The sequence below is a fragment of the Bidens hawaiensis genome, unplaced genomic scaffold (assembly GCF_021521415.1).
Source record: "Bidens hawaiensis isolate Kalapana, Puna unplaced genomic scaffold, B.hawaiensis_p1.1 tig00036852_1, whole genome shotgun sequence".
Taxonomy (NCBI): Eukaryota; Viridiplantae; Streptophyta; class Magnoliopsida; order Asterales; family Asteraceae; genus Bidens; species Bidens hawaiensis.
Window position 1 is genome coordinate 1 of NW_027496442.1, and position 144,179 is coordinate 144,179.

General features: G+C 34.7%; 6 protein-coding genes, 1 long non-coding RNA gene, 1 other non-coding gene and 3 pseudogenes across 11 annotated transcripts; 9 read left to right on the plus strand and 2 right to left on the minus strand.

Moving 5' to 3' along the window:
- The first annotated feature begins 4,179 nt into the window (after nucleotides 1–4,179).
- TRNAE-UUC (transfer RNA glutamic acid (anticodon UUC)) lies at nucleotides 4,180–4,251 on the plus strand. Its single transcript has one exon. It is a non-coding gene; the product is annotated as a tRNA-Glu (tRNA).
- Nucleotides 4,252–5,580: 1,329 nt separating this feature from the next.
- On the plus strand, nucleotides 5,581–14,374 carry LOC143588875 (putative LRR receptor-like serine/threonine-protein kinase At4g29180; annotated as a pseudogene). The gene is made up of 13 exons (XR_013145178.1): nucleotides 5,581–5,723; nucleotides 6,577–7,611; nucleotides 8,293–8,431; nucleotides 8,527–8,598; nucleotides 8,678–8,749; nucleotides 9,305–9,385; nucleotides 9,492–9,643; nucleotides 10,159–10,167; nucleotides 10,202–10,422; nucleotides 11,269–11,395; nucleotides 11,689–11,751; nucleotides 11,991–12,178; nucleotides 13,936–14,374. The product of XR_013145178.1 is annotated as a putative LRR receptor-like serine/threonine-protein kinase At4g29180 (transcript).
- Nucleotides 14,375–31,339: 16,965 nt separating this feature from the next.
- Nucleotides 31,340–36,522, plus strand: LOC143588872 (glutathione hydrolase 3-like). The gene is made up of 7 exons (XM_077069776.1): nucleotides 31,340–31,448; nucleotides 31,542–31,894; nucleotides 33,285–33,803; nucleotides 33,972–34,207; nucleotides 34,532–34,796; nucleotides 35,014–35,151; nucleotides 36,142–36,522. The coding sequence occupies exons 1-7, from the start codon at nucleotides 31,343–31,345 to the stop codon at nucleotides 36,406–36,408; spliced, it is 1,884 nt and encodes a 627-aa protein (XP_076925891.1). The 5' UTR covers nucleotides 31,340–31,342; the 3' UTR covers nucleotides 36,409–36,522.
- A 9,308-nt stretch (nucleotides 36,523–45,830) lies between these two features.
- LOC143588876 (NAC domain-containing protein 75-like) lies at nucleotides 45,831–52,219 on the plus strand. The gene is made up of 6 exons (XM_077069778.1): nucleotides 45,831–45,974; nucleotides 46,312–46,489; nucleotides 46,862–47,463; nucleotides 48,155–48,382; nucleotides 50,235–50,327; nucleotides 51,839–52,219. Exons 1-6 carry the CDS (start codon nucleotides 45,870–45,872, stop codon nucleotides 51,920–51,922), a joined length of 1,290 nt encoding a protein of 429 aa, XP_076925893.1. The 5' UTR covers nucleotides 45,831–45,869; the 3' UTR covers nucleotides 51,923–52,219.
- Nucleotides 52,220–57,643: 5,424 nt separating this feature from the next.
- On the plus strand, nucleotides 57,644–58,128 carry LOC143588877 (uncharacterized). The gene is made up of 3 exons (XR_013145179.1): nucleotides 57,644–57,733; nucleotides 57,825–57,918; nucleotides 58,000–58,128. It is a non-coding gene; the product is annotated as an uncharacterized LOC143588877 (long non-coding RNA).
- A 4,663-nt stretch (nucleotides 58,129–62,791) lies between these two features.
- LOC143588878 (profilin) lies at nucleotides 62,792–65,493 on the plus strand. The gene is made up of 3 exons (XM_077069779.1): nucleotides 62,792–62,920; nucleotides 63,851–63,988; nucleotides 65,127–65,493. The coding sequence occupies exons 1-3, from the start codon at nucleotides 62,792–62,794 to the stop codon at nucleotides 65,259–65,261; spliced, it is 402 nt and encodes a 133-aa protein (XP_076925894.1). The 3' UTR covers nucleotides 65,262–65,493.
- Nucleotides 65,494–68,358: 2,865 nt separating this feature from the next.
- On the plus strand, nucleotides 68,359–76,039 carry LOC143588879 (profilin-2-like). Its single transcript, XM_077069780.1, has 4 exons — nucleotides 68,359–68,502; nucleotides 72,789–72,926; nucleotides 74,612–74,754; nucleotides 75,904–76,039. Exons 1-3 carry the CDS (start codon nucleotides 68,380–68,382, stop codon nucleotides 74,744–74,746), a joined length of 396 nt encoding a protein of 131 aa, XP_076925895.1. The 5' UTR covers nucleotides 68,359–68,379; the 3' UTR covers nucleotides 74,747–74,754; nucleotides 75,904–76,039.
- A 22,654-nt stretch (nucleotides 76,040–98,693) lies between these two features.
- On the plus strand, nucleotides 98,694–108,346 carry LOC143588873 (serine/threonine-protein kinase VPS15-like). Its single transcript, XM_077069777.1, has 11 exons — nucleotides 98,694–99,011; nucleotides 101,008–101,130; nucleotides 101,271–101,316; nucleotides 101,449–101,609; nucleotides 101,831–101,910; nucleotides 101,988–102,093; nucleotides 102,719–102,895; nucleotides 102,976–105,783; nucleotides 106,550–106,797; nucleotides 106,900–106,999; nucleotides 108,026–108,346. The coding sequence occupies exons 1-11, from the start codon at nucleotides 98,739–98,741 to the stop codon at nucleotides 108,200–108,202; spliced, it is 4,299 nt and encodes a 1,432-aa protein (XP_076925892.1). The 5' UTR covers nucleotides 98,694–98,738; the 3' UTR covers nucleotides 108,203–108,346.
- Nucleotides 108,347–109,306: 960 nt separating this feature from the next.
- LOC143588874 (putative glutamate carboxypeptidase LAMP1) lies at nucleotides 109,307–115,303 on the minus strand (annotated as a pseudogene). The gene is made up of 12 exons (XR_013145177.1): nucleotides 114,350–115,303; nucleotides 113,988–114,055; nucleotides 113,793–113,874; nucleotides 113,630–113,722; nucleotides 113,390–113,542; nucleotides 112,843–112,911; nucleotides 112,693–112,780; nucleotides 111,967–112,050; nucleotides 110,898–110,986; nucleotides 110,690–110,806; nucleotides 110,469–110,612; nucleotides 109,307–109,648 (listed from the first exon to the last, which is right to left on the minus strand). The product of XR_013145177.1 is annotated as a putative glutamate carboxypeptidase LAMP1 (transcript).
- A 4,976-nt stretch (nucleotides 115,304–120,279) lies between these two features.
- On the minus strand, nucleotides 120,280–121,326 carry LOC143588882 (17,18-epoxy-17-hydroxycur-19-ene N-malonyltransferase-like). The gene has a single exon (XM_077069782.1). The coding sequence runs from the start codon at nucleotides 121,324–121,326 to the stop codon at nucleotides 120,280–120,282; it is 1,047 nt and encodes a 348-aa protein (XP_076925897.1).
- Nucleotides 121,327–138,137: 16,811 nt separating this feature from the next.
- On the plus strand, nucleotides 138,138–143,617 carry LOC143588880 (putative glutamate carboxypeptidase LAMP1; annotated as a pseudogene). The gene is made up of 12 exons (XR_013145180.1): nucleotides 138,138–139,092; nucleotides 139,270–139,341; nucleotides 139,505–139,585; nucleotides 139,740–139,832; nucleotides 139,912–140,064; nucleotides 141,025–141,093; nucleotides 141,182–141,269; nucleotides 141,368–141,451; nucleotides 142,146–142,234; nucleotides 142,324–142,427; nucleotides 142,654–142,797; nucleotides 143,435–143,617. The product of XR_013145180.1 is annotated as a putative glutamate carboxypeptidase LAMP1 (transcript).
- The last annotated feature ends 562 nt before the right edge of the window (nucleotides 143,618–144,179 follow it).

Genomic DNA, 144,179 nt, shown 5'->3' on the forward strand with positions numbered 1-144,179 from the left:
ACTAGGAACTTCAGCTATGGGACGGATTACACCAGGGACATTTGATATCATGTCCTTAAGCTTCTGTAACTCTTGTGCTAAACTTGAACTTATGCCTGCATCCTGCAAAAATCCCTGATTAGCATTAAAAGGAATTGTATTGAAAGTGTTACCCTGATTGATATTCTGAGGAACGGTTTGGGTGTTGTAGCTGGCATTCCCGAACATAGTATTTCCTAGAGTGACAAATGGAGTGGTCGAGGTGTTAGCCTGCATCGGGATGAAGTCTCCCTGGTGCATCTCGGAGGACCCTGCAAATTGCTGAGTCTGAGCATATGGCTGCTGAGGATTGAAGAACCCTGATGGAGGTATTCCTGAGAATCCTGCCTGCTGTGGAAATCTGAGGATACCACCTGCTGATAAGGACCTGAAGATCCTCTCTGCTGCGCCAATCCTGAGGATAACGCCTGTTGATGAGGACCTGATGATCCTCCCTGCTGCGCCAATCCTGAGGATAACGCCCGTTGATAAGGACCTGAGGATCCTCCCCGCTGTGACAATCCTGAGAATCCTGCATGTTGAAACGGCCCAGCAAGGGATGCATGCAAGTATCCTTGGGATCCGGATGAGTACAATCCCGTAGACCCTGAGTGCTGGAAAAGCGAGGATCCGGGGTTTTACGCCGTGGTTGACTCCGGACGCACCAATCCTGAGGATCCTGGAGGAGTGAAATCCAGAGATCTCGGGATTAATGGCGTGAATTCTTCCGCCGGCTTCTTGGCTTTTCTGATATCTTCTAGTTCCTTCACCAGCATCTGGTTGGTCTTGTTCTGGCGATCCATATGTTCCTGTAATCGCTTATAAATAGACAAAAGTTCGTTATTAGATACCATAACGTGATCCTGGGGGGATGGTCTCGATCCCGAAAATACTGGAGTAGCAGCTTTCTTCTGAATGTTGTCAGGTTTCTTTGGGATAACAGCAACAGAAGGAGGAGGAGGCATGGAAGGTTTCGCTGAGGATTCTGAGGTTGCGGCAGAAGATGAAACAATCTTGGGCTGTGAAGACATGTTGTGGATATTGAGAGTAGGGTTTCGTTTGAGAATGAATAATGATCAAAGCACCGTTTGCCCACGGTGGGCGCCAAATTGTTTCGGTCAAAAATTAACAACTAACTTTTGATTAAATTAGTGCGTGAGGCTAGGTGCTAAATGGTAAAAAGATCAGACACAAAGATATGATCACGAGGGAAAAAACCCTTGATTATAATAGTCTTCGTTTCGGTCAAGAGTTTACAACTTAATCCTTAGTCGAATTTGCTTCGGTTAAGGATTATGAACGTAACTTTTGGTCGAATTAACGCTTGATTATTATGATCGCCGGCACAAAAAACCCCCGGACGGTGAAAACTATTACCGTCAAGTTTATTAATATCGAAAACAAGTGGTTACAAGGGTTGGAGCTGATTGAATATCGAAAACTAGGTGTTACAGTGATTGCTAGTAGCTAAGTCGTGAAAAAGTGTGTGTATCCTATCGATATTATCAGCTCAATATATAATAAGAGATTACAACTGATATCCCGATTATTTAGGGAACCCTAGACTAAGTCATCAGCTAGCCGTTATTGCCCAAGTTGTTATTTGACGAAGTTTAAGCAGCATTCTGTTGCAATCCACGTTCATATAAACATATTTAACACGTGTTCTTATCTGCAAAACAGTTAGATATTATAGGAAAATTGAATTAGTCAACTTACCTTCCTCAGAATAACCGCTTGAGTCAATATCCTTAAGTTAAGCTCAATTCCGAGGATAAAAATCCGCACCCAACAGTAACCGATTTGGTTTGGTTATTAACTGGTTAACCGATAATTAACTATTGAAATTAACCTTATTAACAGTAACTGTATTAACCTCCGTTGAGTTAACCGGCTTTTATGTGGAAAAAACCCAAGTGGTTTCTAATAATTTTCTCCTATATTAGTTATTAGCTCGCTTTAGTTATGGCTTGTTTAATGGGTTGCATTTAAGGGTTTTAATATTAGGCTTGGTTTTGGGCTTCTCCAGTTGCATTATTTGGTTTTGGAATATTGGTTATTGACCGTAACCGATTATTGGTCAAGCTGTTAAAATCGGTTATTGTCGTTAACCAATTTTTCTGTGAAAAATTCCTAACATATGTAATCAATAACCTACAATAATTTTTTTGTTCAGTTGATAACTTGTTAACCGACAATAACCTATTGAAATTAGCCTTATTAACATTAACTGTATTAACATATGTTTAGTTAAGTTAACCGGTTTTTATGTGAAAACCCCAACGGGTTTCTAACCATCGAGTTAGTAACCGGTGATGGTTAGAAACTAGTTTCCCCTACATTGATTTTTAGCATTTTCCGGTTAAGCTTTGGTTAGCCGTCTACGATTTGCTTTGTAACAATCCCGAAATTACAGGGCTATTTTGCTAAGTTCTTTAGAGAAAGTTGTCTCGTGCCCTTTAGTGTTTTATTACCATTTTGTATGGTAACAATGTATCACCATAACTTATATTTTACTACAATTTAAAATGGGTTACCATTAATTTATCATTTTTAAAGAAGTAATCATTACATGTGCAATTGAAAACCATGCATTCTTATTACATCTCGTATTTTTTTTGGTTACAATCAATGTTTTTAAAACCGGTTTATCAATTTCCTCTCGCTAGCCCGGTAAATTGGGCGAACGACTTATAACTTGAAGTGTTAGAAATACCAGTAATACCGGTTTGTACCATTGTACCGGTTAAAGGCCAAGGTAAAATTTTGGGTTTATACTTTAGACCAATGACAATTTTAACCACTCATCCAAGAACCATTCACCTCTCGATTTTAAGTTTTAATCCAGCGTCCTTTGATCATTTTACCATCGACCTTCAATCAACTTACCACCTAATTGAATTGCTCTTAATATTGCCATCAAGCAACTTTTGAATTAGTTTTTATGATGGATTAACTTTTGATAAGTTTATATTGTGGAATCATGTACTTAGATTATTTTTGAGTTAAAGTTGGATTTTTATGTAATTATATGGTTAACTAGTCAACCTGATAGAACCGTCCGATACAACTGGTTATACCATTTATAAGCCCAACATGATATGGTTATGAAACCGGTTTTTTAAACATTGTTTGATTAAATAATTATAATTAAGATTTGTTTTTCATGTTTTTTTGATTATGTCTTAAATATTGATATATAAGTTAGAAATAGTGAGTTTTGACCAACAAAAGTGAATATACAAAATTTAGTATGCAAAAAATCTTTGTTTATGAGAGGAAAAGAGTAGGTTGTTTTCTTATAAAAAAAAAATTAAATTTGATAACTTTCTTCATTTGACCAAATCACCTTTTCATTAAGCTTTTTACTTTTTTTATTTGAAAAACTGTTTTCTTGAGAAAGATCTCTTTCATATACATGTAGGGCTGTAGGCTATTGTAAATACTTTTAAGAGTGATTATTAAGTCTTTTATATAGATTAACTTTGCCAAGGCTCAACTATATATCTTCATATATCGTTTTAGAAGTTAAGAGTAAATTACAAGGGTATGCCAAAAAAGTTCATCTTTATTCCTTAAGTATAAGAAGTTACGACTATGATCCAAGCTGCACGCATACAATACTTGACATGGACGCTGTCAAATATTTCTATTAAGTTCGGGTGAAATTATTGAAATTGCTAGAGGTTTGCTAGATATATGCTACCTCCCAGTGATTCACAGATTCTGTTTGTAAAGGATTTGTATTCTTGTTAATACAAATGTCTCTCTTTTTTTTATTTCTATAGTCGCTCTAGTAATTGTTGTGTTACTTGGACAGAGTGGATGATGAATCCCCTGATGTATTTGTAAATGTGTTTTTGTACTTGGCTCGTCTAACTTCTTGTTAGTCATGGTCTGTTCTTTTTCCCTTTTTATAATATTGCCGCCTTTCAAAAACAAAAGGTTAGATTAATTCGGGTCATAAGATCATTATCCAGGGGCAAACTGTGTTTAACTTAATCTCATTCCTTAGTAGAGTTTTGATATGATGATGTGAGTTTTTAATTTACCGTCCTTAAAGGTAGCAAAACATAACTTAAAATATTAAATAAAATTAAATAAAAAATACAGTTCAAGATATCAGTTATCAGTATTCAGTGTTAATCACTTCACAACCATTCCATTGTCGTCTAGTGGTTAGGATATCTGGCTTTCACCCAGGAGGCCCGGGTTCGATTCCTGGCAATGGAACCTTTTTGTTTCATATTTTTTTTATTTTTATTATTTGTTTGAAAAGATTCTGGCTTTCATATTTAAATAATATTAATTTGAAGAAGTTGGTGGGGTTCAACTTCTTTAAGTTGAACTTTCTTTGTTTCACATACTTTAATCAAACATTAATTAATAACAATGATAATATTATTATACAACAACATGCACATGTTTATTCAACCAAAAATGATGAAAAAAACCAAAAGTTTTAATTAACTTTACACCAAGTGGTGAACTTAATAAGGCAAAACTATAAATACCCACTTTAAAAATCAGGTGAGCAACAACTAATTGTCCATTATTTATGTAGTTTAGTGTTTATCTGCTTATTAATGATGTTGACACATGAATCACCTATATGATTAATCTAAATGCATGCCAGCTGTTGGATAAAAAAGCTTAAGAAAACTTGTTTTGACTTAAACTACTCTAGCAAAGCCGGCTCGCCGGGGTTGGTGTTTAAAACTTTTAATATATGTGGGGAAAGTTAACGTATAAACTAAAAAACTGTCTAAATATGTGAATCAAATAGTGTAATTATATACACAAGTAGTTTAATTATGTAAAGTAGTTGTTTTGTATGTAGTGTAGTTATAGTATACCTGTATATATAACTATACTATAATATAATTTGATTCGCACGTTAATATATATATATATATATATATATAGAGAGAGAGAGAGAGAAAAGATGTAATACAATAATTGTTTAACGTACAAGAATACAAGAATACTTATATTTCATGAAATCGATCCATGAAATCACATCACAAGATTTCGAAATTGTCAATATATATCCAATTAATCATTGGTTCACCGAAACAAACAGTTTTGGATCGTTAATCGATCAATTTTTTACTTTTTTTCACGAAAACCGTTTTTTAGCGTATTTTGAGCGTTTTAGTTTTTGGCTGAGCGTTTTAGGTTTTTGGTTGAGAGTTTTAGTAATTTTGCCTTTGAGCGTCTCGCGTACCTATCGTTCGTTAAGCAATTATTATACAGTAACCTCACCCTATATATATATATAATATGATGAGTTTCATTACAAAACGCCTATATATTAAAATAGTAAGAGATTAGGCCCTTTTGTAAATTATAAGTTTGTTTATTGTTATCACAAATATCGTCGAGGACCTATTTGTTTTTTACTCGTATGGGACATCTGAAATCTCGTAGACGTCCATGTAGTGCTGCAGACCACTGTTTATGCATACATTGACCATGTTTATCATGTTCTAGTTGCTTTGGTTGGCTATAAGTTTCTTTGTTTGACTTATTGTTGGATAATATAATAATAACCACTTTACATAACTTTGTTTGGTGTGTTATTAAGAGTCATAATCTGTCATTAAAGTTCAAAATAATAATTATGGTGTTCTTCCATCATTTGTTTCTTTTATGTGTTGCTGCAGGGTTAATAGTAATACATGTTGATGCACAGATTCAAACAGGTTAGTGTGTGTCTAAATTATGTTTTGACTTTTTGTTAATTGCAATACTTTTCTGTTATGAGTTTTTTTTTTTTTTTTTTTTTGAAAACTTGGGGTGTACATGGGTTAGTTTGGATCGGTTTTGGGCTCAAACTGAACAAAAAAAAAAACGCAAATTTCGGTTTTAGATGTTGAAAACCATCATTTTCGGTTTTCACAATGGATTCAGTTTAGTTTCGGTTTTCGGGTACACCATTTGAGCCAGGAGTGTGCAAAAAAACCAAAAACAAACGAAAATTGAACGATTCGGTTTTCGGTTACTAATTGTGTCCGAATTGTGAATTTGGTTTTCGGTTTGGTTATCGGTTCCACAAATCTTTACTTATTTGGACACAAATCTTTACTTATTTGGATAACGAAACCGAATTCGAATAAACCGAATAATAACCGGTTTAATCGGATAACTAAACTGAATAAACCGAGTGATTCGGTTGAACTCTGTTCGGTTAGACACATTTCTAATTTGGATCGGTTCAGAATTAGAATTTGCGCGTGAAACTTTGGGCCTAAAATATGTTGTTAATTAATGACTAACTGATTATTACACATTTGGATCAAAAATTTTCGAGTTAGACCATTTATCAATTTCTTATAAATTACTTAAAGTTGGTTTATTTCGGTTCGTTTCAATTTTTGGTTGACGCAAAACCGAAACAAACCAACAAATCATTTTTAAAAAAATATAAAACCAAACCGTCGTTTTTCATTGGGTTCAGTTATTTAGGTTCGGTTATTTCGATTTCGTGAACAACCCCACTTAAAGATCATATTAACCCATTTGGTAAATATGTTTTGTTTACGGTTTTCTTGACAGGTTACATAAGCATAGATTGCGGGTCACAAGAAAATTTTAGTTATGGAGACCTTGATACCGGTATAAGTTACACATCAGACGAGTCATATGTAACCACTGGTATCAACAAAAACATTTCACTAGAATATGCATATCCTAACAACCCAAATCTTCCCCAACCGCTTTCTGATCTTAGAACATTTCCACAAGGGAATAAAAACTGTTACACTTTAAGACCCAACGGTGGAAAATCGAGTTTAAATCTAATTCGGGACACTTTCATGTATGGAAACTATGATGGACAAAATAAGTTACCCAAGTTTGATCTTTATCTTGGTGTAAATCTTTGGTTGACAGTTAAGTTTAAAAACAATTCTGATGTTGTTGTCACGGAAATAATTAATGTCGCGTTAGACGACACGTTAAGTGTTTGTCTTGTTAATACAGGACTCGGTATCCCATTTATATCCGGGTTAGAGTTAAGACCACTCGACGGGTTAATTTACAAAACTGCCCCTGATATTCCCGAGTCGTTAGTCTTGTTTAAAAGATTGGATATTGGATACACTAACGGGTCGGGCCGGTATAGAGATGATGTTTTTGATAGAATTTGGTCTTCTTATAATTCGCCTTCATGGGATTTGTTGCATACTGATATGGATATAGATGTAAGTGGAGATGGTTATCGGGCCCCGAATGAAGTGATGCAAACGGGGTCCACGCCCAAGAACGGGACCGAAGCGTTGGAGTTTAAGTGGAATGTTTCTGACCCGAAAGCCCGGTTTTATGTGTATTTGTATTTTGCTGATTTGGTTGTGTTGGGGAGGAATCAAACAAGGGAGTTTAATGTTTCTTGGAATGGTGTTCAACTTTTTGGAAATGTGAGGCCTCGGGCTTATTATGCGTCGACGTTTTATAATTCGAGACCGTTGGTGGGACCCGAGCATACGATTTCGATTAGAAAAGGTGGTGGTGCGAATTTTGCGCCTATTTTGAACGCTGTTGAGATTTATCAGGTTCTAGAGTCGAGTGACTTCGCGACGTTCGGTTTAGACGGTATGTTTTTTTCTTGTTTTGTTTATTTAATAACTTATGAATTTGTAAAAAGTAAATTACATGCTTTCAAGGCATATTTGTATTATTATATATAATTTTTTTTTCAAAAAAAAAAGTTTTCGAGCAAAGCCTCTCTATCATCTGGGATACGTCTGTCTGGGATAGAGGAAAGGTATGCCCTCATATCACCTCGAGACCCTACCAATAGCTATGCTTTAAGTGGGATGATACTGGGTACGTTTGTTTGTTTGTTTGTTTATGTTTCGAGGTGTAAAAAGTTTAATGCATCTTGAATTTATTAAAATTTTTAATGAAATATATAATTATGTTATTTGTTTGTCATCATATTTGAAATTGTCATTAAACAAACTCTCGAGGTTTAAAAGGGTGCGTTTGATGCACAAGGCGAGCCTTCAAGGCGTAAAACCACCGTGCTTGATAATGAATGATAAACTTATGTACCCAATAGAATCCCACTCAGCATAGTTATTGGTTCTGGTTGTAAATAAAGCTTCTTTGGTTGTACATGGATCAACACCTCTAGCGCCCGTGCTTTTTAAAACCAAGCACACATTTTAATGACAACATTTTATTTTTTTTCATGATTAAAATTCTCAAGTCCTTGTAACGTTTAGATCATGAACAATTTTTTTTTATTTTTTGGTTGTGCTATGAAAACAGTTGATGCAGTAAAAAACATTAGAACAACATATAAAATAAACCGAAACTGGGTAGGAGATCCTTGTGGTCCGAAAAACTATTCATGGGAAGGTATAATATGCAACTACACCGGTTCAAGCCCCCCTCGAATCATATCCGTGTAAGTTATTTCTTCTTTTATAAAATATATTCACTGTTTATTTACAATTTAAATATTTTATACAACGTTTAATACCCTTTTGATACCGATACTAGAAATCTTTCGGCAAGTGAGTTAACCGGTCAAATAACTGCTTTCATTGGCAATCTTTCATCACTTGAAATATTGTAAGTATTTGTAACTATATTTTGTACATGTCATGTTTAGTTTTCTAATAACTGTTTTATTATCATGTTGTGTTATCAGGGATCTATCTGATAATAGTTTGACCGGGCCGATACCCGATTTTCTGGAAAAGCTTTCATTTTTAAAGTTATTGTAAGTTTTATAGTCTAATGGTTTTTCATAGATTTGCATTTGGTGCAGATAAATGGGTGGGTCGGATGGGTTGGCTAATAGGTTAAGACGGGCTTCGGGCCAAAAGGAAATGGTTTTGGCGTGGGCCAAAACGGGTCGGGTTAAACACTTTGGTTTCAATTTTTTAATAAATGATTACAGTTAAATATGACAAATCATCATTATTATTATAATAATAGTATTTTTTTTAATAAAACGGTTTTGGACGTTTTAAGCGTTAGACAACACGTTATGGGACTTTTGACCGGCTTGAAGTTGTCCTCTAAGCCATACTTTTTTTAAAAAAAAAATTACATGTTCGGCCAGTTATTAATAAAACATAATTCAAATGACATGTTCATAAGTAAGTGAGTCAAAACTGTCACCTCTATATGACAGACTGTCAAAATATGATCGTGGGTCCCATTAAATAATTCACAAAGGAGTGAAGTATATGCAGATGGGACCCACAGGAAATAGTAAACACAAATAAAGCCTGAAGTTATGTCAGCTTATTTTTTTTTTCAATTATTTCAGGGATTTAAGTGGAAATCAATTATCTGGCTATTTACCAAAGTCTCTATTAGAGAGATCAAGAAGTGGATTACTCAAACTAAGGTTTGGTTCTTATAACATTTTGTCATTTGCAGTTATTTTGCACAAAAATGTTTTAGTATTATGTTCTTACTTTTTTTTTTATTATTGAATGTGTACCTTATGACAGTGTGGATAGCCGAAATCTTTGTGACTCGGGATCATGCGAAAATAAGAAGAAAAAGAAGATTTTAGTTCCAATAGTTGCATCACTACTATCATTTTTGGTGGTCTTACTTCTACTGATAATCTTTTGGAGAATTAAAAGGAAACAAAAAACTTGTAATGCTTTCTCCTTTCTTCTTCTAGTCACCTTGTTAGACCTGTAAACGAACCGAATGAACACGAACAATTAAATGAACAAGGTTTTCTTGTTTGTGTTCATGTTCGTTTATTTTTGTTCGTTAACATTATAAACAAGCGTATCACGAACGATCAACACAGATGAACGAACATAACTGTGTTAATTTAAAGTAAATGTGAATAATGTGTTGGGCCTAAAATGTTATTAAGTTAGACCAAATTTTAATGGGCCTAAAAAATCTAAAAGAATATTTTAACGAACGTAAATAAACAAACGTCAACAAACAAACATAAATGAATGTACATAAACAAATTTAAAGGAATAAACGTACACGAACATTCATGTTCATAAATGAACAAACGAGACATGTGTTCATGAACATAAATGAACTAACATGTACATCACATATACACTAAATTACAAATAAAATGTTATGTTATATATTCTAAAAGAATAGCAATTTTTTTGCAAATTACATAATTGCCCTTTATAGCCATTGGGAGTATATATATAATGAATCTTGTATTTGTATATAGCCAAACCAAGCTCAAATGAAGAAGCAAGAACTACTATAGAATCCAACAACAAGCAATTTACCTATGCTGAGGTGGCAAACATGTCAAATAACTTCCAAACTGCCTTTGGAAAAGGAGGCTTTGGAACTGTTTACCTTGGGACATTAAAAGATGGCAAACAAGTTGCAGTCAAGTTACTCTCTGCATCATCATCTCAAGGATATAATGAGTTCCAAAATGAGGTAACACTAATAATATCACTTGAAAAAATCTTTCTTGAAAAATTACGGTTTTGCCCCTATCTTCTAAAACTTTTAAGAACTCTTAACAAACACCAGCTTGTTTACTTATATTATATATATATATATAGAATGAGGATCATGTGAGAACTATTTGAAAATTGAGAACCATGAGAACCATTTTGGACCATAAAAAACCCAAAAATGAAAAAAAATCATAAAACAAAAAAAACGCAAAAATGTAAAAAGTAAAAAAACCAAAATTCTTATTTATCATCCCAGTTTCATAATATAAAAAATGTCTCGGTTTAGCTAAATTATACATATATGTATAGTATGTACATATATGTACATACATGTTTTTTTATACACATATGTACAATTTAAGGTAAATGATAATGTACATATGTGTACATTACATAACTAGAGATTAAATGAAATTATACACATGTGTATAATAAGAAGTTTTTATTTCTTTTTATGAAACCGGAATGAATTATAAGAATTTTGGTTTTTTTACTTTTTAATTTTTTTTAGTTTTCATAAATTTTTTAAATATTATTTTAGTGGTCCAAAATGGTTCTCAAAGTTCTCAATTTTCAAATAATTCTCTTACGATCCTTACCCTATATATATATATATATATATACTATTATATGTCATTTATTGTATGTAATTTTATGATTGCATATAATAAATGACAAAACTGCCCTCAAATAATACTAAATATATATATATAATAAGTAAATAAACTGACTGTTTGTCGAGAGTTCTTAAAGCTTTAGAAGATAGGGGCAAAACCGTAATTTGCAAAAACGTAACATATTAAAGTTAATGGCCTAAATGCAGGCTGAGCTTTTGATGAGGGTTCATCATAGGAATTTAGCTTCTTTTGTTGGATATTCTCATGATAGTAACCGCATGGCGCTTGTTTATGAGTACATGCCTAACGGAAACCTCAAAAGTTATATATCAGGTATCTTTGATGATAAACAAAAGTTACATAACACATTTTGTTCACTTTTTTTACATATTTAATGTGTTAAATACAATATATATTTTCATTAATAATCTAAATATTTGAATTAAATGATTTAGAAGGTTTGTGCATCTAAAATAAGCTTAGGCAACTTTCTACTTCTATCCGTTTAATACATGTGACCGTTCCATTTTTTAGCTAATTTTTTTGGCGCGTTTGAGATCAAACATGACACAAATAGGCTATTTAACGAGTGACATTTATTATTTTTTTTTTATTTTTTTTTGCAGACAGAAATACTCATCCATTGAGCTGGGAAATGAGACTCAACATTGCAATAGATGCTGCACAAGGTGATTTGTTATTCAACTAAAATCTATACTTTTGCATGCATTGGTTAACAGTGTATTGGTGGGCCCCGTGAGTTTTCCAGTAAAGTTTCTCATTATTACCAACAAAAAGTTTATGATTGTATTGTGTGGTCCGAGAAGAAACCAATGTCATAGTGGGTCCCACGTTACATAAATGAGAAACGTGGGACCCACATAATTAAAAAATCAATAGAAAATGATGTAACTGACTTATATTACAGGATTGGAATATTTACATCATGGTTGCAGACCGACTATAATTCATAGACGTGAAATCAGCCAACATCCTTCTTGATGAAAATTTGGTAGCTAAAATAGCGGATTTCGGTCTTTCAAAAGGTCTTCCTGATGATCAAACTACTCACATATTAACGGACGTTATCGGTAAAGCCGGTTATCTTGATCCAGAGTAAGTACTCTTATTATTTATCTAATAACTTAGATTTATTGTCTTATATCATAACTTTTAAAAATAATTTATTTAGCTATATTACAACTTTATAATAAAATGGTTTGCATTTATTTAGCTAGACATGAAGTGGGCCAAATGGGTTCAGAGTCACCCAATGTATACTTTTACAGTATCCAGTCTTCTAAATAATTTTTTCAAAAATTTAGATCACTATTTTGATCGGGTTGGTGGGTCGTAAAAATTGGGTTAAACATGTTAGTGTGTCGACCTGTTTAACTAGATTATCATTCTTAAACAATTTATTCAAAAATTTGGATCACTATTTTAATAAAACTGAGGGGGTGATTGTGCACATGTAAAAAGTTATCATCAATCATCAATCATACCCAGAAAAATCCCACCGACAGCAAAGCTATAAGTAGGGTCTAGGGAGGGTGGGATGTAGGCACACCGTACCTCTATCCAAAGGAATAAAGAGGTGGCTTCCAGAGAGACCCTCGGCTCTAAGTACATGTGTATGAAGCAAAATAAAGGAAATCAAAGTTTAACAGTTATATAAAAACTACTACTAATTATAATAATATTAATAATAAGATCACAGTTTAACAGCTATATAAAAGCTAATAATAATATTAATAATAATATATGTAAGGGAAATACCATTATGGTATGTGACCTAAATAAGTTAAGTCTAAGCCCTAAGGTATTCAATTCTCTCTAAAAATCCTTAACTTTAATTCTACTTCTCCACGAATTCCTATCCTCAACCATGTCCTCAGAGAGGTTTAGGTCTATCAAATCATGCCTAATCCTCTCATCCCAAGTCAATTTCAGTCGTCCTCTACCCCTCCTCCCCTCTATAGTAATGTTTTCTACGGATCTAACAGGATTCGTCGTCTGTCTTCTCTTTACATGTCCAAACCATCTCAATCTCCACTCTCTTATCTTGTCTGCTATGTTCGCCACCCCTAATCTCTCGCGAAACACAACGTTTCTTATTCGGTCTAGCCTTGTGTGCCCACACATCCAACGTAGCATTCTCATTTCTGCTACCTCCATCTTCCGCATTGTGCCTTCTTGATGGCCCAACAATCTGTTCCATATAGCATTGCAGGTCTAACTGCCACACATCCAACGTAGCATTCTCATTTCTGCTACCTCCATCTTCCGCACATGTAAAAAGTTAAAGAGCTAAAAATGTAAAAAGTCAAAGTGTTTAGGGTCAACCAGACCTGACCCATTTGGTCTGTTAGCCAACCCGCTCAAAGTGCCTATTTAATCTAGGGGTGTCAATCATTTCGGGTTGATGGCTTGTGGGTTAGTGGGGTGGCTGGTTAACGTGTTGAATTTGTCAACCCGAAAGCGACCCGTATTTTATTTGTGTCAAAAACATCAACCCTACACCGCAAGGTTAAATTCGTGTAACCCATAAACGGTCCATTTAACACATTATCTAAATGTGTCAAGGCCGGCAGACTAACAGGTAATAATCAAGTTGTAAATGTGTTAATCAGGTTGTAGGTCGTAAAAAGTGGGTTAAACATGTTAGTGTGTCGACCTGTTTAACTAAAATTCACATGTCAACCCAGACACAACCCAGATTCTTGAATGGGTTAGATATTATATTTATGTCATGTTTGGGTCGTGTCGGAAATTGACACACCTACTATATATCCAACTTATCGGATTTTATAAAGTTCCAATGAAATTATTATGACTCACTAATAACTTATGATCATTTTGCACCCATAAAGGTACCGCCGATCCCACGAACTAAATGAAAAGAGTGACGTATACAGTTTTGGGATCGTTCTTCTAGAACTAATCACGGGCCATCCCACATTAATAAAAAGCGATGACCACATCCACATCATGCAATATGTGGGTTGGTACCTTAATAAAGGAGATATCACAAGTGTAATAGATGAACAAATGGGAGGTGATTTTAACTTAGAATCTGTGTTTAAAGCTATTGAAATATCGGTTGCGTGTACACGGGCCACATCAACCCAATGGGTCACAATGAGCGAGGTTTTGACGGGCCTGAAAGCGTGTTTGAAGATGGAAATGGCCCGTGGGCCGAGGAACCGGGCTAATGTTGTGGTCCAGAATATGGGTGGGTTGAGAATGGACCTTTCACCAGAGTTTTGTTCTATGGATTTTGAGCTTATGACTAGTCCTTCAGGAAGATAGTGAGTTTGAATAAAAATTAAAATGTATACAAAGGTTAAAGTTGTGTAAGTATGAAAATAGAAGTGAAAGGATAATTTTTTTTATTTAATATTGATTTTGAATTCATATGAATACAATAATAATTGAATTATGATATCTCCTTAAGATTCATGCATTTGTATTTTGGGACAATTGACAATATATATATATATAGGATGAGTATCATTACAGAACGGTTAAATTATTTAAAAACTAGAAGGAACCCTTAAAAACTAACGTTTTTTATAAAAAATTTTGTATGTTATTGTTATTTGAGTTTAGTTTTATTATTTTATTATATCTAAATTAACGATTACAATTTTGAAAATTAGTTTTTATACATATCTTTGTTTTGTTTTAAACCTATGTAAATTTGTTAGTACATAAATTTTACACATATGTAAACTTGTGATTAATATATAGTAATCAAAATTTTTTATATAAAATATGATAAAACTACTCTTAAATAATGTTAACATATAAATAAAATTAAAAAAATGTTTGGTTGTGTAGAGTTTCTAAGAGCTCTTAACTTTTTTAGAGTTCTTAAATGATACCAACCCTATATATATATATATATATATATATATATATATATATATATATATATATATATATATATATATATCTTATTTAATATATGAAATTAGTGAAAAGATCCAATACACTAATGCTTAACGTACATTACGTACGTGAATCCATTTTTTCACAAATCGATCCATGAAATCACATCCAAGCATCTCGGAATCGTCAATACATATCCAATCAATCATTTGTTCACCGAAAAACAGTTTTGGATGGTTAATCGATCAATTTTTCACTTTTTTCACGAAGACCGTTTTTTAGCGTTTGCTAAGCGTTTAAGTTTTGTGAGCGTTTTAGGGTTTTGCCTTTGGTTTTTGTCTTTGAGCGTCTTGCGTACCTACCGTACGTTAAGGCATTAGCGTACAGTAACTGCAGCCTATGAAATTAATCATTTATTAAATGTTGACGATATACTTTTGTTATAATAATGATATTGCATTTTATTTATCTAACCAAATGATTGACCTGACCCGACCCGACCCGACCCGATGCATCCAGGTCCGAAAACATTGACGTCTGACAAAAATCGAGCATCGAAAAATCCTTAACCCATAGGATAAAATTTCTGGCTCTGTCACTGCTTGCAAGTTATCTCATAACGCATGAAACAAGAGATTCCCTCACTGCCTATGTGGCAGTGACTTCAGTGACTTGACGTGATAACTAACAGATTATTTGATTCCAACCAGCCTTTTCGTTCAGTAATATAATTTTTCCAAAAAATAAAAAAAGTATATATGCATTAACTATTAAGTCTGGCACATCCAGTATTATTGTTCAAGGTGCTCCGGCCGCTGTACAAACCCACTTCAATTTCAAACGAAACAAATGAGACGAAGCTGAATTACAAGAAACGATCAAGTGAATCTCGAGATTTCAACTAGCCGTTACTCGAGCTTATAACTACCTTTTGAACGCTAACAACCTGACTAACCAAAGTTTACACTTTCAACCCCTGAACTATATTCAGTTGAAAAGAAACAACTTAAACTTCTATATAACCCAAAATGTAAAAAGACCATTGTGCCCTTGTAGGCTTGTAGCTCCATCACTGCACCTAACTGTCTTTTAACTATCTCTGTTAAGCCTAAGTCAAAATATAAATAATCAAATATATGTTATAAATAACATTTAAAAAAATAGCATGTTCAAACTTACAGTCTAGTCCGTGTCACAAAACCATAATAATTTCAATTCTTTGAGTTTTACAAATCCAAATACAACGAAACAAGAATTGATCAAATCGAAGAATTACAAAATAACAACCAAAAGAACATCATCTAAAGATTCAAACATCATACTAATCTATTGAAGACCAAGAACTTAATACATAATCTGTTCAGAAAGAAGAAAGAGACTGTAACCGTTAATCGCTAAAGAATAAGAGATCGAAGGATAGAGAAGATGATGATTCACACATATAACGTTTCTCTTTTTCTTTTATATATCAGACACCACCAATCCATTTAATAGATGATATGTGCTAGGCCTAATTTAAGACCAATCAGTAGCAGCCCTTTTAGCCCACAATTGAATAGACTACCCATATCCATCATTCTCGGCGTATAACATGAAACATAAACAATAAACAAGTTAACCAACAAATTCGTGTGTATGTTTTATAATGAATTGGAAGCATGCATGTATTTCAACAGTCCGGTTCATTACGATTTGAAATTTTTGAAACTGACCGATCAAAAGTTAAATAAAAAAACTAACCATGCAACCAAACTAATGACTGATTTGAATAGTTTCATGGTTTTGAGCGAAACCATGATTCAGTTCCCCTTCTGAATAGTCTTCCACTAGAGCATTACATGTTGAAAAGTCTATGAGACTATGACCAATTGTGGAAAATAAATAAAGTGACTCAATAGACCATTTTAATTCTATTATCATAAAAAAAAGAGTTGATAAAATACATATGTTAGTACAAAGGAAGTGGACCCTTTTGGTCTTCCTTAGTGTGCTTGAACCCTGTTTTGGACCCCCTAAACTCGTCTATGAACCCGATTTGAGTTTGACTCGAATAGACTATTGAAGAAGACCAAAAGGTTAACGAAAGAGAAAAAGAACTTGATATTGAGACACACATTATACGCGACTAGTGCATTTGTCTCTTTGTTTAATCTTCTTCGGTTCTTAAAAATGACAGTTTTTATATTGTATCGTAAAATGTTAAAGATTATTATTGTAACGCCCCTATCCTAACAATGAAAGGAAAGACCAGATAACACGCAAGAGCAAATTATTACTTATTTTTATTATTATTAATTTGTATCATATCACTCAAGTTTCAATTATGTTCTAATCTAGGTTTGTTACATGTTTAATAGGTTACCAATACCTACGTGACATTTTTTTTTCTGTTTCTAAATATGCTAATGTGTAATTGGTATTTCTTTTAAATTTTAATTATTTTATTAAGTATAACTCAAGGCTTTTACTTTTTAATGCTTTAATAATAAATAAGACTGCTTACAAAAAAGATAAACCAATAAACTTATATGTATATTTGGTAGATTATGTATGTATGATGACTTGCTAAGCAGGTAAAGAAAAGAATTAAAACGTTAATGAAACTTAAGTGATCTAATTGAGACAAAAAAGATATAAAAAAAATGAACGACCTAGTTAGAACAATGGTAAAATTTGGTTAGTATTCTATTAAGTTTTCCCATTTATTAGGTATATGTATATCTAATATCGCTAATGAGATTGTGATGGAGTGGTTAGGGAGAGACTCAATGCTCCACGTAACACATGTTCGATTCATGCTCCCAACATTTAATTTCGGCGGCACCAGGTGATGATAGAGACTAGGCGAGTATTTCGCGTTCACTAGTTGGATCCTTGAACTGAACAAGTTTTACTTCACGGCACTGTCATGTTTTCGGACGAATATTCGCAGGTGTTGGCCAAGGTGAGATCACATACATATTCATTTATTATGTATATGTATACTCCAACATCAATTAATGTAGGTAGGTTTCTCATATAGAGCTATAAAAATCACGAAAGGAACCTATATACCATCTTTTTTTTCTTTTTCTTTTTTTCTTTTTTAAATAGCCAAATATATATTACTCACATGAATTCCAATTCCAAAAAGAAAAAAAATCATCTTAATAGAAAGATGGTACGAACCAGTTCCACCACACCGCTTTCATTATGCAGAATACTACCTACAATATTTACATACACCAAATATGTATATTCAAATAGTGTTGCTAAACTTACTCCCACTATAATATTTTTATTTAATGTACTCGTCCTTTGAACTTTTTAAATCAATTACTATTTTTTTTAACATTTTTTACTTAGATATTAGTCACTCCAATATTTGTCATTATATCAGATAAAGAAAATATTAAGTTATATATATATATATATATATATATATATATATATTTCTTTTATTACTCATAATATTTATAATTTTAATATTATCAATATTAGTATTATTATTAGTATTTACATACACACATGTGTGTATATATATAAAACAAATTTAATAAATTATTTTAATACATATCTATGACCTATTGGTCTAGTGGTATGGTTCCTCCTTTACAAATGTGATATTGTGTATTCAAATCATTAAAAATGCAAGATAAATGTGGAATTTTGCTATTAGAAAAATGTCATTTTAATATACATAACACATTTAAAATGTCAAAAGACATTTAAAATCTATGGATGTGTTAGAAACAATCCAAGAATACAATGATTGCTCTGACTAGGATAAAGCAAGAGCTGATATTTTCATCCATAAACATATTGATGAATTACTATTGCATAAGTATTTTAATTATGATAACCCATATATGATATGGGAAGATTTGAAAAGCAGATTCGGTCATCTAAGGGAAGTTTTACTTCCTACTTCTAGAGATGAATGGAACAGTCTTAGGTTCCAAGATTTTAAGAGGGTAAATGATTACACCTCTACTTTATACCGAATTTGCTCAAAGCTAGAATTTTGTGGGTATCCCGTAACAGAGGAAGAAAAGTTAGAGAAAACTTTCTCCACGTTTCATGCATCAAACATAAACTTGCAAACACATTATCGTTTGCAGAATTTTAGGAGATACTCTGATCTAAATGCATTACTCCTTGTAGCAGAAAAAAATAATGAATTATTGATGAAAAATCATCAATCTCGTCCCACGGGTTCATTAGCAATACCAGAAGCACGTGTTGCTCACAAAAGTTCTCATAAAAATTCTGGTCATAAATGGGAACAAAGTCGAGGACGAGGCCGTGGACGTGGCCGTGGTCATTTTGACAAAAGACATTTTAATGATCGTAAGCTTTCATCCAAATGGAACAATAATTCTTACGGTCGTGGTCATGGCCGTGGCCGTGGTCGTAACCAGAGAGCCAATAATTATCATGTCTCACACAATACCAATTCCAACCACCAAAATAAATGGAATGAAGCTGGTAGGTCCGAAAGCAATGGCACTTCATGTTTTAGATGTGGAAGTACAAACCACTGGGCAAAGGCTTGTCGCACAGCTCCACATCTGTGTGAACTGTACCAAGCCTCCCTAAAAGGAAAAGAGAAAGAAGTGAACCATGTTGATAACTTTAATAATATCAATGTTGAGCTGAGCGTTGAAGACTTTGAGGTGATACTTTGAAACAAAGTTGCTTGACTACTATAATTAGATGCAATTATTAAGTGTGTTCTCATTATCTTTAATTATGTAGTTCCTCATTCATGTACTACTTGTGTTTCAATTAAATAAAGTTCTTATTAAAATATCATATGTCTTCGTTATACACTTATTATTTTTCTTAATATTTTTCAAGATTTAAAATGAAAATCACCGGAGCACAAGATCAAACAAATGAAGAAGATATATGTATAGCGGATAGTGGAGCCACGCATACTATACTTAGATCTAAAAAATATTTTTATAAACTGAAACCAACAAAAGGGATCATCAATACAATATCAGGTCCTACAAACTTGATAGAAGGAGTGGGAAAAGCTAATTTAGCATTACCAAATGGTACAAATCTCAAAATAGAAAATGCTTTATTTTCCCCAAAATCAACAAGAAATTTGTTGAGTTTCAGAAACATATATCATAATGGATATGATACTCAGTCAAGGACTGTTAGTAATGAAAAATATTTGCATATCATAAGCAAAGATCAAATATTGGAAAAATTGCCAATGCTCCATTCTGGTTTGTATTATACATATATAAATGTGCCTCAAGCACATATGGCAGTCAAAGAAAATTGTTGCGATTCTGGTATCATAAACTTATGGCATGACAGATTAGGCCATCCAGGATCCACAATGATGAAAAGGATCATTAAAAATACACATGGGCATCCACTGAAAGGTCAAAAGATCCACAAAATAGATAAAATGTCTCAATGTACATCTTGTTCTCTTGGAAAATTAATTACAAGGCCTTCGCCATTAAAAGTCGATAAAGAAACACCAATGTTTCTTTAAAGAATTCAAGGTGACATATGTGGACCAATTCATCCACCATGTGGACCATTTAGATACTTCATGGTCTTAATAGACGCATCCAGCAGATGGTCTAATATCTCTTTATTATCGACTCGTAATGTTGCTTTTGCAAAATTTCTTGCTCAAATTATCAAATTACGTGCACATTTTCCGGATTATACCATTAAAAGAGTAAGGCTTGATAACGTGGGAGAATTTACATCACATGCTTTTGATGATTATTGCATGTCTGTGGGGATTGTTGTAGAACACCTTGTTGCTCATGTACACACACAAAATGGCTTAGCCGAGTCGTTGATCAAACGCCTACAGCTAATAGCTAGACCATTAATAATGAGGACAAAACTCCCTGTTTCTATTTGGGGTCATGCAATTATGCATGCTGGATCATTAATCCGTGTGAGACCAAGTGCAAATCATAAATACTCTTCCACACAACTTGTTTCTGGAAATGAGCCAAATATCTCTCATCTTATAATTTTTGGGTGTGCTGTGTATGTTCCTATTGCACCGCCACAACGCACAAAAATGGGTCCCAAAGAAGGTTGGGAATATATGCTGGATATGAAACGTCTTCCGTCATAAGATACCTTGAACCTGGCAAGAAAGAGATATATCATGGTGTGTGCCATCATTGTTACACCTAGACCCAAGATCAAAACAAAGTAAGACAGAGGTTCAAAAAATAATACATCTACAAGAAATTGCAAATCAGTTACCTGATGCATTTTGTGATATAAACAGGGTCACTAAATCTCATATACCAGCTGCTAATGCTCCAGCTCGAGTTGAGATTCCAAGCAAGCAAAACCATAATAATGCACCTCATGAATCTCAAAAACTTTTAAAACGTGGAAGGCCAATCGGTTCAAAGGATAAAAATCATCGAAAAAGAAAGGGCTCTGAAAAGGATACTGACCCTAAGGAAGGAATGATCGAAAAAACCTTCCCTCAGGAAAAAATAAATGATATAACATTTCCTCAGGAAGGAATAAATGATTCCAATAAAGAATTGTCAATCAACTATGGTCAATCACATATAATGTGGGATCGAGATGAAATGGAAAATATTGATGATATATTTTCTTATTCTGTGACAAGTGATATCATGGAAGAAAATGATGACCCTGAACCAAAATCTGTAGATGATTGTAAAAATCGACAAGATTGGAACAAATGGAAAGATGCCATGCAAGCTGAATTAAATTCCCTAAATAATCGAAAGGTATTTGGACCTATTGTCATTACACCAAAGTCAATGAAACCTATAGTATAAATGGGTTTTTGTGAGAAAACGAAATGAGAAAAATGAAGTTACAAGATATAAAGCAAGACTTGTAGCTCAAGGTTTTTCTCAGAGGCCAGGAATTGACTATGAAGAAACGTATTCTCCTTTCATGGATGCTATTACGTTTAGATATTTAATTAGCTTAGCACTCTCTAAAAATTTAGAGATGCGTCTTATGGATGTTGTCACAGCTTACTTGTATGGATCACTAGATAGTGACATCTATATGAAAATTTCCGAAGGATTTAAACTCCCCGAAGCTATAAGCTCAAAGCCTAAGGAAATGTATTCCATTAAGTTACAAAGATCCTTGTATGGACTGAAACAATCTGGAAGGATGTGGTACAATCGTTTGAGTGATTATTTGATAAGCAAAGGATACACAAATAATCTTATTTGTCCATGCGTCTTCATCAAGAAGACAACATCAGGGTATGTGATCATAGCTGTGTATGTTGATGATCTCAATTTAATTGGGACACAAAAAGAAATTAATGAAGCGATTGCTCTTTTAAAGAAAGAATTTGAAATGAAAGACCTTGGAAAAACCAAATATTGTCTTGGTTTACAAATTGAGCATATGCACAATGGAATACTTGTGCATCAGTCAACTTATACTGAGAAACTCTTAAAACGTTTCAATATGGACAAAGCAAACCCTTTAAGCACACCAATGGTTGTTAGATCACTCAATGTTGACAATGATCCATTTCATCCTTGTGAAGATAATGAAGAGATTCTTGGTCCCGAAGTACCATACCTCAGTGCAATTGGAGCACTTATGTATCTTACTAACTGTACAAGACCTGACATTTCTTTTGCAGTTAACTTATTGGGAAGATTCAGTTCATTCCCTACTAAAAGACATTGGAATGACATTAAACATATTTTTCGGTATCTAAAAGGAACTGCTGATTTAGGTTTATTTTATCCTAACGATTCAAAAGAAGGGTTAGTTGGTTATGCAGATGCAGGTTATTTATCTGATCCCAATAAAGCAAAATCTCAAACTGGATACGTATTTAAGAATGAACGAACTGCGATTTCATGGCGTTCTCAGAAACAAACACTCATTGCAACATCTTCAAATCATGCTAAAGTCATTGCATTGCATGAAGCTTCAAGAGAATGTGTATGGTTAAGATCTATGTCACGACACATATTGATTTCTTGTGGACTAGAGAAAGATCGAATTCCAACTCCTATCTATGAAGATAATGCAGCTTGTGTTTCGCAAATGAAGGAAGGGTATATCAAAAGTGATAGAACAAAGCATATACCACAAAGATACTTTGAGTATACTCGGGACCTTATTAAAGACAATCAGGTTGAAATGAGATATGTCCAATCGAGCAACAACTCAGCTGATCTTTTCACAAAAGCACTTCCCACGGCAACATTCAGAAAACATGTCCATGATATTGGCATGCGCCATGTACGGACAATGTAACGACCTGCAACTTGAGGGGGAGCTATCTACTGCACTCTTTTTCCCTTAGCTAAAGCTTTTTCCCATTGGGTTTTTCTTTAGTAAGGTTTTTAATGAGGCAGTACTGCAAATCTCCGAAGTTTTGAAAAGTGTCATCCAGGGGGAGTGTTATGATTTTATCCATGTTTTTGGATGACCACTTTTTCAACGTATGATTTTATCTATGTTTTTGGATGACCAATTTTTAAAGCAATCATATACGTTTGTTCCCCAAATAGTCACCTCAATAGTAGTTTGCAATAGTAAAGTTTGTACTATAAATATCAACGTATGTAATGGATATATCAACGAAGTTACTGAATCATATATTCTATCTTCTTCAAAGATTACATAAATATATTGTTACAGATAGTGGTGACTTCTTTATTATCTTCAAGTTCTCACATTATCCTAATAATCTTGTTATAGTTAGGGCTAATATTATAACATAATAATAATAAAAATAATAATTACATATAGATGCCACTTAGAGCATTCTCATCTAACCCATCATATTATGTGAGAGAGTGTTTTTATAATTTAGAGAGTGATTTATGGTGTTGTGAGTGAAGAGTTTTTATATTTTATAAAACGTAGTGATTTTTCTGTATGTTTGAAAAGCTACTATTCACCCCCTATAATTTTTTAATATATTTTGAAAGTGTTTGTGAGTGAATAAAAGAGAAATGATAATGATAAATGTATAAAAAGATATTATTTAATTGAAAAAGAGAGAAAAAACGTAATATATTTTAGTGTAAATTTGGATTTAGGGATAGGGGTTGGATGGGAATGCTCTTATTCTTCATCATTTTATTTATTCACTCAAATATTTCTATCATTTTTATTCACTAAAACATCCACCATTTTTATTCATTTAGACCCTCAATGACTGATTTCTCAAACGATGACATAGAAATATTCATATCGCTGAACGACTCTGATAACAACATTTTTTTCAAACGATAGTAGCATACAATTTTTCAAAGATCTCATTGAGCAAGCCGAGGAAGGGGACACGACAACATAATCATCGAGCAATATAGTTGGTCGAATTATCATTTAGTTTTATTTTTCACATTTATTTTTTTTTTAGGTTTGAATTGTCGTATTTTATTTTCAGGTTTTCACTTATGCTATATTTTTAATTTTAATGAAATTTTAGTTTTAATTACAATTACATTTAATTGTTTTATTTATTTTAAATTATAAAAAACAAAAAACACAAAATGTTCTATTGTACTTATGGGTAAGTGTCATCGATAATTTTATGGTTTGTGAGACCATGATAAAAGAATGAGATGACAATGCATGATTGACTGATGCATAGATAATGCATATAAGTGACCATTCCCCTCATATAAGTAAAATACTTTTGTGACTTCATTCAAAGTTTCTAATCTCTCTCTTTTTTTTTCTTTTTTTTTTCCGCAATTTTCATAATAAATGGGTTTTGAACGTGAACGTGAACGTGAACGTGCTTTAAGTCTTTAACTCTTTATAATAATCCACGGCTCCTCGACTCTCGTAACCTCAATAATAAATTGGGAGCCTCCACGATTCTTAAATCTTAAGTGTAATTAATTGTTGTATAATCCCACAATCCCACATTATGGTGTAAATAAATGCTTTATATTCCTAGATAACCTAAAGAATAATTTCCCTAAAGAATAATTTCATCAATTATTACGTTATAAATCATGTCAATAATATATAATAAAAAAAACATTCTTAATTCACCTACAATTTAAAAGTTCATATGATTCTTTTAGATTTACATAAAATAAAATGGAGTAATATATGGTTTTTGTGTTGCATAAATGTAACTTAAACTTAAATGTATTTTCACGGATAAGGGCGACCCACTCTTGGACCATACGAGAAAACCGATTACCCGAGATCAACCCGAGTTCATACTATTTGGTGTGGTCCTTAGTCTCGGATAATAAACTAAGAGACTGTTTGACAATCTTGTGCCAAGTTATTAAGAGGCGTGACTAAGTAGGAGGTAGTCTATGAATCAGCCAGCATAAACCAAGCACACTCTTATATCTCTAACCGATTCAGAGGTAGTCTCTTAATTAAATCATTAAAAGATTATCAAAAAACCTCTAAATTGGTTTGGGTTGGCTTAGTCCGAACCCCGGTGGACCCAAATAAGACCCGAGAAACCCGATTATATGATATGATATATATATATATATATATATGTATATATATATATATATATTAATTAAAACCAAATTATAATATTATGTATGCATAACTAGGATGTTGGTAATCAAGATTCTATGATATATATATTAAACCCTAGTTATATTATGTGTGCGTAATTGGGATGTTGGTAATGAAAGACATAAATGAATGAACAAGATGATCGATAAACACACAAACTATAATTTTTAATTAACAATCTAATTACACAACTTTGTTCGTTCGTTCATACGCCGGTGTCAGTTGGAATTGCATGATATTAAGATCATTAAATTGTTCAATTGATGCAACAATTCGAAAAAACTTTATCTACAAGATAGACCTCGACAAAAAAACTAAAGAGTAACAGCGGTAGGTGATTGATTTACTGATTCTCGAAGTTTAGACTAATATATTGTTGTCAAATGTAGATCCAAGATTGTTGGCCTTTAATAGGATCTGATCAAATCGATATCAACCTTCAACTATGATTAATTTTATACCAACTATGGTAGTTTCAGATAAAAATAATCATCCCCTTTGCCTATAATATCAACTATAATAGTTTCATATTAAACTGATCAACCTTCTTTCAAGAACATTGTATTGGTTTTTCGGCCGCCTATGAACCTAGGACAAATCAAAACCAACTGTGACTTACGAAACAATGATAGTTTTTATTCACGAAGAGAATAAACACCAATTATCTCCATTGACAACATTTCATGGTTTTTTCGGCCACATAGTGAATCAAAACCAACCATTTCTAGTGACAAAAAATGCCCTTTTTTTCACAGGGTGAATTAAAACCAACTATTTTTGTTGTTAATGATATAGTTTTAATCACTAGCAGAAACTAAAAAGCATTTGAGGGTCGTCAACATACACTACATGGGTAATAGTGCTCCTCAACATGTTCTCGGGCCGGCTTCGGCTTTTTTAGCTTGAGTTATGTTCAAATAAGTTATAACCAATTCCCTTTTGAGTTAAACAAAATCGATATCAAATTCGAATTGAGTTCGCTTTAGTTTCACCTTGAATTTTAATACCAAGTTTTTGATTTTTTATAGAGTATACTTGTATTCTATAAATGTAGTTACGTGACTATCAAATATTATTAAACGTGCGAAAAAACAAATTCAAAGCTTTCCACTAGAGTATGCAATATTAGTCAAAATAATGAATAATAAAAGAAATATTGGATTTTAATAATCCCTATTAAATGATATTGGCCGATAATAATCTCTATTAATTTTATCGTCACTGGCGGTCCCAAATTCAAAAAAGTTGGCCCCCAATGGTCCCGGTTAAAAATGACTTAACGGCATTATAGTTTTTTTTTTCTAAATTTCAAACCAATGTTTTAGGGCTTTTGATCGTTAAGAGGATACGAGTCGATTGGTGTAAAACTTAGTTTGAAATAGTGCTTCAAAATGACGAAACAATGCTTCAATTCGGGTGTTTGGACTTACAATTAACCAAAATTAAGTCATTTGGATCATTGTTTCGAGCTAAGTTTTTCACCAATCGACTCATATCCTCCTAACGATCAAAAGCCCTAAAACATTGGTTTGAAATTCAGAAAAAACTATAACGTCGTTAAGTTATTTTTAACGAGGGACTATTGGGGGCCAACTTTTTTGAATTTGGGACCATCAGTGGCGATAAAACGAATATGGATTATTATCGGCCAACACTAGATTATTAAAATCCAATTTTCCATTTATTTATAAAGGTTACACATATTTTTTTATTATATATACAATGGTTCAAATAAAAAGAAGTTGTTTCCTAGGAATGGTAAGAACCAATATAATTTTGACATTTGACATTAAAACCTATGGTGAAAGAACAATTATAGGAAACTATGTCGGTTATAATGGTGAAAGAGTAATTGTAGGAAACTATGACGGTTTTTTGTAATTTTAAATCTCAACTATTGATTAATATGATTCAATGGCTATGATTTATTTCTAGTATTCCTAAGAAACTACTTGATTTTAGGATAACCCTCCCATATATATATATATATATATAGAGAGAGAGAGAGAGAGAGAGAGAGAAAAAAGTGTTCAAATAAAAAGAAAGAATTTCCTAAGAGTGGTAAGAACCAATAGATTTTTAACAAGTGACATTACAACATATGATGAAAGAACAATTCTAAGAAACTATATCGGTTATAGTGGTGAAAGAGTAATTATAGAAAACTATGTCGGTTTTTAGTAACTTTAAATCTCAACTATTGATTAACATGATCCAATGACTATGATTTATTCCTATTCTTCCTAGGAAACTATTTCTTTTTAGTATAAACCTCCTATATATATATAGATCTCTCTCTCTCTCTCTCTCTCTCTCTCTATATATATATGATAGCTTGGTTTATTCAATTTGGTTTTTGATCCTAACTTGAAATAAGTTACTTATATTTCTTTTTCAAATTTAGTTTTACTTGGTCAGGTAAATTATGTTTTTAATCCTACATTTTAATCATTCAACCCCCCTCTCTTGTTTGGACTCGACTTTTCTGTTTTCACCCACCATTTATTTATTTTATTATGAAAAATTGGATTTTAATAATCCATTTAAGGTGTTGGCTGATAATATTCCAATATATATATTTCAAATATTTCGTTGAGTGGGTATGAAATTCTAAAACCGAAAATTTCAGGTTTAATTATAATCCTTTTTTTTTAAAACGATATTATATTTAAAACACGAACTAGCAAAAACAAAACTAGCCCGCAAAAACAAAGAAAAAGGTTACATGTTTAAAATATCAAATATGTACCAATTCTTCCATCCGACTCATAATTTCTTTGATCTCATCCATAAAAAGCTTAGGATTTTTATATTTTTAACTGTCTGAGCTAGACTTGTTTTAATGCCATTGAAAACCTTTTCATTTCTCACTTTTTAAATACATCGTAAATCATGACCCGGAAGATTGTTTGTATAACTAAATGGGGGTGTTCATAAAACCTCATTCAACCTAGCACTTAGCTCACATAGTTATAAAACTAGCATCAATGGCCCATATTTTACAACAAACGTTAATGCGTTTTAGTCCAATACGTAAAAATGGCATACCAAAACATATCTCTATTGTAGGTGTACCAAAAAAAAAAACAATAATTAAAAACCGAACCCGAAATATACGAAATTGAGATATCTGAATTCTTGGATTTAGATAGTCATTTTATAAAATTTCGGATATCCAAATTATACATGATATAGATTTTAGTGTTCAAAATTAATGGTATATTGGTGTTTACTAATCTCAATTATCATATTTTGGTCGCTGCCGGCCTCAGCCAATGAATTGCTGATAATAGTCTCATTTTTTAACGTATTTGTTCCCAACGGTTTGCGACTAAAAGAATTCTAACGTCGTTACTTGCGAGTCATCAGAAAAACGCTTTTGGCCGGTAAGTCACTTTTTTTTTTGCCAGAAAACTCATTCTGAACACCACCACTACCACCAACTAAATCACCGCCAGCCAACCAACCACCAGTTGAGTACCACCAACTGACTCTGACAATGATTATAGGGTTTCAGCAACCTCAATAATGGGGCTTTTACTAGAAAAATGTTCCTAAAGGTCCGTCCAGGGCTACAAAAATGTTTGAGACGAAAATGTTGAGTTTTCAGAGAAAAATGTGAGTTTTCTAGCCAAAATGATTTCCCGGTGACCTGCAACTAACGGCGTTAGAATTTTGTTAATTTTGGACTGCTGTGAACAAATATGATAAAAGGTGGGATCGTTATCAATTAATTCGTTTATTAAGACCGATAACAACCAAAAAATAATGGTTAAGTTAAATAAAAACCAATCTAATCTAACTATACTAATAAATGAAAATAATGAGGATGATGTAACAATCCCACATTCATTCTAGGCCTAATCTCTCTTCTCATTCATCCTACATATCCATGGGTTATGAAGCAAAACCATATTGACAAATGAGTTATAATTTCTTTTCTAATTCTCTAATCTATCATCTCATTTATCCTAACTATCCATTGGTCATGGGCAAAAATAATTTTGGCAATTGGGTTATAATTTCATTTTCAATTCTCTAATTTCTCATCTTATTTATCCAACATATCCATGGGTCATAGGACAAAACAGTTTTGAGAAATGGGTTATAATTTCTCTTTTAATTCTCTAATCTCTCATCTCATTTATCATAGTTATTCACGGGTAATTGGTCAAAACAATTTTTGCAAATGTTGTATATAAAAAAATCAAATTTGTAAATTTGAGATTTTAGACTTCTTATTGTTTGTATTATATATTTTATCTTTTTTTTACCTTTAATTTTGTTCATTTCTTTCAGATAATAAATCTTTTTATTTTTATTATATGACAAATCCCATGTAATACACGGGTTCAAAAGCTAGTATACCAAATATAAAAAATAAAATCGTCTTGACCACAACAAATTGCTTTCTTTTATCACTATCACTTACTTGTGTTCCTTTTGTCCCTTTGCAAATTAAAGGAATAGTCTATGATCTCAATTTCATTCGTTTGCCTTCATTTTGTCCATTTTCATAGAAAAAAAATCACTTTAAATGTCCTATGAAATCTTGAACAACTTTAAAAATAGTAAAATAAGGTTACTTATTTTAGTAATCACCCGTACAAATAAATTTAACCTAAAAATTCTTTTACGGATCAAGATATGATGGGAAACAACTCGGGAAGATGATTCTCTCTAAAGTGCTCGTTAATTTTTTAAGAAATGTAAACACATATTGTTTTCTCAACGTTTTGATATAAGGTTTAATGAAAATCGAGTTGCATTCAAATTAAGTATTTTTGGCTCATAAACAGATTATGCTCGGATTCAGTATAACATGTTTACACATCTCGACTACCCAACGATCGCTAGAAATTTTAATTTTAGACAATGTAATTTGCATTAATGTTTTCTCAATTAAAGTTAACATATTTATGCCACTTTTTAGCAATCACAACTCATTCCCTATATTTTGTGAGGGTTTGCATGTTATAGGATAGGATGTGGTTGGGAGTTGGGAGTGATTGTGAGTAGAGTAGAGAAAATATTATGTGTGAAAGTTAAATTTGAGAATATACTTTTCACATACGTATAATTATTTTAATATTTTCTTAAAGTGATTGTAAGTAGAAAAGAAAAGATAATGATAACAAAAGTATAAAAAAAATTATTTAATTGAAAAGGAGATAGAAAAACTAATGAATTATATGAGTGTGAATAGCGAATGAGCTCTGAATGTTTTTGTAAAGTTAATGAATGGATAATGAACTATTCAATATTTTTTTATAAAAGTTTATTGACAACAAACAATGTCATTCGTTATTCACTTACACCAGTACCCACAAGTCATATACACTTGATTGTTTAGCTAAAATACCTACAAAAATTGATAATAAATAACTTTATAAAAAAAGGAACTTGTAAAAAAACGACAAATTCTAGTAACTAAAAGTTATACAAAAAATGTGGAGCATAGAACTATGCTACTCATATAGTCGCTATGTACACAAGTCGTAGGGGTAAACTTACTTCAAAAAAAAAAGACAAGTTACATAGATATATAAGTCGTATAAGTGTATACAAGTTGTATAATTATTGGCTAAACACCATCTAACACATATATGGATATATCATATGGTGTCTAGATGCATAATTTTCTGGTGTATATATGAAATTTTTGTACTAATTCGCCAACAGAAATAAAATTTTCATCGTTTGTTCCTAAAATTCTACACATCTACTTTTGAAACATTTTTTAAGAAGAATCTTCAAAGTAGGACCCACATGGTGCATCATCTTGGGGAAAGAGGCCAACTCACCATTGGGTATAAATCAACCCTTGATATTAACATCCACCAATGAATATCAGCAAGTGTGTGTAAGAGAGAGATGAGCATACAAACTCCATTTTTAAAATCTGGTGAAGAACACAAAACCAACAAGAAAACATGGAGACTTGCCATCTGGTTCTTTATTTCACTCACAGCAATAATTTGTAAGTTTTGAATCTATTATGTGTGTTTACAAGTCATGAAATCATTGCTTTGCACTTTTTTGTGTTAACAAGTTGTAAAATCATTGTTTTTAGTGATCTCTGTTACACTAAATGACAACTCAAGTCCATTGAGTTTGTGGGTACAAGTAGGTGATGCATGGAAGTCACATAAATTAATCAATAAGGTACAAACAGGCGATGCGGTTGAGTCATGGGAAGCCGTGGTTGCGGCGGACGATGCTCGGTGTTCGGAGATTGGTGTGACGGTTCTTAGATCCGGTGGTCATGCGGTTGATGCAGCTGTTTCGGTTGCGTTGTGTGAGGGTGTTGTGAATCCGATGGCTAGCGGTATTGGTGGTGGAGGGTTCATGGTGGTTCGGTCAGCGGATACGTCACGTACACAAGCGTTTGATTTTAGGGAAACTGCTCCCGCGGCTGCCTCAAAGGTTAATAATTTAATATTCATTAAGTTACATTTCTTTTACATCATCACTCTTTTTAGTCAAAAACGTCGAAAACATGTGTATTGATTAGTACCCTAATGCCTCTTCAATCCTTACCTAAACTACAAATATGATGATGTTATTATAAAAACATTCATGTCCATATGTTGCCACATAATGACTCAAGGGTGGTGTAGGGGAATGGGCTCTATGCTTGCTTCCCAATACATAGTTATACAAATTAATATTTCTAAAATTAAAACATTATGTATTTTTAGTATTCTACCTAAATACTATATTTTGCAATAATTCACAACTAAAAGTAAATATGTCATACAAATCATTATGCATACTTTGCAAGCAAAAAACACACTACACCTAAAATTATGACAAGAAATAAATCCAAGGACCCACCTCATGTCCTCATCCATCCTTCTTCATTGGAGATGTTGGACCGTTTCCACAAACTCAACACAAACATGTCTTTCAATGCTTAAAAGTTAAAAGGATGGACCACTTAAATGCATTTGAGATGGTGTAAACTATTTTAATTTTTTTAACGGTTATTTGAATCACTGACGGATCATTATCCATCCGATCATCTTCTTTTCATTCTCAGAAAGAAACTCACCATAGATGAGAAAACCCCTAACCCAACATGGAAACCACTATTTTTCTGTCACATGTAAGAGTTGAATTCAAAATCTCTCCCTTTTAAATATGAAGTTTTTGAGTATTTCGTCTTAACCACTTACGTTGGGAATCAGATAGTGTAATCTTCTCCTTATTTTAATTAAATAAAAAATACTTATAATAATTAAAATATTAATATAATCGATCATAGCTATGCACAAATAAATTGTTAGTATAATTACATGAATTTCAACTCATACGAATCCTTTTAAAATGCAACCATTTTTTGGATAGCATTTTAATAAGACAAATAAATGGATCAGAAAAGTATCTAGTACCTAATTGGCTAATAGGTTAGAGATTCACCACATAAAATATTTATAATCATATATAATTTAATATATTAATAATTAAAGATAAGTAAACAATGTGACCCTTGATATTGATGTTGCTTACACGTCTAAAACACTACCTCCTTTTTGATCAGTTTTCTCATAACCTGACCAGGTCTGGCATATATTGAAATTTTAATATTTTATAAAAGAGATTTAATTACTGACGGACCACCAACCTATTATAAATGAGAAAATTCATTAGCCTAACATGGAACCTCTTATTATTTATGACATGACTCGGTTTCTAAAACTGATCAAACCCGTGGGCCATGGACTTGTAATATGAATGCATTTTAATATGCTATCCAACCCATGATATTATTATTATTATTATTATTATTAATCAGTTGCTATTAATAACACAGAATATGTATCAAAACAACCTTGACAACAAGTACACCGGAGCACTCGCGGTTGGTGTTCCAAGCGAGATAGCCGGTCTATACAAAGCATGGTTAGAACACGGGCGACTACCATGGAAAACGTTGTTCCAACCTGCTATCCGTCTAGCCAAAGACGGGTTCATAGTTTCCCCATATCTTGCCAGTTCAATCTCGGGTAATGCTGATACAATAAAAAAAGATCCGAGCCTACAAAAAGTGTATGCTCCAAATGGCCAACTTTTACAAGCGGGAGAAACGTGTTATAACCATCAGCTCGGCTTGAGTTTAGAAGCTATAGCGGAAGGTGGTCCCGATGTTTTTTATAATGGGCTCATAGGGGAGAACTTGGTTAAGGATGTCCGAGCCCGTGGTGGTATATTGAAAATGGATGATTTAAGGAATTATGAGGTCAAAGTTACGGAAGCACTTGAAGTGAACACGATGGGGTTCACTATTTTTGGGATGCCAGCCCCGTCAAGTGGTACACTGGGGCTAGCTTTGGTAAGTTTTTTTTTGGTCAAAATGCACAGATTAGATGCTCTGTGGGCAAAGTGGGCATCTTATCTGTGAGTGTGAACGCAATACTGGATTACCAATAATTCAGTACTGCATTCACAAGTCTTTCGGACTTTAAGTTTCTTTACTTATGATTCTAAAACGCAAATACAGGTATTGAATATCTTGAATGGGTACGAGAACACGAACGAGGCGAAAGGAATGTTAGGCCTACACCGATTTGTGGAAGCGTTAAAACATATGTTTGCTCTTAGGATGAACTTAGGTGACCCGGATTTTGTCGATATAAGCAAGACCCAGTCAGAAATGCTTTCCCCTTCGTTCGCGAAGAAAATTCGATCCCGAATTTTAGACAACACCACTTTCCCATCTGAATATTACATCCCAGGGTAAGTTCGTTTTCTATTTTCATTTATATTTTTCTCCTTTAAATATTTTATGAGTCATTTAATACTCGCAACTCTATATTTTATTAATTTAAGTCTTAATATTATATTAAAATTGCAAATTCACACCAAACACATAAAGTAGGTTCATATTTTGTTTGGTATTATATGTACAATTTTATTTTTCATATTATCTGATAAGTCGTCGTCTGGTTCTTAAATCTGGTCCAACCAATGAACCGTTAATGCGACCGGTTCATTGTTCGGCCCAATTTTTAAAAACATAATTGGGCCACTTATCATAAAAATTATAACTATGTTTATTAGGTGGAGTCAAGTTCAAGACCATGGCACAAGTCATTTTTGCATAGTTGATGCGGACCGAAACGCCATATCGATGACAACCACCGTGAACTACCCGTTTGGTGGTGGCATGGTGTCTCCGACAACAGGAATTTTGCTAAACAACGAAATGGCAGATTTCTCAGTTCCTACAGAAATATCACCCGACAGTCTTCCGCCTTCCCCGGCAAACTTTATTGAACCGAACAAGAGACCGTTATCTTGCATGACTCCAATCATTGTAGTTAAGGTATATGACTTTCTTAGTCAACCAAGAATCTTTATAAACTTAATTGTTCTATGGATTTTATGTCATCTCATATCTAGAAAAGATTTATGAACATTAGAATTATGAAACATTTGGTGATACAAAAAGTAAAAAAAAAAGTGTAGCTTTTCATAGTTTAATAAGTGTTATGTTGACTTTAGGAAAGTCAAAGGTTGACTTTTGTTGACTTTTTTCACAGGATGGTCAATTGGCTGGAGTAATTGGAGGGAGTGGTGGGATGTACATAATTCCAGCAGTTATACAAGTCTTCCTTAACCATTATGTTCTTGGAATGGAACCTTTAGATGCAGTTCAGTCTCCAAGAGTCTACCACAAGGTATTTCAACCCGCTTCACATGTGAACGAGTCAATTCGGGTTCTTGTCTTATTTCAAATGGGTAAATAAAAAAATATTTAGCCGAAAGGGGAACATATATATAACCACTTAAATCGCATAATTCAAAGATTTAGATATTTTTTTTGTAATCATAACTAATAACTAATTATTTTTATTTTAATATTATATTTTGTTCTCCAAAAATCTCATATACTGATTCATTTACTACTTCATACGTCATACTTTATTTATTCCAAGCTTCGTGTTTTATGTATATCCACACAAAATATCTACTTCTATGTTTTGTTTTATAATAATCATATATCGACATAATTTTAATTTTTAAGTTATTTAAGATGTCATCCGATTTCGGAATTAGTTAGACTAGCTGACCTATGGGTGTGCGTGGTGCGGTTCGGTGCGGTTTGTAACTAAAACCGAACCGAAACCAAACTTTCGTTTTACGATGTTTTAAAACCGTTCAGTTTCGGTTTTTTCAGTTCTTGATTTTTGGGTTCGATTCGGTTTTGGATGCCGGTTTTTTTTCAATTTTGCTATTCGAGCCAAAACTTTTTAGGCAAAAAAAAAATTGACCGAGAATATTGAAATTGGGCTAGATATATATATATTTTTTTCGTTAAACTAATGATTAATAGAATATTGAATATTTGGACTTGAACATTAAAAGAAAATAAAAGACATATTAAAATCAAAATTCAAAATCAAAACTAAAAGTACTGGTATTATTAGTTATGAATCATATGTAGAAACCAAATATATGTGTTATTAACCATATGTTAAAACTAAACAAATAGTCATTGGCAGATTTTGGTTTAATGGTTGCGATTAAGATGTTATTGTTATTTCTGGTTATTTCGGTTCGGTTTGGTTTTTTCGGTTCTTAACAGAATACAAAACCGAACCAAAACCAATATTTCGTTTTTTTTTCCTTTAAATGTCTCATTTTTGTTATTGTCATGTGTTATGCAGTTGATGCCCAATGTGGTATACTATGAAAACTGGACGGTAATCGATGGCGATCATATTGAGCTTTCGGATGACCGAAAGGAATTTTTGGAAGAAAGGGGCCATGTATTAGAGGCAAAATCCGGGGGCGCGGTTAGTCAACTTATCGTTCAAACATTGAGAAACCGGTTCGAAAACAGAAGACTGTCTTATAAAAATAAACATGTTTTGAAAGGGTTGCTTACTGCTGTAAGTGATCCAAGGAAAGATGGCAAGTCTGCTGCTTATTGATTTTCCACTAAGATATAATGTAGCTTTTTTTTTTTGGTATATCATATTGTATTGTATTGTTGTATTGTAGGAATGCTAAATGGGTTACACTAGTTATGTCCCATACAGGAAATAACATATGTAAATAAGGTTCATTAATGTTACAAAATTATAAATAGTAGTAAATAGCATGGTTTGGTGTCGTAATCACGTGATTGGACGTGTGACGACACGTCACTGGTCTGTTTTTTTTAAATCATTTCTTTTGTTTTAAATTATTTATGTTTTTTTTCGTTTTGGTCATTTCATTTGGATAGACGTGCATTCAACAAATGAAACATCTCTGACACACAACAATTTTATTTTTGCTAATATCGAAAGTTTAAAACCTTTAGTTCCTTGAGGGTGATATTCCCGGTTTCCCCCTTTCCTCGAACTTTTCCCCCACGTTTTGGTGCTTTGATAGCGCGTAAGACAACCAAAATTTTCATGTGATCATAATTCGGGTTTCGATTCAAAACAATTTCAAAGAGTGTCTTTTTTTTTCAATGGTTTTATATAGCAATCGATTAATGATATATGCGACCGTCAAAAGGCGTTCTGATGCATGAACATCCAAAATTATCTACAATCTAATTGAATCTATTATTTATTTATTTATTTATTTTTTATTTGTGTTTTATCTTTGTATCTAGTTTCTTAATTTTTGTCTTTTATTTGGTTTGTTAGTTTTAAAACTCTTTAAATACTCAAGTATCTAATGAAATAAGGCATAATTGCCATGAGAGATGTCCCATGGGTGAATACTGATTACATGGGATCTTAATATATCATCTTGAATCTTCACACACCATTTTTCATTTATACGGCTCATATAGGTCTATACGAGCCACATAGGCTATGAGTCATGTCAGTTTGTGTCGGAAGTCATTGGTTTTCTATACGATTGTATAGTCCTATACAGATCGTACAGGTTTTATGGTGTCTCAGGCTCTACGAGTTATTGAGACCTATACGGCTTGTATAGGGCTATACAGGTCGTGTAGGCTGCAAAAAGTTGTATATGTGTCCCCTCCATACGCCTATCAATAATGTGTGGCTTATACAATTCGTATAACTCTATACGTTTTGTATTGGCCTATACAGTTAACATAGGATGAGTATGAAAATCACATCCCATAAAGATTAGGGCCATCCACTTCAATAAATGACTTGCATGAATTTATAATGGATTCCATGTAGTAAGCCATTACCAACCAACAAGCAACTAGAGGTGCATAATAAACCTGAATTTGGAATCGGACTCGAATAAAAAAATCTAGAACTAGATTTTTTTTTATCTGAACCGGTACCCAATCCCTACCCGTGGGGTATGAATAAGGTATGTATTTCAGACCAACACTCGTATCCGAAACCGGACCCGATTTATACCTGGTAATACCTGAAAACCGAAACTGGTTCCATACCCTGACCTGGTTTTTCCAATACCCGAAATTATCTGAAAAATACTTGAAAAAATACCCGAAAAATACCTTAAAAAATGCAACCATTTAAAATACTCAATCTATACCCAAAAATACCCAGGAAAAAGCCTGAAAAAAACTCGAAAATATGGTTTTTTCAACACCCAGGAATATGATATTCAAATAAAAACCCGAAAATAGGGTAATCAAATACTCAGTTTTAGAATACCCGGTTCTATACCCGACCCGAACCCAATGTATAGGGGATGGATTTTAGAGACAATACCCGATCATATTCGAACCTAGTTCTATACCTATAATCGTATAATGGGGTATTAGAAAAACTCAATTTGTGCACGTCTACAGCTCTACTAGCAAGTAGCAACTACTCATTATAATGGGCCTCGCCGATTGAACAATGGTGCGCATAATAAATGAATAATCACACGTTTTAAAGATTCAGTACATAAAGAACATGGGCCGGTTTAAAAGCCCGATAGGAACAATACCTCATGACACATAAGAGCCATTATAAATATTTTAATTTTATTTCCTTCAAGTATGTTTAGATTTAGCACACGAATTACAAATCACATTTATGGTCCTTGAAGAAGTGTTACTATAACATTATCAACACTAGAAAGTTAATCACTTAAGGCATGTTTAGTAGCGGAAAAAACTGAAACCAAACGTTTTTCAAAAATTCAAAAACTAATTCGGTTTTTGGTCGTTTTAGCTTAGAACCAATGTAAACTAAACCATGCACACCCATACAATTTAACATTAAAACTAGGATGAACAAATGCTTCAGTTTTACAACGGATTTGACGTACTGTAGATCTATGAAACGTTATATTGATGAATGTTACATGGTTAACAAAACCCACTTAACAGTTAATAAAAAAAGCATATTTTTATATATTTGTTCAGATTACTTAACATTTCATTAAAAATTGTAACTACATGCCTAATTTTAAGAATTAAAAGTCCTAACTTTTAATTAGAAAATGTAGGGGTATGGTACTAAACCCGGTTTTACGACCCTAAATTTATTATGTTTGGCTTATTTTATTATATGGACTAATACAATGTTATTGGGCTGAGGGGGTTTTGTGGAGGTAACCCTAACTGGGCTAGGCCCATTAGGGTACCATGATGGTGGCCATGAGGCTCTCTATATAAGGAGGTCTCCACCTCCTTGTTAGGGGGTCATGCTCAATAAGAGCTACCACCCTATTAACAAGAGATCCTCAGGATTTCTTAGCAGTCACCTCCACACCCCCGAAAAGCCATTGCAGGTCTCAAGCAATCGAAGAAGAAGATCAAGTCGTGGTTCGTTCATCTCGAAATCCGTGGAAACATCGTCATGGATCAGGTCAGATTCATTTCATGCTTCGACATTGGCGCCATCCGTGGGAGGGCAACGAACTACCCTTCGATTTTCGTCTCGGCTGTCAGATCTCTCCCAGGAAAAACCCAGATCTGGAAGTTTACAGAAAAAGGCTTCAAGGCTTGTTCTATTAAAGCTCAATAAGATCCATAGATCTAAAAGAGGCTTCCAGATCTGTGCAAAAAAGAAACTACCTGATTCGGATGATCAAGCCTCCGGATCTGTGATGGTTTTAAATTCTCTCCGCTACGAGCTTCAGATCTATCTAGATCTGATTTACAGATCTAGATCTAGATTACAGACCTGGATTTTAGGTTTAAAATTACAGATCTCTCAAATTGTAGATCCAAAAATTACCAGACTTCCGCCGCCATGCACGCGCGCTCGCGGATTCTCACTCCGCAGCCATGCATGTGCCACCGCGGGAACCACCATGTGGGTTTCGCGCAAAAGACCTCCACCATGTGGGTTTTGCGCAGAAGACTGCCACCACGCATGCTCGCTGGTGGGTCACCATTCCGCCGACATGCGTGAGCGCAACTCTCCGCCATGCACGCGCGCCCGCGAGTCACCACCCCGTCACCGTGCATGCGCACATAAGGCCACGCGCCAAACTTAAAGGTCGGGAATCCTCATAAACCCATAAGGCCAAGCGCCAAACTTAAAGGTTGGGAATCCTCATAAACCCATAAGGCCACGCGCCAAACTTAAAGGTCGGGAATCCTCATAAACCCATAAGGCCAAGCGCCAAACTTAAAGGTTGGGAATCCTCATAAACCCATAAGGCCACGCGCCAAACTTAAAGGTCGGGAATCCTCATAAACCCATAAGGCCACGCGCCAAACTTAAAGGTCGGGAATCCTCATAAACCCATAAGGCCACGCGCCAAACTTAAAGGTCGGGAATCCTCATAAACCCATAAGGCCACGCGCCAAACTTAAAGGTCGGGAATCCTCATAAACCCATAAGGCCAAGCGCCAAACTTAAAGGTTGGGAATCCTCATAAACCCATAAGGCCAAGCGCCAAACTTAAAGGTTGGGAATCCTCATAAACCCATGAGGCCACGCGCCAAACTTAAAGGTTGGGAATCCTCATAAACCCATAAGGCCATGCGCCAAACTTAAAGGTTGGGAATCCTCATAAACCCATAAGGCCAAGCGCCAAACTTAAAGGTTGGGAATCCTCATAAACCCATAAGGCCACACGCCAAACTTAAAGGTCGGGAATCCTCATAAACCCATAAGGCCACGCGCCAAACTTAAAGGTCGGGAATCCTCATAAACCCATAAGGCCAAGCGCCAAACTTAAAGGTTGGGAATCCTCATAAACCCATAAGGCCAAGCGCCAAACTTAAAGGTTGGGAATCCTCATAAACTCATAAGGCCACGCGCCAAAACGCGGCTCCGCTCCGCTCAACACGCCGTCATAATTAAACCTATTAACACAAGCCCCCGCGGGTCAACCATTCTAGCGCCAAGCCACGTCACATGCGCGCCACCGCGGGTCAACCATTCCGCCATTCTACATGCGCACCGCCATGATGCTTGAGCGCAGTCGCATATCACATGCTCATGCACCACTTATGCTCACGCATCACATATGCTCACGCATATTACATATGCTTACGCATCACATGCTCACGCATATCACATCAGCGCACGCAACATCTGCGCATGGCGCATGACACAGCCTGTGCGCAAGCGCATGAAACATCTGCGCATGACACAAAGTCTACGCGCACGCGCATGCAACATCTGCGCGTGGCGCATGACACACAGTCTACGTGCACGCGCATGCAACATCTACGCGTGGCGCATGACACAAAGCCAAAGCCTATGCGCAAGCGCATGAAACATCTGCGCATGACACAAAGTCTGCGCGCACGCGCATGCAACATCTGCGCGTGGCGCATGACACACAGTCTGCGCGCACACGCATGCAACATCTGCGCGTGGCGCATGACACAAAGCCAAAGCCTATGCGCAAGCGCATCTGCGCATGACACAAAGCCAAAATCTATGCGCAAGCGACACAACAAATGAGAATAGTCTAATCCCAAATCAGGATAAGGACAACTTTATTTGGCAGCAATGAACTAGGGGACTATCGTGGTATACCACCACTACATTATCGCGATGGAAGACATCCGAATCTTAGGGCGGGAGCCTAACAATATCCCAAACGGCCACGCGCTAAGTTGATATGTTTTTGCAGGTTCGGCTACGAGTCGCACAAGCACATATGACATTATTATTATCTGGCCGATTGCGCCTCCATTATTATTTTGAAAACAAGCTGGGATAGTCATCCTGCGTAGAAGAGGCCCTTGTGGGCCAGTCATTATCGTCATATTATAGCTCGTAAGTCGCCTCGCGCGCAAGCTTCATTATTTTATAGCTCGTAAGTCGCCTCGCGCGCAAGCTTCATTATTTTATAGCTCGTAAGTCGCCTCGCGCACAAGCTTCATTATTTTTATAGCTCGTAAGTCACCTCGCGCGCAAGCTTCATTATTCTTATAGCTCGTAAGCTGCCTCGGGCGCAAACTATTAAGCATCATTAGCGAGATGCGCGCTCTATCTTTTATCAGGCCTCGCGCCACTATTGTTATGATGCGTGCTATATCTTATTCATGCCAGTGCACCATCATTATCATAAAGATCACAACATGTCACCATCATGGAGAAAACCTCCCAAAACTCGAAGACAATAAAGACAAGGCCGAAGAAAAGGGAAAAAAAACCGCCTCATGTCCTAACACACCTTATAAAGTCCAGCGCTCCACCTAAACGCTTGCACGCCTAGGAGCAACACTGGACTTGGGGGGCTTGTAGGGTATGGTACTAAACCCGGTTTTACGACCCTAAATTTATTATGTTTGGCTTATTTTATTATATGGACTAATACAATGTTATTGGGCTGAGGGGGTTTTGTGGAGGTAACCCTAACTGGGCTAGGCCCATTAGGGTACCATGATGGTGGCCATGAGGCTCTCTATATAAGGAGGTCTCCACCTCCTTGTTAGGGGGTCATGCTCAATAAGAGCCACCACCCTATTTTTGTGTCTGTAAACAAGAGATCCTCAAGATTTCTTAGCAGTCACCTCCACACCCCCGAAAAGCCATTGCAGGTCTCAAGCAATCGAAGAAGAAGATCAAGTCGTGGTTCGTTCATCTCGAAATCCGTGGAAACATCGTCATGGATCAGGTCAGATTCATTTCATGCTTCGACAGTAGTCTTAAGGAAAACACAACAATAAATATTGGAAAAGATAATTGTTTATTTTTAAATTGCTGTAAACTGTGTTGTACAATAGTTTTGTATAATCCAATATATGATAAGTATAGTGTTAAATTATATTTTGATTACTTATTAAACATTTTATTGTAATTAATTATTTATATAGTACATGGATCTCAATCTAGTTTTTTCAATAACGCCGATTTTTTTTTTGTGTTTAGATCATAGCACTCTCCGATTTGGAGACTATTGTTGCCCCACTCTGGCCAAACTCTGTTGTCTTAATCGGGCACACGCTAGCTTCAGAGTTTGAGTATGACTTGGGCGTTCCCTCGGAAAACCATACCACCGGCTGCCACTTGACATTCGTTGTGTCACCACAAAGGCAAAACTTTCTGGTGTAACACACGGTGAAACAAAAACTCAGATGAGCTCGGCATCTGAACTGATAAACTCGCAAGACCTAGCTTAAATCTTTCATTGCTGATATCCATCTAAACTGACACAAGCTAGTTAGTTATAAATAGTCTAGTGTAATCTCTTACAAAAAAAAAATAAGATATTATTTTGTTAAAAACAACCAAACACATGTACGTAGTCTTTTAAATAAAAATAACACTATTTGTAAATTTTATAAAAAGGTGGTGGCGGACCATCAAGTGTTCTGCTTATCATGCCTTGCAAATAAAGCAATCTTCCTATTCATGGCAAAAGAAGAAATCAAAAAAAGTTAATTGTCGTATGCATGTGACCTCCCACCCTTCTATCTATTGATTTTCATTATTTAGAATATATATTTAAAATTTACATTTTAAATGTAAATAACACTATATATAACTTGTAAACTAGTGACATCGATTACACTAATTATGTATAGGGTGTTCAGATTCAAGTGATTTTTGATTAAAAAATTGGATCAACTGCTAACCACCATTTTGAAAATCGATAAACCAAACTATTGGTGTTGAGTCGGTATGACAATTTACTATTTCATAGCTAATGGGCTGGTTTGAACTAGTGTTTTTATTGTTTTTCTTAATAGTTAGTTTTATTTTGAATTAAATAATAAATATCAGGGCCCTCTCCAAGAATCTTGAAAAATTGTTGGGCTGAAGACGAAAATGAATTTGGACATTAAATTAGTTGACGAGTTGAGTAATTTAGTTAAACATTAACAATACATGTTCCTAGAAGCATTAGGAACAGCCAATTACACGAGAAAAAGGAAGACTAACACCTCAACAACATGTGGATGACAACTTTCAACAATACCATTTTGTTTACTGGTATGTGAATAATATAGTTTATGAAAAATTCTAATGGAGATGAATAACGTTCAACATTCTCTGCCCAAATGAGAAATGACGGATTCCTTGCAACCTCGTCTCTCTCCTTCACACCAGACCGACATCCTATATCAATCCATCGATCAAATCATCAATTTAGAGGGGCTCTAAAGGAAGTTGAATGATGACAAGGTTCATTATTATTAATATTTTCATGACATGTGTTTACAACAAAATATACTTTGTTACGAACTTATAAATAGCCAAACCAAACGAAAAACCAAAAGACAGTTACTTATTTTTTTCATGATACCAAAGTGTTGGAATATGTTTTGCCTTCAAAATGTGAAGATTCAATCCTATAGTTATAAAAAAATTAAAAAAAATGAGTAATTTAGGAATATATCTTCTACATGATGCAAGTACGATCATTAACGTTGATACGATTTTATTATATTATTATTATTTTCTACATGATGCAAGGACGATATTTAACGTTGATACGATCTTATTATATTATTATTATTTAAATTTATCTTTTATTTAGTTTTTTATTGTAGTCAAATTATGTTTTCTTATTGTTTTATCATTTTCTATTTTTATGTCTTTTTTTTCCTATATATTGTAATTGTTTAAGAAAACGAATAAGAAAAAATTATTATTTGGGTCTATTTTCTCTTATTCTCTTGTGTTCTTAGAAGATTGACGATTGTCTCGAATAAACCGTAACAATTGGTGCTTTCATTGAGAGTTAGCCACAATTACCTCTTTATACTGGATTTAATCCCGCCCTATTGATCTCTCAAGCTGAACAATATTTTCTCTTTTACGCGATCTATGGAGACAATCGGTTTCCCTATGTCAATGAATCCTTTCATGATGAACCATTCTGGTGGTTCAATGGTTGGCTTCAAAGTTTAGACTTCCTCACCTGAGATGATTTCACTACAGCAATGCTTACTTAATTCCACGCTAGTTCAGTCAATGCAATTGCCAAGTCTGATCTTGAAACCATTGTTAAGGAGGACGTTACTCAAGGATTGGGGGATATGACCTTAGAAAGAATTATTATTTTGGTTTATTTTCTCTTCTTCTCTTGTGTTCTTGGGAGATTGACGGTTGTCTTGAATAAACCGTAACAAACGTAGAATGCCATTTCTTCAGCTTTCTGATATTTGTGAAAGATGCTTACTATAAACACCCATTTTTCTTTTCAAGTTATACAAGAAATTTTCCATTTTTTTATTAAATAAATTTTATTAATTTGATCGGCCTATAACTTTTGCTTTAGTAGACAATCAAAGGACTGTTTTGTCCCTCTTTAAATCTGTAATCTATACATATCTAATAAACAAAAAAGTAACTTGGTATAACTAAAATATGCAAAAGTGTGTACATTTCTCAACTAAAATGAGGGACAAAGTGAATCATACGGAACCGCCTTTGCTAGATATATAGAGATTGAGTAGATTTTCTTTATCATGAGAATGTGTTACCCTATTAATTAACGAGATCAAGTAAATCACAACTTGCGTTGAACACGCGCCCTTGAAGATGTACATTATGATAGAAATTAAAAATAACGGAAGCAAGATTCAAACATGAAACCCGAGAGGAATTAAGTCACCATGAGTTAGATTGAGTTGATGTTATATACTTAAACTAGAGGAGTTAAACACTTAAACTAGCTAGAAGAGATGGAGACAACTTTTCCTTTATCTCACTGGCTTCAGTTAAAGTTGTAGGGAAGTGTTTTTTCATGGTTAAAGTACATCTCTCTCTCTCTCTCTCTCACTCACACACACACACATACACACTAGTATATATGTTCTGAGAATATTTCCACTTTTGAAGAATATATACTCATCTTGGTATCCTTTCAATCTTGTTTTCAGTTGCTTCTTTTTCTAAAAAAAAGGATTTTGAACTTATTCATCATCATCATCATCATCATCATCTGTCCAAGAAACAGTAGATCTCAGTAGTAGAAGAAATCAAAGAATAAACAAGTTCAAAATCAGATCTAATTTTTATATATGGTGTGGATCAAAAATCAAGATTTCTTATTTGAATAACGAATATAAGGAAGTTCGGTTTTTGTAGAAATGAATATCAGTAGCTCTGATCTCATTGATTCAAAGCTTGAAGAGCATCACTTATGTGGATCCAAACACTGCCCCGGTTGTGGCCATAAACTCGAAGGAAAACCGGTACGTTGTAAAGATTCATAACTAATAATATGTTGAGAATCGCAAGAACAGCATAATATATGTGTTATATATGCATATACTATTTTAAGTGTGTTATACAAGATAAAGATTGTTTAGTATATATAATTCTTCAATAATATTCTTAGCTTCAAGTTTAAGATTTTGACAATTATAAGAATCAATACAAGAGAATAGAATTATATACTTGCTGCTTGATTATCTTTCTATATTTAAATTCTTAATCCAAGATATATATAAGCATATCAACTCCATTTCAAAAGATTATCTTTGTGAATTATATTTATCAATAAGGTCTTAAGATTTTGATCATTTGTAGGATTGGGTTGGTTTACCAGCAGGAGTCAAGTTTGATCCAACTGATCAAGAATTGATAGAGCATCTTGAAGCCAAAGTTGAAGATAAAAACTTTAAATCTCATCCATTGATTGATGAGTTCATTCCAACAATTGAAGGTGAAGATGGGATATGTTATACACATCCAGAAAAACTTCCAGGTAAGTAAAGGTTACACTCGTAAATTCGTAATCAATGGTGGTTTCGAGTTTGCTTCATCGATCAACAAAGCCAGTCGAATAAGATAAGAATAAGAACACCACTTGTACAAGAAAGCTTATATATGAAATGTATAGGGTTTTTTTGTATGAGTTAGGTGTTACTTTTGAAACCAAATAAAAATAGGGTTTTCTGGTTTGTTAATTTTTACATTTTTTAAATACCATTTAGTCACACCAAAATAAACCTAATTATTTAGATGAGAATTAGGGTTTCTTGTTTGTTATGACTTTTGAGGGTTTCTTAATCTCTTGGTTGGTTATATTTCTTTTGAAATAAATTTTAACTAATGGAAAGAATATTGTTTCTTTTAGGGGTTACAAGAAATGGGTTAAGTATACACTTCTTTCATAGGCCTTCAAAAGCTTACACCACGGGTACACGAAAAAGGAGAAAAATCCAGACCAAGTGCGACCTACAAGGTGGTGAAACTCGATGGCATAAAACGGGCAAGACCCGACCAGTTATGGTGAATGGGAACCAAAAAGGGTGCAAAAAGATCTTGGTGCTTTATACCAACTTTGGGAAAAATCGAAAACCCGAAAAGACTAATTGGGTCATGCATCAATATCACCTTGGACAACATGAGGAGGAGAGGGAAGGAGAGCTAGTTGTGTCGAAAATATTTTACCAAACGCAACCTAGGCAATGTAATTTGTCCGAAAGAGCGATAAATAACAACCTTTTGATGAATAATATCCATGTTGAAGGCATGAATAATGTTAGTAGAAGCGGAAGTGGAAGTAGTTCTTCTTCAAAAGAAATCAACATGACCACCCCAACCAATGTTCATAGTAATATTGGAGATGAACTTGTTGGCGCGGTTATGTCAAGTTACAATCCAATGGATCAAATGCAACGTTTCAAACATGTTGATCAGTTTAGCTTCATGTCCTATAGAAAAAGCTTTGGTGAGGTATGTATCTTGATATCAAATTTGCATCCACTAGTATTCAAACAATTAACTTTGTGCCACATAAAAAAGCTTCTAAAATTTATAATTTATACTTTTTATTTTCACAAAACTTATATGTATTTAATATTATTTAAAAAAATAAAATTTATTTACATATTAGAATATCCAACTGTAAATCTTTTACATAAACCGTCAAAAAGAAGTTTGTCCAAAGAAAACGTACACCCATCAGTAATATATTAGAAATTACATAACCTATGTACATGTTCCGACGAAATATCAATGACAGATTACCGTTGGTACACACTCGTCTTTATACCTTTATAGATTGACGGACTTCTGATTAATCTCCATAACTTAGATCTTTATGAATAATATCGAACTTGAAAAACTTTTTTTTATTTTGTGTTGTTTTTCTTCTTTATTTTTGCTAATTGAAGAATTGGTTTATGGTATTTTACATCACCTTTTTGGCTTATATATGGGGCATGAAATGAGGACTAAAAACCTAAAAGTGATGATATTGGTTAGAAGATGAACCCAAAACCGCTTATTAATTGTTGCTTTGTGTTATATAAATTGCTTATATTTGAAAATTAATGTACCACCTTTTGAATTGTACACCATGCATATTCATGTAGAATATATATAATGTATTACTCCTATTATACATGTTCACATATTTATGAAGGTAGTAACAGCACAAGGAGAGGCTTCTACCACATGCAATGAGCATGACTTGCAACAACAATATCCACATCATCAACATTATCCACATCAGCACTATGCAACAACGACAGCCTTCCACGTCAGCAAGCCCTCTCATGCCATGTCAGCAATCATCACTCCTCCTGTCCTAAATAACACCTCTAGTAATGTTCTTGATGATGGTTCCTTTCATGTCATGGAAAATTTTCAGGTAAGTTAACATGAGTCACATATATTTTTATTTAATTAGATTAAGTTATGCATTTTAGCCAATGAGAAAATCAAGTAGTAAAATAAAATGATTTTGAGGTTTTTGATGATGTTAACATAAAGTCTTAAAAGTGTATAATTAATATATGCTAGAATCTTAAAACCATACACAGTTTTTAATTTAAGCTTGTAAGAAAAGTAATAAATCATAAATCAAGAATAAGGTAGATCGGTCAATACGAAAAAGAAATGTATGTATTTTGGAGTTGCTTTTGTTTTCTTTTATTATTTTTTTATATAGTGGCGAACATACACACCCCTTATATTCATCCATTGCCCCCTTGTGAGGCTCGAACTCGTAGCAATTTAGTACGGATAAACATTGATCTCACTAGACCAAGAGGTTATAAACTTTTGAGTTGGTTTCTAAGATGAGGATTTGAGAAGTAGCAACACTTAATTCAATCATATGAAGGGAGTGCTAAGTAAACTTAATTTAGTTGTCATGTGATGAGCTTGATACAGTTTAACATGTATCCCTTAGGCAGTAGCGGATGTAGCATACAAGCAGGGGTATCTCGGGATAGCCATCAACTTTATTGACGAAGTATAAATTAGTGTAAAAACTTTTTTTTCTCCCTTTTACGTATCAAGATACTCTTAAGCAAATATTAAGAAACATATGCTTAATTTTTTTTTAATACCGCGGACTTTTTCTTCTAAATCCGTTACTGTCTTGAAAAAACTTAACCATTTAACATGAGAAAATGCAACGTAGAATATAGATTCTGAAATGAAAACTAATTATAGTTTTAACATCTTACTAAAATCCCATTAACACATACCATATTTGAAAAGTTGAACCCTATTCCTAATTTTCTTTACAAGAAAAATGGAGTTTTTACATTTTTATTTTAACTTTAAACTGAAGTAAAATATTTACATTGGCAACATTCTTTTCACAATTTTACATGATTCATACTTATTTTTAAACAAAAAAAAATAATATCGTTTATGGTATTTAATTTATGTTTAAAAAAACTGTAAGAGTTATATAATTTTTAATCTTTTATTAATAATTAGACATATATAAAAGGTTTTTTTAGCTCTTGTCGACCAAGTTGAGGACAAGTAATGATATATATATTCACTTTTTGTGTTCTTGTGTTGTAGAGGACAATAAATGATCATATGGATAATTATGTTCTATTGTTGTCAAGAAATGGAGTACTTAATTATGTCTGTAGGCTGTAGCAATTAAGCATGCATGCAGACCATCTATAGGCCAGATTTTTGGATGCTTTTGTGAATTATATATTAATAAAATATGTATCATCGATTCACCATAACTTTTAAATTCAATTACATATTTATATTTGGTTTATAAAATTGTTTGAAAATCTATGTTTGGAAAATATATCCTGTAATGACTGATTTCAAATCGGACATCAACGACTATACAATAACCAGTCTGATTAAGTCTATTTAAACCGTCTCCAATTAATCAATATACTACAAAGTCTGATCCGTCGAACGTACCCATTGATAGTTAACTTTAAGGAACTTACCAATCAATCGTTCATCGGCTTTTTTAAGATATATTTCCATAAAAAAAAAAACTTTTATTGTTTTTACCCATTGATGTATCATAGGGGTTGTTTAGCAATCTAATCCTGAATCAATAAGAGGTCTAACTAGTAGTTTCTGAATCATTCAGTATGTCTCCGTCTCTTTATAATAGATGTTCTATGAGCCATTAAAAGGTATAATTAAATACGTGCTACCTGACTTATTTATAGGCTACCAAATAAATCTATGCATATTTATTTTTTATTTATAAATTTAAATAACAGCAACAACATCACAAGATAGGAGGAAGATCAGCATCAGGATTGGAGGAACTGGTAATGGGGTGCACTCCATCATCATCAACTGATATCAAAGAGGTGAGTTTTGCCTCCTTTTTACTCTCTATACACCCCCCCCCCCCCCCTTCTCTCTCTCTCCACAAATACAAGTAATATGAAACTAAATCTAGCTAAAAAAAGGTAAATAATTCGAATATGAAAGAATATCAATTAAAAAAGAAAAAAAAGCTATTTTCTCTTTATCTCTTTTGATGGTTCATTGGTTCTTATTACCAAGAATAAGCTAGCAACACACTGTGAAAAGAAAAAGAGCAAAAGAAGTATCTAATTCTATGCTCCTAATTATAAATTATTACATTTATATGAATTTAAATTTAAATATGATTCTTTTAATAGTTATTGTGGGGTTTAGGTCCTATTGAGCCAAATGTCCTTTGGTTATTAAAATACGTTTTTAACACCTAGTTTCATGTATTTCTTATGAAACAAAATCATGACATAAATACTTGATTTCTACTTTTAGAATGGAAACCATAAGAATAAAAAGTGAACCAAAATATGAGCCGTAATTTCTGGAATATGTTTCCTATTCCTTTTTAATGAGCAACAAGGGAGAACCTTAACTAGTTAGACCGGTTAAGCCAGGTCCCGAGCTTTGATTGGTTCGCCTATAAGGTGGCTAATTGATCGGATACAAAAGAACTAAAGAGTTTTGTTTTTAACATTACAAAACAAGTGATGGCGGCCGGGTCAATTATATACCGTCCATCTTTCTTCGCTTCAATTAGCTAGCCGGCTAGTTTTCCAAAAAAGACGGATTGGTAAAACTAGTTGAACAAGTATGAATGTTGTTCTCTCTATATATTGTAACCTAATTGAGCCCATTGGCTTATAGTAATAAGCCCTAGTCTGATAGTGGAGTCGAGTAACGGTTTCTTCCGGGTATTTTTAGTTTATACGTTAACTTTCCCCTATAATTATATAAGTAAAAGAAAATAAAGAAATGCTAATTAGAAACAAAAATGGTTAGAAGAAAATTTCACATGCATGTCTACACCCTTTGGCCTTTACTCACTCATCTAATCTCTTTCTTTTCACATGGTACGATCATATATATTATCAGCGAAAAGATAATCAGATATAAACATTCTATAAAAAAAAACTATTTGTAAGATCATCTTCATCACTGCATCGGTGATCCATCTTCGGCTGATGCAACGTTCATGGCTATGTTCAGGCTAAGCGCAGTTTTCATTTTTTCCTTTATTTTCTTCCTCACACGATTATTATTTAAAAAATATGATGTGAGTTGCATGTAAGAATGATGAGTATGGTAGCGTTGAGGTAAATATGTGTTTAGATAAAAAGCTAATGTGACAAGCTAACTAGACATGTATGTGAAAATATTAGTCTAAGTAATATATAGCCATATAGCTTCACTCGATCTAGTTTTTAACGGATAAGGTTAATATAAATAAAGATTTATTTAATCATATTATGTTTATGATTGTTGTCAATATTATTATTTTTTTGAACTTTACCATAACCTTACAATTTTTATTTTTATTGTCATTTTCATGTGTGCACAGCAGGAGTGTTCCATTACAAGCCCACAAGAGGCTGACTGGCTGAAGTACTCCACCTTCTGGCCTGATCCCGGTCGCAATGTCTAGAATCAGATAATATATATTCAGGTGATCGATCGATGGTTATAATATAAAGGATTAAATTCCTTAGAAGCGTACCAATTGAAGCCAATCACGACAAGACACATATACTATGCGGGGATGAGCAAATATGTCCAACTAAAACATTAGATTGTGACGATAACGCATAGGGCTAATACACCGTTGTGTGAATTAGCCACACCATATACATATGGATGGGCGCATGAGGAGTGATCATACTGTTTGGAGAACATGTTAAGAAATGTTTTCAATAATATGCAAAGAAACACCGTATACGGTAAAGAAAAGACATATTTAATTTATGTACACGTTATAGTAAAAAAAAAAGAAAAAAAAGACAAATGTGATTTATATATTCTCAAAATTATTTCCTTCAAATGCTATATTTGTTAGATATTATTATATGTTGTTGGTATTATATTATTAAGATATATAAACATTAACTCGAGTTTCTCTTTACATTCGTAAAGTACGTTTATCGTACGTATAATTATAGATATGTTAGTTACATAACCTTTTTAAGTAGAGAATCATGTTAATCGAATGAGTTATACATGTTACCTAGAAAAGGCAAAATCGAGTTTTCGAACAGTGAGTTTACTTTATAAACCATCTTTAGCCTAAAGTCAAAATTGCTACTAATGAAGACAAAGAAGAGAAGAAGATCGAACAAAAATCGATTAGGGGATCCGATCAAAAACCAAAAATTTCATAATTTTATATAGTTAAGAACTTAAATAAAAACCAAAACCCGTATTTGAAAACTTCTAACCCTAAGGTAGCGTTTAGTATGTATGAATGAGAGGCGTAATGAAATGGACCATTACGATAGAATGAAAAAAGATGTGTTTGGTTGGTCGATGGAATGGAATCACCAATTACCATGTCCATTCCCCGTAAAACACCCCAACTTCATTCCATCCACCCTCGTTTTTTTTTTTCATTCCATCCTTCTTTCACACTATATCACCTCCACCACCACTACCCATTGTCCTCTCACCACCACCGCCTCTACAGTTGCCACTACCCACTGCCGCCGGCCACCACCACCACTCGCCTCCGCCGCCCGCCACCACCATCAACCGCCTCCGCCGCCTGCCACCATCTTCACCCACCTCCGCTGCCACCACCAACCACCCTTCACCACCTATCGGCGCCACCACCACCAACCGACCACCACCGCCCGCCACCCGTCGCTTACCACCACCACCACCTACCACTACCAACAATCGCCCCCGCCTCCCGTCCATCGCCATTGCCGCCCACCACCCACCACCACCATTACTGCTCGTTGCCCACCACCACCACCATCCCACCGCCACTCACAACCATTTTTATCTTATTCTGGTTTTTTCTAGCTTACCAAAAAAAAACTAATAATTCATTTCATTCCCACATGATAACCAAACTTGTCAATGGAATGGCAATATATCATTCCATTACCGTGTTCATTCCATTCCATAGCCCATTCCATTACCTCATACTAAACATATATACACACACACACGAAGTGTGTCTCCGAATGGTCCAAAGTTTTGGTATTCGTACAAAATCAAAATAAAAAATGAAAAGGACTAGTTGGAACACTAGCAAAAACTTGAGGACCTTAATAAAAAAATGGACAATAATGGCCTCCTTTGACAAGGGCCACTTTTTACATGCAAAATAAAATAAAATACGTAAATCTTTAAAAAGTTGAAATTCAAATTATAGCACTTTTGTTGAAGATTTTGGATGCTTTTCTTAGAAACAAAAGAAGAATGTACAATTTATGTAGTTAAAGGTACCGGTTGATACTTGGTGTGTATTTGCTAAGATTCGGTCTCCATATATAAAGAATCAGCATATATGGTACTATTATAGTAGGAATATTAGGGTTATTTTACTAATATTCCTAATTTTGACGTGAAATTGAAATTGCACTAATTTTGACGTTATTTTACTAATCTCGTGAAAATAACGTTAAAAGTGACGGACGGTTAATCAGGCATCATGTAGTGGCGTTGATAGCCGAAAGACAAGGGTACATGCACCGATCAGCCGGTGTCCCGATGATTGAGTGCTATGTGCCTTATGTCCAAGGCTTGATGCAAAACTACTATCGAGCCGGGGGTCTCACCGGAAGCAGCCTTTCTATCCTTATGGGGTAGAGGTAAGGCTGTCTATATCTTACCCTCCTCAGACCCTACTATAGCTTTGCTATTGGTGGGATATACTGAGTACGATGATGATGATGATGATGATAGTAGGAATATTAGAACATGCATGGCTTCTTTTTGAGACAAAGAATCGTTAACACAACCTCCTCCCCCATAGGCCATAAAACTATTTTAGAATAAAGATGTGCATGTTATAAGATGTATTATTTTAGAACTCTTAAACAATTTAAGAATTTTAAAAACTCTTAACAATCAATTAATATATATATATATATATATATATATATATTAATATTATTATTTAAGTATAGTTTTATCACTTTTTATATTCATATTCATGATTAAAATTATACAAATAAGTTTTTACACATGTAAAGTTTTTTTACATTGGTTATTCCATATTTAATATATCTAATTTGTTTATATATATATAGAAAAGATCCAATACATTAATGCTTAACGTACATTACGTACGCGAATCCATTTTTCACGAATCGATCCATGAAATCACATCCAAACATCTCGGAATCGTCAATATATACCCAATCAATCATTTGTTCGTAAAAAAAAAAACAGTTTTGGTTGGTTAATCGATCAATTTTTTACTTTTTTCACGAAGACCATTTTTTGAGCGTTTAAGTTTTGTGAGTGTTTTCTGAGCGTTTTAGGGTTTTTCCTTTGAGCGTCTCGCGTACTTACCGTACGTTAAGGCAGTAGCGTACAGTAACTACACTCTATATATATTGGGTGTGACTAGGGGTCTTATGATGTGACCATAGTTTTGGCTATAAAGTGTAACATGTTGACCAAAGTTGATAGTCGAACACAGCTTAAAATAACTCAAATGACTTACAAACCATGCATCAATGATTTTGTGTTGGTTTAGCCATGTTATGTGCCAAGGTTACGAGGGGGGTGGTCAAATGCTTATTTTAGTCTTAAGACGTGTTAGGTGTATAGGACAGTGTTCATGTGTTGTTTAATGGTGAAACGTGTCATGGGTTAAAAGGGTTCATTAGACCTTAAAATTAACATGCTTAATTAAAAAAAAGGGGGAACTTTCTTAAGTAGCCTATTTTGATCAATGTTTTTGATAAATAATCCAACCAAAATTCCAAAACTAGCCTAAAAATTCCGTCGGATCCGACAAAAACCATTGCTGATCCGACGGATTAATGACCCTATCAGGACGCACTACAAAGCATGATATTACATTGGATTCGACAGTTTACGATATTTTCCAACGGATTAATGAACAAACTGGCGTAATAATAAATGGTCGAATCTGACGGTTCAGTTCATGCTTCCGTGTGATCCGACTATTTAACTTGTCCGACAAACCCTATATTTTTCAATTCAGGGATTTTTTTATTTTGAGTTCTAGAGTGAAATAAATTGAATACTATGGTTGTGTTCTCCTCGAAAAACTAAGAAATTTGCACTATTGATTTGCTTGATTTTGTAGAGAAATAAGAAAGATGAAGACGGAGGTTGGTTATGGAGATTTAGGGTTTGAGAGATACAATATGAAGAATTCCATCGTACTCACTAAAATTTCGTCGGATCGTACGGTTTTTTAAAAACTCCGTCGGATCCATTAATACGCTGACACGTGGCACGATTTTAAAGGGCAAAAAATTCCGTTGGACGGTGTTAAAATTCCGTCAGATCCAACAGAAAAAATAGGCTATTTTGGGGAATTTCTCATTAAAAAAACGGGTCGGGTATAATTAAGAAACTATCAATTCACACTTTACGCCCTTAGTCCTCGCACTAGCGCTATCCAAATTACTTAACAGTCGACACTCGATCGAAAAATACTCAGAAAATATTCATTCAATTTTAACTCGGTTTGTAAACGAACCATCCGAGCAAGCCTTCGCTCCATTCGATGCTTTACCTAAAACCATCCAAATCTAAGAATAACTTTTATAACCCACTCAATTTAAAAACGGGTCGGGTACAGTCACAAACCAATCTTCCCGTATAATAACAAAATTTACACAAAATAAAAATGCATGCATTCTGATTTCTGAACGTCTTCATAATACGTCATCCTCCTGTTGGAATTAATGTCGTCACCTGCAGAGTACGTAACGTTTTATATTATTATTATTATTATTATTATTATTATTATTATTATTATTATTATATACAGTTTTGATCTATGCAAATTATCTCAACTGTGTTTGTTTATTATCATAGTTTTACGATCGCGTGTCATTTGCGACTCGTATTTGCTAATCCAAGTGTTGTTTTAAGTCATGTTGATGATTAATATGCGTAAATCGATTTGAGTTTGGATTTAGAAGCATTTGTATAGGTTTTTAAAGTGAATTATACCAATAGGAGTGTAGAAACCGAACTTATGGTACGGTTTTTGTTTTGCACATAATAAAACCGAAGCAAACGAACGGAATTTATTTATTTTCAAATTTTTTTAATTATTTTTATTTATTCAAAATATTAACTTTTACATCAAAATAAAAAGCAAGCGAGTAACAAGCTGTGTCGCTAGCCCTTTTGAATAGTAGAAAACAAGTCTTTTGAAAACTACATTTATAAATATTGGGGTCATAAGTCATAACAGACTATGCATGACCTGTCGGCCTCGGTTAAGTAGTTTCACAGCTTCAGGCAAGGAACCAAAAGTATCATAAGCAAATGGTATAAACGCGTATTGGTTGTCAAAACATATGCTTTCTTGTATTTGGTCACTTTGCATAGAGCATCTTTTAAAGCAGCATGACCCACCGTGAAAACACTGCTCCCGAATCCAGGGAAACCCTGTTTTTATTTTTGTTGTTTTAAGTAATTCTTATAAAATTAAATGAATATGTAACTCGAATAATTTAGCCGAAATGTGTATAATCAATTAGTTATTAATTAACAAAATAATTCAAGCCCAAATTCATTATTTTGTGTCAGCTTTTTTTTACCCAAAATTTTCAAGCTTTTTCAAAACCGAAACCAAACAGTTTTCGAAAATTCAAAAAACTAAAGTTTCTGTTTTTGTTTCGGTATTAGCCCAAAACTGATCCAAATTGAACCATGCACACCCCTGTCAATGTGGATATGTGATTGTTAACATTGTTTTTAGGTTATATATTGACATTACATCACTAACTGAATGTGTCATAAGAAGTTTCTGAAACAGTGGGACTATTTCAATTTTTAAATGGCTTAGTTTTGCTATCCAGAAAGGGCTAGCGGTGCAGCTTGCTGCCCGTGGGCCTTCAGTATCGATGTAAACACTACTTTCTAATGATGCATATATTTTTAGTTTTTAAAAGTTAACAAGTTGATATAATATCTATTAATAATTTTTGCAGATGGTACAATTCACTTCCACCTATAAGCAAGGCATATGGGACCTTATGTTTGATGACTACTGCAGCAGTTTCATTGCAGCTACTGCCAATATATTATATTGCATTAATACATAAGGAGGTTTTTTTATCATTTTCAGGTATGACATCTTTTAATAATAATAAAAAAAAAAAGAAGATAGTTAGATGACAATTGTAAGTTTGTCACATGTTTGTTTTAACTTGTTATTTCAGGTGTGGAGACTTCTTACAAACTTCGTATTTCTTGGCCCGTTCTCTATGAATTTCGGGATCCGCTTATTAATGATGTGAGTGATTTAAATAGTTAATGTTTCAGTCATGATATAAGTATTCATGTTTTGAAAATTGGCAAGAATTTTTTTTTTTTTTTTGGTTTAGAGCAAGATACGGAGTTCAACTGGAGAACGGGCCGTTTAACAGGCGAACTGCAGACTTCTTATGGATGATGATATTCGGATCGTTAACGCTTATGGTTTGTGAAAGATGTCATCATGCTGCAACATGTTTATATGTTATGCTTATCTTTTTAAAACAATATTATCTGGTTGTTAAGGTGTTATCCGCCTTACCTTTCGTCGAGTCATACTTTATGGGTGTATCGCTCGTTTTTATGCTCTTGTACATGTGGAGCAGGGAATTTCCAAATGCCAACATCAACATTTACGGGCTCGTGCAACTAAAGATACACCCACCCACCCACGCGTTTTTTTTTTTGTAGATCAACACATATATAACTATGAGGTTACCAAACGGGCGGGTTGGATTATGATCAAAGTGTGTTTGGCTGTACATTGGTAGTTTATAGGATGTGTCGGGTTTATGGGTTGACCCATTAGCGCGTTAAATATGACAACAAAAAACTGTAATATTAGAAGCATAGGCAAATGTCAGAATGTAGCATCAATCGACTCGTATCATCCTTCTGATCAAAAGCCCTAAAAATCATTTTTAAATTTAAAAAAAGGTTAACGCCGTTAAGTTTTTTTAACGGACCACTGAGAGCCAGTTTTTTTTTTAAAGTTGGGACCAGCAGTGGCGATAAACTCAGTTGGGATTATTATCAGCTAATAGCCTTTAGTATGGATTATTAAAATCCAGTAAGCCTTAATCCACGAAGCAGATGCCAATTTTTTGAAGTAAAAAAAAATTACTGTCGACTTTTTTATTTCGTTATAACTTTTACTGTAAAAGGTGAGCTTAGTTTATATATTTTACCGTTATATCCTGTGACGATAAAATATGGCGGGCCCATATATAAGTAAACGGGTTGAAATTGCCGTCTGTAAACGCTCCACACTATTTTGCAGGCATTCTATTTGCCATGGGCCATGCTTGCTATGGATGTGATATTTGGCTCACCACTCGGGCCCGATCTATATGGCATCATAGCGGGCCACCTATACTATTTCTTGACAGTTTTACATCCGCTATCCGGGGGAAAGTTTATGCTGCAAACACCTAAGTTGGTGTATCCTTTTTTATTAGTTCTGCATACCAACTAATAAAAATACTTTTATCAAGTAACGGGTCAAATGGACGGGTCAGGTAACAGGTCAAAATGGCTTCGTTACTTTTATCAAGTAACGGGTCAAATGGACGGGTCAGGTAACAGGTCAAAATGGCTTCGTTTTTTTCCTTTTTTTTTCTTTTTTTTTTCTTTTTTTTTTTTTTGCTTTTTTGTACCGGTTGTGTTAGCTTGAAACATTATTTTTTTCAATAAATGGTAAGATACAATGCCCATAAATTATTAGTCTGCCTAATTGTGTATCAAGTATGATTAAAAAACTAATATTATTTTAACAAAAATAGAATAATTTTGGGAACTTTATACTTTATCTAAAAGCCCATAAATTATTAGTTTGTATCAAATATGATTAAGAAATAATATTATTTTAATGAAAATAATAATATTTATAATAGAATAATTTTGGAGATTTTATGCATTAAGTATACTGGGCCGATTTTTTGACATGTTTCCTTTATAACTATTTTTCGTGTCACTTTCTTTGAAACTTCTTAATTCGAGATTGCATAGGCATAAGATCGTCGCAAAGTATAGGATTGGAGTTCGGAAATATACGCCAATGCGTGAAAGTAGCAACACCAATGGAGCGTTCAGAGGAAGATCTTATCGTGTTGGCGATTAACCTTTTTTTTATGTTACCATAATCACTTTGATCTCTTAGTTTATAAGTCTGCATAATCTCTACATTTGTTTCATTCTGATTTACATATTGGAGTACTCGAGATTGTGGAGTAACACGAGTAGAAAACCGGTCATAGGGTAACGTATGAGTAAAGCAGAAGTCGTTGATCGATTTTTTTATTGTATGTTCAAAATTTGGTTTAAATTTATTTCGAACTTTGTTTCGTGAAACACTGCAACTAAAATAAGAGAATCATTATATGAACATGTTGGTCGTTCGGATTTATAACGTTCAACGCCGTTTATAACTCGTAGCAACATGACTGTTTTATCTAAATTAAGTTCTTCATTAAAAGTTAATAGTTGGACTTGAACTATAGCCGCTGTCAATTTATGACACAAACCTGTTAACACGACACGACACGACACGGGTTTTAACAAGTTTGGGTCTGAGCTTAACAGGTTTCGTGTCATAAACAGGTCGACTTATTTAAGACATGTTAAAATTCGTGTCCTAACAGGTTAAAGACCTGTTAACATGTTAGTAACTTGTGTAGATTTTTAATTTAAAAATAATATATAAATATACACCCCTAGAGTCCTAAACCTAAAGTCATACTTATATACGGCATTTCACTTATGTCTGTTAGGACCCGCTATTATATTTTTAATGGATGTTATGATTTGGTTGTATGGTTTTTTGTTTCAAGTATGTCATGGATTTGTGGTTTTTTGTTTCATATATGTTAAGGATTGTGGTTTTTTGTTTCAAGTATGTCATGGATTTGTGGTTTTTTGTTTCATATATTTTGTAATAACTAAGACTTTTATGCTTGTTTTGAAAATTTTGTTTTCATTACACATGTATTATTTATTGTATGTTTAAACATGTCTCTTAACAGGTCTTAACAGGTTAACCTGTTACTTAACAGGTTAACCTGTTACTATACAGGTTCGTGTTCGTGTTTGGAAAAAATGACACGATTAGTTATCGTGTCGTGTTCGTGTTTAGTACAACAGGTCATCGTGTTTTATCGTGTCGTGTCCGACATGTTATGACAACCCTAAGCCTATAAGTAATACTTAATAGAAATTTAAAAAACTAGATGAAAGGGTAATGGTAATTGCTTATTGATCAATGCCACACAAGTAAAAATGTGATACACTTAAATAGAGGGCAACAAGTGTTATATACGAGTTTTGATCATGTAGAACACACGTAAATATGCATTTTCGCAAGCTAAACGACTAACTAGGGGGGGGGGGCATAGATTCGAGTCAGCATGAGGTGGGCGCTAAACACCGTGCTGAAGGGGTTAATAGGGCATTATGGGGACGGTAAGGGGTTAATGCTGGAAGGGGGCGGTAAGGGTGGTGGTGGCACCCCCGGTGTTAACCCACACCGATTGGCCTAACAATTAAATTTTTCGTCTACTATACTTACGAATTACTGGTCCACGTGGCCACTTTTGTTTGTTTCAACATCTTTTGTTATTTTTAATAACTTTTAAAATATATATTTTTTTAGTTCCAAATATATCGTTACGACATGCTTATTTCCATCTGTCTTTCGATGTAAGTTCCGTTTAGAAAAGAGTTGCACCTTATTATGCATTAATGTACAAGTAATCAACGTTTTTTTTTAGTTTTTTTACTGGGTTTCTTACCATTTGTCTATGCGCAGTGGGCGACAAATTGGATGGTTTTTGGGCGACAAGGGGCTACAACACTGCCCCGGGTGATATTCGAGCGATAAGTTGGGGTGGGGGGCAATATAGATTTGTCGTCGGGCTGTGGGTTGAAAATAATAATAAAATAAGTGGGGGCGATTTTTAGACTACAAACCACTACACCCGTAAAACGAAAATAGTCCATCTGCTGGTGTGATGCCGTGTTTTAACGACTTGGTTATTTTTTTTACAATAGTATTTTACATTTCGGACTAGTTGGTGACTATAAGAGTGATTTGTCTATATTATATTGAAAATAAATTAATACCCAGTATTTAATATTTATAATAAAAAAATACTAAATTCAAAATATAGTAAATTACATTTCTAATCTTTTAAATTTTATAACTTTTTTTGACAACAAAGAGACATCCTTTATATTTTATAAAACTTACTCGTTTAGTCATTTCCATTAATGGGTGTCAAATTTTTTCGTTAAACCCATCGTCATACTATCATGTGCCTTGCACATGATAGTAGTTTAAACTTACCGGAAAAATCCGACTTACGTTAGTGAAAAGGACGAAACAAGCGAGGTTTTTAATACGTAAAGGATGCATCTTGATATTTCTTTAGTTCAAGAACCATTACTTCAAAAAAAAACTAAAAACTTAATAGTCGAAAAGTGTAATAAAACTAATTTACAACTTTTTTCAGCAACCGTTCTTAAACTAAAGAAATATCAAGAGACATCCTTTACGTTTCAAAAACCTTACACGTTGTGTCCTTTCCGTTAACGAGCGTCGGATTTTTCCGTTAAACCCAGTGTCATGTGCCTTGCACATGACAGTAGTTTAATCTTAACAGAAAAATCCAACACCCGTTAGTGAAAAGGACGGAACGAGCAAGGTTTTTAAAACATAAATGATGTCTCTTGATATTTCTTTAGTTTAAGGACGACTATTGAAAAAAAAAGCTATAAAAACATAATAGACGAAAAGTGTAGTAAAACTAATTTACAACTTTTTCCAGTAATCGTTCTTAAACTAAAGAAATATCAAGAAACATCCTTTACGTTTCAAAAACCTTGCTCGTTTCGTCCTTTCCACTAACGGACGTCAGATTTTTCCGTTAAACCCGTAGTCATGTGCCTTGCACATGACAGTAGTTTAACCTTAACGGAAAAATCCAAGACCCGTTAGTGAAAAGGACGAAACGAGCAAGGTTTTTAAAACGTAAAGGATGTCTCTTGATATTTCTTTAGTTTAAGAACGACTAGTTAATAACTTAAAAGGACTAAAAGCATAATATCCTAATTCAAATTAAACTTAATATTCACCGGTCCGGCGATAAGTCCGGCGAGAATGATGGTTAATTGAATGGACGTATGAAGCGGTCGTCGGACACCGTTGCTTTACGAATGATGTTTATTATTTAACCCTAGCGATTAGCACTGTGTATATATATCAATTTGAATTAATTAAACACAGAGAGAGACTAATATTTTATAATAATATTATCGTGTAAAAATGTCGTGGCAAACTTACGTAGATGACCACTTGATGTGTGACATTGAAGGCACTGGTCAGCATCTGACGTCTGCTGCTATTCTTGGTCTTGATGGTACCGTTTGGGCTCAGAGTGCTAAGTTTCCACAGGTTATTATTATTATTATTATTATTATTATTAAGCTTTCACAATTGGTATATTTAGGTTTTGTTAATGGTACCGAACCAATCGGTACATGTACTTATTTTCATGTTTTTCGGTATTGGTGCCATTAGGTTTTGGTATTTTTAATACTGGTACTTTGTTTCCAATATTGATACCATTCGGTCTTGGTAATTTTAATGGTACCGACAGTGACCTAGCACGATCGGTACCATTATCTCATTTTCATGTTTTCGGTGTCGTTATTTTTAATGATAACGGTACCTGTTGAACACAATTGTTACAATGCTTTTATTGGACAAGTGAACGGTTAATGAACATCTAACCGAACAAAATTTTTTGCTCGTGTTGGTTCATTAAGGACATGAATTTGTCCATGAATGGATCACGGGCACAAACAATGTTTTATTCAACATTCATGTTCATATTAATTTTACGTATAAATTAATCACATAATACCCGTGTATATTTTTGTTTTATAGTTATTTCGTTTGCTTGAATCTGTATGATAAGATTACAAAAGTCATTAAAATGTATTTAAAACCTATAATGAACAAACATAGACAAACATTAATGAACATAAACGAACATATTATCGAATTTTCTTGAACACAAATTGAACAAACACGGCCTCTGTTCGTGTTCGTACATTTTTATGTGCGTTTATTAGTAGATTCGTGTATGGCATCGTTTAATGAACGATTCATGAGTCTAATCGCATGATGATAGTTTGCTACGCTTGAGTTTAATGTGTATAATACCTTGATCATTATAACTTAAACATGTTAAATTACAGGATATGATTTTGAGATGTTGCATTCCTAATTAATTTATTTGAATTAAAAAAAACAAAAATTTTCTGTTGGTTATGAAATTCACATTTGTCACTGTTGTTTTTTTTTTCTTTTTTTTTTCAGTTTAAACCTGAGGAAATGAAAGGCATCATCAAAGAATTTGATGAAACCGGTCACCTTGCCCCGACAGGTATGTTCATCGCGGGTGCAAAATATATGGTACTCCAAGGTGAGGCTGGTGCTGTTATCCGTGGAAAGAAGGTAATATTAACTTACACGCGTTCTGGCCAAAACCTGTCATTTGTTAGTTAATAGTTAATATACAGGTCAAAACGCGCCTGGTCGGGTTGGTTCATCTGCTGACAGTTGTTTCTCTAATTTTCTGTTTGACCCGTTTAGACAAAATTAACCCAAATCAACCCGTATATAAGTAACGAGTCGAAACTGCCACTGTACTCAATATCGTTGACCATATGATTTTCGCAGCATGTTATATTGTACATTGTACATTGTACATGCTTTCATTTTTCGCATTGAATATAAACATTCTTTTATACATGTACTGATGTACATATATTACTTGCATACAATAGTAACAAAATGAAAAAAAAAAGTTATAAAATAATAAATAAATAAATAAATAAATAATTCTTGCATACAATAACAAACAGGTATGCAAACAAATCCATTTTTTTTGCTTGTAAATGAGCCAAGCCGGATGGGCTTGGGCTTGAAGTTAAACGAGTTGGTTCGGTTTGACTATTTTATTTTAACGAGTTGAAAAGTTGAGCTTGAGCCAGCTCGATTTCGTAATTTAAGCAACATGTTAAATTATCGTTTAATACAGATAAAAAATAAATAAATAAATAAAACCTCTTATGGACCTAGGGTTGCAAACGAGCCAAGCCGCTTGTGAGCTACTCGAGATCATCTCGCTAAAATCTCAAATCGAGTCGGGCGTATACAAGCTCGAGCTTAAAAACAAGCTTGTTTAATAAACGAGCATGAGCTCGAGCCGGCTTGCAAGCCTATTTTTTATATAATTTTTATTTGATATATTAAACATATATTTCAACAGTTATTATTATATATATATTTAGGATACAAATAAGTAAACAATATATATTTTGTTACACATAATTAAAATATATAAAAATAGTTATAAATATATGTAAAATATATAACTAATAATAAAAATGTCGAGCCCAATCTGAGCTCAAGCTTGAAAAATCACTCACGAACTGAGCTTGACTCGAGCTCGGGCTCAGCTTGTTTACACACACCTAATGTACCGAGTCTATTGTCAAAAATATAGACTCAAAAAGTATGATATGCGATAATGCGACCCCACGTGTCCATTATTATGTGTTACTGAACCGTATTAAATTTGATTTAACAGGGAGCTGGAGGAGTATGCATCAAGAAAACGGGTCAGGCCATGATTATGGGCTTTTATGATGAGCCCGTTGCACCGGGACAATGCAACATGGTTGTCGAGAGGTTGGGCGATTATCTCGTTGACCAGGGGATGTAGAACTCCTCATTATTATTCAATAACACATATGTTTATCTATATTTTCCATTTTCCTACGAGTACATAAACATAATCCATGTGTCGGTTTTGGAGTTTCTATCTCCGGTTTCTTGTTATACGATATTGCATCGACTGCACAAGTTCAATAACTTTTTGATCTATTTGTGTCGTGTTTTTATTGCTTATACTGTTATGTTAACCTTCATATGATTATTTGATGGTAACATTAAGTTAATTAACGCGTGTGTAAATACTCTCGTTTTAGTTGCTAGATTTTGTTATATAGTTTGTTACTTCACTCGAGCCATTTGTGGGTTACTCGAGGTTAGCTTATAAAAGCTCAAATTAAACTGACCTAACGTGTAAGCCCGAGTTGAAGCCTAAAAGCGAGCTGGTTTAATGAATGAGCATGCACCGTCTATACTCACGAGACTTTTTTTTTTGACGGAAACACCAAGTGGCCATTTCGGTACTGACCCAAACTCCTTCCCATATGTGGAACACTACTCCGTCCAACTTAATAAAACATAAACCCTCACCATTATGGCATTATAAATATGACACTTCTTTACAACTTATATAATTAATCTAGAATCTTAAAGCCATTTCTAAAAGGTTATAAATCAGATATCAAAGGGTCTTTGTCCTAATGATAACAAAATGTTGAATAAAACTTTCTCTTTCGATTAAAATTGAGAGTTTCCAAGTCCATCATTTATTAAAAAAAGAGTAATTTTGGTGTAACGTAACTAGGGCCGTCCAAACCGCTCGTCGCTCGAACTTGCTCGCCGCTCGCTCGAAAATTGCTCGAAAAATGCTCGCTCGTTTTTTCGCTCGATTGAAAATGAGCCGCTCTGCTCGGTTCGGTTTGTAAACGAGCCAAGCAACGAGCAAGGGTCTGCTCGGTTCGGTTCGGCTCGAATATTTTTAATTTATTTTATATATAATTATATATGAACAAATATATAAATATATAGATAAAACATATAAGCTTACAATTATTTTTACCCCTTTAAAATTTTCATATTCCATCAATTTTATAGTTTTATTTGTTCGATTCAAGTTTTTAGCATACTAAAAGTTTGTTTACATGATCATTATATCTCACTATAAACTTACTTTTAATAGAAATTTACCATATATTACATGTTTGTCTAAAAACTACTAATTTATTTATAAAATATATATTATTTACAACCTTCAAATTTGTTTCTTATTGAAAATTTTAAATTGAAAACTAAATAAATAATGCTCGAAATCGCTCGATGTTGGATCGAAAAATGCTCGATTCGATTTTGGCTCGTTTCGGTTTTCGCTCGGTTCGAATTTCAGCCGTTCGGTTCGGTTCGGTTGTAAACGAGCCAAGCAACGAGCAGCCCTTCGCTCGGTTCGGCTCGGCTCGTGAACAGCCCTAAACGTAACGTCAAAGAATATCACGTAGTGTTGTCATCTAAAAAAAGAATATTATAAATTAAATAATAGTTAAAATACTTGTAGTAATTGGTTATGTGTATACAAAAATACATGTATTAGTATTTGTATAAGTATGAGTCGATATTTATGATCTCGTTAACGGTGAAATATTTTTCTTTTAATTTGTAAAACCTGAAACCTGGCCCGTTCAATCCGAAACCCAAACAACCCGACGTTATTTGGGTCAATTTCTCTTGAGCTAAAACTCGAGAAAGTTACTCGAAGAACACCCTTAATTTCTTTTTGAACGACGACTATTAGTGTTTAGGCCACCGCACTCCTCACTATTACCCCACTCTGGCTAGACTATGTTGTCTTAACTGGGTTCACGCTGGCTTTTCAAAGTTTGGCTTAGGCGTTCCCAGGGAAACCATACCACCGGCTGCCACTTGATAGCCGTTGTACTAAGAGCAGAACTCGAGTTCTGATGTAACACACGATAGAAAAAAACACGAGTGAGCTCGGAATCCAAACTATCAATCTCACAAGCCTAAATTAACCTTATTAAAAAGGAATATTGTAAAACAAATGCATAGTGGTTTTTATTAATCCCAACTATCACATTTTGATTGCTGTCGGGTCGAACTAGTGAATTGGCTGCTGACGGCCCCAACTTTTAACGTATTTGTTACCAACGATCCACGACTAACAGAATCCTAACACCGTTAGTTGCAGATCGCCGGAAAAAACGGTTTTGGCAGGAAAACTCACAATTTTTTTTCCCGGAAAACACCACCTGAACACCGCCACCCGCCACCAATTGACTCACCACCAACCAACCATCACCACTTGAGCACCACCAACCGATTCCGACGATGGTTCCAGGGTTCCGGCGACCTCAATAATTGGGGTTTTTACTATAAAAGGTTTCTAAAGGTCCAATACAAAGTTACAAAGATGCATGAGATAAAAAAGTTAAGTTTCCGGGGAGAAAATGTGAGTTTCCAGCCAAAACCATTTTTCCGGTGACCTGCAACTAACGACTTTAGGTTTCTGTTAGTCGCGGACCGTTGGGAACAAACATGTTAAAAGTTGGGATCGTCAGCAGGCAATTCGCTAGTTGGAACTAGAGGTGGGCGTATAAACCAGTCAACCGAACCGACCCGAAAATCGAACTGAAACCGAACCGGTTTGAAGCCGTTTATGTCGAAACAAGTTTGGAACTGATTGAAACTGTAGGTTTGGAACCGGTTTGTTATTTTCTCCACCAAAACCGGTTCCAAACTGGTTAACCGAACCGAAACCGGCTAAAACCGGTCAAACCACGAACTGGAAACAATCAAAACCCGAACTGAAAACGATCGTAACATGGTAAGAAACCGGTTTCAACCCGAACCAAAACCGATTATAAATCGGTTTTGACTTTTGTTGACCAAACCGGTTTCAACCCAAACCGGTTTTAAATTTTAAACCAGTTTATGCACCTCTGGTTAGAACCGGCAACGAACAAAAATAATAGTTGAAATAAAAAAAACCAATATATTTAAATTAAATAATTATTAAAATATACTTAAAAACAAAGAATATTATCATCTATCATTAGATTATATTCTCATTTTCTTCCCTCTATCTTCTAAACCAAACAAACCTGAACCAAATTCAACGTCCAGTCATCCACAAGCAAAATAATAATAATAATAATATTATGTCGTGGCAAGCGTACGTGGATGAGCACTTGATGTGCGAGATCGAAGGCAACCACCTCACCTCCGCCGCTATTATCGGTCACGACGGCACCGTGTGGGCTCAGTCAACCAATTTTCCTCAGGTAGTCAACGTTCACTTAACCATTTTTAACCTAATTTTAAGTCCGATTGTTATTCGGATCTGAATCTGATTAGTTTATATTTTTCAATTTTATGACCTGATTTGTGATTCAATTGATCTGTTCAACTCCGATTGTTATTCGGCTGAATATTAATTTATATTTATAAGTTTATTTTTTAACCTGATTTTTCATAGATTTATTTGTTTGGTAGTTGTTGTAATTTGTGCTTTCATTGATTTGTTTTAAGTCCGATTGATGTTGATTAGGCCAAACGTAGTGGGCGACAAATTTGATGGTTTTCGGGAGAAAAAGCAGATGTCGCCCATTCTTCCTTTTCTTTTATTATTATTATTATTATTATTATTATTATTATTATTATTATTATTATTATTATTATTATTATTATTATTATTATTATTATTCAAATGTGTCTTATATATATACACTAGTTTGAGGCCCGTGTATTACATGGGTAATTGTTGAAAGTTTTAAACTTTGACCATTAAGTGAAATACAGTCAACAAATTGATCATATATTGTTATGTTAATACAATTACAATTAAATTAAAATTACAGAAATTACATAACAAATATTACACAAATATGTTACAAACAGGTAAAAACTTCATTTTACACTACATTTGTTGTGATTGTATTAGCAGGTATACATTGTTTATCAAAAATCAAAATTTTTAGTCCATGTCTGCTTGTAACTCTTAATAAAGTAACATATAAGCTTGCTTATAACTTTTGATATAGCTATATATAGTTCTCCGTGTGACAAAAAAGGTTCTCCAATTACATACCAACTCTAGATAAATAATAATATATCCATGATACTAATAAAAAAAATATTCATACACATAAAATATCATAGCTTTTAATCAATTAATATGATGTCATCTGAGAACATCTCCTCATGTTTATATAAAAAAAACATGATTATCCCAAAAACCATATATCTGAACTTTGATGATATAATTATCCTTAGAATCTTTACAATTTAATATTGATTGATTATGATAAATTTGATGTCATTAATATTCTGTGTATGACAAATTTTTAACTGACTTTATACTTTACAATTAAAAATTGTATAATCAAGCAACGTAAAAACCGAAAATTTAAATATAACAAAATGATTTGTTTATTTCATATGAATGTAATTGGCAGGAAAATGAAATATACATACAAACATTAAAACCATGTTCAAATAATAGTGATTTTTATGAGTTAAAAAGAATATTAAAAGATTTAAAGTTGCATAAATGAATTTAGTGATTCTTATTTATAATAGTTGTAAGTAGGGCTGCCACTTTTACCCGTAACATGAAATTCAACCCAAGAAAACCCGTACCTGAACCCAAACTAACCTGACCCAAGAAACTCGAACCCAAGAAAATACTAACCCGAACCTGAACCGAAGTAATTCAGGTTTGTTATTGGGTCCGAATTCTAGGTTTCGGGTCAACCCGAAAACTTTTAGTTTTAAGTTTTAAAATCATATGTATTTTTAGGTATTAAAGGCTAAGCCTTAACCGCTAACATTATCAGAATTTAGTCTAAGTCGATTGTTCTCATTCCACATCTTATTAATCGAATTTTTGTTGTATATTATTTTGAATATAAACCATAATAAAAACTTCAAAATTCACTAATCGTCTCTTGTCAATCCATATGGAGAATACTTATTATATGTAGTAATGGATTTAGTTGGAATAGATCTATAATTTTAATATCATATATTGAAATGACTTAAAAGATAAGGACCATATATGAAAATTGTTTAAAAAAATGTGAGGATGTGTCAAATAGACATCCTCTTGGTGACGTTTGCTGATAGACATCTTCCGACCCGGGTTGGGTCGAATATTCTTGGTGACGTTTATCGGCTTTATTTTATGAAATTGGTCAACATAGTCACAAGTTTACGCGCTCCCGAACCCAAAGACCCGCCATGATCTGATTAAATGTTGCTACCTTTATTTCCTTTTTTTAGTTACACCAAACTCAACTTTCTTAATGTTTCTTTTCATTTAATTATTAGTCCATGTTGAGTTAGTTATTTGCAAGTGTTTTATGTTCTAGTTAATAGTCCCACATAATTAGAGGTCGTGGGTTAGTGGTTAGTAGTTTGAATCTTTTATATCCTATATGTATCCAAATGTTAGAAATGAGAAGGAGAAGTTTACGATTGATTAAAAATATTGTGTGTTAATTTTATCTCATTGGATTTTGAGTAAAATTGATTCTCCAATGCTAGTTCAAGTGTGGCAACTTGAATGGTGATCTTTGGAATCTAATCACAAGTTTACGCCTTTGGTTTAATTCGGTGGTGTGTCTGTATCCGAAAACGAGCCGTTGAACTATCCGTTTTAGTTTCGATTTCAATTTCTATCCGTTACCGGTGATATTGCTATCACCCCACATGGCGCGAAACGCCCCATTCTTTAGCTTCTCCACTACACATAGCCTTAGTATTCGGATCTGAATTTGATCAATTTATTTTGGGAAAAATCCTAAAGTAGCCTTTTTTCTACAATATTCCAAAAATAGTTAACAAAATATGGACTGAGGCGACACATTGGGATAAGATCTGACCAAATTTCTAAACCGATTGTATTTTGACAAGTGTAAGAATTTCTGAAAATCCGACCAAATTTTGAAAATCTTGAGGGACCTGTCTCTATTTTCTCACTAAATAACTATCTCAAAAGCAGTATTCGCGGACAGTTCTTTTTTATATTTCTTAACTTATCTCTCCAAATTCTAAAAACCTTGAAAAATGTTTCTTTAAATTCCGTCTTCCAATACGCATTTGAGGAATTTGTACCAAGGAGACGATATTTTGGTTTTGTTTTTATAAGTTGAAATCTCGTCCACATCGACAAGATTTATTTATAATCCGTCCACACCGAGATAATTATTTAATGAGAAAATATGGACGGGTCCCTTGAGATTTTCAAAAATTTGGTCGGATTTTCAGAAATTTTTAAACTTGTCAAAATACAATTGGTTTAGAAATATGGTCGGATCTTATCCCAATGTGTTGCCACAGTCCATATTTTTTGGGCTATTTTTGGAATATTGGAGCATTTAGGGCTAAAACACATTTTCTCTCTCCAAAAAAGGGCTACTGTGGGAATTTTCCCATTTATATTTATCAATATTTAACTTAGTTTTTTTTTTTTTTACATTTGTTTAACCAGTGAATCTGATAACTCTCAGGATCAGTTATTCAATGTTTGTTTAACCTAATTTTGTTTCGATTTGTTAGATTTGTGATTCAATTGACATGTTAAACCTCGATTGCCGTTGATTAATATTTGATGCTTGACAAGTCTAAACGAGCTTCCCATACAAGGCTCGATCTCGGCCTTGGTAGCCAAACGGGCTTTATTTGAGATTCGGGTTCGGCTCGAGATCGAAAAAGCTTGGATCGCTTCAAGTTTTTTATTGATCCGATCTCGAGTAGGTTGTGGGTGGCTTGGCTCGTTTGCACCCCTACTGCATCTAGTTTTGAGTGTGTTTGGATCTATGCAGTCAATCTTGGTGGTATCTCGGTGATATCTTGGTTATTGTTTCTCATGTGAAATATCGGTCAAAATATCGGTCAGAATATCGGTACCGATAATGTCGGCGTTGTTGACCGATTAAGTCTTAATTTTCAACTTTTAGTGTTTAATGTTGGTGTTTTTAGTCTTAATCAGTTCCTACTTGCTACAGTTGTTAGTGTTTTGTAAGCTGCAAAAGGATAATTTGTTAATAGTAGGAGTGTATACTAAGTTGTTAGCGTTAAAGTGCTACTATATATATTATTTATGCATGATACTAAAGTTACTGAATCCCACCGATATCTCACCGCGATTACCGATATCTCAAATATCGGTTCTCAACCGATATCCGATATTTTTCTGCACTAACTGCTTAGGTTTGGATTGCTTATCTAATTATTTATCTTGTGATTTGTGACTGAATTAAGCATTATTTTTGAATAAGCAGTTTGGGCTTAGATCCCAAACACCCCAAATCTATGATATTAGCTAAATTGGAGTGCTGACATTTGTGTCTTGCTTAACTTAAAAGCTTTTGAGGAAGTATTTCTATTTTCTACATAATCGTCTTATTAAATTATCAGTGACCAAATCACGGAATTTGCCCGTCACGATTGTTCATTGTTAAACTAGTGTTTGAAACTTAAAGATGCAATTTGTAAGCTTATTTATGCTTTTGTTAAAAGTGGCCCTTTGTTGAACTAACTTTGATCGATTTATTTGATGTGGCAGGTAAAACCAGAGGAAATAACCGCCATCATTAATGACTTTGAAAATCCCGGGTCACTGGCTCCAACTGGCTTACACCTTGGTGGAACCAAGTATATGGTGATTCAAGGCGAACCCGGAGCTGTTATTCGAGGCAAAAAGGTAATTACTTGACACTCGTTTTTGCTCAGATAATTGGCATTACCCTTAAAAGAGTCTTTTTTTTTTCTTTTATTACAAACTGATCATGGCTCATAAGGTAATGTAAAAATACTACACAATTTCACAATCAGTATGCCATACATAATGGTTTTTATAAACAAATTGATTATTATTTAAGAATGGACGATAATGTGGTGCTAAGGTGCTGTATATGGTGGTCTATTTAGCATATACATTTCATAACTCGTGTGAAAAAGTTAATTTTGTTGTAGTTTTTAGACGTGCGTCATATATCATGGGATATTTTCATTGTGTTAAACAGTGGTTTAAACTAGTTGTGTTTATTCGTTTTTGACTTATGAGTATATGCGTACTGAAGGTGGCAATTTCGACCCGTTATTTATGAATGGGTCGGATGGATTGAAAGATGCTCGAAGTCTACCCTTTAAATTTTAATATGTACATATATAGTTTTTGTGATCATAATTAACATTTTAATCTCTTATCTCTATCTATATATAAAGCATGAGTTAGGGACCTCTTAAATTTCAAGAGGTACCTAACTTGTTGCTTATTGTACAACATGCTATGCATAGATTTAAGAAATTTTAAGAGTAATGTTGTCTTTATAGCACAACATGTACGGTTACTTTAGTTTCTTACATAATAGTTTCAATTTTAGTTCTCTAACATTAATAAAATTTTGTTAATTTATAGAATAGTTACACATCTACCCCTTATTTAAAACAAACTACCTCCACGACTTTTAAACGTTCATAACTTTTTCACATGTTAATATTTTTTTAAGAAAATTATTCTATAAAAACGAACATTTTATTTTCTTTAATTTGAGTATGATGTTGCTAGAGTTTATTAATTAAAAAAAATTAACATTTACGTCATTACCGGTTTGTAACGACAATGGGTCAGGTTGGGCGATTCGAATCATGGGTCAAAATGAATTAGAGTCGGAACATGTCAATACAAAAGCTGGTTAATTTGGTTCGGGTCAGAATGGGTTCAGGTCGAAAGGGGTCATGTCAAAAGGGTATCGGGTCGAAACGGGTTTCGAGTTAAAACGGTGTCTGGTCCAAATGGGTTTCGGGTCAAAACGGGTTGGTTTGAAAATCGATTTATTTGAAATTGCTGTACATTTTAGGCGTCAGTTCCGTGATGACATTGTTTACGCGTACCATACCCGATAAACACGTGTCCAACACCACGTAACGAGCATTACCCAACCTTGGTAAGCGCCCAACACCACGTAACGCACACGTAATCAACGTGAGTTGCACACATGATGACTGTTAAGCATCTTTAATGCATGTAACATGCATTCAGGTGCTGGTTATGCGTGTTCAGCTGTCAGTTACACAGGTACTGGCTTTGCACGTGTTACGCGTCCAATTTCGAGTTACGAACGCACCGTCATCGGGTTTACGCACGTACTTCGCTGCATAGCGCGGGCACCTGACTAGTTATATATAACAAAGAAAAAAAGATTAAAGTATATGTGGGTCTAACCCGTCTTGTTTCAACTTTCAACCCAGACTCGTTTCCACCCATTACCCAACCCGTTCATCTTGCCACCTTATCACACTTTTACTAACTGTTTATATTGGATAATAGTTTATTCTAATCAATTAATTATGTCGCTATGTTTTGATTTTGTTTGTATTTTAAAGGGAGCTGGAGGCGTTACAGTTAAGAAGACTGGAATGTCTATAATCATCGGCATCTATGACGAACCCATGGCTCCGGGCCAATGCAACATGATTGTTGAAAGGCTTGGTGACTACCTCGTTGATCAGGGTTTTTAATTTGCTTGGTATGTTCCATTTTCTGTTTCTTGATAACTTTTAATGTTTACGTTCAAATGATCGACCATGTTATATAATTTCTTTAACGTGTTAGAAGGGTAAACTAAAAGTATTAGCTTAGAAGTAAATGGGTCGAATGTCTGCGCACAGAGTACCTCTTAAATTATTTTATGATAAAAGGTTATCTTAAATCAATTATTTTGTAATGTATGTAAAACTGATTTTTTGGAATAAATATAATTTTTGTAATCATATCTCACAAGTGTAAGCAGGGCTGTAACGAACCAAACGGACACGGACAAGGCCTTGTTCATGTTTGTTTGTTAAGGAAATAATGTGTTCACGAATGGTTCACTAACACTTACCGAACATTATTTTATGTTTGTGTTCGTTTGTTAAGGAAATGAATGTGTTCATGAACACAAACGAACACAATAAAATCGACAGGGCTTAAGACCGATGTATTCATCAATGCAAATAATAATATATCACAAAGAAGTCGAACGAACACGAACAAGGGCATGTTCTTGTTCGTTCTTTTAACATTAAACGAGCACAAGCACTTAATTGAACAAATATTTATGTTCATGTTTGTTTATTTAAAAAATGAACATTTGTGTTCGTTTGTTTAAATTATAAACGAACATAACTGAACAAAGATAAACAAACATAAATGGACACAAATTAGCCAATATAATACCTTTAAGTAGATGACTCATCCAGATAATATTTAATTATTTTCTATTAATACATAAAATAAATAGACATAAACAGACATTAATAAACGAACATAAACGAACGTTCATGAACATAAATGAACGAACGGAACATGTGTTCATGTTTGTTCGTTGAATTAAACAAACACAAATATTTTGTTCATGCCCGTTCGTTTATTAAATAAATGAACATAAACGAACTTCCCGCCGAACGGTTCACGAACAGTTCACCGAACGTTCGGTTCGCTTACAAGCCTAAATATAACTGTTTACATTAACATTGAAACATTTTGACATATTTGTTTGGGCTCTTAAATATTTCTAGTCTATGGCAAGAATGATCAGTTGTTTGAAACAAACTAAGATCATTTACGGTTGTTGCAATGATTCGATGTGATGATTCGATGCGACTAACGGAGCATAACTTATAAACGTATGCAGGATATTATAAGGTGTGACGGTGTATCAAGATTGATCGAACTTTTGGTGGTGTTACTCATATAATTTAGTGTGCTACTTGTGTTTCTTGAGTTTGATGGATGTTTCAAATGCTTTCATCATCATCATTGTCTTTGTTTGTGTAATTTTTTTTAAAACTTTTTGTTAGCTTATTACCCTATCTTTTCACCATTCCAAGTCGGTTTTTGGCAGTAAAAACACTTTTTTTATCTATTCATTTTCTAACTTGATTTGAGGCGTTGGAGCATGATACGCACCCTCGAGTACCTCGAGATCAATTACCGGTGGTATCTTCGTGCTGATCGGAAAGGTTTGATACCACAGAGACCTTCACGAATGGCACCCTCTACCCTTGTAAACATATAATTATAAAAAAAAATGAAATAATGTGTGAATACCGGTTCTTTTTGGAATGTGTCGCTTGTGTTTGAAACGGTATTAACATGGCGCAAATTTCCTTTCCATTTCTCTCATTTCTTTTAAAAAAAATGATGATTTCCGTTACATATTTTCAAATTATTTATTTTCCCTCGTTAAATGAGATTCGGGCATGAAATCTAAATGCCTGACTAAAGGACCTGTCTGAATGAGTGTTCGTTGGCGAGTTTCCTGAATCCTAAACTCAAAACATTTGAAGGATTGGTAAAAATATGATATTACATCTACCATTTGAATGACTGATGAAAATCTATATACCAACACATGTTTTTTATAGGTTTTAAATTAAAGGGCCAAGTTATTTTACAAATGAAACAAAAATAAGAAATTATGAGAAGAATTTGTTGTCACACAAAAAACTTTAAAAAAAAATAAAAAAAAAATTATATATCAAAATTTACTAAAAAACGAAAAAAGCAAAAAAAAACACCGTCTTTCTCGTTCTGAAAAAAATCACAATAGTGAGTGAAAAAAAGTCGTGTCTTTTTGTTTATCATTGTGTTTTGGGTTTATTTTCGTCATTGATTGTGTCTTTTTTTCTTAACATCATGTCTTTTTTTCTTTATATTGTATTATATTACTCAGCATTGTGCTATATTTTGTTCGGCATTGTGTTATATTTTGCGATCTATTTTGTCTTTTTTTAATTAGAATTCTGTCTTTGTTCATTTTCGTCATTGTGTCTTTGATCTCGGCGTTGTGTCTTTTCATCAATTTTTTTTTATTTTTTGAACGGGAATGATGGCGGAAACATTTTAGTTTTTTAAAATTGTTTCTTTTTATTATTTTTTAAAATTTATTTTTTTAGAGGTTTTTTGTTGCGTAATCACAAATTATTCTTACCCTTTTCATTCTCGTTGTATTTTAACTTTATCCTTAAATTAAAAGTTTAAAACCAAATACATTCATGATGAAAGTTACCAATTATTGTCCCAACATTAAAAAAATGTTTCATCTGTAAACAAATATCCATTAAAAATGTTTGATCTTATCCATGTTTTGTTGTTTAGTCACAACATCACATGCCATCAATCCACAGTTTCAACACAAATCCACAACAAATGCAACACCTCTTATCACAATCTATATCTATACCATAACTAATCATTAATATTATCCCATATATATTCATTCTCTTGAGTAAACATAGCAACCATAACATGAAGAACACAGGCAAAAGCATCAAACACGGCGAAAAACACGGCCAGGAAACCCGAAAGGATCGAAAATCGACTAGTTGGATCAACGGGTCTCCGAAAAAAGGTGGTCATGGTGGCAAGTTCACTTGGTCTGGTGACTCAAACTTTTCTCCAGCCGAATTAGGAGGCTATGATCAAGCTGTTGTTGACGAGGATGTGATCGCGCCAAAGTCCGGTGATATGGAGTAGATCGAATGATAATCGAGTGGTGTTTTGGCGTTATTTGTGATCGGATTTGATGTGAATAGTATGGATGAGAATAAATATAGTCGAGTCCGGTTAAATTAATGTAATTTTTAAATGACTTAGTTTCGCTGGTCTTCTGTTGGCATGCTTATTTCGATGTAAACACTACTCGTTTAAAAAACCAGTTATTTATATTTCCATTGTTAACATTTTGGTATTTAGAATCTATGTGATATTGGTTATGACTGTTTTGAATCCTTTATTTAGTATGGAGATGATTCAAATGGTGTTATGAAAATGATTAAACTAAGATTCTTTGTCTCTTCAAAATAAGATTCAATTTCAATAGATTTTAAATTATTTCAACAAAATATCCAAATTCACAAATATCTTGATAAGACTATTGACAACTTTAAGATCTAAAAACACTAAAAAAAAAACAAACTAAAAATATGGCTAGATGGTCATCACTACATATTTACATATTAAAAACTGAATAAGTGTGTTATAATTATGTGAGCCATAAATTCTAGGGTTGAGTACGCTTCAATTTGGTTATTAGGTGAAACCGAAACCGGAGTCATCAGGTTTTTGAATATACAAACCGACTGTTTTTTTGTTATTTTCAGTTTCAATTCGGTTATAGTCGGGATTTTTTTTTCAATTAAGTGTATACATTGCAAAAAAAAATTTATAATTAAAATGATGATTTTAAGTGTGTAAGAATGTCTCATAGTACCACATATATATCATACTAGTCATGTGCCCAAGTAATGCAGCGGGATACGCACGAACGTTATCGGTGTCAGTACGTTCCTCGCAACAGTACATGCATATCCCGATGATGGTATGTGCTTAACGTGACATTAGACGCGTAACCGGTGTCGGTAAGCGTGTCACACAACGCCTACACGCGAGTAATCCGGTACACATAAACAAGGTCATCCGCGTAACTAGTGCCTGAACGCGCGTAACCGGTGACGAAAATCAAGAAGCAAAGATGAAATGTACAGTAATTTCAAGGAGACCACTTTTTAACCAACCCGTTTTGACGTGAAACCCATTCCAACCCAACATCGTTTTAACCCAAAGCTCGTTTTGACATGACCTCTTCCGACCTGAATCCATCGAAAACTGAACCAGATTAACCATTTTTTTTTGTATTGACATGTTCTTACCTTAATTTGTTATGACCTATGAGCCGAACATGTCATTTTTTTTAAATTGATAACCACGTAACATGTTATTTTTTTTTAAATTAATAAACTATAGCAATATAATACAAGATAATAAAATGCTCATTTTTATGGTGTAATTTAAAAAAATTAACGTGTGAAAAATTTATGGCCATCTAAAAGTCGTGGGGGTAGTTTGTTTAGAATAAGGGGTAAAAGTGTAAGTATTATACAAATTAACAAAAACTAATTGAAGTTGAAGGACAAAAATTGTAATTTACTTTTAACAAAGTTGAAGTTAACCGTTCATCAATATGGCTAAAGACAAAAGCGCCCTTAAAATGTTATAATTTGATGCCTTATGTGTTGTATTTTTTGCATGATTGATGGTACCTCTTAAAATTTAAGAGCTCATTTGAATTTTCTTTATATATAGTATAAATATATATATATATATATATATATATATATATATGGGCCGTTATTGTACAATGTTTTCAGACCTGTCCCGGACGTGGACTCGGACGTCTTACCGGGTCAAAGGTCGGACCAAACCAGGAGGGCGGACCGGTGTGTGACCCAGATGACGTCATATATATATATATATATATATATATATATATATATATACCATTTATGCAAAAACTTATCAATTTATGAAGTAAATGTAAACTATTAAAGTTTGCGGGGTTAGAGTGTTAAAATGGTCAAAGATGTAATTGTTTTCCTTGTAAGTATATGTAACCCTAGTTGTTCACAGCCGCCTCTCCCCCGTGTTCAACATAGACATACACATACACCTCAAACCCGTTCAGATTTGCTTTGATTTTGGTTATAATTAAGGTAAGAACTCGTTCTACATGGCCGATTTGGTCCAATTTTGACCCAATTATAACCTAATTTACACCGACCATGTCGATTTTGGGTCCGATTACCCCGAGTTTGATCGATTTTGACTATCTCCGCCTCTTTCAACCCTGGTCTTGTGTGTTATATGAACCTGGTTAAAGAAAAAACAAAAAGTGTTGGTTCACCTGTCGGCTTACCGGGTCCGGCCCAACCGCCTGCCGCAAACCCGGTTGGTCCAATAGAAAACGGGTGTATACCATGACCCGGACCGGTATCGGTACCGGGTCCAGGTCGGCCAGTCCGGGTTTCAAAACACTAGTTCTAAGTAGTTGTTTTTTGTGTGCAACTTGTTTGTTTATGGCTTTTGTAATATGTTCTTAGGCTGTAGTGTAATTATTTCACGACTAGAGTAATTGTCATAGTGGTTTGTAGTTGTGTATATAGTGTATTTAGTATGTATAAGTAGAGTAATTATTAACATGTGTTCTAAGTAGTTGTTTTTATTGTGCAACTTGTCTGTTTATGGATTTTGTAATATGTTCTTAGGCTGTAGTGTAATTATTTTCACGACTAGAGTAATTGTCATAGTTGTTTGTAGTTGTTGTGTATATAGCGTATTTAGTGTGTATAAGTAGAGTAATTATTAACATGTGTTCTAAGTAATTGTTTCTTGTGTACAACTTGTCTGTTTATGGATTTTGTAATATGTTCTTAGGCTATAGTGTAATTATTTTCATGACTAGAGTAATTGTCAGAGTTGTAGTAGTTGTTGTGTATGTAATGTATTTAGTATGTATAAGTAGAGTAATTATTAACATCTGTATATGATTTTTTTAATATGTCCTTAGGTTGTAGTGTAATTATTTTCACGACTAGAGTAATTGTCATAGTTGTTTGTAGTTGTTGTGTATATAGTGTATTTAGTGTGTATAAGTAGAGTAATTCTTAACATGTGTTCGAAGTAGTTGTTTTTTGTGTGCAACTTGTCTGTTTATGACTTTTGTTATATGTTATTAGGTTGTAGTGTAATTATTTTCACGACTAGAGTAATTGTCATAGTTGTTTGTAGTTGTTGTGTATTTAGTGTATTTCGTATGTATAAGTAAAGTAATTATTAACATGTGTTCTAAGTAGTTGTTTTTTGTGTGTAATTTGTCTATTTGTAATATGATCTTAGGTTGTAGTGTAATTATTTTCACGACTAGAGTAATTGTCATAGTTGTTTGTAGTTGTCGTGTATATAATGTATTTAGTGTGTATAAGTAGAGTAATTATTAACATGTGTTCTAACTAGCTGTTTGTAATGTTAATTTAATAGTGAAAAGAAGAAAGAGTGAAAGAATATCCGTGAAAATGAGTTGTAGATATTCAAATGATGAATCCTCACCTATTGTTTTAGGTGATGATGGAGAAGAAGCTACCGATGGAAAGATTAGAGTGCCAAAAAAGGCTACTGATAAAGAAAAGGAGGCTAAGAAGGATGTAGTGATGAAGAAACAGAAGCAAAAGAAAAATATGGTGAAGAAAGATGTTGGGAAGAAGCAAAAGAAGGATATGGTGAAGAAGGATGTGGGGAAGAAACGGAAGCAGTTGGTTGACTCAGGTGGTGATTTTGAATCACCTAACAAATGGTCTAAGAGAAGGATTCCAAAACAATCCCTAGGAAGCCATTTATGGATTTTGAAAACAAGACACTGAAATTGCGTTGCAACCGGGCAAGTTTATTGATGTAATAAAATCATTATCTGAGAAACAAACTAAAGCAATCAAAGAAATGGGATATGAGAGTATACTATCCTTCAACATAGTTGCTACCCCTACACGTTAAGCGTATTGGCTACTCGTGAATTATGATGAAGATAGAAATGAGCTCAATATAGAAAATCGTATAATCAAAATAACACCTTCACTTGTAAAGGAATGCATGGGGATTTCGATGGGGTCTTTAACAGTTTTTGAACAAAACAAACCGAGAAAAGGTGCTGATGATAAAACGAACGAGTTCAAAAACCAATTTGAAGAAACTAGGATAAGTGTTTATAAAGTGAAAGAGATAGTTGGAAAAACTTCAGAAGGTGGACGACTTTTTAATACAAACTTTCTTGTCATATTTACAACTATGCTAGGAGTAAACCCAGTCTTCAACTGTTAATCAAGGATTCATTAGGTGGATTGAAATGGATTCAGATATATGCAATATGAATTGGTGTGAATACATGATTGAATTATTAAATAGAACAAAAAGAGCATGGAAGGGTGTTAACGATCAATATTGTGGGCCAATATCATTACTACCGGTATGGTATAATACTAGAAGAAACTACTAATATACATAATGTTTATTTTTAATACAAACTTTCTTGTCATAAAAATGTTTATTTATGTATAACAGTTATTGTTTGCAAACGAGTATCAAAAAGGGCACATGATTAAAGTTCAAACACCTGCAATAAAGTATATCACAACAACAACAACGGTGGATGCAATAGAAGAAACACTTTTTAAAGACGAAGGAAAAGACGGAAATGAAGTGGAAAACAGAATGAAGTGCAAAATGAGAATAAAGTGCAAACCGAGAATGAAGTGGAAAATGAGATTGAAGATGGAACTTTTAATGAAAATGAAGGTACGTTATTTGTACATAACTACACTATCATTTAACATGTTAATGAGTGTTGTTTCACTTAATAAACAAAAAGTTACTTAATTTTGTAGTTGATGATTGCCACTCATTAAACCTGAGATTTCAAGTTGGAACAAGCACACAAGAATATGTCGATGGTTGGATTACTACATCAATAGAATTAAAAATAACTGGAATCTCAGCCTACTTGGGCTCAAACTACAGAAATGGGTGCAATCAGAGTTATACAAAAGAAGAAAGGTAATAGTTACACCAACTAATATTATAATTACGAGTGAAAAAATATATTATGATTACATTTAATATTGTAGACATGGATAAATAAACTGAACAAAAATCTTGGAAAATTCAAGAAGATAGTTGGTGATATAAAGGAAATGGTCAAACAAGGAGAAGCTAACTATTTGTGGAAAGATGAGATCAAAGAAATGTGTAACAACCGGAAGAAGCAAATTTTTTGGAAAGAATTTTTCGAAATTGAAAATGTAGAAGATGGAGATATTGGCCATGATATGAATGAATGATGTGAGTGTGATTAGTTTAAATGATAATGGTGGACCATTGGAAGGTATGAAACAACTAATACGTTTTGATTCAAATAATTACTCTACCACTATCATTCAAACTAATCACATTCACATTATCTTCATTCATATCAAGGCCAATATCTCCATTTTCAGTTGCGAAACTTCTTTCCAAACAATTTCCTTCTTCCAGTTGTTACACATTTCTTTGATCTCATCGTTCCACAAATAGTTAGATTCTCCTTGTTTGACCATTTCCTTTATATCACCAACTATCTTCTTGAATTTTTCAAGATTTTTGTTTAGTTTATTTATCAATGTCTACAATATTAAATGTAAATATATTTTTTCACTCGGAATTATAATATTAGTTAGTGTAACTATTACCTTTGCTTTTTTTGTATAACTCTGAATGCACCCCTTTCTGTAGTTTTAGTCCAAGTAGGCTGAGAATCCTGTTAATTTTAATTCTGTTGGTGTAGTAATCCAACAATCGATATATTCTTGTGTGCTTGTTCCAACTTGAAATTCCAGGTTTAATGAGTGGTAATCACCATCTACAAAATTAAGTAACTTTTTGTTTATTAAGTGAAACAACACTCATTAACATGTTAAATGATAGTGTAGTTATGTGCAAATAACGCACCTTCATTTTCATTATAAATTCCATCTTCATTCTCGTTTTCCACTTCATTCTCGTTTTCCACTTCATTCTTGTTTTCCACTTTATTCTCGTTTTGCACTGCATTCTTGGTTTCCACTTCATTTCCATCTTTTATTTCGTTTTTATAAAGTGTTTCTTCTATTGCATCCACCGACGTTGTTGTGATATGCTTTGTTGCGGGAGTTTAAACTTTAATCCCGTGCCCTTTTTGATAATCATGTGCAAACAATAACTGTCATACATAAATAAACATTTTTATGACAAGAAAGTTTGTATTAAAAATAAACATTATGTATATTAGTAGTTACTTCTAGTATTATACCATACCGGTAGTAATGATATTGGCCCACAATATTGATCGTTAACACCCTTCCATGCTCTTTTTGTTCTATTTAATAATTCAATCATGTATTCACACCAATTCATATTGCATATATCTGAATCCATTTCAATCCACCTAATGAATCCTTGATTAACAGTTGAAGGCTGGGTTTACTCCCAGCATAGTTGTATATATGACATAGTTGTATATATGAGAAAGTTTGTATTAAAAAGTCGTCCACCTTCTGAAGTTTTTTCAACTATCTCTTTCACTTTATAAACACTTATCCTAGTTTCTTCAAATTGGTTTTTGAACTCATTCGTTTTATCATCAACACCGTTGTCACACCCCCAATCTAGGCCTAGGAGTGTGACCCACAGTTGGTATCGTGTTTGTAAATAAATCAGAGTTGCGGGTTTAAGCGGAAGACTTAATAAAAACAAAGGATCGATATTATAAATATTTACAATACAAAAGACAAGACAAAAGTCTCGTTTGGTTTTACTTGTTTATACGTTTTACAAAACCACCACGTTTTAATATTTACATAAAAGTTATCCGAGCCATCGGATACTTGAGCTTCTTCGTCCTTTCAAGCTCTAATCATGATTACCTGCAAAAAGTTAAATAAAATACGTCAGCAACGTATGCTAGTGAATATGTTGACGCAAAAACATTTACTTTACTTAACTACCCCTCGAGATTACATAAGCCTTGGCCCATCTTGGCTTAGGAGTAATCAAGTTAAACAATCATCATAAACTCGAGTCTCTGCACTAGGTCACCTCAGCGAAACACCGCAGCGTTTATGACATAACTTAGGTACCATAAATATACACATGGCCATTCCCCTCTCGGACGTAACTTAGGTCCGGCCCATCGTGGCTGGAGGTCGTGACCAAGCGTGGTGCGATGTGCCCACCACGTTCCACATATGTAAGGATCCAGACAAACGTATACCATAGCCTGAGGGCTGGCTTATACTCTTAGTTACAATGTTTTTAGAGACACATAGCCTCATGTAAAGTTTTACATATAATCAAATTGACTCGTTGAAAACAAGTTTGTAAAAGTGGGGCTTATTCAACTTTCAATGGGACCGACTTCTAACACCGTCCGTTAATTCTTCCTTTGCTATCTCGCACATATAGTACGAGTATAACATTCATTAGTCGGATACACGATCCGGCTTAAGACCTTTAGTCTTATCATCTCGATGAACCTTTAGTTCATTTTTATTTACTTTAAAACCTTTAGTTTTAATAGTAATTTATAAACCTTTAGTTTATATTGAAAACCCGACGTTTCTTCTTCTTCAAGAAACGTATTTCTTTTATTATTTAAGTATATTCATAATACTTAAATAATATATTTCTATAACAAAGAATAATCTTATCTTTATATATATTATCATATATATATTTTATCTTTCTTTTCTTTGTTATATATTTCTTTCGTTAATCGAGAATAATATTGATTTAGGGTATTAAGCCCTTTCAATATTTTATTATTATTTTGGTTGGGCATTACGCCTACCTTGCTTGGCTTGGCAATACCCTAGACACTTGGGCAGCACTTCGACGTCGCTTGCTTATCAACTTCTACTTGATCAACACCTTCTTACACTTGGCACGCTTTTCGAGACGTCAACACCTTTGGCACGTACTTCGAGAAAATCACCAGGTCGTCGGGCAGTACCTCCTTCTTGTTCGGGATGTCGGGTAGTGGCACGTATATCGAGGTAACGGGCACGGAAAACAATGTTCGGGGCACGCTTTACGAGGTAGTGTGAGAGTCTAGAGAGAGTGTGTGTGTGATTTTTGAGGTGAGAATGGCATTGACCCGTAACCCCTATTTATAGGGCTGATCTTGGACCCCATCGCGGTACGCGATGGGTCTCTGGGCTGGCCTGTTGCGTACCGCGACGTAGGCCTGGCGAGTCAGACCCCTAGACCTACCACGTGTCAACACGTGGTAGGCGCCGCCACACGTGTCAACACGTGGCAGCAGACGCTGCCACCGTGTGCCACGTGGCACATGTGTCAATCCGTGTCAGACACCTCATCGCGGTACGCGATGGGTGTCTTTCTTGACCCTGTCGCGTAGCGCGATGGGTTCAGAAAACAGAATTTACATTTTAGTCCCTGGAGTTTGGAAATTGGCAGAATTGGTCCCTTGACTTTGGAAACTTGACATTTTTGGCCCGAAATTTACGTGATGTTACATCCTCCCCACCTTGAAATAAATCTCGTCCTCGAGATTGCTTACGAGAATAAGTGGGGATATTTCCTTCTCATTTCGGACTCGTGTTCCCACGTATACTCGGGTCCTCTTCGGGAATCCCATCTCACTTTCACGATCTTCAAGGTTCGTCTTTTAAGTTTCTTAGTTTTCAAATCTTCGATTTGGATGGGACGTTCTATGAATTTTAAATTTTCATTGATTTCTACATCTTTTAGGGGCATTGAAAGAGATTCATCGGCTAGACACTTTCTTAGATTCGAAACATGAAATATATCGTGTATTCCTTGCATTTCCTCGGGTAGTCGCAAACGGTATGCGACAGTACCAATTCGTTCGAGTATCTCGAAGGGTCCAACGAATCGAGGGCTTAGTTTTCCTTTCTTGCCGAATCGGACTACGCCTTTCCATGGCGAGACTTTTAAAAGGACTTTGTCACTGACATTAAACTCTAACGGCTTACGACGGACATCGGCGTAATTCTTTTGGCGATCACGTGTCGTCTTAAGTCGTTCACGAATTTGAAGAACCTTTCGGTAGTTTCTTAGACTAAATCGGGTCCAGATAATTGATTATCTCCGGTTTCAGACCAGCACACGGGCGTTCTACATTTTCGACCATATAACGCCTCGAACGGTGCGGTTTGAATGCTCGTGTGATAACTCTTGTTATATGGAAATTCCATTAGAGGTAGATGGTCATCCCAACTTCCTCCTAAGTCTATCACACATGCACGGAGCATATCTTCCAACGTTTGGATTGTCGTTTCGCTTTGCCCATCAGTTTGTGGATGATAGGCGGTGCTAAGGTTTAACTTTGTGCCGAGAGCTTGTTGGAAGCTTTTCCAAAAGTGAGACGTAAAACGACTGTCTCGATCGGAGATTATAGACAGCGGTACTCCATGCAACACAACGATGTTGTTTACATAGAGACGTGCTAATCTATCTATTGAATACGACTTGTTAATAGGTATAAAATGTGCGGACTTGGTTAAACGGTCCACAATCACCCATATCGCATTGTGTTGTCGAGTCGTCTTTGGGAGTTTGGTTATGAAGTCCATGGTTATTAACTCCCATTTCCACACGGGAAGTTCGGGTTGTTGAAGCAATCCCGAAGGCCTTTGGTGTTCGGCCTTGACTTTTAAACAAGTAAGACATTTCGTCACATGCGAAGCGACATCTTTCTTTTTTCCGTTCCACCAATAATTTGCTTTAAGATTTCGGTACATTTTGTCGCTTCCGGGATGCATCATATACTTGGACTTATGGGCTTCGTTTAAGATTTTCTCGCGCAATCCTCCAACGTTTGATACCCAAATTCTATTGCCAAGTCTTAGAATACCATCGTCACCCTTGACTAATGGTGCCGTTTCGTTTTTCGTCAGAGATTTGGTTTTCGTTAATCGCTTGAGTTTGCGCGGATTTGATTTGGTCAATAAGATCAATTTGAAGTTCTAGCCTTAACGCTCGGACTCTTTTTGGCTTTTCGTGCTCTTTCCGACTTAAGGCGTCAGCCACAACGTTAGCCTTACCTTCGTGATAGACGATCTCGCAATCATAGTCATTAAGAGTTTCCACATAGTCATTAAGAGTTTCCATCCAGCGTCGTTGGCTCATATTAAGCTCTTTTTGATTGAATATGTGTTTTAAACTTTTGTGATCGGTGTACACGGTGAATCTTACTCCATAGAGATAGTGCCTCTATATCTTAAGTGCAAAGATTATGGCGCCTAACTCTTGATCGTGAGTTGTGTAATTCTTTTCGTGCACTTTAAGTTGTCGAGAGGCGTAAGCTATAACTTTCTTGCGTTGCATCAACACACATCCCAAACCGGAATGTGACGCATCGCAAAAGACTACGAAGTCTTCAATACCTTCTGGCAAGGCCAGTATAGGAGCTTGGGTAAGCTTTTGTTTTAGTATATCGAACGCCTCTTGTTGCTTTGTTCCCCATTCATATTCAGTGTTTTTACGAGTCAAATAAGTTAGGGGAACAGCGATTCGAGAAAAGTTCTCAATGAACCTCCGATAGTAGCCGGCCAATCCCAAGAAACTTCGGATCTCGGTTGGCGACTTTGGAACTTCCCACTTTGAGATAGCTTCAATTTTAGCGGGATCTACTTGAATTCCGTTAACGTTTATTATGTGACCAAGAAATTGCACTTCGTGTAACCAAAACTCGCATTTCGAGAACTTGGCGTACAACTTCTCGGTTCTAAGGATTTCAAGTAAGGTTCGAAGGTGATTCTCGTGATCATCCTTAGATTTAGAGTAAATAAGTATGTCGTCGATAAAAACGATTACAAATTTATCTAAATAAGGCTTGCATATACGGTTCATCATATCCATAAATGCGGCTGGCGCATTAGTAAGTCCAAACGGCATGACCGTGAACTCATAATGGCCGTACCTTGTTCGGAATGCAGTTTTAGGAATGTCTTCGGATTGAACCTTAAGTTGGTGATAGCCGGAACGAAGATCAATCTTGGAAAAGTAGCTAGCACCTTGAAGCTGATTGAACAAATCATCGATACGCGGAAGTGGATAACGATTTTTGATGGTAACTTTATTAAGAGCTCGGTAATCAATGCACATCCGCATGGATCCATCTTTCTTCTTTATGAATAGTATCGGCGCTCCCCACTGTGATGAACTTGGTCGTATAAAGCCTTTCTCGAGGAGCTCGTCGAGTTGTTTCCTCAGTTCCTCATCTCGGTTGGCGCGAGGCGATATGGTGATTTAACGATCGGAGCAGTTCCAGAAATAAGATCAATTCTAAATTCTACTTCACGATCGGGTGGAATGCCGGGGAGTTCGTCGGGAAAGACATCGGCATATTTGGAAACAACGGGAACATCTTTAAGTTCCTTGGGTTTTGACTCCTCGGTGACATTGGCCATGAATGCTAAGCATCATTGATTTAAACATTTGTTAGCCTTTATCATGGAGATTAGGCTAACTTGACCAGCGTCTTTGTCCCCTTCAATTCGTATGGTACGTTTATCAGGGGCTTGGAGTTCAACAGTCTTGGTATTGCAAAGGATACGTGCATGGTTGTCGGATAACCAATCCATTCCCAATAGAACATCAAATCCAGCAAGAGTCATAGGTAGCAATTGTATGGGCAAAACATAACCGGCTAACAAGATTTTTCCGTTTTCTAAAGCTTCAGAGATTTTAACAATGTCGCCATTAGCGGTTTCGACGCTTAGAGTTTTATTAAGTTTGATTAAAGGTTCGTTTAATAGACTACAAAATTTATAATCTATAAAACTAAAATTTGCTCCTGAATTAAACAAGACTCTAGCATAGGCGTTGTTAACAAGAAACGTACCGGTTATAGTTTCCGGCATGTCAGTCGTTTTCTTCGTGTCAAGGACAAAAACACTCGCATTGCCCTTCTTGGGCTCATTCTTCTGACCGATACCACCCGCGCCACCAGTTGCGGGCTTATTTTTAGGGCACTCAAAGCTAAGATGTCCCATTTCCTTGCAGTTGTAGCAAGTCATTTTCTTCTTCCAAGAATCGGCCGTGACATGGCCGGGTCTATTACACGATTTACAGACTCGGGAAGCAAAGTTGCATCTACCTCGATGATACTTCTTGCAAATTTTACATTGAGGAACGCCGAAATTGGAGTTAGACCTTCGTTGGTCAACCCATTTACCGTTGAAGCGGGTATCTCCTCCTTTCTTGAGTCGTGAGTCGTCACGATCTTCTTATCTTCTTCTTTATTGCGGATCATTCCGCCCATCAAGTATCCTGCTAACTCCATCGCGGAGTCAGCAGTTTGTGGCAAGTGCGATCTCACCATGTCACGAATTTCACGTGGTAGTCCCCATATGTAACGTGTGACTTTGCTGGATTCCGGGGTAACCAACTAGGGCACTAAACGGCAATACTCGTGAAATTTCGTGTTGTACTCACGAAGGTTTGTTCCGACAACCTTGTGAGCTAAGAACTTGGTTTGGATCTGGCCTGTCTCATGCATCTGACAGAACTTTGACATCAACAACTCCTTGAATTCGTTCCATGTTAAACTATACATCGCTTCTCTTCCCCTACTCAAGAGTAATGCGTTCCACCACTCATGTGTTTCGCCCTTGAACATCAAGGCGGAGTATTGGATCTTTTCCTCCTTCGTACACTTGCTCGTGATTACTATTGTTTCCATTTCTTCGAGCCACCTTACAGTATTTATGGCTCCTTTGTCTTCGTGAAATTCTTTTGGTCCGTAATATTTAAAGTCTTTGAATGAGCATCCCCCGATTTTTAGTTTCTTAAATTCTTGTCTTATGCCTCCATCGGCATTTGATTCGTGCATGCTTTCGTCCATGCGGGAGGGTCTAGATCGGGGTTTGGAAACAGACTTTCGAGAAGGATTTTCAGAATGTGAATGTTTTGTTTGGGATCTATTTTCAGATGCTTCTTTAACAGCTTCATCGATTATTTGTTGTATTTGATTCATGTATTTTTCGGGAATCGGATCCTTTTGTGCTTTCTCGGGACCTTTCCCTTTCGCTTCTCGTTTCTCGGCTTCCTTTCGGGAAACCTCACCATTATCGCTTTGTCTAGACATTTTTTTTAAATCTTTTTATCTTTTATATTCCTTGATCTGAAATTAACACATTCCTTTTCTTATTATACAAGTTTTATTTATTTCACATTCATATACATATCATAAATGATATGTATATCTTTTTACAACATACTTTATATATCGTTTAAAACGATATATAAGATCCTATCCTTATTACATAAGTTACATATATTATACAACTATTTTACACACAAACTTCGTCGCCTATTCCATCATCTTCTCAATCTCTCATAAACTTCTTCACAACTTTGGTGAGTTTGGTGTATTTGCGAAGTAGTTTATTTCCCATCTTCTTTTTCTTCTTTCCATCAACATGAATTTTCTTCCTCAACTCATCAGTCTCTTGTAGGGCTCGATCTAAATGCTCCTCCTGGGACTACGGTATGTCAGTAGGATACCCATATCTTGGTGGTGGGTCGCGGTAACCCATCATCACAATGTCGTAGTGGTTCTTGGGATCTGGGTATGGTGATGCAGTCTTGTCGGAAGGATAATTGAAGAATGCATTAGCTGCTTCATTCTGTTCACGGATTTCATTGGCCTGTTCTTCAATGGATGGAATCTCGCCTTGATAAGGTGGGATACTTGATGATGCCTTACTCTTAAGTTCTTGAAGAAATTTCATGTACGGATCCACGGACCCATAACTTGGTGTTTGTTCTTCCTCCGGTGTGTTTATTTCATTCGGGTTGTCCGGGTACTCTTCCTCGGGGTCGGTTTCCTCCATAGGTTCTTCTTCGGTCATTTCTGGGTCAGTTTCCTCTTCTGATTCTTCCTCCAGTTCTTCTTCCGTCATTGCCGGCATGTGAATCTTTTCGTATGGCATAATCACCTTCATCTTGGGCTTGTGGGATTGCCCTTGAGAATTGGCAGTATCCATGGTTGAAGTGCCGGTATGCCACCTCCTTTGGTCGGAGTGACATTTCATCCATTCGGAAGATGGAGATTTGGGTTCCTCCTTGATTGGTAAGTTTGCGAGGAAATAATATGACGGATGTGGATTTGGTGGCACATATATTGGATCTGAGTAATGGGGTGGAGTCTCCATGGGTTGATAAGTCGGAGTTTCGGAAGGATAATTTGTCGGTACCTCCGATGGTTGATACATAGGTAGACTTGTGGAATGATAACTCGAGTGTCTCGGCGGTTGGTACACTTCATGTGGTGTATTGTCCAAATGATAGATAGGACTTGGTTCCATGTTAGGATGTTGGCTAGGTCCTTCGTTGGAGTTGAAAAATGACTCAAAGTAATCCTTGCTCATGATGTCCTTAGGGAATTTGTAATACTTCCTTGCTCTTCTTGCTTCATTATCATAATACTTCATTAATTCTTCGTAAGACATCTTTGGGTGGTTTAGAATGTAGAGAGGGAAAGAAAGGGTTACCAACCAATCTTATCCCTATTCAAATAAACAAATAAATATTTCATATGCTTGAATCGAAGCTTGGGTATTGTTTTATGATACCCAATTTGTTAAGATCGATGGCTCTGATACCAACCTGTCACACCCCCAATCTAGGCCTAGGAGTGTGACCCACAGTTGGTATCGTGTTTGTAAATAAATCAGAGTTGCGGGTTTAAGCGGAAGACTTAATAAAAACAAAGGATCGATATTATAAATATTTACAATACAAAAGACGAGACGAAAGTCTCATTTGGTTTTACTTGTTTATACGTTTTACAAAACCACCACGTTTTAATATTTACATAAAAGTGATCCGAGCCATCGGATACTTGAGCTTCTTCGTCCTTTCAAGCTCTAATCCTGATTACCTACAAAATGTTAAATAAAATACGTCAGCAACGTATGCTGGTGAATATGCTGACGCAAAAACATTTACTTTACTTAATTACCCCTCGAGACTACATAAGCCTCGGCCCATCTTGGCTTAGGAATAATCAAGTTAAACAATCATCATAAACTCGAGTCTCTGCACTAGGTCACCTCAGCGAAACACCGCAGCGTTTATGACATAACTTAGGTACCATAAATATACACATGGCCATTCCCCTCTCGGACGTAACTTAGGTCCGGCCCTTCGTGGCTGGAGGTCGTGACCAAGCGTGGTGCGATGTGCCCACCGCGTTCCACATATGTAAGGATCCAGACAAACGTATACCATAGCCTGAGGGCTGGCTTATACTCTTAGTTACAATGTTTTTAGAGACACATAGCCTCATGTAAAGTTTTACATATAATCAAATTGACTCGTTGAAAACAAGTTTGTAAAAGTGGGGCGTATTCACCTTTCAATGGGACCGGCTTCCAACACCGTCCGTTAGTTCTTCCTTTGCTATCTCGCACCTATAGTACGAGTATAACATTCATTAGTCGGATACACGATCCGGCTTAAGACCTTTAGTCTTATCATCTTGATGAACCTTTAGTTCATTTTTATTTACTTTAAAACCTTTAGTTTTAATAGTAATTTATAAACCTTTAGTTTATATTGAAAACCTGACGTTTCTTCTTCTTCTTCAAGAAACGTATTTCTTTTATTATTTAAGTATATTCATAATACTTAAATAATATATTTCTATAACAAAGAATAATCTTATCTTTATATATATTCATATATATATATTTTATCTTTCTTTTATTTGTTATATATTTCTTTCGTTAATCGAGAATAATATTGACTTAGGGTATTAAGCCCTCTCAATATTGTATTATTATTTTGGTCGGGCATTATGCCTACCTTGCTTGGCTTGGCAATACCCTAGACACTTGGGCAGCACTTCGACATCGCTTGCTTATGAACTTCTACTTGATCAACACCTTCTTACACTTGGCACGCTTTTCGAGACGTCAACACCTTTGGCACGTACTTCGAGAAAATCACCAGGTCGTCGGGCAGTACCTCCTTCTTGTTCGGGATGTTGGGTAGTGACACGTATATCGAGGTAACGGGCACGGAAAACGAGGTTCGGGGCACGTTTATCGAGACGGATCAAGGGCACGCTTTACGAGGTAGCGTGTGAGTCTAGAAAGAGAGTATGTGTGTGATTTTTGAGGTGAGAATGGCATGAACCCGTAACCCCTATTTATAGGGCTGATCTTGGACCCATCGCGGTACGCGATGGGTCTCTGGGCTGACCCGTCGCGTACCGCGACGTAGGCTTGGCGAGTCAGACCACTAGACCTGCCACGTGTCAACACGTGGCAGCAGACGCTGGTACCGTGTGCCACGTGGCACACGTGTCAATCCGTGTCAGACACCCCCATCGCGGTACACGATGGGTGTCTTTCTTGACCCTGTCACGTAGCGCGATGGGTTTAGAAAACAGTATTTACATTTTAGTCCCTGGAGTTTGGAAATTGGCAGAATTGGTCCCTTGACTTTGGAAACTTGACATTTTTGGCCCGAAATTTACGTGATGTTACAACCTTTTCTTGGTTTGTTTTGTTGAAAAAATGTTAAAGACCCCATCGAAATCCCCATGCATTCCTTTACAAGTGAATGTGTTATTTTGATTATACGATTTCCTATATTGAGCTAATTTCTGTGTTCATCATAATTCACGAGTAGCCAATATGCTAAACGTGTAGGGGTAGCAGCTATGTTGAAGGATAATATACTCTCAAATCCCATTTCTTTGACTGCTTCAGTTTGTTTTTCAGATAATGATTTTATTACATCAATAAACTTGCCCGGGTTGCAACGCAATTTTAGTCTCTTGTTTTCAAAATCCATAAATGGCTTCCTAGGGATTGGCTTTGGAATCCTTCTCTTAGACCGTTTGTTAGGTGATTCAAAATCATCACCTGAGTCAACCAACTGCTTCTGTTTCTTCCCCACATCCTTTTTCATTATATCCTTATTTTGCTTCTTCCCCACATCATTCTTCACTATAGCTTTCTTTTGCTTCTGTTTCTTCATCACTATATCCTTCTTAACCTCCTTTTCTTTACCAGTAGTTTTTTTTGGCACTATAATCTTTGCATCGGTAGCTTCTTCTCCATCATCACCTAAAACAATAGGTGACGATTCATTATTGGAATATCTACAAGCCATTTTCACGGATATTCTTTCACTTTTTGTCCTTTTCACTATTTAATTAACGTTACAAACAGCTACTTAGAGCACATGTTAATAATTACTCTACTTATACATACTAAATACACTATATACACAACAACTACTACAACTATGACAATTACTCTAGTCATGAAAATAATTACACTACATCCTAAGAATATATTATAAAAGCCAAAATAGACAAGTTGCACACAAACAACAACTACTTAAAACACATGTTAATAATTACTCTACTTATACATACTAAATACACAACAACTACAAACAACTATGACAATTACTCTAGTCGTGAAATTAATTACACTACAGTCTAAGAACATATTACAAAGTCATATACAGACAAATTACACACAACAAACAACTACTTAGAGCACATGTTAATAATTACTCTACTTATACATACTAAATACACTATATACACAACTACTACAACTATGGCAATTACTATAGACATGAAAATAATTATACTATAGCCTAAGAACATATTACAAAAGCCATAAACAGATAAATTGCACACAAAAAACAACTACTTAGAACACATGTTAATAATTACTTTACTTATACACACTAAATACACTATATACACAACATCTACAAACAACTATGACAATTACTCTAGTCGTGAAAATAATTACACTACGGCCTAAGAACATATTACAAAAGTTATATACTAACAAATTACACACAAAAAAACTACTTAAAACACATGTTAATAATTACTCTACTTATACATAGTAAATGCACTATATACACATCAACTACTATAACTATGACAATTATTCTAGTCATAAAAATAGTTACACTACAGCCTAAGAACATATTACAAAAGCCATAAACAGACAAGTTGCACACAAAAAACAATTACTTAGAACACATGTTAATAATTACTCTACTTATACACACTATATACACAACAACTACAAACAACTATGACAATTACTCTAGTCGTGAAAAAAATTACACTACAACCTAAGAACATATTACAAAAGTAATAAACAGACAAGTTGCACACAAAAACAACTACTTAGAACACATGTTAATAATTACTCTACTTATGCATAATAAATACACTATATACTACAACTATGAAAATTACTCTAGTCGTGAAAATAGTTACACTACAGCCTAAGAACATGTTACAGAAACCTTAAACAGACAAGTTGCACACAAAAAACAACTAATTACTCTATGTGAGTACACTATAACCAGTTTTGATGGTTATAGTATGATAATTACACTACTTGAAAAAGTTATAAAAGAAACAAATAGAGTAATCACCTGTTGGTCTATCATGGTATTGTTTGCTTATTCATTCACTGTAATCTGGTGCTTTAGCATCTGTATCTGTATGAATGTGTGGAATATGTATGAATGTGTAGAATATGTATTTAGCATATGTTTTTGGTAATTCTTGTGAAAAAACTCAACTCAAAAACACATAATAAAAACTACATCCACAATATGAACCAACTTATGAAATGAACAAACGCCCCTTAAAAACGCCTTATTGATCCGCTCTTAGAATTTTAATTGAAAGCCATTTCTAGCAAGAACATTTTTACTCATTTCCAAACCGAACCAGAATCGTTAAAATATCTTCCGGTTTTGGTTTTTATTTTTAGCATTTAATAGTTCCAATTCAATTCCATTTATGTCTGCAGTGGCGAAGCTTGGGCTTAATCACGGGGGTGACCGAAGTTAAGAACCCAAAAATTTTGCGGGTCCATGATTCGGTTTGTGTCGGTGATTGGATTCGGGTCAGATCAAACAATATGACATATATATATATATATATATATATAAAACTTTTCTTCATTTATTCAAACGATTGTTCTTACAATAAAAAAAACAAGATAGTTTTTTAACCAACAAAAGACCTAAAATATTAATAATAATACGAGAGGAAGGGTGAGTAGGGATGAGAAAATTCGGTATTGGTACCGAACCAATACCGGTACCGATTTGGTACTGTCTGTACCGAATCAGTACCAAATTTTGAGTATCCCTAATTTTACCTTCAATTGTGATTTTCGGGATCGGGATTTTTGGTACCAGTAGGGTACCGATCCATCCCTAAGGATGAGTACCTAGAAGAAGAATTGCAAACACCTAAAATATTTATAAAAATAAATCTTTTACTATTCGACTATTATTTTATAACTTTTGTTACAAAAACTGCAAGGTTTTATAAAAAATCAAACGATGGGGTATTATATATAAAAAAAGAAAATCAGTGGTGACTGTTAGCTTTTCGGAAAAATACATCGGGGGTGACCGCACTTAATACCTACAAAATTTTTCAGCAAAAATCACGAAATTTACTCTATTAACCGAAAAAATGGCAATGACCGGGCCCACCCCAGATCCCAAAGTAGTTGCGCCCATGTCTGTCTAGTTCGGTTTTGAGCCATTGCTCAGCCTAGGAGTGAGTAGAAAACCAAATTAACCGAAAAATCAAACCGAAAAATTAACCAACGGTTAATTTTTTGTTTTTTTAAAAACCGAATTTTCGGTTTCGGTTTAGTTATCCATTTTTAAAAAACCGAAAAAAACTGAACCGAACCGATATGTGTATTTACTTAAATATTAATACAATTATACGTGTTTTGTATTGTTTTTTTGAAGATGAATAAGATGAATAAGATGAAGAATGAAGATTGAAACTAAACTTTTAGTGTTTTTTGATTAAAAACTTTGTTGAATTCTAAACTCTAGTACCTTTGCAAATTTGTATTTTTTTGGTTCCACATAACAAATCATATTTTTTTGTTTTGAATCTAATATGCATTTGAATTTTTTTTGGATTTTTTTTGCAACGTCAACACACACACACACAAAAAATTGATTATAACCGAACCAAATCCGAAAAAACAGAAAAACCGAAAAACCGAAAACCAAAAACCAATCGGTTTGTGTATTCGAAAAACCGAGTTTTATGTTTCGGTTTGGGTTTCACCTACAAACCGAATCGAATCGAACCAAATCAAACCGTGCTCACCCCCCATATCACCCATACTCTATTTATTTCGATGTAATAAATAAAAATAAAACATCAATCGCCTTTTGATAAAAATAAAAACAATCTAGGGTAAAGTTAAAATACAAAGAGAGACAAAAATGAGAAGTGTAAGATGGATTTTTGACCGCACCAAAAAGTAAAAACCCCTTAAAAATTAAAAAAAAATAATAATAAAAGAATCATAACTCAAATTATAAATAAAAAATAAAAAAACTGAAATGTTTTCACCTTCATTCCCGTTCAAAATTTAAACCAAAAAGTACAAAAAAATAAAAAAATTGACGAAAAGACACAATGCCGAGATCAAAGACAATGACGAAAATCAACAAAAGACACAACTATAACAAAAAAAAGACATAATAGATCGCAAAATATAGCACAATGTCTAACAAAATATAACAAAATATAAATAAAAAAAGACACAATATCAAGGAAAAAAAAACACAATCAATAACGAAAACAAACACAAAACACTGTGATAAACAAAAATACACAACGAATTTTGTCACTTACCATTGTTGTTTTTTATGAGAACGAAAAAGTCGATGAAACATTTTTGTATTTTTAAATTCTTTCGTTTTTTTATTACATTTCGAGTTATGATTTTTTTATTTTTTAAGGGGTAAAATAAGACTCTCAGATATAATGTGTTCGTCGCAAAATACAAAACGATAAGCTAACGACCACGCTGACTCCATTCTGTAACTCCCGTCGTCCCGTTGTCGTTACCGGAGTTTAATCCAAATCCGATTACTTCCTTCACACGCTTCCGATCTCTCAAATCACACCATCAATTCCACATATTATTATTATTATTACTATTATTATATCCCACTCTCAAACCCTAGTATTCACAATTCGAATTAAACATGAATTAGGGTTTGTAAACCAATAATAATAATAATATCCCCATGGGCAATAAGATCGCACGTACAACGCAAGCTTCTGCAACCGAGTACTACCTCCACGACCTCCCGTCGTCGTATAATTTGGTGCTGAAGGAGGTTTTGGGACGAGCACGGTTTCTGAAATCGATTCAGTGTAAGCATGATGAAGGATTGGTGCTTGTGAAGGTGTATTTTAAGCGCGGTGACTCCGTTGATTTGAGAGAGTATGAGAGGAGGTTGGCCAGGATTCGAGAGATCTTTAGTCGGATGGAGAACCCGCACGTCTGGCCCTTTCAGGTCTATTATTATTATTATTATTATTAATTGTTGTTGCTGTTGTATGTGTTAGTTTGTAGTTTATGATGTAAGTTTGCCTGTTTCTCGATAGATTTAAGGTTTGCCTACCTTCCGTGTTGTTGTTATTATTATTATTGTTATCTGATTGTGTAGAGGTATTTGAAGTTTAGGTAATTAGTATTGTTTAGTTATATTAGGCTATGTGTAGTGGAGGGGCTACAAAATGAGGTGGTTTGCGCCATGTGGTGTCAGTAAGCAAATGGTGGGCTTTCGTTTTAGGGGTGTAATGGTGTTGTAGCTCCATATATATATATATATATATATATATATATATATATATATATATATATTATTCTTCGTCCCGCCCTCTCCCCTTTATCGTCCCTATTATCGGCCGGGGGGGGGGGGTGTTCCTCAAAAAAATCTCCCCCATCGCCCCACTACGCATTGCCTTAGTATGGAGTTGAAGGAACTTAGCTTAATCTTAATTGAATGGTAATAAGCAGAGTTAGGGATGTAATTGAACTGAAACAAATCAAACAATGGCTTGTTCATGCTCGTCTTTTAAGCTTTTATAATTATAATTATTATTATTAATGTCTAATCGTTTTGTTAATTGTTGTTATTATTATAAAGCTGTTTGAAATTTAGGTTATTGAAGTACTGTTAGGGCTGTAAAAGAACCGAACAACTTATATCGAGATTTTTTTTATCTTGATTTATTATGTACAGAAAGAGAAACTTGGAAAGTTTTATAAATTAGAGGCAAATATTTTATAAGTTGGAGATTGATATGACTTGATGTAAACTGTGTAGTTATATTATTTTTCTAGTACCTCAAAACTCTGCTCAAATCTAGGAGTTATATGTAATTGAAAGGTAATGCTATCTCTACCAAAACAAAGGGGACATGTAAGAATTTCATAGAATGCTTATAGCATCATAATCGAAAAGTTGAAGAAGTTTTATTAGAATGGCTTCTAGACTTGTAGTATTGTTTAGGTAACTATTCAAAATATATGTCAAATCATAGGGTAAAAAAAGATAGATGCAGAATGCTTATGTAATTGTGTTATTACCTTTTTAGGCTGGATGATGCTTATTGTATGGTAACTGTGAGTTCTTCGGTGGTGCTATTGCTTCTGTATTTGGTTAATGATTTTAGATTAGAATGGTATATATAGATGGAACAAAAAGAATCTCACATTAAAAAGAAAAGGCATGACAAATAGTTGCCTGAGTGTGTGATTTGTTTGTCTTGCTGGGAAAAGAAGAGGGTAAAAATATACGCCAAAAGGATTGTTTAGGATCTTAGATTGCTCAGGTGAAACGTAGGCTTATAAAGCTATGTGTAGTGTTGGGTGCAATATTGAAAAAAGCTGAAAATTTACAACATATAAAAGTCTGTTAAGGTACAAAGAGAATTAAGTTTTAAGTTTTTGAATAAAGTAGACAACTTATCTTTATGCCAAGACGGGAGTGCCAAGCAGTGACACCATAAGTAATCTTTAACATGGATAAAATCAGCAATTAGGGTGTTTGTATAACAGAAATGGATATAAGGACTAAATTTGGTGACACGTGCAATGCAATCTTAGACTAAGTCGTTTTCGTTGTCGTTTTTCATACCTGCCTATTAGCAACAGGCTCACTTAAACTCCCAATTTCCTTCTTTTAAGTACCCAAAAATATGAATCATTTATCTTTCTAAATGATGGAACACATGAGCTTCAAATTCGTAGGTTGAACTGTGTAGAACTTTTATCCTAAATGAGTTAGGGTTGGCCAAGAATGAGTTTGAAGTAGTTCATTATAGCCTAAAAATGGTTTAATTTCTAAAAAATATGCTGTTGATTGGCTGTGTCTATTGTTTCTATATGCTGAACCAAGTGTCTGCATATTTGTGTATGTATGTTTATAGGTGACACACAAAAGTGATTTCGTAACTTGTTTTGTCAGTAATTTATTCTTTTCTAAAGAATAAAATGTATTGCAGTTTTGGCTTGAGACTGATAAAGCTGCTTACTTGTTGAGACAATACTTCTTCAATAACCTTCATGATCGACTGAGCACACGACCTTTTCTAAGCCTTGTTGAGAAGAAATGGCTGGCTTTTCAGGTTTACCCTTTATCCAGTTATATAAACTAATAATTTTATTATTATTATTATTATTATTATTATTATTACTATTATTATTATCACAATTCACAAGATTACATGATTCTGTGTTTTGTTTTCTTATGTTTCTTGTTGTGTAGTTGCTTTATGCAGTGAAACAGAGTCATGATAATGGCGTTTGTCATGGTTAGCTCATTGATATTATTCTTTTTTATATCTATATTCTAGAATAATGTATACATAAGCCTCATAAGTATTCTCTAGCTTTTATATATCATTTATGTGGTCTTGGTAGTGTGAATTTAATTATTTTTTCAGGTGATATTAAATGTGAGAACGTGTTGGTTACTTCTTGGAACTGGCTTTATCTTGCTGACTTTGCATCCTTTAAACCAACATACATTCCTCATGACGATCCCTCTGATTTCTCCTTTTTCTTTGATACTGGAGGAAGAAGACGCTGCTATCTTGCACCAGAGGTGAATTCATATTTCTTAAATAAATGTTGTTTTTTCGTTAGTTATTAATATATTTTTTTCACCTTAACTTTATAAATGTCCTAGAGTACTTTTGTTGTTCATATGGTAGTTCTATATTTCAAATAAGGTAGTTATTAGTTATGGTCAACGAATATTTAAATTATGGTCAACTCTCTCACACACCCAAAGAGGATTTGCTGACCTTTTTGTTACTGTTTTAGAGATTTTATGAGCATGGGGGTGAGATTCAAGTTGCACAAGATGCACCTTTAAGGCCATCAATGGACATCTTTTCTGTCGGGTAAGCCTTCTCTTTTTAATTATAATTGCGTTTAGATTGGTTTAACATTATCTTATTATCTGCTTTTGTTACTTTAGGTGTGTGATTGCAGAACTTTTTCTAGAAGGTCAACCCCTTTTTGAACTATCACAACTACTTGCATATCGAAGGGGCCAATTTGATCCCAGCCAACATTTAGAGAAGGTGAACTTTTGCTAGGCTTGTAAACGAACCGTTTGTTTTAACTTTAACCGAAACACTTAAACGGGCGAGTTCTCTTGTTCGTGTACGTTCATTCGTTAAGAAAATGAACATGGTTGTGTTCGTTCGCTAACAATATAAACGAATATTTCACAAACGTAATGAACTAATTTAATTGAACATAGATGAACGGACATAACCGAGCTAAAACCAATTAGAAGTAAATGTGAACGATGTGCTGGACTTACAAAGTTAAACGAACATAAATGAAAGTTCACTGTTCACAAGCACAAATGAACGAAAGACATATTTCATGCCCGCTTGTTTAACTAAATGAACAAAATTTTTTGGATATGTTCGTTCATTTATTAAATAAACGAACATAAACGAACTTCCCGCCGAACGGTTTATTGAACATTCTCAAACATAAATGAACGAACGAGACATATCTTATGTCCGCTCTTTTAACTACTTGAACAATTTTATTTTCATGTTCGCTCGTTTATTAAGTAAACGGACATAAACAAACTTCCCGCTGAACGTTCTGTTCGTTTACAAGCCTAGCTTTTGCTGATATACATTAATTCATATATAGTTCCTTATTATTTATTCTGAACATACAATGCAGATTCCAGATTCGGGAATCCGCAAAATGATTCTTCATATGATTCAACTAGACCCCGATTCCCGTTGCTCTGCTGAAAGCTACCTGCAAACGTATGCAGGTGCTGTTCTTCCATGCTACTTCTCACCATTCCTGCATAATTTATATTCAAATTTGAATCCAATCAATCCTGATTCTAGGGTAAGAAAGATCCAATTTAATGTTTGTTAAATTCATTTACTACCCAAAATGTATAAAGCTCTTTTAATCTTTTGATACAGGTGGCAATGCTCCAGCTTTCTTTCCCAGAAATACTAAAACAAATGTTAACCAACCGAACTGGGGATGAAACTGACATTAAACCAGATATAAAACTAAAGATGGAAGACGTTATTCTTTCAGAAAATTCCCCAAATCACAAACAAGGAAAGTTACTTCAAACAATCTCAAACGTGTTCAAAAGAAACCACCATCCGTTCTTAAGAGAAATCACAATGAGTGATTTAAACTCGTTAATGTCCGACTACGACAACCAGTCTGATACTTTCGGAATGCCATTCTTACCCCTACCACAAGACAACACTAGCTGTGAAGGAATGGTTTTAATCGCGTCATTACTCTGTTCGTGTATACGAAACGTTAAAACGCCTCAGTTAAGAAGAAGTGCAGTACTGTTATTAAAGTCGTGCTCGTTATACATCGATGACGATGATCGGTTACAGCGTGTGCTTCCCTACGTTATCGCTATGCTTTCGGATTCATCAGCAATCGTTAGATCGGCTGCTTTGGAAACGCTTTGTGATATCTTACCATTGGTTCGGGATTTCCCGCCAAGTGACTCGAAAATATTCCCCGAGTATATCCTCCCGATGCTTTCGATGCTTCCAGATGATCCGGAAGAAAGTGTGAGAATATGCTATGCGAGTAATATTTCTAAACTAGCGTTAACCGCTTACGGGTTTTTACTTCACTCGATAAGTTTAACAGAAGCCGGGGTTTTAAATGATTTAAGTGTAAATCAAAAATCACAAAAAATAACCGGGAAAAACGATGCACAGCTGGCGCAATTAAGGAAATCGATAGCTGAAGTTATTCAAGAGCTTGTGATGGGACCGAAACAAACACCGAATATAAGACGAGCGTTGTTACAAGATGTTGGTAATCTTTGTTGGTTTTTCGGTCAAAGACAAAGTAACGACTTCTTATTACCGATCTTACCCGCGTTTCTTAACGATCAAGACGAGCTTTTGCGGTCGGTTTTCTACCGTCAGATAATTTACGTTTGTTTCTTTGTCGGTCAACGGAGTGTCGAGGAGTATCTTTTACCGTATCTTGAACAGGCGTTGGGTGACTCGACCGAGGGCGTAATCGTCAATTCGTTAGATTGTTTGTCGATTTTATGCACAAGTGGGTTTTTAAGGAAACGGGTACTTCTTGAAATGATTGAACACGCGTTCCCGCTTTTATGTTACCCAAGTCAATGGGTTAGACGATCGGTGGTCACGTTTATTGCAGCGAGTAGTGAAACGTTAGGTGCGGTTGATTCATACGTTTTTCTTGTTCCGTTAATTCGTCCTTTTCTTCGTAGGCAACCGGCTTCTTTAGCTTCTGAAAAAGCTCTTTTTTCGTGTTTAAAACCTCCCGTTTCAAGACAGGTTTTTTACCAGATTTTAGAAAACAACAAAAGTTCAGATATGTTGGAAAGACAAAGGAAAATATGGTACAACAACTCATCATCGTCATCATCTTCAAAAGCCAAACAACCGGAAAGCGATGACGCTTACACGAAAAGTGTTCGTGAGCTGGACCAGATCAAAATGTGGCCTGATTGGAAGCCTGTTACCGGCACGATTCACCAGTCGTTTACTCTCGGTGAGATTGGAAGCTTTGCGAGAACCGCTTCAGGTTCGGTTGATATTTTGGATCCTTTATTTTCAGACAAGTTAAAGTTTTCGGGTTTTATGTCGCCACAAATTAGCGGTGCGAGTAGTTTAATCGGTGATAAGTCGTCAGACGGTATACCGTTATACTATTTCAAATACGATAACCGAAAATCGCCACCTGGAAACGTGCCTGCAGCGCCTGAATCCTTGTCATCAACGACTGATTCTCAACTTCATAGAGTGGTACACGAGCTGGAAGATCGCGAACCGGATCAAACCGTCCACGTCAGCAACAAGTTTCAAGAACTCCACGTCAGCAACAAGTTTCAAGAACTCCACGTCAGCAACAAGTTACAAGAAACAGGATCTTTAAAAGGCGTCTCGGTTATGGTGGACGATAACTCTTCAAACTCAAGCTCAAATCCCGATCCCGGGTGGCGTCCACGTGGCGTGTTAGTGGCACACTTACAAGAACACCGTTCAGCCGTCAACGACATTTCGCTTTCAACCGACCAAACGTTTTTTGTAACCGCGTCCGATGATTCCACCGTTAAGGTTTGGGACTCTAGGAAACTGGAAAAGGACATCTCGTTCAAATCAAAATTAACGTATTGTCTAGACGGAAGCCGTGCACTTTGCACCACGATGATCCACGGGTCGGCCCAGGTGGTTGTAGGGGCATCCGACGGTACAATCCACACGTTTTCAGTCGATTACGTTTCTCACGGGCTCGGAACCGTTGTGGAAAAATACTCGGGAATCATCGACATAAAAAAGAATAATATTAAAGAAGGTGCGATTCTCACATTATTAAATTATAATTCAAGTGGTGGTGATGATGGTAAAATGTATCTTTACAGTACACAGAACTGTGGGATACACTTATGTGATACGCGAGAGAATGCAAATGTATGGAATAAGAAAGTTGTTCCTGAAGAAGGGTATGTGTGTGCACTTGTGGCAAGCCCATGTGGGAATTGGTTTGTGTCGGGTTCTTCACGGGGGGTTTTAACGTTATGGGATTTGAGATTTGGGATTCCGGTTAACTCTTGGCAGTATTCGGTTGCGTGTCCGATAGCAGATATGTGTCTTTTTGTTCCTAGTCAGAGTTCCTCGGTGTCAACCACAGTTAGACCACTGGTTTATGTTGCAGCGGGTTGTAATGAAGTTTCTTTGTGGAATGCAGAAAATGGGAGTTGTCACCAGGTACATTACTCATTCTGAGCTTTACTGCATGGGTCGATTTTGGGCTAAAACCTAACCAAAAACCGAAAATTTGGTTGGTTTCGATTTTCTCGGTTTGGGTTCGTTTTGGTTTTTTAGGTTTTACCATTGGTTTATGTTGCAGTTTGTATGAAACTATTTTTTAAATAATTACAAAAATGACATGTTTAACTGAACGTTATTGACTTATTTCTTAATATTTGGGTGCGTGTGTGCTTTTTAAAAATTGAAGATGTGATATTGGATAAGCATACTCAGTTGTACTGTTTTAAGTTGCATTAGTTGATCATTAAACGTTCAGTGTTTGTAAAACTTGATTATTTTTTCCTGTGTTAATAGATAGAGTGAATAAAAAAGGCGGTCTTGTTAGAGAAAAAAGTACTTTGTGTAATGGGTAAACGTCTCACAGGTTGGGTTAAATGGAAGGGTAATTAAGTAATTTTAGCTATGTATAGATAATCGATTTTTTTATGAGTGGCAAAAATATGGAGGTTAGGTCGGGTTGTGTAATGGTCGAAGCGGGTTTGGTCCGAACCTTGCAACTTTAAATTCAGGTCAAATGGATTTGAATCAAAACGAGTTGGATCCAAACTAAAGCAAGTTTGATCTTTGGATCCAAAATTGAATTCTTTAGTTTTTTTTATCTATATAATTCAGCCTAATTGTTATAGTGCTACTTTCTTTTTCTTTGTTCCCCGCTCTCTTTATTTTTTTCTTCCTAACAAATTGCTATTTGTTTTGTATGCAGGTATTGAGGGTTGCAAACAGCGATAACGACACTGACACATCGGACCAACCTTTTGCCCTTGCCCGCCCATCCAACAAGACACATTCTAAAGTAGATTCTAGAAGAAATGTAAACTTCAAGTACAGGGTCGATGAACTTAACGAACCCGCTCCACGGTCACCTGGAATCCGTTCACTGCTCCCATTACCTGGCGGCGATCTCTTAACTGGCGGCACCGACTTGAAAATCCGGCGATGGGATCATTCGAGGTTTCTACTCTTTCCCTTTTCAGTTTTTATTCATATTCTTGTCTCATCAAAATATTGTCATTACCATATCAACACTGACCTTTTTTTTTTAAATTAATGCAGCCCAGAACGAACTTATTGTGTTTGCGGCCCGTCAATTAAGGGCGTTGGGAATGATGAGTTCTATGAAACCAAATCCAGTTTCGGTGTGCAAATCGTTCAGGTATGTTAATATTAATATTAAACAACTAAAGTAAAAAATCAATTACAAATAAAAAAATACTGTTCAAACAATCTCACTAAGACTTTTATATGAGTACCATATTAAATTTGTGTTTTCAGTTTATTTTTATGATTCTTTTATGATTGTTGTTAATAAGTTAATAATTAATATTTATTTTTGATTTATTTACTATCCCTCTCGTGACCAAAGAGGTTGGTCATCAATGTTTTTTTAACTTTCAACGGTGGTGCGGTTGTAAGTAGGGCTGTGAACGAACCGAAACGAACGAAGCCTTGTTTATGTTCGTTCGTTAAGCATTTTTTGGACAAAAAAATGATCCGCGTACACAAATCGAACGGAGTTTCTTGTTTGTGTTGTTCATTAATGAAATAATCTAGTTCATGTTCACTCTTTAATTTCATAAACGAACACAGACGAACATAAACGATCCAAGCAAACATAAAAGGATATAAATGAACAAATAAACATAAGCTATAACGTATTTAGTTTGATGGATAAAAATAAACAACCTTAACTCAAGTGTTAAGACATAAGTCACATAATCAATCAAAATAAATGTGAATTTAAGTGCTAAGGTTTGTAGCATAAAAGTTAAGATATTAAACCAATAAAAATATAAATTTTTAAAAAAGTTTAAATGTTAGGACACTAAACTAAAATTTTAAAAAATATATAGTATTGAAACTTTTAATGACAGAATATAAACGAACGAACATAAACGGACACCTTCCCGAACGTTCATGAACATGATTGATATTAAGCGAATGAACTTAAATGATTTTTTCGGTGTCGTGTGGTTTACAGCCATAATTGTACGCACTTGATCTCATTATTTAGCAGGGTATGCCGTGAGCTTTCCGGTAACAAGTTCTCATGGCCTCTAAAAAAATGAAAATGAAAATTGCCGGTTGGAGATTGATTAGTGTCATCAAGAAACAATACACTAATAATACCAAATCCATGTTTAATAATAAGTCTCACATAAGATTCACTTGTTAATAACAGGAGTCGAAAAGACGAGTGTTAGAAACAAGGCCGACTGGCAAAGCGGTTCTTGCAGCTGCAGCCACCGACACGGGCGGCTGTCACCGTGACTCTATCCTCTCTCTAGCTTCCGTAAAACTGAACCAGAGACTGTTGTTATCAAGCAGCAGAGATGGCACGGTCAAGGTTTGGAAGTAGACTGGTAATTATATGTACATATTTAGTATTAGTGCTGTCTAATACTGCATTACAAGTTTTTATACATATTATTTTACATGTGTTATTTTATAAGGTTTGTGATTAGCATCAAGGTTATTATCAGCTTCTGTTTTTATTATGGTTGATAATATTATTGTTCATTCACTTGTTTTACTTTTATAGCAAGTTCTGTCTAATTTACACGTGTCTCGGCTCGAGTATGAGTTGGTTTGGTTTATTTGGTAATCAGTAAAGATTGTTTGGTTAATTTGGTTTATAATCATTTAACAGCTAACTCGAAGCTAGTTTTAATTAATAAAGAATAAATTACAACAAATATGTTACTTGTACAAAAATAATGACACAAGTTTATAAAATATAATCTATTATTTACAATAAGTAGAAAAATATTTAAAACTATAAGTCCATAACAAAAGTTTTGATATACAGCATATTGGTTTGTAAAAAAATTTTAAAAAATTATGAAGGATGGTTTTAAAGTTGGTTCGGTTTAGTTAATGTGATTATTTATATACATGTAAGCGTAACTTAAGCATAAAAACTAGTTATCATAAAACGACGGAACCACCCGTTTCTTAATTGATCCATTTAGTTGAGTTTTATAGTTGTTTCAGTTATGGTTCGGTTTTCTGCTCACACATAAACGTGTGTGAGTGTGTCGGGTTGATTCTATCGATCTATAATAACTTAAGAGGTAATTTGTTATGGGAAGAATAGTAGAAGGGTGTAGGTGCCATTAATAAAAGTAGATGGCCGTAAATATTTAATTGGTCCAGTTATAGCCCCATGACTTTCCTTATGAGGTTGAGTGGGGGGGGGGGTCTCAATTGTGGGTTTTTACGTGGATGGGTAGGCTAGGTCACCACATCTTATTATTCATCGGAAGGGTGATCTATTTATCAAGGTGATCCCGAGTGTCTAGGTCTTTATTGTCATAAACAAAGAGTTGTAATAATTAAAACTTTTGATCAAATTATTAGCTATCTTGTTATTCATCCATCATTTGCTTAAAAAGCAAAAATATTTACAACTAAATCAACAAACAATTAAATAACTAATTATTCATAATTACTATTACAACCTTCTACTTTTACTAATAACACTTTACACCCTTCTATTATTCTTTCCATAACATAATGTGTCACAAGACATCCAATATCCATTTTATTTATTAATAGGATAAAAGTTAAACTTGTAAACTCATATGCTCTACTTATTCATAGTTGTTATATTTCAACAAAACTATGTTAGTTCACCATGAAGAACTAATGATGCTTGTGTGATTACTCTTGCAACCCTCCATATTTCATGTTGTACCGAACGCCACGAATCTTTGGTGTTGATACTATTTGCATTTTCGACTGCATCATCTATTCCCGGAAAGCATTTTGATCCATAGTCGTCGTGCTTTGATGGAGCGTAAATCTAGTGTAGACATGATCATCGTTAGATAAATGTGTTTTGTATGTTGTTATGTTAACACGTTAGGATAAAAATATGTTTTCTAGAGGTGGCAAAATAGACGGGTTGGATAATGGACTAAAAGATTAATATGTGACGTGATACACTTTTTGTCGATTTTTTTATTATGTTCATTATATTGCAAAATCCTAACAATATTGAACATTTGAAAAACAATGATTTCGCAGGTTTCGGTATTAAATAATAATAATAATAATAATAATAATAATAATAATAATAATAATAAAATACTCTGAAAATCTTTCTACACATTTGACATGTTTCCTTTTGAGCTATTTTATTTATGCTTGACCCGTTAAACCATAACCAGAATCGACTAAAAATCTTTGTGTGAAGGCCTTTTCTGCATGCAGGCGGGTTGGATAACGTATTAAAACTAGTAATATTTGACCCGATACACTTTTTGTTAAAAAAGTCCAGATTTTTCTTTATAAACAATTAATGCGTTGAATACACTTTAGGCAATTTTTTTTCGACCCGTTTGACCCAAAAGGCCTATTCTAGAGATGATAAAATAGACTGTTTGAGTTACGGGTCAAAACATAAATTAATTGGCCCGCGGCAATTTTATCAAAAATTGTGCAGTTTTTATATAAACAACTTATTATTAATGTGTCCCAATATGAATATTTTGACCCGCTAGAGATAAAACGTAACCAGCATTGACCCGTTAAGTTTTTTAAATGCATTATTTATTTATTTGTATTTTTTGCAAAAAAATAAAAATAAAAAAAAATAAATCGATTTTTCATCAAAATAATACCAGATGTTTATACCAGGGTCTTCCTGGGAGCCCGTCTCTATCGGTAAGTGCACGTTCCGCCATCATTAATCTGTCATTTATTTCTCTCATTCTCCATGGTTGGCTTTTCCACATAAAAGCCCAACCTTTTTTCTCTTTCATTTCCTGATAAATATTTTTTTTTTATAAAAAAAATGTAACCAACATTTTAATTATATTATAAACAGAAACTCGAGCAATACCTTGATTTCTTCGTTTATCCGTTCGGCTGCAGTTTTCATTTTTTCTATAGATTTGAACAAGGGAATGAAGTTTATGTTCTTATCAGATAATTCAGTTTCCAAATCTTCTGCACTTTTCTGTATTAAATATTAATGGTTAAAATTAAATTTATTTAAATAAGTTAACATAGTTATTAAATAAACTGACACATAATGTTTATTAACATACCTGAAGCTCATTTACATATGAAGAATAATTAAAAGGCAATATTTCTTCATCTGCAAGCTGAAGTGCTACCATACCCCAAATGCTTTCAGCTGTTATAAATATTATTAAAATTAGAATTAAGTACCTAAAAAATCAGATTAGTTATGGAGTAACATAATTTTTTTTATTTAAAAAAAAAACAGGTGAAAAAGTGTTGCGGGTCAACCGGGCCCGAATAATTATCACATGGATAAAAAGCCATTTTGACATGTTACCTGACTCGCCCGTTATGCAACATTTAATATTTAACTATTAAGTCAATATAAACTGATTTTTGAAAAACTCGGATTTTATAATTTAAAATCGAGTTAATTACACACAGTGCCGGCTATGAGTCAGGGCTAGGTGGCATTAAAATAAGAATAAAAGTATTTTTTAGAGTTTTTTTTTCGGGTCAAGGATAAAACTAGAATAAAAGTAGCTAAAAAGAAAACGGGCCAACGGGTCGAAAGTTAAACAATAAAACCTCCTAAATCTTATATTATTTAGATTATTCTCGTAAAATACGAAACAAAAAAGTGTTTTGGGTCAACCTAGCCCGGATTATTATTACCTTGATAAACGCCGTTTTGAGTTGTTACTTGACCCGCCAGTTTTGCAATAGCTAATCTTTAACTTCTTAGTCAATATAAACCGATTCTTGGGAAGCTCGAATTTTATTGTTGAGTTAGTTATAATTTTTTTTTTGTAAAATGATGTTTATTTTATATTATATAAAACTGAAAATTAGTGACTACATCCAAACCAAAAGGCAAAGGGGCAACAAGCTGCACCGCTACCCATTTTTGAATTGCAAAAACTACATTGGCTGATCTTAGAGTCATAACATTACTATAGTAACAAGCTTAGGATATGTAGTTATAGTTTTGTAGCGCTTATGAGATCTAACACTGAACTACAGATCCTAAACTTGTTACTTTTCAAAGTTAAACCGCGAACTTGTTATTTTTGGCAAACCACAAGGACCATCTGTGCAATTAACTCGGTATGATTAGTTAAAACATACAAGTTTGAATACATAACAACATACCCGCTACATGTCTATGAAACATCGGGTCACCAAACTTGCTCATCCAAACAAAATCATCATACATCGAGTGGTAGACAGGGTAGCCTGCAATAAAATGTTATGTAATATGAACACATAGAAAACGATTCAAACAAGAAACAATTATTTTGTGAGAAGTGTGAAAAAACACTAAAATATAGCACACTACTAAAATAAGACGCTATACCATTTAATAGGACACTATATAATTTATAAAAACTATTACTCTCAGCCACTAAATCATAGATCTAAGGGGCCTAGATCTATTCTCTTGTGCTTCTCACAAAACTACTGTTTTTTTACAATAAGATGTAGACAGCCTTACCTCTACCCCGTAGGAATAGAGAGGCTGCTTCCAGTGCGACATCCGGCTCGATAATAGTTTTGAATCAAGCCTTGGACATGAGGCACATAACACTCAACCGACCAATTGGTGCATGTACCCTTGTCTTTCGGCTATCAACGCCACCACATGATGTCTGATTAACCTTCCGCCACTTTTAACGTTATTTTCACGAGATTAGTAAAATAACGTCAAAATTAGTACAATTTCACTTTTGCCCACCCGAGGGTTCACATATATATACATTATATGCGCGCACCGCAAGCAGCATATACATAAAATAATGTAACTTCTAACAAGCCGATCTCTAGTAGCACACAAGCAATTCGGCTTGTTTACACCCCTGAGTACATAACGTAACTTACCCTTTCCAAAAGACATGTCGGTTGAAGGTACGCTAATATGTTGCACAAATGCTGAATAATCCGAGCCTGCACCTCCTAACCTTCCAATCTTTTTACATAAAATTGTTATTGTTTTTGTTATTGTTTTAAGTTTAGAAGTTCAACACTTACCTTCGGATTTTTGGTAGTTTTTATCCATGAATCATAAACCGTTTGCGAGGAGTTGTCGGGATCTTGAACCTTCATCATGATAAGTTGGAATGAATATTGAGACGGAATAATTTCTGACACGACACTAACCTAACCAGAAACTTGCATGTCTAGCTTTAGTTTAACATGCTTAGCTTAATGGGCCGTGCAGGTTCATGGGTTGACCAGTTTATTTTTCTCGTTTTGAATGGTGTTTTATAATCAACTAACATGTAAAAATATGATAACAAAAACTACATAATTACATTAATACGTAAACAGGTCAAAACTGCCCATTAATAAGTAAACGGGTCAAATTCGCCCATTAACAAGTAAACGGATCAAAATTGCCTGTTAACAAGTAAACAAGTCAAAATTGCCTGTTAACAAGTAAACGGGTCAAAACTGCCTTTTAACAAGTAAATGGGTCAAAATTGCCCGCTAATAAGCAAACGGGTCAAAACTGCCCATTAATAAGTAAACAGGTCAAACGGGTCAAACGGGTCAAAATGACCATATGTATATTTACCTGTTTTGTAACTTGTATGATCAACTGATCAAGCTGTGGAGTCGCAGAGGCTGAAAACCCTGCTCCCGCAACCGCAATGTCAACATTTAAGTACACAACAACTTTTGATGATAATATTTCTCGGTTTTCTTCAACCCATTCCGTTGATCCAATCTTAAAATATAAATAAATAAATTAATAAATAAATATTTAAAAAATTCAATTTTGTTTTTATAAAATTTGTGTTAGAAAAATGGAGACCAGTCCATATTCTTCTGCATCCCAGTTGCAAAAGATAATCGTTCTTCGTGGTTTCCAACCTTCTTTTCGCAGCTTCTCAAACCTTTCAGCAACCTGCATTTTAAGTAATAATATAAACTGGTTTTTAGTACATTTGAAACAAAGTAAATAAATGTATTATTACCTCGAGCAGGGCTGCAGTGCCACTGTTGGGATCAACGGCTCCAAACGTCCAAGCATCGCGGTGATTACCTAATATAACAAATCTAGATACAAAAATTTTCACAACGTTACATCATTAATGTATTAAATAAATAACATGTACAAGTTTTTTGTACTGACAGAAAATTATATGGGACAAATGATGAACAGATAATACCTATCGGGTTCCTCTACTCCTTCGATTATACCTATTACATTTTGAATTGTGCTTATGACTTGTTTCGCCTGCAACACCATATAATACATTGTTACCAAATATGTCACCTCTCTATGGGGTGTTCACAGTTCGGTTTAACCATTTTTAACAAATATCCGGGCCAAACCGCTAACTACATTTTTTAGAATGACAGACCGAACTGGCCAGGTTGAAACGATTTTTTTATTTTTTTTAAATTATTAATTTCGATTAAAAGTTTTAAGACAAAAAATAATAACGTACCCAGTAAATCCCACAAATAACTTTATACCAAAAATAATCAAACACTTTAAATTTATATAATTATTTTATCACACATTTACCTTATAACTAAGTTCTATAACCCCTGGACCCGGTCCAATCCTATAAACCGGAGCATCTTGATCACCTTGCCACCCTTCATCCGCCACTACACCACCAATAGCCCTCAATATCTCCTCACCGTCGGCACCAGATATCGGCAACGACGGTATCAACGGGACGTCACCGCCCCGTTCCACCTCCTCCTCCGACAACCTCTCACACCCCTCCATACTACTAGCCCACCCCGGTGTTGTCGGGTCACCCGCCCCGTTAAACACCGACCCGACCTGGACGCCGCTAGGTGGCATCCACTTGTCGTCCGGAAACCACTTCGTCCCTCCCCCGCCCCCACCGTAGTCCTTACGGTCGGTGTATATTAACACACCGACCGCACCCGCGTCGTACGCGTTCTCGACTATATCCCCCGGTATATCTCCCCGTATCGTGCCAGCACGATACAACTAGAGATATTAATCCCGTAATTTTTTACAGTCGTGTAGTCTTCTACACGACCGTAGTTTACGTACGCCACTGGTGCGGTGACTGTACCGGACTTGGCGTACGCATGGAACGTGGGTTCCACTTGGTTTGCCACGTCAGCATACGGGTCGTCTTTATAGACCACCTGTTGGAGAGAGAGTGGTAGGGGATTTAGGGGGTGGGTGGGTTAGTTTTAATGAGCGTGTATCGGGATACGTGAGAGAGAATGCGTATTCCGATAAATGTGATTTGATGTGATTGGTAATTAAAGTTGATAAGACATGTGATGCTGCGTTAGCGTTGGCTTCAGTACCCGCGAGGTGGGGGCGGCGCGTGAGGGTGTACAGGTGGTTAGATATTGATTGGTTGCTGGATAATGACGGGTATATGTATATGGAGTGGTAGTAGGATTTAGGCGGTTGTGAAGTTAAGAAGAAAGAAAGAGTAGTGGTTATGGTTATGATAACGGTTATAATCCCGCTTGCCATGACGGCTGGCGGGTTGTAATTGCGTTGGTGACGGCGACGACGGTTATGTGGTAACGGGATTTCCTATAAGAACTTATTGTGTTTTTCCTTTGTTCTTTAAATGGATATTATTTTAAGATGGATGTTATTTTCTAGGTTGTTTTTTTGTTTTTATTTATTAAAATGTGTCCCACATTTTTTTGGATTTATTGAATGGAAAAGAGTGAAATACTAAAATTATGTAAATATTGCAGTGTGTGTTGGCATAATAAGCCATTGTCCATCATTATCAAGATGGTCTTTTCATTTTCAATTTGATATGAAAATATGTCACTTCACTTTAAACTTTAAATATTGTATAAAGTGTATTTCTTTATAATAATAATAATAATAATAATAATAATAATAATTTTGTTCTTTTATGAAATGAGGGCCCATGATTTTAGGACTTTTATGTTACTTTATATCTAGATAAAAGGGATATATACAATATATCTTACTTGTACGTAGGACTATAAGTAGATTGACCGAACTAGATGAGGTTTTGTTCGTGTATGTCTGTTAAGTTTTTGTTGGAAAAATGGACGGTTCATACATGCTCTACTAACGAAAATTCGTGTTTGTGTCTATCCATTAAGGAATTGAGTTTGTCCGTGTTTGTTCGTTAATATCGTAATGGACGCTAAAGACCGTTAATGGGACCCTAATGTACAAACGAACACACATACACTAATGGACAGACGAACACTAAGAAACACTAATGAACAACAAACATATATAAACAACTCTAATGAACAAACGAGCATAAAATATTATATATTGTTTTCAAAAAGTATAATCGTTGTCGGATGTTCATGAACACTATTGAACGAATGTGGCCCATGTCCGTGTTCGTCCGTTAAGCTTACCCAACAGAATTTATTTTGTTTATGTTTGGTTCGTTTATTAACGGAAGCAAATCGTAATATTTAGTTTTCTTTTTTTTTTTCTTTGAAAAATTAGTTTTAGTTGAAATCAGAAAAAAGAAATTGAAAACACCTAGAATGTGATACACGAATGAAATATGGAAGCAAATCGTGATATTTAGTTTTCTTTTTTGAGGTTTTTAATCAAAATTATGTAGTTTTAAAGGGTTTTACGTGTAAACTTAGGCGTGTGACAACACCATATTCACTTTCCCCATTTTCAAATGTTGATCTACTTCCATTAAAGTTGATGCTAAAAGTTTAGGTAGCGTTATCTTAAAAGTCATCATTTTGAATAAAGGAAACTTTCCTCCTGATGCTGACATCACCTACGAATCGGTTTTGGACAATGCAAAGAAGGAAACCGACTTTCTGCTAAAATTTATAATTTACAACCTTTAGGCAAATTAAAAAGTTAATAAAATTACAATGAAGAGGAAAAAAATGGGTCTTCAACTAAAATAACTAACTATCTGTAACGAATTTGCAAAAGCGAAGTCAGATACCCAGACCATAAAAACAACCTGATTTTCCATTTTCCATTTTCCTTCTGAATAAGCCCATTTTAATCAGAGATTTATCTATTATAATTTATATACTCGAGATTTACATTAAATAGAAAACCACTTTGGGTCCATTATAAATACAAAAATGTCAGGCTAAACGTACTCCCTTTATATACTTTTCATACCCCTCCCCTGAACTTTCATTTCTATTAAAAGTTTAATCTAAATATTTTTTTTTGCATGAGTCCGTTGAAAATATTAAATTAAAAATTATAAAGGTTTTTTTTTATTTTAGTTTTTTAGCTCATATTAACTTTCATTTCCTTTTAAGAATTTTATTTTACATATTATTTTGATGTAACATTTTTTTTGTATTTTACGGTGTCTTTTTAAAATATCAAATTAAAAATTATAAAGTTTTGTTTTCTCACTTTTTTGTGTTTGTTGTCCTTGATCATAATCAAAATATATATTATTGTCATCATCAATGTATCATTATACTTATAAAAAACAAGCACACACGCGTGTGCGCGCACACACACACACATATATAGGGTTTGGATCAAATACATAATTAATCTACATGTATATATAATTACTCTAGTTCATTTTCACAATTAGCACGTTATATATATATATATATTAAAAATTAAAAAAAAATAGTAATAGCTTAATAGTTTTTAATTTGATATATGTAGTGGAGACTATTAAGTGAAAAAATATTGCAGGGACTAATATGTATATAAATAATGTTAAGAGCTAATAGTAATTGATCTAATAAGTTCATGAGATATATATTCATTAAAAATGGTATAGAGGAGGGTACGTTTAATAGCACCATATAAAAGACTTAAATAGCACAAAGTTCCCAAATTATTTTGTAATAATAGCAATGACAACAAGAAACAGTTAAATAAAAGAATCTCAATCCGGAAATTCAACATTTAATCTAGAAATTTTAAAAGTTCCGGTTGTCATCGCATATAAAAAAATATTTTTCTCTTTGGTAACATTAAACAAAAAGAATTAAGACAAAAACAAAAAAAAAGTGAATTATGGATATAATAAATAAAACTTACTATAACCCATCGGGTCAGATTGACCCATCGATTTTGCCATCTCTAGTTAGATGTGAATATTATTGGTTCAAGGGTAGAGTAAGGTGCATACCGAGTATGGTGATTCATAGTTTTGATTTGTAGTCTTCTTCACTTTGAGAAGACAATGATTACGTAGTCAATACAAGATGAGAACAATAAAGAAATATAATATGCCTGGAGGCGGTCTCTTCTCCCTAATGATGACTTTCAACCAACAATTTTTTTTGTCTAATAGTCATGACATATAAAATATATAAAGTAGTTATGACTTTCAACCAACAATCTATACCTAAAAAAGGCATTTTCGGTTTTTAAAATGAAAACAAAACTCAAAGCTGTTAGTTTTAAATGATACGATCAAAAGGCAGCATTAGTTAGGTGATAGGATCATACAGAAGCATGAAAATCAAACAGAAACAAATGATTGTTCAACCAATACAAACATATAGACTTGAATTGTTCAGCACACCAAATGATTGTTCAACCAATACAAACATAACAAAATACCATAAACACTTACCCCCACTGCAGGGACTGAGAGGCGATGTGAGGGCAAACATCAGCCATAGTTATACTAAAAAAGAAAAACCGCCAGCCATTTATTGAAACCTTTGATTGCAAAATGATTAAGGGGTTTAGATTTTTTATTGCAATTGAAGGGAATGAATGTGAATTGAAGGATATGTAATCTGAAGCAATGTAATCATTGAAAACAATAACACAGAAATAAAAGAAGAAATAAAGAAGGAAGAAAAGTTTATTATCTCAGAATGAAAATTACACATACAAAACACAAGAAACCAATATATATACAGACTAAACATACATGTTGTATATGTTCTCCGGCGTTTAAGTTACAAGGCATATAACATATACGGCGTATATGTCTTGGCGTATATGTATATACATATACGATCACAAGCGACAACTTAAGGTAGTGTAGAAATCGTCGTTCATATGCATTCAAGGTGAAATCAATACACTGCATTCAAGTCACCTAGTAAATCCTAAACCTTCAATAAAATTTTGAATGCCAAAAGAATTAAATAATAATTATTAAAGTTTATGAGCTTCATGAACTTGTACGATATGTTTTAAGAACGAAAGGATGATTAATGGAAAGTTAATTTTCTTGTCCAATTATGAAATGCCATTTTTGTCCTTGTCATTATGAAATTATCATGGTGCCCATCACTCGTGTTTTATATATAATATAGATATAGATAATATATAAAATTTTAAAAAGTAAGTTTCGGTTATCTCACATGTAATAATGTTCAATGTGATAAACCATTTACTTTTTGACACATGTCCAAAACACTTCAGTTTTCACGTGATGGAGGTTATCGCTAGTCTTTCATCTTTCTTGCTCCATCTCTCTCTCATAAAAAACCAAACTGAATTATTTTTATTAGAAGGTAAGTTTCGTTTTTAATTATTTTTATTTTGTTACATATAGTTGATTTGATTTCAAGGGATTTTTAGATTTATTTGCCTATGTACTTGCAGGTGATAAATGGCAGGTTTGATATTGTTGAGGCTCTTATCACTTGTTGTGCACTTTCAATTTGATAATTGTTTTTGTTTTTGTTTCAAAGCCACTTGAATGAAATATAATTATAAAAAATAGGATCATGATTTATTCTGATTTTTCTTTTGACAACTCATATCCATGATTTTGAACCACATGCACTTGGTGTAATACTGCAAGATTATGAGCTGAAATATTATGTCGTTATTTTGCAAACATCCCTACTCTCACATTCTTAACTGTTCATTTCGAACAACTGATATTGCTCTATGTGAGCGTGGTAGGTAATTAATCTCTTTTTTAATATACAAACAATTGTTTGTTTATTAAATTATGATACTTTCTTTTCTATGAGCGTTTTTGGAATAAAATAATGTCTATTTTTTTTTTATGATAATGGATAATCGATTCCATCATCAGTTGATATATTATTGATGAAGAAATATGCTTTATATAAAATAAACAGATGAACATCTGGTCTTAAACATAGGAATTAGGAAAATAAACAATGACCATCCACACTCAGCCTTATTGATATATTTCAACACATGAATGGATTCAGAAATAACCAACATATATAGTTCAAATATGACAAGTCACCCAAAATCAAACACAATGTCTTGTGGTGTGATTAAACCGGGCAACAAAATCAGAACTAGTTAATTTTGAGAGACTGAAAGCAGTTCCTCGTCATTATGAAATCTTTCCATGTGTTGTGCTTCTAAAGTGACCCATGCTTCAATACCATCTCCGTTGAGAGTATCCGTCAAAAAGGAACCAACTTGGTTTCCAGGTCTTACCGTCATACTTGCAACCGCGGGGTTTCCCCATCCAAAGTCGACTGTGTTATAACCCAGCCCACATAAGCTCGAAACCAAAAAGCATCTGATGGCAACATTTTCTAATTCTTTTTTCTTAACAGTTGCATATTTTGGAGTCGATCAAGTTCAATCTTCTGTTTCTTTAAGTTGGAAACCAGCACACTTAAAGAAGTTTCACTTTCATCTTGGGTTTTAATGAACAAGCCTGCAACGAAATTTCCTACGGCGGTTTTGGGAAGTTTTGGGACAAATTTGCTACGTATATTGGCTGGAAATAATAAAGTATATGGCCTAAAAGAAGACGACGAGCTTGGGGTGGTTGTCGCCACTGCGGTTTTGTAGAGTAGAGAAGTCAATACTTCGACCTGTGTAGGGTTGTTTATAGATTCCCCTCCCGCCAATGCGAAGACCTTGTTCTTGAGGTCACTTAATTTTGAGTTGGGGAAGAGGAACCTTCGGGTGACAACATTGGGACCCCTTGGTTGCAAAGCCGGAATTTCAGGCTGAACAATGGTAATAGCGGGATGTTGAACAAAATGAGGGTTAAGGGGCAATACCTCTTTGTGATCAGTGGAACCATAACGCGCCACTGAAGCCCAATGACTAACGAATGAGCCAAGAGTACAGCCATCACCAATTTGGTGTGACAGAGACACTGCTACTGCCATTCCACCGCATACAAAGTGATTGACTTGAACCCCGAGAATAGTCACTCCTTTAGGAGAGTTTTCCCAGAACATGCCATCAACAAAGAGTTGGGCAACATTGTCATCTTCATCACTTATAACTTGCAACAAGTTCATTTGGCTTTCGTGTTTGGCTTCAACAAACACGACTCCCTCATCGTTACAATCGATGTGAGAAGACGTCGGTGTGTGTATTATGCCGGCAAATGGATGGTATCGTGTTAGGCTCCATGACAATGATTTCTTCATCACCCGGACTTTGTCATCAGGGGTTAAACTACAAATGTCATTGTCTGGGTAGTAGAGAATTAGTGGCATGTACAAGTGCCCCATTCGTTGATCAATCTCAGAAAGATTATAAGTTCGGAGATGAGATGGTGTCGGAGAGGAGGGCTTGACCATTTCTTGAGAAATAATGGTGCGTGCTACAGCTTTCGTCATCTTAACTTTTAATATATATGTATATAGATTTTATCGTTTTCAATCTTGCAGCAACAAACTATGTGTAACTAGCTATATATACAAGTTTCCCGAGTGCCACATTGTATATATTTAACAAATATCTAGAGCACTTAATTACTTGCTAATCAAATTAATGGCTAGCTAGTGGTGGTGTGCCTCATCTCAACCTAGAGGTGTTCAAAAAAACCGGTTACGGAACCGGTTTGGGCGGTTAACCGGAAAACCGGTTTTTTAAAAACCGGTTTTTTTAAAAACCGGTTTGACCGGTTTACGTAACCGGTTTACGTATCGGTTATACTTTTTGGAGCCAAAACCGGTTTTATAACCGGTTATAAAAAAAACCGGTTTTTTGTAATAACCGGTTAATAAAAAACCGGTTAACCGGTTTTTAAAATAACCGGTTTATAGCCGTTATAAAAAAACCGGTTAACCGGTTTTTTAATAACCGGTTAACCGGTTAAACCGGTTTTCGAACGTTACCAAACGGCTTTATAGCCGTTTTTTTTTTTTGCCCGTTTTTTTAGCCGTTTTTTTGGTTTTTTTACCCCCACAAACATCTATATATAGTTTAGGTTGGGTATTGGTTAGATCACACTTGATTATACAACTCCAAAAGCTCTAAACGTTTATTTCATACGCGATTATAACTCCAAACGCTCTTCTTTCGTAGTCGTTTATTTCATACTCGTGTATACCACTCTTAATTCGTAGTCGATTATCATGGCCTCCCAAAGTGCTGCTTCATCGGTCAACATGGGTGCCTCGAACACGGGAGAAACCGTCGTTCGGGTCATCCCCACGAAACGAAACCAAGATATTTGGCAACATTTCGACCTATGCGAAATGTCTAACGGAACCCAAAAAGCTAGATGCAAACATTGTTTGAAGTTTTATAACAAAGAAGCAAACTCCAGTTTAAGAGCTCATGTAGAAAGGCCCTCTTGCAAGGTCTTGAAGGACGAATCCGGAAGTAGTTCGCAGCCGGAGATGACGAATCAAGGAACGGTGTTTACGTACGACCTTGAAGCGGTACGTCAACAGTTTGGCAACTTTGTGATTCAACAATCACTTCCTTTCAACCACTTCGACAACCCTCAATTCACGGAGATGATGCAAAAGTATGTTCAACCACGCTACCAACACGTAAGTCGTTCGACCCTTAGAAGAGATATGCTTAAAGCATGGAAAAACGCTAAATCCGAACTAATTTCATACTTTTCAAACTTACAAACTGGTGTGAACTTAACAACGGATGTGTGGTCGGTACCTAATGGTTCGCCCGACTCATACATTTGTGTGACGGCTCATTGGGTTGACCCCCGGTCGTGGCAAATGATGAAACGAACCGTTGCGTTTCAATTGTTTGATTACCCGCACACGGGTAGAAATATTTTTAAACTCTTGGATAAAGTCATTCGACAATACAAGATTGAAGATAAAATCTTTTCAATATCGTTTGATAACGCGTCCAACAATACGGCCGCGGTTGGCCATTTAAAATTAAAGTATAAACCTATTTGTGATGGAGCGTTTTTTCATAGCCGATGCATTGCACATATTATCAACTTGGCCGTGCAAGATGGGTTAAACGTGATCGAAACGCAAAGAAACAATTTTAAAAGAATGTTACGAGATGTTTTTAGCAACAATAAAACATTTTCAAGATACAAAAAATTTTGTGATGAAGCTAATTGTCAATGGTTGGGGCCCAATTGGGATTGTCCAACAAGATGGAACTCGACTTGTGAAATGTTTGAGAAAGCCATCCAACAAAAACAATCGTTAATTGCGTTTCATCAAATTTTGTCAAATAGGGGTAAATGTGCACCGTACGATCCTAGAAACTGGTTATTGATTGAGATCGTTACGGAGGTTCTTCAAATTTTTAAATCTTGCACAAGTAGTTTATCCGGGGTTTACTATCCAACAAGCCCCATTGCTTTACCAAAAATTGCTGTCATGTGCACAAAGTTGAGTGACCTTCATTGTAGGGGTGCACCTTATTTTGATATGGGTGTAAAAATGAAAGAAAAATTTAAAAAATATTTTCAAGAACTACCCGCTGTTTTGACCTGTGCTGCTGCGTTAAACCCTTGCATCAATGTTGGTGGTGTTGAAGCTTTAATAGAAAAAATTTGTGATGAGCTAGGGTTAAACGACGATCAAAACCCCTATTATAGCCAAACTTTAAAGAATGATTTCAACACCACCTTGGCAAACATGTATGATGTTTACCTTACAAGATACGGGTCGTCTTCCCAAATTCATGACTCGTTAAGAGCTGTTGCCCAATCCCAATCCCAAACCGACCTTGAAATGGGGATGTACTACATGATTTGGGAAGACGCCGGTAAACGTCAAAGGGTAAACACCCCAAGCAGTGAACTTGGAAGGTATGGTGGTACCAACTTTGTGAAACACATGACTCCGGATGAATTTAGAAGTCTTGATTTGCTGGCTTGGTGGAGAGGTAAGGAGGATGAGTTTCCGATCCTCGCCGCCATGGCCAAAGATTTACTAACGGTCCAAGCTTCCACGGTAGCTTCGGAGTCTGCTTTTTCTGTTTCTGGCAGGGTTATATCGATTAGGAGGACTCGACTCACTCCAGCAGCTGTAGAGATGTCGATTTGCTACAAGGATTACTTGGACTCTTTAGACAGGGCACAACATCAACGCTCACTCGAGGGGGAAATGGACTATGAGGCGGCCTTGTATGAAGACGAGGTCAATCAAGGACACATTCAACCAATGACCGATGAAGAAGCCGCGTACGACGATTACCTAAGGAATAGCTCGGGATCGGGTAGCGAAGAAAATGAGTAACAAACATCAACTTGTTAATGTAATCGTGTCTAAGCATTCTTTAATGTTTGTATTTTTGAGTTACGAATATGCGATAACGATTTAATGTTTGTATTTTTAATGTAAAAGCTATAAATGAAAGTTATGTGTTTTTAATCTTCCAAGCAAAGAATGCTAACAACGAAACCCTAAACCCTAAACCCTAAAAAAAAAAAAAAAAATAAAAATAAAAAAAAAAAAAAAAAAAACCGGTTAACCGGTTAGACCGGTTATAAAAAACCGGTTTAATAACCGGTTCTAACCGGTTTTTAAACCGGTCCAAACCGGTTTGGCCGGTTTGAGTTTTCAGCAATAAAAACCGGTTAATAACCGGTCCGGTTATTAACCGAACCGGTTTTTTTCTGGATAAAAAAAACCGGTCCGGTTAATAACCGAACCGGTTTTTTCAAAAAAACCGATTTGTGCACCTCTATCTCAACCCAAGACTTAAACTAGGGATCATTGACAAAGTAAAAATAATTATAATAATATTTTTCAAACGTCCAAAACACATAGAATAATTGTCTATGTATTTTATATGGGATGACCCAATGGTAAAACACCACCATCGGCCGACCCAACTCGACCGTACAGATCCTTTAAGCGCCTCCAAATTATATAAAGTTGATATGAGCTATATATAAATAATATAAATACTTCATACACATTCGAGTTGCTTTAAGGTTTTTTATTAAATAATTTGTTGAAGTTGTTTGTATTTAGTTTCTTATTTTAAAGTTTTAAGAAATAACGAGCTAAAACGGGCTATTTATACTAAACTTGAGACCGACGAGTGAAGGGTCGAACATGTGTTATATTATTATTATTATTATTATTATTATTATTATTATACAATGATGTATAAGAAATATATATTGAATTCAGCTATAGTAAACAAGTATGAAAATTGTGTTCATATTTAATAAATATGATTGATTATTCTTAAGTGGGATTAAAATGACATTATATGAATTTTTTATTTCACGTGAGGTTTCTCTAGTTTCATTGTAATTCAGTGTCTTATTGATTGTTTTTAGGTTACCCCTTGCACTTTAGGGTGTATTGAGACATTGAGACTGATAGGTAATCCGACCAATCGGTACTTTAGGGTACTTTAGCGTTGTTGGAGAGACTGACAGGTAATCCGACCAGCCGGTAGGTTTACACGCCCTTTAAGGTCTCCTTTTATGTCACACCCGAAGAATGATCATGGATCCACTTGGTTGCTTGAGGGTGTCTTATTCTAAGATCCCCGTTCCATCATAGTTTCCATTATCGAGAGAAATCCAATATTCATAAGTAGGAGAAGCAATACCTAGGTTTAGAATTCTACTTCTGAATCTTGGATTTCTCTCGGCTATGGAAACTGTGATGGAACCGGGATCCTAGAATATGACACCCTCAAGCAACCAAGTGGATCCATGATCATTCTTCGGATGTGACCTAAAAGAAACCTTAAGGGGCGTGTAAACATACTTGTTGGTTGAATAACCTGTCAGTCTCTCCAACATGCTAAAGTACCCTAAAAAACAGATTACCTGTCAGTCTCAGTATCTCAAAGCACCCTAGCTAAAGTGTAAAGGGATAACCTAAAGACAGTCAAATAAGACACGAGATTACAATAAAACTAGGGCAATCTTGAGAAACCTCTTATAAGAGTGTTGAAACCTACACTCCTAACCCCAAAGACAACCCGACTATCTATCACTTCTCAGCTATCTAGATAGAATATAAAGCTCTAAAAAATCACCAACCAATGTTCTTATGGATTATTACGTCTAGAAAAACCATAAAATAATCACAAACACACTATAGGTGACCTAATCTTGCATCTATAATTGAGAGATGTTAAACAAGGCACGTGCGGAACAAAGGTCAATAATAAATCAAAACTAGATACGCAAACACATTAGATCAATTGTAAAAAGATTTTATACTTTGGTATTAATCCAACATTAGAAACCAAAACAAAGAATATATTTGCAAATAAAAAAGAATCATCAAAAACCATATGGTTTAGCCAACAATTATACTGAAAAACAAACCAAAATAGATAAGTTCAAATCAAACACGTGCTTGCTTTCTTCTCCAATAAAATTAACCGTGGTCACTCAAGTCCTAGATCGAAAATCAAACACAAACTAAACGAATAACTCTCATTTATATTAATCAGAAAATATAACTCAAAAAACTGATTACAAACTCTCAAACCCTAACTCAGTTTGACTTTTGACGAACTCTAACTCGGTTACATCATGTTCACCCTCTATACTGTCTAACCATAACTCGGTTTATATAGACTAACCTAACTTGCTAGTCAATAGATACCAAATATAATAAACCTTAATTTTAACCCCATAAACCCATTACATATTAATGAATCTCACAGACTCAATAGGTCTAACCCGATCACCTACACATGACAGACTTTTAAGTTGAAAATTACTTCCAACAGTCACAGACTTCAATAGTCTGTGTCAACTTCTTTATGCGTGACTCCTATGATGACAGTAGGATCTCCTAACAGTTGGCGACTTCCCCTCTTATGCAAGCCTCAAAATAACTTATATATCTATCCATTTAGCTTCCGACCCATTTTATACTTCGTAATATAATTCATTTGATTTGCACAATTGCACCTGGCCCAGGGTCAGCCTAGGGGTGTGGCCGGGTAGTCGACGGCTACAGGCCCAGCGCCCTGCTAGACCTGAAAAAAAAATTTAGAATTTTTTTATGTCTTTTTATAAAAAAAATTATGTATAATCAATGTTTCAACATAATTTCATAACCACTAGCTTGGTCTCGTAGCAAAGAGATATGACATCTAACCAAGAGGTTGTAGGTTCTGGTATTAGTTGAGACATATTTATGTTTATTTTTACACAACTCAAATCATAACTAAGTAGTAAGTAAGCTCACTTAAAATTAAATTGTTTAAACAAAAAAAAGAGTTTGTTTTACTTAAGGCCTAAAAAGATTTTCGCCTTTGGCCCAAAAAAAATTTCGTCTTTTCAAAGCCGGCTCTGAGTCCTGGCCCAGTTGACTTTTAGCATCTTGACATTGTCTACCAGGATTGAATTTTACGAACACACAATCAATACATTTAATTTTACTATTAAACTCACTTTAATTTTCAAGACTCAATATATATGACTTTCTATGAGTAACTTAATTCTCATATTTCATTTAATTTCTCAACACACGAACATATTTGTTAATTCATTATTTATTCGTATATCTATGCATGCTTATCAATTAACTTATTTTTATAATTTTATATATTTTTACAAAGAAAATTAATTAAATCACTTCATGAAACGAACCCGAATTATTTCATGTGATCTAATTATTATGGTTATTTACTTGCTGGTCTCAAGTTTAGTTCAAACACTAGTTTAGTTTATAGTCTCTTAAAACTTTAAAATTTTGGATACGAACAAAATAACGATAATATTCAATAAAAGTTAGCTCAAAAGGATTTAAAAGTGTATGAAATGATTATCTAATAGTATTATATTATAGACCACATCAAATATCTTCACACTTAAACCTTTTTCGTCTGAAAAAGAATTCTGCAATGGAAATAGAAGCCAAAAACTGGTATTCAAAACATTTAGGTTACTTTAGTTAATAATAGAAAACGCAAAAACCACAATTTTTTGTTCAAATAAACCCAACCACCGACCTATCAGGCAGCCAATTGCATGTATCATTATCTTTTAGTGTATCAATCAAATTTGGGTCCCACACTGAGGAAGCCACGACTAGTCCTGCCCCATCTCAAGCATTTCAAAGCTAGGGTCAAGCAAGCTATTTGACCTATCACCGTAAGACAAGAACTCTTTAATGGTAAGAACTAATGTTAATTTAGGAGGAATTTCATGGATGAATGGTCATGTGAAGGTCGTACGAGCATGTCTTATGTATTATAGGACTTTGTACTCTGTATTCCCTAAGATAAATATTTATTGACTAAGACCTCAAGCCCCAATAGAGTCACCATCCCCAAGGTAACACGTAAGCTCTCGGCCCGTCTAGTACGTGCACATTTTGCCTGTTTTTCTATGTTTTTTAAAATGCTTCTTTGGCATTTTACAATACATAACCTCTCTATCTTTTTTTGCTTTTCAGGTAAACTTCTGGAATACCCTTTTATTTTTATTTATTATTATTATTATTATTATTATTATTATTATTATTTTGCATTGTGAACTTAGGCATTTTCACCTGATGTGTGAAAAACGTATATAATATTAAATATCAAGTTTTACCGAATTCACCTAAAAAGCACACAATCGGCAAGTGTACCGGTCGCAATGTAGTTAGCAAGTAAGAACGGATATCGAACCTAGGACACTATGGGTAAACTCTAATTATTGAACCTAAAAGATTACTAACCTAGACTCTCTTTTGATTTTTTAGAATTTTTTTATATTAAATAAACTAATAAAACTTAACTAATTAAAATTTAAACTAAAAAAATAAAACTTTATAAAAATTGGGTTTTACTAATATGCGAGAAACGACTACCTAGGTAATGGAATCCTACTAGTTAAACTTAATAGCTAACGAACTTGACTTGGTTGAAAAACAATATCTTAAAAAATATGACACTAAAGACCACTAAAGTACGCTAGATCGCCTCCCGACCTCACCGACGACACCCTAGAACTCTAATGACATGTGAAGCTCAATTGTTAAAGGGTTGGATCACCTCCCGGTCTCACTTTACCTAATAATACTATGGTACCCCACAACCCAAATCACCTCTCGGTCTCTTCGGATACAATATATATTAATATAAAGGGGTTTTTTTAATTAGCTTGAACAAAACTTGTATCACAATAATCTAAGGGAGCTAGGATAACTCACTCCCGTGCAATTATTATCCAAACTCGCAAAAGACAAAGATGACACAACACTAAATCACCTCCCGGTCTCTCTAGTGAAAGAACAATACAAATCTAATAAACTTTTATAATTTACTCCTACGGTTATTTCGACCATAAACCGCAAAAAAGTTGAAAACACAAAGTAGCCAACCTAATCATGTATCTAACAATCACCAAAAATTATTAAACACAAGTAGAATAAATATTAAAGCAATAAACTAGATTCTATTACGCAACAATATTATGACCAAACCAATTAAAAATTTTACCATAATATTAAATCAACCAAAGTTAAATAAATAGTTCGTCAAATCATTAATTTAAACTAGTACTCAACCAAAACCTAGGTAGTATAAAGGTTTAGCTACTCATAACAACGTATGGAACAAAAGTAATAACTAGTTCACAAAAATAATTCATATCAAAAAATTAATAAAACAAACCAATTATGTATTCTTCTTTGACTTTTGTCTCCAATCAAGAGATGTACACCACCAAACCAATATTATATTCTTGACTTCACATCAAGTTTTTCCAACATTGTAGCGGCCGACGAACAAAATAATTATTCCCCTGTTTGCTGCCTTTCTTTTGTGAGTCAACCACCAATAATTATATATTCTTATTCTTTCTTTCGCCTGCCTTCTTTTCTACCACAAATAAGAACCCAAAATAATATATATAATCTGCTTTGCTGCCCCCGTCCACTCACACCAAAAACCAAAACCTAGAAAAACAATATATATTATTTTTTCATGTCTGCTCTCGTCTCTTTATATATATATATATATATATTAGGGTTTTATTTTTTAGCTCCAACAAATATTAAAGCCCACGAGTTTATTTTCTGGTTATAAATCCTTTATTTCTTTTGATCTTCTTGTGGGCCCAGCCTATATGTCTTGTAAAATTTGAAGTCCAACACTTCGACACCTACAATGCATTCACACAATCATTTATTTAGTTTTAAACTCGTTGTCTCATGAAACCTTTAAACTTTAAATATGTGTCAGTTGAAAGTAATATTAAATAAAAACAACGTCAAAAGCTATTTAAAATGTAGGAAATATCTATAATATTTATATATAATTTAGTCCATATCATCACCCTAAAAATATAACTAATGACTAAAGCATGTATAGAAAGTGGACTTTGCGGGGACACCACTCTTTATTTACTTTCATAAAATGAAGTGGTGTGCTATTTTTAAATTCATCAAATTCCCACCACATCAAATTTATCGTATTACGGTAATACCGAAATGCCATATCGACTTTCAGCTTCGCCGCTTCTCCTAAGATGGGACCCACAAAACTACATGATTTAATTAGTATATCATAAAATACTTTGAGGAAAGCATTTCAAGGTCGATTGGGCCTACCAACACATCATAAGTTAAATGTGGGACCAATTGTACAAGATCGGGCCATTATGTTTCTGGAGGCCTAAGATCGCGTTTCCAGAGGTGCTACACGAAAATGGGCATAACTTGGGCTACGGGCCTCCATTTCAAGCGTGCTACCAATCAAAACATCCGTTGGAGCGTGGGCCAAATTGTGATAACCATCCGTAGGTAGCTTATCCCATTTATATGTTTGAAATAAGCCTTCTAAATAGACTTGTGGGCCATTTTTATGTTTTTTGTCTAGTTTTTGGGTTTTCTTTCGGGCTGTTGTTTGGCCTGTGGTTATTTTTGTTGGCCAACCGTATTGGATGCTTTAATAATATGTTAAGTTACCTTATGACTGATCAATGATCATATTTTAATAAAAACGAATTGATTTTTCGAATTCTTGCCTTTTGGGGTCGAATATGGGTGTTTGGGGAAGGATCATCACGGGTATTCGAAGAATCAACGTAATTAGCCTTCTTTTACTATTATTATGCTGCATCAGTTGGTATCAGATCTGAATTCCTGGTTCAAAATGCCTTTAAGGAGAAACAGACCACTCGATGAGGTTAATGAACGAGTGTAAGAACAAAGCTTTATGGCACGGGTGGAGCAACGATTTGATCAAGTAGTCAATCAACTGACTGATCGAATGACTAACTTGATGAATCGTAGAAGGCATGCGCCTTAAAATAGGGAGAGGCATGACTTTGATAATCCATTTTTTTGTAATGATGGTTCGTCTTCCGAATAGATTTACGAGAGGGAACCAAGGCGAGACCATGGATATGGCAACCGGCGTTGGGATGTTGGGATACGAATTGATATCCCAGAATTTCATGGGAATAGCTTAGATTAGGAAGGGTTCATTGATTGGTTGGATACTGTAGAGGAGGCGTTTGAATTCAAAGAGGTGCCTGAAAATAAGTGGGTGCCTTTGACCACTACAAGGCTACGTGGGAGGGCATTAGCATGGTGGAAACAATTTAAGTTGACACGAACTAGACTCGGGAAGTCAAGGATTGTGACATGGGCCAAGATGAAAAAGTGTTTGCGGTCTAACTTTTTGCCTCGCAGCTTTCAACTGTTGATGTATCAACGTTTGCAGAATCTAAAGCAGGGATCCAAATCGGTTGATAATTATACAACCGAGTTTTACCAATTGGTTGCTCATAATGATATTCAAGAAACAGGTGAATAACTCGTTACTTGGTATATTTGGGGTTTAAGGGTTCAGATCTTGGACTCTGTAAATCTTTTTTATCTATTAACAATCCCCGAGGCATTGGCTTTTGAAAACAAAATCGTTGGGTGGGCAGTTCATATTCACCGGTCCCTACTGGAGGAAATTCGGGGTCGGGTGGTGTAGGACCTCGTGTCATGCCTAGTTAGCAGAGGCCGAGGGTTAACAATACTGGGTCATATTTTAAGGGGGGCTAGTAGTAGTGGGGTGAAGTTTTTTAAGTGGATCGACAAGTTGATTTTAAACAAGCTAGTAAGAGGCATTTGCTTGTTGAATCTGAGGATGATTAGAATGAAGATTATGAAAATGACCTAGAGTATGATTAAGAACCAGAGTACGAGGGAGCGGTTGTGGCCGGTGATGTGGGGGTGAACTTGGTGGTTATGCGTTCTTGTTATACACCAAAGGCATATGGTGATGACTGGCTTAAGCATAACATATTTCACTCCACGTTACCTATCTTGATGAAGGTTTGCACCTTTGTTATTGATTTGTGATAACTTGATCTCAGAAGAGGCAGTTCGTAAGCTGGCTTTGAAAACAGAGAGTCATCCCAAACCTAAGCTACAATGGCTTAAGAAGGGAGGCGAGGTAACGGTATCTAAGCGTCTTGTTTCTTTTTCTGTTGGTACAACATCTAAAGATGATATTTGATTAAGCAGATTTAATAATAGTGAATAATAATACACATAACCAGGTAAACTGCCTTTTAAACTTCGATTGTGTTTGGATCTGGGGCGAAAACCTTATGGGCCGAGAACATTTTATAGCCATTTGGGCCAACAAAACCAAGTCTCATGGGCCAAAGAACCCAACTGATCAAACTAGTTCACCATGGGCCGAGAACATAAAAGAACACAAATCTGATCCATGTTTAAAAGACGATTCCTTAACGCATTTGTTTCAACAAGAGTAATCATGAGGTAAAATTAAAGACGCAAAAAATGTAAAAATGAAAATTAAAAGATAAAGTCAAAACAAAAACAATTTTTACCATCCGGCCTTCAGTAGTTCTAACATATTTCGGGATCAAATTTCAGTTTTTTTTAAATGGGCACACTTTTATGAAAAGATCCGAACATGGAATCATACTGATTAAGATGTTTTCGCATTGATTCATTTTCAACATTATTATGACATAGAGAGCAGGTTGATAGCAGGTATTTAGATACTTAGCATGATTTTCATTGTATCAGTGATATGCATTAGTTTCAATTAGGCATAAAGCTTAGATTGACATCACTTATGGACCTATGATGCCTCTTATCTCTTCTCAAAGCGTATTTGGATTTCTCCATATCATCCCAATTTGACTCCAACCCCCTAGTGCTTGATCAAAATTTTTTTAATTACACAAAAAAATTTTAAGCTTTAAGGTTGAACGTTGGATTTACATACCGTCCGGACATACACGCCTTACATTCAAAGTGTTTAGAACTTATTTGAATGTTCCACCCTTGTAGTTCTAGTTTGACCCTTATAAGCTTTAAAACAATTTTAATATCAACATTATATACTAATAGCATTATTATTTTATATTTTTTTAATCAATAAATAAAAACAAAATATTTTACTTTCTTTTGGTGATCATGACACTAATGGGCTCGTGTATGACTCGGTAATTTCTTTTCTGCCTACCTTTCAAAGAGATGTATTTAGAGACATGCATAAATCTTTAAAATGACTCTCCACAGTAAGTCTAACAGATTTAGTTTATATCACTTCAAAATTTTACGCATCATGGAAATCTACCATACAAATCAGTGATTGTTCAAAAGCCTTTTTAGCCTAGTAACTTCACACGTTAGGCAAAAAAAAATCAATTTGTCTATCATATTTCAAAGGTTGGATCAAATTATCATTTATCAACATTTTGACCTTCTATAAAGATTGTAACTTAATAATCATATCACTTCCCATGTATAAAAAAAACCAAAAGCCAAAATTTATATATTACACGTACACTCTTTTTGTATTTTTGAATATAAAACTCACACACACTTTTTTATATATTTGAATTTTCTTCCCCTAAATTTGTGAAAACATTTTAACATAAAGGAAAACTTTTATGTACAAATTTAACCTAAAAAAGACTCAATCGTCAAAACGTAACATTCTAATAAATCCTAAAGCACATTAAATCTGGATGTTCCGACCGGTTTTGTAAATAAGTCTGCCACATTATTATCAGTGTGAACTTGTTCAAGATGAATCAATTTCCTGTCGTAAAAGTCACGAATGAAATGAATTTTTATATCAATGCGCTTGGTTTTAGAATGTTGAACATGATTTTTAACAATACAATAGCAGCATCATTATCACAAAAAATAGTAGTGTCAAGAAATTCCAAACCGTAATCCAGCAATTGGTGTTGCATCCAGATAACCTGTGAACAGCAAGCGGAGGCAGCAACGTATTCAGCCTTAGCAGTGGATGTGGACACCGTTTGTTGTTTCTTGCATTGCCATGAAATAAGGCGATCACCCAAGAATTGACATCCAGTAGACGTAAACTTTGTGTCAATATCATCACCTCCATAATTGCTGTCAGCAAAAGCATATAGATCAAAATCTGAGTTATTGGGATACAAAGACCAAGCTTCGCTTGCCCTTTCAAATATCTAAAAATACGTTAAACAACAGTTAGGTGAGAAAGTTTAGTATTAGCTTGGAAACGCGCTTATTGACAGACTGCAAACATGATGTTGGGGCGACTAGCGGTGAGAAACATCAGGGATCCGATCATTGATCGATGGTACGTTTGATCTACGGATTTCCCTTCAGGATCAGATGAAAGAAGTGGTATTTCCGCCATAGGAGTCGCCGCACTCTTAAAATCTTGGAACTCGAATTTCGCCAACATGTCCTCGACATATTTTCCTTGATGTAACAAATTTCCTGTCAAATTCTGACGAACCTGCAACCCCAGAAATGTCGTCATCTCCCCCAATGAACTCATCTCGAATCTCTTCTTCATTACCTCCTCAAATTCAGAACATAGAGCAGTACTGGTGGAACCGAAAATGATATCGTCCACATAAATCTGAACCAAAATAAGATCTTTCCCAACAGTTTTAAGGAACAAAGTCTGATCGATGGTCCCTCGCTTGTATCCATGTCCCAATATATGAGCCATCAAAGTGGCATACCATGCCGAGGAGCCTGATGAAGACCATAGAGATCTTTGTCTAACTTGTAGATGTGAGTAGGGTGCTTCGAATCAGTAAAACCCGGTGGCTGGTCCACATGTATCTCCTTCTTTACTTCTCCATACAGAAACGTTGTCTTGAAATCCATTTGATAAACCGTGAAACCCATGTAGGAAGCATATGCCAAGAAAATCCGAATGGCCTCAAGGCGAGCCACCAGAGCATACACTTCAGTGTAGTCTAAACCTTCAACCTGAAGAAAACCACAAACCACAAGCCAAGCTTTGTTTCGAACAATAACCCCAGTGTCATCTTGCTTGTTGCGGAAAACCCATCTCGTGTCTAATGCTTTTTTCCAACAGGTAACTCAACCAATCTCCAAACATTTAGTTTATCAAACTGATTCAGCTCTTCATGCATAGCTTCCACCCAACTTGGTTCTTGCAATGCCTTCTCAACAGACTTTGGTTCAATCTGAGAAATAAAACAGGAATATAGACAACTGTTGATGTGTCTTGTCTGACTTCTGGTTGAGACACCAGTTTCTAGGGGCCTATGACATTCTCGATTGGATAGTCTCGTTGAATTCTTGATGGAACGGAGTGATCGGGAACGGAACTGGTAGCCGGTAAATTTGTTGGATCTTCAATAAGTATAGAGAGAGGGTTCCTCCATCAAGATGATGAGGTATTATGTGTGTACGAGGTACTAGCAATGTATTCGTTTGGTATGACATCTGGAAATAGAGTGCTACCAAAAATTTGGTGAATGGTGCTCTCCCCCTTTGCTGACGAAACATCAGCCGCAGATGTGTCAGCAGCACATAGTTCACATTCTTCAGGAGACTTTTGAGAAGAATCAGTCTCATTTACATGTTCTTGTGGGCTTGAAGACGAAGGCTAAACATTATTAGACAATTCTGACGGATCGATACCCAGCACCGGAGACTTTTGAAACCCAACAGAAATATCTTCTTCTTCATCAACAATATTCGAAACCCTGCACCTGAGTTTCCTTCATCAATAACTAGAAACACATTAAATGGCTTAAACAATTCATTATAATCAAATAACCAGTCAGGACCGACATGAGCATCGATTTCATTCTCCTCTAGCCAGTGCACATCATAAGATTCTACAATCTGCTTCGTTGCCTTGTTGTAGACTCTGTAGGCAGTGCGACCAGCATACCCAACAAGGTAACAATCATCGGCTTTAGCTCCAAACTTTGGAGTTGATTCGAAATTTAGCATAATGCATGGGCATTCAAACGCACAAAAGTGTGCTACAGTGGGCTTGTGACCATAGAAAATCTCATAAGGATTCTTCACCTGTGATTTGTTGATAAACACCCGTTTCTGAACGTAACAAGCTATGTTGACCGCTTCAGCCCAGAAGAACAGAGTTAGCTTCGAATCGCATAACATGGTCTGTGCAGCTTCAATTAAGGTTATGTTCCTTCTCTCAGCTAAACCATTTTGTTGTGGCGTACGAGCTGAGTGTTATTGTCTGAGCACTCCCTTTCTGGCACAAAAATGATTTAATGTTGAGTTTTTGAATTGTGTGCCATTAGCACTCCTTTTAAGCTTCAAGTTGAGTTGATTCTCCATTAGCACCACAAAGCGTTCTATCAATTTTGTTGTTCACTCTTATTTGACAAGAAAAACACCCAAGTAAAATGTGAGTAGTCATCAGTAATAACCAGACAATAAGAACTGCGAGAAAGACTCAATACATGAACAGGACCAAACAAGTCCATATGAAGCAATTGAAAAACCGAGGAGATGGTGTTGACCAGTTTTGCCTTGTGAGATTTACGATGATGTTTTCTAAGAGCACAAGCCACACATTTCTCAATAGTTACAAATCTTTAACAGGTAAACCATAGACAATGTTGTTTTTAGCAAGACGGTTTAAAGTTTTAACATTCGCCTGACCAAGACGACGATGTCAAAGCATGGCATTATGTTCCGACACTTTTAAAAATAAACAAGTGATTTCATATGGAACATATTTATTCATGTCGATCACGTAAGCATTATTATTTCTTAGTGATCAAACAAGAACTCAATCTTCCAATATGATGATACCAGGTTTTAAAACCAGATACTCTTTGTTTGTGAAATGAGCTGAAACACCTTGTCACAGATCTGCGAGACACTGAGCAGACTGTGTTTCAACTCTAGAACGAAATAACATTCTCAAATTTAAGAACACCATTACTTACATGACACAATATTCACGACTTCACGCAAATACGACATACTTAATGTGATATATGTTTAATTTCTTAACATACGAGCACTTCATATTATTGGTATACACTTGTTGGAATCAACCCCCCCTTTCCCAAGTTCTCATAAAATTCTAGATGCGTGATTCGAACCCATGCAATTATTCACTGCTACTAACAAATATAGCAGATTAACAAAAAAGCAAGGTAACCTTAAAATATCTAGAATTTATACTTCTTTTATAAAGCAACAAAATTAGTTGTAGTGAAAGACCACCTCCACCAATGTCACACTTCAACATCACTTTTTTTTTCATGCAGTAAATGCAAATGAAAAGCTGACTCCATTAGAGTTAATTTAAATAATTACTTTTATCTATATTATGTTTATTTCGTTTTCACGTTTATCTATTTTCGTTGGTTAGGGTTTAATGTATTAGTTTATGACTAAATTTAATATAGAATAACATTTCTTTTGAAACCTTTAGTTCGATTTCTCGGCTTTGATTATCAATTATTTCTTGAGAAATTTGATCATTTCCATAACCGGCATTACAAACTCATTCTCCATAATACATCTATCATTTGTAAATTCTTGTTTTTCTTACTGGTTTGGGCAGTCGAGCTTTTTTCTAGTTGCCTTTTAATAAAATCCGCCTAAAAAAATACTCTATTCGTATATAAGTAAACTATATAGAAACTTTTATTTCATAGTCCCACACTCCCTCATACCAATGGTGCTAACTAGTTGTCACCGGTTCTTGTATTGATGACCCAGTGACAGACAAATGTACTAAACACCCAAAATACATTATCAATGAAAAAGAAAAATAATATTTGCCACCTATGCAATTATTCCTACAAATTTACAATTTTTTTCATAAAGAAACAAAAGGAGGTGGAGTGTAAAGAATCTCCAACAAACACTCCAATATCATTCTTTTTTATCAATCATTCAATACTTTAATGTACTAAATGAAATCAAAATGTGTCACTAAATGGAAAAAAAAAAACACACCAAAGTTTTATAACAAATCCAAAAAACCACCACCATGGTAAGCAATATCATAACCACTATCATAGCTATAACCACCACATTATCTTACTTATTAACTTCACCACCATCTAAATCCTACTACCACTCCCTATACATATCCCCGTCATTATTCAACAACCAATCAATATCTAACCATCTGTGCACCCTCACGCGCCGCCCTCACATCGCTGGGTCCACCGCCAACGCCGAGGCAACATCACATGTCTTATCAACTTTAACATCCAATCACATCAAAACACATTTAGCAGAATACGTTGTCTCACTCACTTACCCAGACACACGCTCATTAAAATTAACTCACCCACCCCTAAACCCCCCACCACTTTCTCTCTCCAACAGGTGGTCTATAAAGACGACCCGTATGCTGACGTGGCAAACCAAGTGGTACCCACGTTCTATGTGTACGCCAGGCCTGGTACAGTCACTAGGCCAGTGACGTATGTAAATTATGGTCGTGTAGAAGGCTACACGACTGTAAAAAATTACGGGTTTAATATCTCGGGTTGTATCGTGCTGGCGCGATACGGCGAGATGTTCCGGGGTGGGATAGTCGAGAACGCGTATCACGCGGGTGCGGTCGGTGTGTTAATATACACCGACCGTAAGGATTACGGTGGGGGCGGGGCAGGTACGAAGTGGTTTCCGGATGATAAGTGGATGCCGCCTAGTGGCGTCCAGGTCGGGACGGTGTTTAAAGGGTCGGGTGACCCGACAACACCGGGGTGGGCTAGTAGTATGGAGGGGTGTGAGAGGTTGTCGGAGGAGGTGGAACGGGGCGGTGACGTCCCGTTGATACCATCGTTGCCGATATCTGGTGCCGACGGTGAGGAGATATTGAGGGCTATTGATGGTGTAGTGGCGGATGAAGGGTGGCAAGGTGATCAAGATGCTCCGGTTTATATGATTGGACCGGGTCCAGGGGTTATAGAACTTAGTTATAAGGTAAATGTGTTATAAAATAATATTCAGTTTTTGGGGTTAAAACAATCCATTAAAATGGAATGAAGTACCTGTAACTCCGTAAGTGGCAAAGCTTGGACAAAAACGCTTTGGGGGGGGGGGGTGTTTGAACTGGATCACGCGGTAAACTTGGTAATAATGTTTAAATCGGTCTTGCAGGCGAAGCAAGTCATAAGCACAATTCAAAATGTCATTGGTATAATTGAAGGGTCAGAGGAACCAGATAGGTATGTTAAATTTTTTATTAGTAGCGGTATCCAACGTTGTTACTTTCTTATAATTTGACCTTTTAAATTGTCACCGCGACGTTTCTTAGTTAATTATTAATATATTAACAAACTTTTAATCATATTTGACACGCTAGTTATTTAACATGTGTAAACCTTGTATCTAGATTGTTATTCTAGGTAATCACCGCGATGCTTGGACATTTGGAGCTGCTGATCCCAACAGTGGCACTGCAGCCCTGCTCGAGGTAATTATTATTATTATTTATTTTTTATTTTATTTTTTTCAAGTTTACACATTTGACCCGTTGGATACAAAAAGCCCGGTTACCCATAAACGGGTCAAAACTGTCGGGCACAATGTCGTAAAAACATGTATTCTGCTTATTACATAAAATGCAGGTTGCAGAAAGATTTGAGAAGCTGCGGAAAGAAGGTTGGAAACCGCGAAGAACGATTATTTTTTGCAACTGGGATGCAGAAGAATATGGACTGGTTTCCATCTTTCTAAAACTATTTTTATAAAAATATTTTTTTATTTATTTATAAATTTTTTTTTTTGCTTTTTTTTAAGGTTGGATCGACGGAATGGGTTGAAGAAAACAGAGAAATGTTCGCATCGAAAGTTGTTGCATACTTAAACGTTGACGTTGCGGTTGCTGGAGCAGGATTTTACGCTTATGCAACTCCACAACTTGATGACTTAATTATAGAAGTTACAAAACAGGTAAATATAGGTGAAAGTTTCAACCCGTTTACTTATAAAAGGTTAAATAAAAAAGTTGGTTAAAAAGGAAACGTGACGAACGGGTTTAGAGTAGCCACTATCTAAAGAGGTGGCATTTTCGACCCGTTTTTCTTTTAACTATATGGATTTTTAATCATATTTAACACACTACTACTTTATTAGAAAAAAAATTGTATATAAAAGGTTTTCAGGTCAACATAACCTGGCGCGTATATTTAATTATATGAATTTCAGACACAACATGAACCATACACAAAATTCGCCGGTTTGGATATAGGCTAAACGGGTTCGGGCCGGGTAAAACATGAAAACCCGATTAGCTAAACGGGTCGTGTTCGTATTAGCCCAACAGGTTCGTAACCCAGTTGTTAGTTTTATTACATTTTTAAAACGCGTTTTATATGATAACTTAAAATATTAGGTTATGATTTATGCCAAAATTTAAAAACAATATAACATAGTTTAAAGCATAATTGCTTAATAAATAATATGTAAATTTAGAGTTTCAAAGTATTAATATTAAAAAAAAATCGGGGTTAAACGGGTCGTGTTCGTGTCAACTGTCAACCCACAAATACACTTGTCGTTCATGTAAAACTTTCAGGTACATCAGGGGTTTCTCCGAGAATCATGAATTTTTTTTGGGCCGGTGACAGAGAAAAAAATTGGGAGTTGAATTAGTTGAGTAATTGAGTTTAAACATTAAGAATACATATTTTAAAAAAACAAATATAATTTAAAAAAAATAAAAATTTTGGGCCTATCGGGCTGGGGTCCGTCGACCAACCTGACCCGTTTAGCAGTCTTGATGCCAAGTGTTACTCATTTTGACCCGTTGCCCAGCCTGTCCATTTTCCACATCTAGACAAATAATAACAAGAGTAAACTGCGGTTTTCAGTCCAGTAGTTTAAAATTCGCTCCAACTTTTCATTTTAAAGGTTCAAGATCCGGACAACTCGTCACAAACAGTTTATGATTCTTGGATACAAACCACCAAATATCCTGAGGTTAGTCTTTCAAAATTACCTTCCTGCCCTCAACATAATATTTTTATTTTCATACATAATAAATATTTTTATAAAAAAACAAAAAAAGATTGGACGGCTAGGAGACGGAGAATCAGATTATGCAGCATTTTTAGTGCATATTGGTGTTCCTGCAGCTGACATATCTTTTGGAGATAGTAAGTTACATACATATACATATGTATGCATGTATGAACTTTTTTTAAAACATATTTGGCTACGTGGCATTCGCTTATTTAAGCAATATTTCTTGCAGACTACCCGGTCTACCACTCGATGTATGATGATTTTGTTTGGATGAGCAAGTTTGGTGACCCGATGTTTCATAGACATGTAGCTGGTATGTTGTATGTAATCAGGGCCGTCTCTGAGAATTGTGAAAACTTTTTGGGCCGAAAGGTGAAAAAAAATTGGGCCTTGAATTAGTTGAGTAATTGGAGTTAAACATTAAGAATACACATTTTTTTTCAAAAATATATATATATAATTTCTTTAAAAAATTTCGGGCCTATCTGGGTGTCAGTCGACCACCAAGCCCTGCCTCATAGCCGGCACTGTGTGTAATTAACTCAGTTTTAAATTATATAATCCGGGCTTCTCAAGAATCCGTTATATTGACTTAATAGTTAAATATTAAATGTTGCATAATGGGCGGGTCAGGTAACATTTCAAAATGGCTTTTTATCCGCGTGATAATTATTCGGGCCCGGTTGGCCCGTAACACTTTTTCACCTGTTTTTACAAAAAAAAAAAAGACCATATTTATGTTACTCCATAAATAAAGATTAGCTATTGCAAAACGGGCGGATCAAGTAACAATTCAAAACGGGTTTTATCACTGTAATAAACACTTTTTGTTTCGTTTTTCGCAAGAATAATCTAAATAATAAGAATTTTGGAGGTTTTAATGTTTAACTTTCGACCCGTTGGCCCGTTTTCTTTTTAGCTACTTTTATTATAATTTTATTCTCGACCCGAAAAAAAATTAAAAATTTTTTTATTCTTATTTTAATGCCTCCCAATATTTATAACAGCTGCAAGCATTTGGGGTTTGGTAGCACTTCAGCTTGCAGATGAAGAAATATTGCCTTTTAATTATTCTTCATATGTAAATGAGCTTCAGGTATGTATGTTCATAAACATTTTGTGTCAGTTTATTTAATAACTATGTCACATTATTTAAATAATTTTAAATATTAATATTTAATACAGAAAAGTGCAGAAGATTTGGAAACTGAATTATCAGACAAGAACATACACCTCAATCTATAGAGAAAATGAATAATGCAGTCGTACGGATAAACGATGAGATCAAGGTATCGCTCGAGTTTCTGTTAAAATAATATTCTATCATGAGCCAGTCCGGGCCTCGACCCACTCAACTTTTTCGCTTAGAAGTGTGATTTTTCCGGAAAAAAAAATTATTATATGTATTGAGTCCGGTCCATCCAAATTATATGTTCAAGATCCACCACTGCATGCAACTTGCAAGCTCATATAATTATTAAAATGGACATTAAAATTTTAAACATTGGATTTTAGGAAATAAAAGAAAAAAAAGTTTGGGCGTTCTTGCGGAAAAATCAGCCATGGAGAACGAGAGAAATCAACGACAGGTTAATGATGGCGGAACGAGCATTTACAGATAGGGACGGGCTCTCTGGAAGACCTTGGTATAAACATATGGTACATTTTTTTGACCGTTTACTTATGAATGCGGAAATGGGTCGTTTATGGTTGTGTTTTATCTCTAACGGGTCAACTGGTTATATGAAATAACTCAAAAATGAAACATGTCAAATGGGTAATCATATTCGAATACAAATATATCGAATAAAAATATACATTTTTTACAAACTTAAGATAGAATAGGGGTGTGCGTGGTGCTGTTTTGGGCTAAAACCAAGCCAAAAACCAAAATTTTGGTTGTTGAATTTTTAAAACCGTTCGGTTTCGGATTTTTCGGTTTCGTTTCTTCGTTTTGGTTTCGGTTTTTATGGTTTTTGCCATTTGAGCTTGAAAATTTTAGCCAGAAAAAAAAAGTTGGCTGAAAATAATGAATTTAGATATAACTAATTTTGTTAGTTATTAACAAATTGACTATTATATATTTGGCTAAAAGTATTTGAGTTACATATTTATTAAATCTTTATAAATTACTTAAAACAATAAATAAAAATCTAGAAATTCGGTTCAGTTTATTACATGCAAAACCAAAGGTTTTTACAAAAACATAAAACCAATACGTCAGTTTTATGTTTCGTTTTGGTTTTTTTGGTTTTGGATCGGTTATTTTTCTTATAATGGTCTTTGTAAACACTAGATTTATGCACCATCAAAGCACAATCGTTACGGGTCCAAATGCTTCCCGGGAATAGATGATACCGTTGAAAATGCAAATAAACTCGACACTAAATATTCGTGGCGTTTGGTACCACAAGCAGTTTGGAGAGTCTCTCGAGTAATCACGCAGGTGTCATTAGTTCTGCATGGTGAACTAACATAACTTTTATGGAATGTTAATAAACCAAATGGTGCTACAAAACAATAATCAGATGAATGAGCATGTGACATATTATTATTATTAGGCTAAAAATCATGGACACAAGAGGATGTTCATTTTTTTAAATCCATTTCATATGTGTATCTAAGGTTCATATTAATAATAAGTATTTCTGTCCCACGTTTTGCGATGGGCACACGGCGAGAAGCTAGTTGATATCGGTTCGATTCGTTATGGTGAAAGTTTTGTGATAAAAGTTTCATTACCAAAGTTGATGGATCAAAAAGTAAATATATGAAACTAAAGTTGAGGGGCAAAAAATTATTAGTGTAAAACTTTTATGTCAAAAATCTAATAAACAAAAATTTGTAATAAAAGTTGAAGGCTAAAAAGTAATTATTTGAAACTATTGTGACAAAATCATAAGAAACAAAACTTTATTGTTTACCTTTTAAATGTATATATTTTACTTGTACAATGCTTAGTTGTACGTTATATATGAAAATTTAGACATCGATGAACAGTGAATATATGAGTATATGAAATAATGGTTTTTAATATATAT

What these genes read in the sequence shown, in the direction of transcription:
- LOC143588882 (XM_077069782.1), bottom strand. Translation starts at nt 121,326, where the DNA reads ATGACGAAAGCTGTAGCACGCACCATTATTTCTCAAGAAATGGTCAAG.
- LOC143588876 (XM_077069778.1), top strand. Translation starts at nt 45,870, where the DNA reads ATGAATATCAGTAGCTCTGATCTCATTGATTCAAAGCTTGAAGAGCAT. An exon ending in ACATCCAGAAAAACTTCCAG is followed by an intron (nt 46,490 to 46,861) that starts GTAAGTAAAGGT and finishes TGTTTCTTTTAG; the next exon opens with GGGTTACAAGAAATGGGTTA. An exon ending in ATAGAAAAAGCTTTGGTGAG is followed by an intron (nt 47,464 to 48,154) that starts GTATGTATCTTG and finishes ATATTTATGAAG; the next exon opens with GTAGTAACAGCACAAGGAGA.
- LOC143588878 (XM_077069779.1), top strand. Translation starts at nt 62,792, where the DNA reads ATGTCGTGGCAAACTTACGTAGATGACCACTTGATGTGTGACATTGAA. An exon ending in AGAGTGCTAAGTTTCCACAG is followed by an intron (nt 62,921 to 63,850) that starts GTTATTATTATT and finishes TTTTTTTTTCAG; the next exon opens with TTTAAACCTGAGGAAATGAA. An exon ending in CTGTTATCCGTGGAAAGAAG is followed by an intron (nt 63,989 to 65,126) that starts GTAATATTAACT and finishes TTGATTTAACAG; the next exon opens with GGAGCTGGAGGAGTATGCAT.
- LOC143588873 (XM_077069777.1), top strand. Translation starts at nt 98,739, where the DNA reads ATGGGCAATAAGATCGCACGTACAACGCAAGCTTCTGCAACCGAGTAC. An exon ending in AAAATGGGAGTTGTCACCAG is followed by an intron (nt 105,784 to 106,549) that starts GTACATTACTCA and finishes TTTTGTATGCAG; the next exon opens with GTATTGAGGGTTGCAAACAG. An exon ending in CGGCGATGGGATCATTCGAG is followed by an intron (nt 106,798 to 106,899) that starts GTTTCTACTCTT and finishes AAATTAATGCAG; the next exon opens with CCCAGAACGAACTTATTGTG.
- LOC143588872 (XM_077069776.1), top strand. Translation starts at nt 31,343, where the DNA reads ATGAGCATACAAACTCCATTTTTAAAATCTGGTGAAGAACACAAAACC. An exon ending in TCTGAATATTACATCCCAGG is followed by an intron (nt 34,208 to 34,531) that starts GTAAGTTCGTTT and finishes TATGTTTATTAG; the next exon opens with GTGGAGTCAAGTTCAAGACC. An exon ending in CTCCAAGAGTCTACCACAAG is followed by an intron (nt 35,152 to 36,141) that starts GTATTTCAACCC and finishes TGTGTTATGCAG; the next exon opens with TTGATGCCCAATGTGGTATA.
- LOC143588879 (XM_077069780.1), top strand. Translation starts at nt 68,380, where the DNA reads ATGTCGTGGCAAGCGTACGTGGATGAGCACTTGATGTGCGAGATCGAA. An exon ending in AGTCAACCAATTTTCCTCAG is followed by an intron (nt 68,503 to 72,788) that starts GTAGTCAACGTT and finishes TTGATGTGGCAG; the next exon opens with GTAAAACCAGAGGAAATAAC. An exon ending in CTGTTATTCGAGGCAAAAAG is followed by an intron (nt 72,927 to 74,611) that starts GTAATTACTTGA and finishes TGTATTTTAAAG; the next exon opens with GGAGCTGGAGGCGTTACAGT.